The sequence below is a fragment of the Salvia splendens genome, chromosome 18 (genome assembly GCF_004379255.2).
Source record: "Salvia splendens isolate huo1 chromosome 18, SspV2, whole genome shotgun sequence".
Classification (NCBI taxonomy): Eukaryota; Viridiplantae; Streptophyta; class Magnoliopsida; order Lamiales; family Lamiaceae; genus Salvia; species Salvia splendens.
The window spans coordinates 21,088,599-21,200,272 of record NC_056049.1 but is presented as its reverse complement, the minus strand read 5'-3'; the positions used below and the strand labels follow the sequence as shown (position 1 = coordinate 21,200,272).

The following is a 111,674-nucleotide window of genomic DNA, read 5'->3' as shown; positions in this document are numbered from 1 at the left end:
AATACAGATATCAATTGACTGTTTGTAATGATTTATTTAATACATTGGAATTCTTAATTTTGAAGATTTTTATAAAAAATTGTTGAAGTTTTGATGAAATACAAGGATACAACCACGCCCATTTCTTGTTTAAACGTTCCATTGGTTTAGAGAGGCACATATAAAAACAGAACAAAAAAACTACACCTACTTCACTTTGTATTAGAAGCACATACTATAAAAGACCCATTCATTGGTGACTAAAACGGTAAGACCAAACTGCATCAAAAAAATAAAAACACAAAAGTTGAAATAAATCACATCATTCTTAATTTGTAATTCAAAAGACAAATTAGAGAAGATGCAATATGTTATTTGAGAATTGCTGGAAGAGTGAATCAACTCTAATTATTGGAGCTAGTTTCCATCCCCCGCTGACAGGGATAATGACTGTGTAAAGAGTAAAATGAATGTTCCTAAGTCTGGTGAAACTCGGTGTACCTCCAGCAAAAACAATCTCGATTTTCTTGTCGGTCAACTTACGATGATACCTCTCCAATCTCTTCTTGGCTAGTTATAGTCTGTTACGGAGGAATCACATTCAATCAATAAAGTTATCACAAGCATAATGGTGAGTGAACGAGCTGAATTTCACATCTCTTACCCTATTTTCCAGAACAGCGCCGTCAGGGATAACTATCCTCGCACCGGGTCCAGCATGGATATTGACTTCCCCCTAACGAACACAGGAATGGCATGGAAAAAATAGTAAGAAACAGTAACCAACACAAATGAAAAAAAGAGCTTATAAAGGGCTACTAGAAAAAGTGCCATTGTAAATCCGGTCAAGTAGAATCTGCATTACCTTAAGAGTTATGCCAGTTCCAAACCAAACATCACCGGTCACCTTCAAGCTGTCAAGTCCTACAATGCTTGGTATAGACTTGAACCGCTCTTTGAAATCATTGACCTAAGAAAGAAGAAAGAATTATGCGAAATCCAACTTCGAGTTAATAGAAAAGCATTTCATAAAGGCTCCAGTTAGAAAATAATTACATTTCTGAATACTGGTCCCAATTGAATGGATGGGTCAGTGGGATTTTCTCTGGTTGTATTTCGAGTCAGCTTGTCCTCAATAAAGATATACAGATCCGACTGCATGGCAACAATTAGTTATTAATACATATAACATCAAAACTATCAAACTGCAAATGATTGTTTGGTTGGACGTATTTTTAACCTGTAGCAAAAATAGGTCTGATGTTGCTTCAACTGGAAGATATCTTGCATTGGGAACACTTATTGCAAAATGCTGATCGAAAATCTGTAGGATAAAGGAGGAACTAGTGACAAAGACACATAGGAATTCGATCAAAACTTATAAAACATGAAATAGGCCTTTTCTAAAGAACAAACTGCTTGAGAAGTACAGCCAGAGAAAAATGCTTAATCCACCAAAGGATATGAACAAGGCTGGGAAAATATACCGTAATACCGCACTTACCGTACCGAAAAAATACTGAAAATACCGAATTTTCGGTATACCGTACTTTTCGGTACAGTATCATACCGACAGTTTTAGGTACGGTAAAGGTATGCATTTTGTATATATTGCGGTATACCACGTTATACCGCATCATACCGCAATTGCGGTATATACCGGAAATCACGGTATACCGCGGTATACCGCATATTGCGGTATACCGAAATTACGGTACGGTATACCAACAAAAGCAGTACGGTAACAATATCTAAATTTTGGTATACCGACTTTTCGGTATACCGCTACCGACAAAAGCGGTACGGTAAAAGTATGGTTTTTGGTCATACCGCACGGTACGGTATGCGGTATGGCCATTTCGGCGCGGTATACCATACCATTCCAACCCTAGGTATGAATCGGGTCCATCTGTGATCCTGATGGCACGTTTAAAATCAAACATTTGGTACCTTGGAAATGGTTAGACTATCTTTAGCCACAAGTTTTTCCATAGACTGAATGCTCATCCACCTAAAAATTTAGAAATAATGTGGATAAAAGATATAGCTTCTTTTTATGAAGATGGAACAAACAAGTTTTCAAGCGCAATAACTTACATTGTATCAGTAAATCTCCAATCCTTCTTTGGCATCAGAATCTTCAAGATGCCCACAAGAAAAATCATAAAAATACAACTATCAAATTATGAGCAGAACCAACGACACACAGTAACCTAGTCCCTACTATAGTATTGTCATACCAAATACTACGACTAAAGTATAAATGTGGACTTCCGAAATGCATAATAAATGCAAAAGAAAACCAACCGGAGTTTTGGCTTCATCATGTGAATGTTGGGTCTCTTCCCTTACAGAGGATTTAGGGGTCACCTGCACCCATATTAGAAACAGTTACCAACTAAAGTTTGGCAGCAACTTATGTGAGCTGTCGAGAATACCTCTAGGCAAAGCTCAATATCATTCTGACCAAGATAATTCAAGATTTCTGCAACCATGTATTAAGGAGCTCAATTGTAATAAATTCCTATATTATTAGAATATGATGGAGTCCTTAGATTCAGATGTTGAGAAAAATTGATGAGAGCATCAAATTTCAGAGTGACATGTATCATGATCCATAACAAAAGGATACTGGGGTCAATAGCACAACCAAGATTATCTGAGCCCAACAGCAGTATATACTCTTTACCCTGTTCGCAAAATCAATGTCATCAGAGCCTGTATTAAAATAAGAGAATATTTTTCTGTTTAAGAGAATATTTTTCTGTATACGAAACAAACCTGTGATGATAGTATATCCAATCTTCCACTATTTACCAACGGGAGGATGGCCTGAGCAATATTGAATGATTTCCTTCACATGTAAAAAAGAAAAGCAAACTTCATATGTGACATGTACATTAAATGTCATACGCGAGACAACGTATTTAGTATGAAGAAAGCTAATACATGCTGTGCAAGAATGGACTAGCCTTAAATTGGTATTCCTGATGGAAAAACTAGAAAGATATCATTGAGGTATGAAGAATCCATGGCCATGACAGATTCTTTACACTTCATAGTTGAAAAATAATGAGCTTAATGTTAACAAAAGAAGAAGAGAAAGGAGGGTACAAATGTAAGCCATCATTTGATCCAGAAGAAAAATGAAATTGTAACCTTGAAAAGCTATTTATATAACTTTTAAAATATGAACATCCCTTTTAACCAAGACTATGAGGTGCTGAAAGTCCCCTACGGCCCTACCACGTGCTAGGCTACTTAATAACTGAAGAGTAAGAACTGAACAAAGCCACAGTCCACCTAACATTCACATCCCGAGTTATTAATTTTACGCATAACGTTGATATCGATAAAGGATCCAAGCTTGTTGTTTAGTTTGGGAAAAACAACCACATTTTGAATGAATATGGATGCATATTATTTCTCCCCATCATACAAATCATCACATCTGATCCACAAGGTGGGAAAAACACACTGACAGTCTAACACACAACAAAAATCAGAAATTGACAATCTTCAAAAGTTTCCCCATCCCCAAGGGGAGAGAATAACTGAAACATACATTTCATCCTTGCTATCTTGGCCTTTAGCTGAGCGAGGTGCAAACTTGCTTGCCTCTTGTAGGTCAGTGATCCTCTGTAAAACATACATATATCAGAAACTAAATGGATAAAGTTTTCCAACTAAATGAATAAGACATAAACAACAAAAGGATCAAAATGTCAAACCTCTTGTATAGAATGGATATTCTTATTTGGGTGCTTTTTCAGGAACTGGCATCAGTTAAACACCAACATCAGTTCCCACCACAGTTCAGTTCCAGATGAATATCAGAATATATAGAAGTTACCTCTAATACTTTCCTATGTGCATCAACTGCATTCACCACATATAGTGGAATATTGGTTCCATATTTTGCGTTTAGAGCCTACAGATATTATCAGATAACCAAAATCAAACAACTGCAGCTCCTGCGTGGAGCCGCCATAAGCTTCAAAAAAGAGAAACAAGGAACTGACAGGAAAATTACCTCAATTTGATTGATTGTCAAATCAAGGCAAGTCAAACCATCAACAATTTCCATAGTAGACCTGCATCAACAAAAATTGATGTAAAACTAGCATAGAGATCTGGAAGAAGTGTCATTTGAGTCTTTAGGTAAAATATAATTAAATTCCCACTAGACTTGATCAATCATACAAACAAAAACCACACTCTCACAGTTGGACATAAATCAAAGAAACAACAAAACTTAATGTCCAAATGTTATGTTATATCCTCCATCCATTATCAGTGTTCCACATTTATTAAAACATATGCCGAAAAGTTATAGGAACACTTATAAGGGAAGGAGGGAGAATATCTAGTATTTCTTCTTTCATCTTATTGATACAGGATGAGTTAAGACAAGTTAGACTTCAGAAAAAATTACTACTTCACTAGATTTTGTGCTTTATATGAACTGGAACAGTATCATTTGGAAATATATTACGTTCTAATTTTCTTTGGGATATAATAACCATCAACTTCTAGTACTTATCAAATGGTCTGACACAGTTGCCTCAACAATTTAGAACATAGCTCATGAACAGTGATGTGAACTCTCAAAACTATGGTCAAATATTATTTTCCTTTCAAATTTTTTCTACACATATAAATGATGGAATTGATTTTCCATGCTTCAGCCGCTAGAATCCTCTGTCCAAGTTCAGATACCACTTTCTGATGAAGTAGTAAACTTTTAACAAACCATAATTTCATTCAGAAAGTTGAACTCAAAAAAACAATTTATCATTTTATCTTCATTTGAATACACGTGATGCTAAACAAAGTGAAAAATTGTCTGAAAAGCATTTACTGACAAAGTTATCAATTAAGAGGATATCTTTTTGATGAAACACTCACCAATGAGGAAGCATACTAAATTTATTAACAAAATTCATGATGTTACCACCTTATCTTCCATCTCATTACTGTGCTTTTAATTCACTGAGGAAAAGCCACAGCTTCCACAGATTCAGAGAGTGAACTTTCAATAATCTAAATTGAAGAGTACTAGTTACGGAGTAAAATTTTCCAATGTTAGAGTGGGACTCACTTGGGGCCAGAAAATCCTATTGCGGTCCCTAGATCGCCATTGAACCTCACTATGACAAGTTTTTCCAATAGCGCCTTAGTCTCTGAGGCATCTGTAGAAGTTGAAAGTATTATACCATTAACCATATAACAAGAATTATCTGTAAAACAGACCAAATAACTAGGGAGCAAAAAAACAGGCAATTGAATTACTGCTCCTAGTTATTGAGATAACTGCTCATCACATCAAGCTTGAAAAGGTCAATCAATGATGCTCCACATAGAGTTCAGATAAATTTGAAGGCACAAAAGATTAATTATTGTTGAACTTGAATGGTAAAAAACACTGTGCAAAATTAGATTTCCCTGTGCTAGTAAAAGCCAAAAAGGAATAGATGATGCTAAGAACTGTCCCAATCGATTCTTAATACTCCTTCTGTCACATTGTAGTTGTGTCAAATTCCTCTTTTGGTTGTCCCACTATATTTGACTCATTTCTTTGTGTGACAAAATGCAAAAAGCAACACATTTAATCCCTCCTACTTTATTTTATCTTCTACTTTATTCTCTCTTCTCCCTCCTACTTTATTCTCTCACCATTTAACTCCCTAAACACTATTTTCTTAAATCCCGTATCCAAAAGAAATGCCTCAACTATAGTGTGACGGTGGGAGTACAACAATTCACAGAAGCATTTCTTTTGAATTTTATTAACACTTCACAAAACACACTAACTATCAGATTATTCTAGTAGCACTTATAGCCTATGAGGTGGCCTTGATGTTCTGACTTTTGATAAGATAAAACAAAGCTCAGCCCCTCACAACCCTAAATGTGACATAACCTACCAGGAGAAATATATGTTTTGGTGCAATGGTACAACGAGGAGGGGGGGGGGGGGAATGATCAAAAATTATATTTACCTTCTGGAATTGCAGATAGCTCTTCATAAGGAAGCACAAACTTGTCTGTTGATTGTTTAGTCAGGTCATCTAGTTCGACATCTCCCCTGGCAGACACATAGTTAACATTACCAAATTAGTACATAAGTATTAAGTTTAACCAAAAACAAATGGAACTAAACACAACATAATATTCTAAAGAATTGTTCAAAGCTTACTATGTCTAAATCAAAAGGGATCACTTTGAATTGGTTCTTTTAGGGGAAAATGAAAATCATAACTTATAACAAATCAGCAGGAAAAAAACAATAATCATTGATTAACAAATTCGATCTTTTCAATAGTCACATGAATTAACCTAGTACAGACTCTCCATAAAAGTGTCAATACATCATTGAGGCCCACTGCATCATATCAAAGCCATACATTCAAAAGGAGAGAGGTAAACACCAATAAATTCCCAGATATTATCAAAATACACTTCTGAGACACTAAGAGCAGAGAAAATAAAACGCCGTGAATCTAAAAATAGAACATTGGAAATGGCATCATGAAACTTAGAAGCTAAACAAGCAGAAATGAAGCAAAGTTGCCGTACCCAATTACAGCCTCCTCACCCCTCTCAGCCATTGCCTCCTTCCGCTCTTTCAAAATTGTCTTCGTGATCAAATTACAGAACATATACACAAACTCCACCGAATCATTAGCAGGCACAGGGTACGTTATCTTGCTATATGTCTCCCAAGGCATGCTCGAGTCGACCAATCCGACCACCGGAATCTGCAGCCGGTTTGCCTCCTTGATGACCGAGCTCTTACTCTCGGTGTCGAAAATCACGATACAATCAGGCGCCTCCGGCGCGCAGATGTTGAATTTCTTGTTCCGGCCGCGGAAGCGCCTAGGGCTCGAACTGTTCGTTAAAAAGCCTCCGAGGCGCCAGGTGGTGTCGTGCTTGATTCCAATGGTCTTGGTCATCTGCGCGATGATCTCGTCGAAGAGAGAGTTGGTGTTGACGAAGAGCAGGCGCGCATTGTTGCGGGAGAGGTGGCCGATGAAATCGCAGGCGTTGCGGAGGCAGATTAGGGTCTTGTCGGAGTCGACGATGCTGACGCCGTTGCGGGTGCCCTCGGAGAAGATTTTGAAGTGGTTGGAGGTCACGCGGCGGCCGATGTGGGCGTTGGCGTTGAGGAGCTTCTGTATCACGACGGAGTGGAACGACATTTTGGGGCTTTGTTCGAGAAGGGAATTGTTTTGCTAATTGATTTCAAATAGCTATATATGTAAGTGTTGTTACTGTTTGGTGGCGGATCGAGTAATGGAAAGTAGAGCGGAGAGCAGGGTTTAAGCGGCGGAGAGCAGGGTTTAACAAATCGGAAATGCAGGTAAGGGTACAGCCGGTCTATTACCAATGAAAATCACTTGCTCTCTCCGTTCCCTGATCACTTTCTCTCTCCAGAAAATGGTATTAGGTGAGTTAAGAGCATCAACGGTGGGACGGATGTCCCGGTGGACTTCCAAAAACACCTCATGTCACGTTATAAGGATCTCCCACTGCATTGTCACGTCATAAGGACATCCCACTGCACAATGGCGGAAATCCACAATAATAAAATACACAAATTCATCAAATTAAACAATTTACGGAATTAAACAATTTAAGAAATTAAAATTTCGACACGAATACAGACGAAGAAAGTGCAATGATAATTTCATTAAATAAAAAAAATAAAAAAAGTACATTTCAATAAAAAAATAAATTACATTATAAATATCAACGACGACCCCTCCGCGTCCATAGCTCTTCAATTATATCGTTCTGGAGTTGAATATGGGCTTGTCGTTGGCGCATGTCGGCAAATGCACGGACTCGATCGGCCTCTTCATGGGTATCGTCATACGTACATTGGCAGTGGCCACGCCGTGGCTTGAACCGACAACATCAACATCATCATTGGACTAATTAGTCAGTGTTGGACCTTCATCTTCGACAATCATGTTGTGCATGATAATACATGCGTACATGATATCAGTGATGCTGTCAATATACCACAGCCGTGGACCCTTCACTGCCGCCCATCGAGCCTGGAGCGCAGCAAATGCCCGCTCCACATCCTTGCGCACTGCCTCCTGACGACCCGCAAAATAGATCTTATTTTTGTCAGTTGCGCATCTGATCGTCTTCACAAAGACGGGCCACATAAGGTATATCTCACCCGCCAAATAATAGCTCAAGAAAATAAAAATATAGTCTATTAAAGTGATGGTATTAATTTACAAATTAATATGTACACTATTTTAGTTTAGAATCTAAAAAGCATCGACCAAATTTCACCCATGGGCTCGAAGGCTCCAAACGCGTCTCGGTCAAGGATGACCAGCCCATGGGCTACTTGTTACCAAGCCCGCATCTCTGTAGAAGGTGGCCCGGGGACTTTCCTAGGTTCAACCCGTTTGCACAGGCCTCAACCCTCTTTCACTTCATTCAATGGCAAGTTATCATTTAATTTCCGCGTCTATTAAATAAAGACATCATAACACTGCTCTTTTTCCGATGTGGGACACACTTTTATTACAATTTTTCTTTTCTCAATTCTTCGTTTGCTATTTTATAGCATCGACTGTTGTAATAATCTCAAACCTAAATAAATCTTCATGCTGAACAGAATTTCTGTATTGCGGTGGATGGGAAAAAAGTAATATTTGTCAAACTCAAACATGACAATTTGAACGTATTCTAGGTGCAGCTATCATTATCAATTTTGATATTTGAATCTATTCAAAGTGAGATTTTTTTCATTTATACTTTAATTCATGAAATATTAGTTCATTCCATTATCATCACACTGGTTTAGCACTGATTCACATATATTGGCAGAGTTAAAAGTTTATTCAAACTGTAAAATGTAACTTCAATATAAGAGTGGTCTACTTAGGAATTACTAACCTCAACTATTAGTTCATTCCATTATCATCACACTAGTTTAGCATTATAGACCTATATTCTTTTTTCGTTTTCCACTGTTACCTTTTCTAATTATCATTTTAACAAGTGACAGGCGAATTGATCTTTATAACAGTTATAATGCTAAATTCTTTAATAGATATACAAAAAACGGAGTAACTTTTACCAAGATGGCTAAAAAGTTAAATTTGCAACCAAGTCAATGCCTCATTGTCAGGAATTAAACATAATCTCAACTCAAATGGGAAATACTACTTAAGAGGTGTACGTAACATTCATTCCTGACTAAAATTGATTTAAAATAAATCAGATCCTAAGGTTCAATTTATACTTGGAGATGAAATAAAGTATAAAAAATATGTTTTGACAACAAAATCAGGAGTTTGCATTTTCAATTTATACCTACTTATATTTTACATCAACTATCGGCAAACAATTGTTGGGACATTAGGTAGCTTTATACGATATAACTGCATTATGCTTAATATGAATTCATAAGCAAAGCTTCAAAAATAACTAACTAAATAAAAAGCCATTTTTAATACTGTACTATGTTTTGAACTAAATAATTAATAAAATAGAAGCCATTGGAATGTAAGCCCCGTTCAGTTAGCCCAATTAGATTTGGGCCAAGTGAATAACTGTGTAATATTCGGCCAAATTTTCACTCATGGCAGCAGCCACAAGGGCTCCACACGCGTCTCAGCCCAAGGGCGGCCCGCCAATGAGATTTACTTGTTTCCAAGCCCGTATATCTCTACGGATTGTGGCCCGGGGACTTTCCTGGATTTAGCTCATTTAAATGATGGGCCTCAATCCTTTCACTCCATCCAATGGCATGGTAATTATTACACGGAGCTTGTAGCTTAAAAACCTCAATAAACATTACTCCTTTATTCGATGTGGTATGTCTTAATCGTTATTTTGCTTTTCTCACTTCTTCCTTTACCCTTTAAAGCATTGACGGTTGTAGTAAATTCAGCACTAATTAGATAGTGGTGGATGGGAAAAACATATTGTCAACTCAATCATCACAATTTTGAGGTTTCCTAGGTACAGCTTTCACTTTGAAATTTTATTTTATTAAAGTCAGATTTTCTTTTTTCATTTATATAGTTGGGAGATTCCTTTAAATAATAGTGACCTTAACTGTACATAGTTATTGCTTATCGTTGAGTTTATGAGCATAAGTTCATTCTCTGATCATCATATTCATCATTATCACATTAGTTTAGCTCAACTGATAGCACGTTTTATTCCACTAGTGATTACTAATAATCAATTGAGAAACTAACTGCTCTCATCACCAAGCCAACTATCCTTCCCCTTAGGCCCAGTAGCATCGGCGGATCTAGGTGGGGTCGGGGGGGTCCACCGCTGTTCCCGGAGAATAGTCGAATAATACCCTTCCCCAGCCGCCGACCCCACGCCGCGCGAAGTTCTGCCCCAGCAGCAAACCAGTCGCCGCCCCCTGCGGAGAAGAAGATGTTGTTCCAAATTTCCAATCTTTTAGTAATTGGGCTTTACAAATTGGCTGGACTTGGTATAATCATTACTCTAAGGGCCTGTTCAGTTTATTAGATATGCCAAGAAATAGGCTCATTTATGAGGTTAATCCAGTGTTCACTTTCATTCACTCAATTGTGTGTGGCCCTAGAGATGGCTTGGGCCCGCACTATTCAGTACAGAAACAGCGAAAAAAAAATCTTGGTGAAGAGCTGGTTTTTGAAATCTGTCTGGCCCACCAATCCAGAAATGTAATGAAGATTACAGTTTTACCCCCGAATTTTTCAAATTCCCCCTCTTTTTCATTTGCTTCTGCATTTTTTAGGCGAGGTTAATTTGGTCAGTTAGTAATCTGTATTTGTTAAATAAATTATTTAATTCACCAAATCTGGAGTTATTTCCTGATAAGTGAACCCCATATAATATTCTTCATATGGTGGGCCATGATGCCTCATTTCTAGTGTTGGTACAAATCTGAATATTGGCTAAAAGGGAAACTGAACAGACCTTAATTAAATAAACCCAATTTCCAATAAACCTATTTAAATAAAGAGAATGCGAAGGACTGCTGATTTTCGGTACAGAGGGGCGAATTTTATAACAGAGAAAAGAATACATTTTCATTCTCTGCGCAAAATTTATATAGAAGAGAGACTTTAGGGCTTGTGCTACGAAAAGAATTTCGAAGGAAATCCTTAGCAATTGGTACTATTATTGAGGTATTTAAAATTATCATTCAAGTTTAAGTTGGTACTATTATTTGTTTTTTTGTTCTGTTTTTACAATTCACATTATAGTGCTATAAAATTGATCAATAATTATTCATTGATTTTGTATACCTTGTCCGAGATTAGATTAGAAAGTTTCATAGTATATGATAATTGATTAAATATAAATTTTAAATTTGTTAATGGATAAATTTCTAAAGAAAAGACCTCGAGTTTCTATCGGGTTCTTCAAGTGCTAATGTTGAGCAAGAACCACAACAATTGGAAAATCATGTGGTAGTTGAAAATAATCCGGACGAGATTGAAATTGATAAAGAGAAAATCATAGCCGACCCCGGATTATGAGACCCTATAGATAGTTTTGATGTGAATATTCGTGATCGAATTCGTAGAGAATATGTTGCCAAAGGTCCTTGCCAACCAAAAGGCCATGACTTTCCAAAAAAAAACATATGGGAAATATAAGAGAGGTTTTAGGGATGTTTGGTATAAAGATTATATTTGGCTTGAATATAGTACGACAACATATGCTGCGTATTGTTTTTGGTGTTTTCTTTTCAAGCGTGGTTATTTAGCTCCAAGAGATGAAACATTTGTTAGTGGTGGTTTCTCTAATTGGAAGAAGGCTAATGAAAGATTTAGAGCTCATGTTGGATCAACGGGTAGTGCACACCACAAAGCTAGAATTGAATATGAAAATTTTGTAAATCAAAAGCAGAGTGTGCCTTATATCATTAGTAGAGTTGGTTCAAAACAAGAAAAGGAATATAGGATTCGTTTGACTGCAACTCTTGATGTTATTCGATTCCTTTTGAATCAAGGTTTGGCTTTTAGAGGACATGATAAGACATCAACTTCTTCAAATAGGGGCAACTTTCTGGAGTTATTATATTGGTATAGTTTAAAGAATGATGAAGTTGGTCAAGTTGTATTGAATAATGCTCCCGGAAATAATCAAATGATTGTTCCATCAGTTCAAAAAGATATCGTTAATGCGTGTGCAGTTGAAACTACACTTGAAATAATGAAGGAACTTGGTGATGGATTATTTTCCATAATGGTTGATGAGTCTCGAGATTGCTCGGTGAAGGAGCAAATGGCTATTGTTATTAGATACGTGAATAAAAATGGAGAGATAATAGAAAGATTTTTAGCCTTAGTTCATGTTAAAGAGACTTCATCAAGATGATTGAAAATGGCAATTGATTTTGTATTTTCTAAGATGGAATTATCTTTGTCAAGATTGAGGGGTCAGGGATATGATGGGGCTTCAAATATGAGGGGTGAATTTAATGGACTTAAAGCACTTATTTTAAAAGAAAATCCATCGGCATGGTATGTCCATTGTTTTGCCCATCAGCTTCAATTGGTATGTGTGGCGGTATGTAAGGCAAATCGACATGTTTATGATTTTTTCGGATATGTTAGCCCGATTGTTACAGTATGTGGATCTTCTTGCAAAAGGGCAGATAAACTCCGACAAATTGAATATGAAAGAATGGTTGAAAAGATTGAGAAAGGGGAAATCACTTCAGGTAAAGGTCTAAATCAAGAAACTTCTTTGCTTAGACCGGGTGACACTCGATGGGGATCTCATTATCTTACTTTAATACGTCTTGCATCTATGTGGCCCTCGATAGTCATAGTACTTGAAACTGTATTCGAAGATGGGGTTGATCAAGAAACAAGTGGCAAATCTAAAGGGTTGCTTCAAAAAATGGAAAGCTTTGATTTTGTGTTTCTCATGATATTGATGAAACATTTGTTGGGTATGATTGATCCACTATCTTGTGCGCTGCAATACAGAGATCAAAATATTTTGAATGCAATAAATTTGATAGTGATTGTGAAAGAGGACTTGCAAGCATTTCGAGAATCTGGATGGGATGATTTCTTGCAAGAAGTGGAAGCATTTTGCCGGACTAATGAAATTGATGTTCCTAACATGGATAAAATTGTTCCAAGAAGAATTCGTATGAAGAATGATGGACAAAGTATTACAAACTATCATTATTATCGTGTTGAAATTTTTTATCAGGTATTTTTGATAACTAATATTCTTGTTTATTTAAACTTTGATATTAACTCCTAACATAAATTTTTTCACAATCAGGTTGTTGATTTAATTAGTCAAGAAATGAGGAATCGTTTTTCTGAGTCCAGCACAGACCTACTCGAGTGTATGGCATGTCTTGATCCAAGAAATCATTTCTCCAATTTCAATGTCGATAAACTTGTTCATCTTGCCACCCTTTATCCGGAAGACGTTTCATCCATGGAGCTTAACTTGTTAACTAAACAACTTCAAAGTTTCATGAGTGATGTAAGAAGAGATACACGTTTTTCAGAGGTTGAAGATTTGGGAACTCTTTCAAAGAAGATGGTTGAAACGATGAAAGATAAGATTTTTCAATTGGTTTATCGATTGATAAAATTGGGAGCTAAAATATTATAGGCATGGGTTACTTTGAGTACTATAAATAGTTGTAACTGCGAAAGGAGAAATTGGAGATGAAATCTATCATAATCTAAAGTGCCAGTTTAATAAAAAGACTTTTTTGCCCTTTTGGCGAGAAATTGTGAAGCTATTTTGTTTGCCCTTTTGGTCATTTTGAGAACTGACAACCATTGGATAGAAAAAAGGTAGCTCCTATGGAGCAATAGTGGCTTCTCAAATAGTCCAACCAAATGCAAACCTCTTGAAGAAGATTTGAAACACTTTTAAATAGATGGACTAGAATCTTCATTTTGGGGACTAATTTTGAGATTGCAGTATAGGTTTGGTTCTGCTTGGAATCCTGCAACAGCCGGCGGGTGAGGCGACGAGAGAGATGCCGGAGATGAAGGGAAGCGGCGACACTGCTGCTGTGCAGGATGGGTTACTGCGGCGGCGGTGTTCAGGAGGGTCGACGGCGGCGGAAGTGGAATAAGGAGAATGAGAGCCGACGGCGGTGGCGGCTGGACTCGCACGCCGCCAAGCCCGATACCTGAGAGTTACGAGAGAGAGGGGTTGGTGACCGGCGACGGTGGTTGAGTGGCGTGGAGGAGTCCACAAGCCGGTGGCCAAGAGGTGGAACCGCGAGAAGGAGAGAAAGGCGGCGACCATGGCAAGTAAGGCAGAGCAGCGCCGCGAGGGAGGATTGCGCGACGACGCGGAGGGTAAGGCGGCGCGACAGGCGGGACGAGCGGCGAGGCTGTGTGAAAGGAGAGCGGCGAGGAAGAAGGAGCGGTGCTCTGGCCGGGGAGATGATTTCCGCCGCCGGTTAAGGAGGAGGAGGAAGGAATGAGGGAGGGAGAGAGAAACTTGAGAGAGATGGAGGAGTCGCATGTTGCATTAGGGTTTTAGAATATTATTAATTTATTGTATATTGTTTGAAATTTTTGTTTAATATTTTGTAGGCTTTTAGTACTTCTTATAAAACTATGTAATCAATTTATAGTACATCTTTCTTGATTAAATACAGTTTTTAATTTGCATTTTTTATTTATTGAACTTTCTATAATATATATTTTTAAATAATTTTTTTAATAAATAATTAAGTTTATATATAGTTAGAATTAAGTTAACTTTGATTTATTTATATTTCTATCTTTTAGACTTTCCAAAATTTTGAAATATGTATATATTAAATATAAATTTGGCTAAACCAAAAATAGTTATAAAAAGTGAAGTTAAATTAATGTTATTATTAAACAAAGAACAATATTGCATCACAAGAACATTTTTATTAATACGAACACATGCTATGTGTTAGTTTCGATTACAATTTATAGTACATCTTTCTTGATTAAATATAATTTTTAATTTGCATTTTTTATTTATTGGACTTTGTATAATATATATTTTTTAAATAATTTTCTTAATAAATAATTAAGTCTATATATAAATTTAGAATTGAGTTGACTTTGATTTACTTATATTTCTATCTTTTAGAATTTTTAAAATTTTGAAATATGTATATATTAAATTTAAATTTGGCTAAACCAACATAATTATAAAAAGTGAAGTTAAATTAATGTTATTATTAAACAAAGAACAATATTGCATCACGAGAACATTTTTATTAATAAGAACACATGTTATGTGTTAGTTTCGTGATGTTAGATCGTATACTTGATGTTACTTCTACTCAAGAGGGAAAACAAAATTTTGAAGTCTTTTTTACTAAGTAATTAAATTCATAGTATATAGTTAGAATTGAGTTAACTTTGATTACTCATATTTCTCCTTTTAGATTTTTCAAAATATTGGAATATGTAACTATATTATCACATATTGAAATAAATTTTGGCTAAACCAAATAATAATTAATAAAATACCAAATAATAATGATAAAAAAGCAAAACTAAATTAATATCAATATCAAACCAAGAACAATATTGCATCACACTTAACATTTTTATTAATACAAACGCATACTATACATTATTTTCTTTATATTAGATCGTAAATTTGGTGTTACTTCAACTCAAGAGGGACGATAAAATTTTCAAGTATTTTTTAATTTTTCTTAGTTTATTTTTTCATGTTTAGGTATATTTTCCTGTATTGAATTTAAATTTGGCACAAACGAATATATTAATTGTGAAAAAACATTTATTTTTGTATTGGTTTGCTCATGTTGGCCTATTTCTTAAAAGACATTTTTTAGTCATTGACAATTGTGTGTTGCAATTTCAAGAGTAACGAGGCCACGAATGATTAAAGGTTTTAGTCTATACTGAGGGGTGATTACACCATTCATACAAAATGTTTCACTAATATTTTAAATTTGTAAAAAAGTTTTAAATTAGCATATATCAGACAGAAAGTTTGATTATTGTTTTTAAATTTCAATATTTTGAGTTATTCAGTTGGATTAGTATGAAATATAAATTTCAATGTTGCTCACGATTCTCATCGTTGCAATATTCGAAACTTTTTTCAAAAAGTTTGAAAAAAAAACTACTACTATCTCATACTATCAACCAAGCCATTCAATATTTTCAGTTTAAATTAAAAAAAACTATTACTATGTGCATTTGGTCAATTTAGATACTTTATGCTATGATTCTAAATTCTTTTAAAGATCAAACTCTACAACCATTCAATAAGAAGCAATACCTTCTCTAATTTGTTTTCATTTTTTTTTATTTCTATTAAGCTCTACAAGTTTATTGGTAGTAAGGCTATTCCATGTAAAAAAATTGCATTGGCCCACCGGATATTTAATTAAAGAAAGAAATAGGGAAAAAACAATGAGAGAAATAGAATTAGAGTACTACGTGTTTAAAATTCTACCATCCTACTGCTTTTCATATGATAGTGGTTACGTTTAACTATAGCAACCCCCGCTATGTTATAGTATAACACATCAGAGGATCTCCCCATCTTACACGTGTTTTTATTGAATGTGTCTTTGTTATATATTTCTCATAAATCAAAACGTCTATTAAATTTTGATGTTTGTGTAGTGTTTTTTGTCATTTGTCACTTTGTGTGTATTTGTGCCTTTTGTATATGCATTTTATTTTTGTGCGTACTAATCTAATAGTTGGGTGAAGATATACATGGTTTATGGTTTTATATATTCATATATTTTGTATTTATAATTTGAAACTTTTATGTCTCGTGCATAGCACGGGTGTTAAAACTAGTAGAATAATTCAGTCTCAAGAAAAAAAAAATATAGTGTATTAAAGTGATAGTATTAATTTACAAATTAATATGTACACTATTTTAGTTTATAGAATACTTGTAAAAATATAGGAGTGATTTATTTTTTAGTAGAAGTGATGGTATTAATTTACAAATTAATATGTACACTATTTTAGTTTATAGAATACTTATAAAAATATAGGAGTAATTTATTTTCTACTAGACATGGATGAAGGCAATAGAGGTCTGGGCAAATATGGAATGACAATGTTCAACAATTAGGGAAAGGGATACCAGCAGCCAAGCCATCTTTCAAGTGGGGCGCCCCCGCGTATCGGCACCGAATCCAAAATATTTACAGCTGAGTTGTTGCGCTACCCCAAAAAGTTAGGGAAGAAGATGATTACTTTTTCCACTTCTCATTTTGTTCTCAATTTTTTAAGCAAGGGTGGGACTTTGTTATCATATTGTCCCATAAAAATCTGAGTATTTTCATTTATGTAAAATTATTTCAATTTATTACTTATATACATCAAGTTATTTACAACTTATACCACAATTAGAACACTTATAATAATGGGATCTCACTATCCACTAACACTATTTTAACTATATTTCTTCTCATCTCTCTTACATTACCAGTTTATCTTAATTCTCGTACCATATCATATGCCCATATTTTTATAAAACAGAGGGAGTATAATTTTAAAACTACATAATGGGCAACCACAAATTAACAAACTTTTAGCAAAATAATAAATACTAGCAAATGAGCCGATATTGTACACATATACTCCCTCCGTCCATGAATAAATGTCCCAGATTTGACCGGCTCAAGTTTTAAAAAATTGTTTGACTTTGTAAAAAAAATTGGATAGAAAAAATTAGTGGAATGTGGGTCCTACTTTTATATAAAATATGAGTGGAATGAGTTAGTTGAATGAGGAGTACACTTACTAAATATTGTAAAAGTGAAATGAGACATTTATTGGCAGACGGAAGGAGTATAATTTATACCATAAATTATAAACCTACTAAAACATACACAGATTAAATCAATACTACATTAACATGGTACTACAATACAAATAAATCAAATCATCAACCATCCATTTCAACCCATATAAATAGAGAAATTCATACAAAGCCCGCACGGGCTTAACTCAGTTGGTTCCTGGGTGGTAGATTGTCCCTAAGCAGACAGGATCGAATGCTGGCAGCCGCAGTGTGGGAGTTTCACCACTGTGGTGGCTCCTTGTGTGCTGGTTACCAGTGTAAGTTCCTCCCACCTAATGGGCCGCTGAGGTACCGTGTTTGAACCCCTCCATAGCGATGTCGGGCCGGGTTATGGGGGCGCCTGGGGTGAGCGAATCACCTTTTGTCCCTAAGAGAAATTCATACAAAACTTGGCACCGCCAAAACCACTCATCTTCCCTTCCAATTTGTACATATCATCATTATACATAAGCAATTTCAACGGGAAACATCAAAAGGATCCTCTGCAGCAGACTTATCCGACACCATGCATCAGAACTTTATCAAAATCTACAACATACTTTATACACACATGGGCGGAGGCCGGAGCCACATGGAGGAATGGTGGGGCAAATGCCACTCCTTAAATATTTTTCTTCTAATTTATAAATTTATTTGAATTTCTTATTACTATATTTACCCCTTCCTCGTATCAATTCTTAGATCCGGCCCGGTTTACACACACATCCTTGTCGTACACAGAAGAAATCCTAACATAATGGACCCCTTAATGTGCTACATCATTTTTTTTTGTGCATGAACAGCGAATGAAAAAGTTACAGACTCAGACAAAATAATGTGCTACTACATTAGTTGGTTCATTGTTAATATGTTATGCAAGATGCTGTAATTGACATGCAAAAATGATAATGGCTGCGTTGTTCAATTGGTTGATTTAGAGGATTTCATGCGCTAATGTTTACACAAATAATAATTGTATGAATGTTGTGAATCAAAACACAGAAATTAATGACAGAATGAAAAGAAGGGGATTTACATTTTGAACGCTCACGCTCACACTCACACTCACTCCCTCACCACTCAAAAGGGGAAAAAACAGTGTATATTCATCATATCTATATGCTGAATCAAATCAAAATTGGCGATTGTGCAGAATTATGATTCTGTTATCTGCAACAGAAAATGGAAGTCTGATCTTTGACGAAGAAGAGGCGGCGGATTGACATCTGATACATTGATATCCTGGAACGACTGTGATATCTCATCAATGGAGAAAGGTATGCTGCAATTCGAATAAATACGTGTGTTAGTGCCTGCTGTTTCTTGAGTTTTATGCTTTAAACTTTGAATACCTTGAATCTACATCCAGCAAGAATGTATTGTTTGGTGTGCTAATTGAATCTTCTACTGTCAGAGTTTTCATCTTTGCAATCACCTAAATTCAAATAATTGCAAGCTTTGCATGAAGCCAAATTCTGATAAAATTGACATAAATAAGGCATATATGAAGAGCCATTACCTCGGTAGATAATCCTTGGGTTCCATATTTATCATCCCAGAACATGGTTCCGATTCTATATATTTGTGCAATGCTCAATACCTGATCAAACCAATGTAGAGTAGATCGATGTTATGACTAAGTTGTGTTCATGATTTTGAGTAAGGAAACAAGTACAACATAAGGTCAAGTTTACCGGGCAGAGTTCACTCGTGATCTCATCCAAGGACTTGTGAGTTTTCTGGTGCAGGACCTGTGAAAGGTAAAGAGATTTATCACATGATCAGTGGTGATTCTTTAAAATATAATGTAAGCTGAACTGGATTTGCTATACCAGAAAAGCTATAGCTTGTCTTATGTGCTGCAGTTCGTCCCACGAGGATCCAGCATACTGCATAAAGATGTAAGATATGTAAGGAAAATTGACCTTCCTGAATCATCTATAAGTTTTTATGTGAGTAAGCATTTACCTCAGGCGTTGCTTTCACACACCAGTTCTCCAGTTCTTGTAAACCTGCCTTAACATATTCACCGTTGCTAAATGAACAGCATTCACGGCGTAGCAGTAAGCTGACAATATAAGCAGTATTACCCTATTAGGACATTAACATTGTTGCTGGGGTGCAAATTTGGAAGTAGTAATGATTTCTCACCTATTGAAAAGTTGAACATTTATGAATGAGAATACTTGGCTGAAAATCTTCCTTGTGATGGTTGGTGGAACCTAACAAAGATTCTCTTGCCATCATTAACATGTTTTACAAAATCATTTGAGGATTAAGATGTTTCTACTTACATAATTTTCAGACAGTATTTTCATGGTATGATCAAAGCAATGGACGATGGTTTGCCAGTGTAAGCTAGAGCTCTGTTGTTTCATGTTATGTGAATGGATGGTTTTAGAGGACCCTTTTACCGGTCTGATCCTCGCAACTCTTGGTGCCTGTTTATACCATAAATTTTGAGATTCATAAAAAACATTTGTTAATAATCTTCCACAATTGACAAGTACTTACTTGTATACACAAATTAAGAAATGGACTGATCTCTTTCTTTAAGCCATCGCGAATCATCCCATATATTTTCTCGACACATGCTGTGAGATGTTGCTTAAACAGCAAAGCCGGGTATTTTGCTTCAATCCTTGATTTGTTGATGGGGTTGCCCTCCATTCCACTGTAGCCACTAGATAGTCCCATGATCATAGAAGATGACCGCACCTGACAATGGAACACTAAAACATGTAATAGCTTCACACCGACATTTTATGCAGATGACTCATTTGCATCAATGCTTACCTGTGCCATTCTACCAAAAAACGAGATGGGTGAACTTCTGTTTCTTCTCGAAGCTGCTGCTGATGAGTTGCTTGCCTTGATCGTTCTTTGCAGAAGAAACAAAAGAGTTGAAGTTGTTGATAGCCAATAAGCCAGATTCTTTGTGCTGTCCTGGTTCTGCAGATAAAACTGCTTGTAATAATCGTTGGCAATTATATGTTGAACATTTATGCTCTTGTTCGGTTACCTCAATTGATGATTGGATTGAATGAATAATCCTATCAAATATATTAGTTTTATCTGCTTCGAAGGATCTCCATTGTATGAGTGTTCTGTAGACGATGCAGGCAGCAACTGGCCTATTCTTATCAAAGCGGTTGTCTTCTAGAAGACATTTAATCAGTGCGTCATGATTTTCCTGATATATCACATGCAAATTCCCATTATTCACAGAAACATATTTTTCCGGTGATTTTAGCGACTGGTGGTTTTACTACCTGCTGTCTATCCGTCAAGGATCTCTGTTTAGAGAGAGGAGGGGGAATAACCTCAGAATCCTACACAAGAATATGCACTTATTTACTGACACTGTTAACAGAAAACTTATTTGTATATGTACTTGTTGAATGGAACCTTAATCATTTCATTTATCTGCTGCTCTACTTTTGTTGTTGGTTGATGTTCCACCTTGTCCAGGCCATTATGGTCCTCGTATCCATTGTCCAAATTCTGCGTTTTAAAGCCACCACGCTTCAAAATTGCAAACTCTGTAATTAGTACAAACCTACTACTGTACCTTTACTGTTGAGATAACTTGATCATCATCAGTACTCTGTATTTGTTGCACAACATCAGAACTCTGTATTTGTCGCACAACATCAGAACTCTGTATTTGTTGCACAACATCAGAACTCTGTATTTGTTGCACAACAACCTTTTGACTGTGAAGCAACATGCTCTCTGACTCCAAATCTTTAATCTTCTCCCTCAGTCTGATATAAAACACTTTTAGATTTCTTCAATGATTTCTATCAATAAACATCGTCTATGTGGCCAGCTACATTAAGTGCTTCAGGTATGTTTTATTGTCAACTAGCTATTTGGGATTGACTGAAATTTGCATATTGAATCTCTGTGGGAAAAAAAGTGTCAATTTTTAAGGTAAGTTCAGAGTCTCTTTTTTATATTCTTACAGTTCCATTTCCTCAGTCAAGCCCTCCTGAGCTGATATAACCAGAGCCTGCTGACGTAGCACCTGATTCTCAGACTCTAGATTAGATAGGTTCGATTCTAATCTGTTGAGATATAAAACGGATATAGTTATAACAGAGTCAGCAATTCCGATAGGGCTACATGTTATTAATAGAAATATCAAATACCTTTCGATGCTCTCTTGCAGTTGTGCTGCTTTCATTTGTGCCTCTTCTGCTTCTTTCAATCTGGCATTGCTTTCTAGTTCCACCTTCGAATATGCCTGCTCAAACTCCTCTACCTTCTTCTTCAATTCAGTGACCACTTCCTGCAAATATACAGTCGGCATTAGGTCAGCTCCTTACGCTATACATATAAGGTTTGCTACTTTCTAATATTGGCAATAATTTTTTCCAGAATTTTCCTCGGGGGATGTTCTGGAATAGTGCATGGTAGAGTTTTTGTTATCTATTTATCCTTTCAGCACTTTTTTGCTAAATGAAGTCTTCATGCATTATTGAATGAAAATGCTATCTTTGTAGTATAATATAGTTGCTTGACGGTACCTCTAGTTCGTGGTTTTTATTTGTCAATTGCTCCACTTTCGTGTTGTCAACAACCGGTACCTCTTTGATGACTGGCGGGGCTTGTTCAATTGCTATCTTGGCAGCTTCTCTTTCATGAATAATTGCAGCTTGAGCTTCCTGAAGCTGCGTTTGCGTATCCTGTAAAACATTCTGCAGTTTCGCTATTTCCTGGCCCTTAGCTTCTTCAATATCCATCTGCAACATGATTAATTTTATTATGATGTATAATTGAAGGATGCATATCATCACAAGCTAATACTAAGATTGACAGAGTGAATTTGTAGCTTACCCGCAGGTGTTTTTCAATGTCTAATCTCCATGTTAGCTCGTCAACACGTTTTTCCAGCTTGTCCTTTGCTTCCTTGAGGGCTCCTGTGTCTCTTGCTTCCTGTTTTAGCTCTACATTAGCCTATGGCATATGCAATTATTAGCAGTAAGACTGTAGCAGTAATACTAACCATTCTTAACTTCCGAAGCTCTTTTCTCGCTATTCTAGCTCGCCATAGGCATTGAAGTGAAAGGTTGGCTTTCTTGAGACGTTTATAGGCAGAAAGGGCATAGAAACTTCTCCATTGTGTCTGCGAAAAGACAGATAAATTTCATATCTAGATTGCTGGTTATGTATTATTGAAGCACAAAGGCGGTGAATTTAATCAATTTTTATTCCAATCAAGAATACAGACCGATATCATTAGTCTCCTATCTGCCTTACTTTCAAATGGTATTACCTGAATAATTGTGGCTCCTTTGTTTCGTCTTCTGCGTCTGAACTCATTCCGTGCTGCCATTGCTCGTAAGCCAGTTTGAATTACTACCGCTGCCTCCTGCAATTTGATGTATGAATTTCTTGCTGCATGAGTACGTGCATGTTTTTGTATTCGGATTGAAGCGGCTTCTCTCCTCATGTATTCATAAAGCTTACACGCGATCCGTGCTGTGTAAAGCATAAAGAAAAGTATTGTTATGGCAATCATTTACAGTCAGAGAAAGCGTATGACATATCTAATACCTCTCCAAAGTTTCTGGATATTAATGGATGCCTTTCGTAGAATTATAAACTCTTTCCTTGTAAGGTGAGTTCTGATTTGCCTCTGAATGCGCCTGACAGCATGAGCCAGAACTTCTGCTCTTCTAGCATCTAATTCAGCCATCTGCCCCGCTCTGAGAAACACCTTGCTTTTCCCTATCTAAGGTGCAAGAAATGCAAATAATGCTAAATTTTTATCCTAGAATTAGATTTAAATTACTAGTAAGATTTCTTACCTGATAGCCTTTTAAGCCCATTCTGTCACATATTGCAATACATGCTAATTTCTCATCTGACCTGCGATGCAGATATCAACATAATTATTATCCTTGGATCTCATTTTTGTGATGGATAAGATTGGTTACTCACCCATCCACAATATCCGGAGCTAGCATTCCAAACCGGTCTATAAACTCATCAAATGTTCTTTTTGTTGGATACCCTGCACAGCTTATTCTTATGGCCTCTAGTACACCCTGCCAGAGTGTCACATATGTTTAACGCGTCTCAGATTTTGAAAACATGTACCATGAATGAGTAAGCGACTTACTCCACATCTTAACTGGTTCAAGACATTGAAGTTCTCAAATATCCCAGGTTTCAGAACTGTATTTGGCTTCACACATCTGATGTAATGTGGCTCTGTTGTGCTCAGGGTTTCCATTAATGATTGTAATTGTTGCTGTAAATTTTTCAATGTAACTAAAATATGAGTGTTTGACTGATGATAAATTTCTGTACGGTTTACTGATTTTCACCTACTTTGAAGCGGGTGCCAATGGAGGAAAACTTGGATTGCTTTGATGTTTCATCAGGCAATGAAGGGAAAATATTTGCAACAAATGAGCAGGTGGAATCATTCAAAAGAGCTTGATGTTCTGCAATAACATAATCCTTATTTTTGTCGAGAAATTGATCTGCTTGATAGGTTACCTGTTATTACAGAAGAGAACATTAAGAAATTCTATATTCACCAGACCTGACAAATGTCTATGTCCTTTTTCTTACATACATCACCAGCATAGTGATTTATGGTGAAGTCGGTTCTAGCAAGCTTTGGTTTGCTGAATCGTTTGTGCGCTTTATAAGTCTGGTACATCTTCTGCGCGAAAGTTTCATGAGTTGACTTTGGAAACATGCTGCAAGAGTGGGAAATTCTGTTATACCTTACTTTTTCTTCTTTTGTTTCAAAGCAAGAGATGTTTCATTTATTTTTTCCTTTGATGATCAGTAGATGGCAGGGGCTAGAGTAGCTTACCAGGCTTCATCAAGAAGAGCAATTATTCCTCCTGGTTTCTGCAGGTAAATAAATATCCAAACACTGTTGTTAAAATTATGAATTTAATTAGATTAGCATGTGTCGTCACACAGACACACATGCACACACAAACCTTTTCGAGAAGATCTAAAACGTCTTGATTGTCTACGAACTCAACATAGCTCCAGTCTATTTCCTCCTTCGTATACTCCTCTTGTTCCATCTTGAAAACATGCTGTAATATATGTTTGTCTAATGAATCAGCATATGTCCATGAGATTATAAGTATACACGGTGCAGGGTCCAGATATTAAGGGAACTACTACATTTTACCTGATTGAAGTGCTGTTGCAACTTCTCATTCGTTAGGTTGATACACAACTGCTCAAAACTTCAATATGCAGAGTGCAGACAAGTTAGTCTCGAGGTGCAGACACCTCTGTCCAGACAGAATGGAAGTAAATACCTGTTGATCTTAAAGCTCTCAAACCCATAAATATCTAGGACTCCAATTATGCTTTTAGCATTCGGATCTTGACCAATCGAATTGTTTATCTTGTCCACGATCCTGTCATAATAGTAGAAGAAGTGGCAGTTATGCATACTTTTCTTTTATTCACTACAACTACAGCATAGATAGTCTTTTATTTCTTAAAATTCAATTAATTTTTTGTCTTCTGTACTTTGGGGTCAGATCAATGTGCAATACTATTTCAACCCTTGAGTTGCTTGCTATCTTCTGCAGTCACTCTTACTTTGTTGCTACAAAACCTTGAATTGATATAAACTATCTAAAATACATCACTTCATCTTCTTATTCCAAGTAACTCCTCTATGAGACTATTGTTATCTTCTTTGTTCAAATGCTATGATTCTTGTAAAAAGTGAGATTCAAGGGGATGACTTGATGAACTCACTCACCAATCAAATAATCTGGAATATATTGTCTTTGCAAAAGCATCCCTGCTTGTGACAGCTGCAGCTGGATCGAGTGGTTTTGTGATGCTCCCATCAGGGGTAACAATGACGCGCTTGCAAAGAGAGTCCTCAAGTGCCTTCTCACTGCACCTGTATCGATGCAATTTGAAGCAACATTCAAGAACATTATAAAGGTCAAATGTTGTATCAAGTGCCAAAACTGAAGTGATCTCTTACTGTAGTAGCTCAGCCGCTGTCTGAAGGTGATATAGTGACTTTTCATTTTTAAGCTTAGATGAATCTACTTCACTCCCCTTGAGAAACTCTATATTCCCCAAATGGAGTATAGCAGCCACCACACGGAATATAGCTTCCTGCTCAACGATAGAGGAAGAGACAAGAGTGTCGATTATGAATGTGAATCGAGGCTGCTTGAAAAATCTGCTGCTTAATACTGCGTTTTCCCAGTCAAGGGATGTACCTGCTCATCCTGGCTGATTCCAACTATGTCCATGGCATTTCTGGTTTCCAGGTATTCTCTGGCATCATCTACATTCGCCACCTCATAGCAATTACTTTGATTCAAATAGTGAAATGATCTTGGATCTCCAAGCTTGTACCTCTTCACTTCCTGCAGTTAAATGGTAGGTTTAGCAGTCTAGGAACGGTGGTCATACTCATACAGAATCAATTCATGAAATCCACGTCACCTCTGGAGGCGCTGCGCAAAGCATGTAAAAGCAATGGTAGTTCCTCTCCGGATCAGAGACTTGGCAAACACGCGATCTTTCTAGGAGATAAGTCCGAACTGCAGCCCCTGAGATCTTTCCCTGCTTATCGAATTGGATTTCGACAAATTTTCCAAAACGACTGGTACCACCAGTCAGTCAAGTGAACTTCTTCTAACTTAACAACTTGAAATTGAACTTAAAACATTTTTTGCATCCATTTACCTGGAATTGTTATTTTTAACAGTTTTTGCATTGCCAAATGCTTCCAAAACTGGATTTGACTGAAAATATAAAAATTTAGAAATATAAATTTTCTGTGAATCTTCAAATGCTAAGGGCTAACGAGGACAGGAATTAAGGGTGGAGACATCTCTTCTCACCTCCAAAACCTGTTGCTCTACTGTTCTTCCTTCTGTGCCAGACCTCCCTCCCATGAATGCTAGATATCTCATTAACATCTTTGTTGTCTCCGTCTTTCCAGCTCCACTCTCTCCGCTCACCAATATAGACTGGCTTCCGTGTTCATTAATTATCGACCTGTAGCAGGTATCTGCAACGGCAAAGAGATGCGGACTCAGCTCTCCGAAAGCAGCTCCTTTGTACTGCTGCATCATGTGGATATCATACAGATGTGGCAACCTCCGGAAAGGATTCACCGCTATCAAAATGTTCCCCGTGTAAGTCTGCACCATTTTCAAGATTGTTATCACAGTCTTCTCTGTTTTCTCTAGCATTCTGTTAAAATTTGTTAATCAAATTGGGTGGACAGAAGTTACATATATCTCATTGAGAGAAAAGCGACAGGCGAGATTGTATAAGACTCCCGGCTCGTGGAGGTACGCTAACTTGGTCATATCATCAACCCCTGAAGGGGGCGCTTCAGTATCCTTTGGATATATGCTTGAAATAGCTGCAACTATCTGTAATCATGAATTCATTCTTTCAAATATATATACTGGAAATATTCCTACACCTTCTAAATTTCAAACTACACAACATTTCTTCAAGGTGATTGCTGCTGATATATATGCTTTATTTTCCTTCAAAAACATAAAACCATGGAATTTGGCTCCATCCAAAATCTGAGTAAATAAGAATTTCATGACTCTATTGATTAAGATACATGTGTTGCATTTGCATGGTTGCAAAACTGTCAATAATCAACTGGATTGAATATGATACAGTTTGCAGGTAGAAATGTGTTGGTGCTTGAAATTGAAAATTGATTGACTCACAGTGTTGCCATTTGTGGTAAGTAAGGTTGCATCCGATCCTTTAATCTCCAACACTTGCCCATCGATCCAGGCAGCTTCAGGATCTTCAGCCCAAACATGCGATCCAACAATAATGTTTACTGGAGTTCCCTGAATCATCAAATGAGAAGGTTAGTTTACTAATCACAAAACTGCAGAAATCAAATCAAAATCACGGAAAATCAGCTTACCATTTCTAGTAAAGAGTAGACTATCTGAGCATTGAACACAATGAATAAGTTTCAGCTACAGAGAAGAGAGAGTATTTGAAGGAATGTGGAAATGAAAAGGAATGCCGACTGGAAAAGCAGGGTAATGAAGGAAGGTGGTGAAAAACGCAAACACAAAAGCAAAAGGCAAAAATGCAGTGACATTCTGTCAACTCCGATTTTCTTGGTCCACGTCGGATGCTGACATGGCACCCCAAAAGATGTACTGATCCTGTGAAACGCGCGTGAATTCTGTTGTATAAACCGGCCAATGAGATCCAACCAGAGTTACAACAGCAGGAATGATATGATTGTAGCATGGAGGTGAGTGGACAATGTAGTGTAGTAAAATAAAATGTCACATTCTTGCTAATTATGATGTTACTAGGTGCTACTAAACTTTCAATTTTTATGTATTGCTTTTTCTTTTAAATGGTTGGCTTGGCCCCTTAGCTTTCTCTTTAATCAATGGCTTTTAACAAGGTAGGAAGGAGATTAATTACTTGGAAAATATCATCAATAGTGACATTCATGCCCCTCTAGAAAGGAGTTTTATCGAAAATAGATGTTTATCTAATTGATTGATAGTATTGATCATTCATGTTCCATATTGATACCATTCCCCCAAGATTTTTAGATCTTCATGTAATTTTTGAGCAGTTAAGTATAGTGTTGCCCACGGTTCGGAACCGGACGGTTCCGGTTCGGAACCGCCGGTTCCGGTTTGGTCGAAGGCGGAACCGGAACCGGACCGTGAGGCTATTTCACGGTTCCAGTTTCGGTTCAAAAACCGGCGGTTCCGGTTCGGAACCGGCGGTTTCGCGGTTTCGATTATTATTATTTTTTTAAATTGAAATTTGGATTTTTACAACAAATTGGAACAAGACAATGTATAATTCAAATAGAAATACGATGAATAAGGAGAAAATGATATCAATTTTATTGAGTTTGAGTTGTAAGTTGTAAGTTGTAATGGACAACGATACATTACAATTTACAATACATATACATCTACAACTACAAGTATACAACATACAACAATGTAATATAATTTACAAGTGTCGTCGGACTCGGAACTTAAATAAAAAAAACATGAAATGAGGGGGAAAAATTGAAAAGGGCTTGAGCTCAACTTAAACTTTCAAAGTTAAACTTTTCAAATTTAATTTGAGTTGCCTACGTATCCACAATTTTATTGAGGAATCAAAGCCCACGTAGTTCTCTTACCTTGCTTACCTATTTGGTCGGCCGTGCTCGCCGTTCATCGCCCCCCGTCATTGCTATTGTTGAGTGCTCTCGCTTCTGACCTCGTCATCGCCATCAGAGGAAAATTCTTCACCATCACTCTCTACACGAAAGTCGAAATCCGGCTCTTGTGCTCTCATGTCCGCCTTTGCCCAATCATCAAGTAGCATACTGGCTTCCATGTTCTTGGCGGAGAGATTGCTCCTTTTGTCGTCTAGGACACAACCGCCGACACTAAAAGCTTGCTCAACGGCGACGGTGGAAGCGGGAACGGCGAAAATCTCCTTAGCCATGATGGATAGTATCGGAAACTCTTTGTCATGTGTTCCCCACCAATTAAGGACGTCAATTTGTTGAGTAGGAGAACCTGCATCTTGAAAAATAGAGCGCGATTCCAAATATATATCTAACTCACTAGTCGCTCTAGTCTTATTGGTTGTAGTACCGTATAGATCTTGCAATTGTGATACTACGTCTGGATCAATCATGACATTGCTAAACTCCCCGCCACCAAAATCAAATGTGGAAGGACTAGGAGGAGCACGTACCTGGTGAGCGGTGTTATAGCGCATTTCATATTCCGCATAGAGAGCACGAAGTGCACTATCCAACCTTAGTTTGATTTCATCAACATCCGGAATACTTAGTTCGAAGCATTCTCCTCTTGTCAAGCCCATTTCGCGGAGTTGAGAAAAATCCAAATCGTGCAAACAACCATAGTACATGTCTAAAATTTTATAAACACCATGCAACTTCCACTTTGGATCCAAGCATTTTGCAATCAAAAACACATTTGGAATACGGGCAAAATATTTTAACCACTTTTCAACCATATAAAATAAAATTGCCCGCAACTCAATGAATTGAGTATTTTTCACACATGCTTTAAAACCAATTGCCACATACATGCAATGCTCCAAAACGCGCACAGAAGTAGGATAATAAACACCGGATAACTCAACAGTGGCATTTTTAAAAGCGCGGAATAATCGAAACAAATCCATGTTGTGGTCCCAACAAGCGGGTATCAAAATCAAATCAGAAGGAACATGAGGACAACTTCTAAAAAAATCACATAAATACTCAATGTGGTTCAAAGTCGACTCCAACATATCATACGTTGAGTTCCAACGAGTTGAAACATTCAAACGAAAGTTGGTGTACCTGCATTGCTTAGTATGACAATATCTCTTCCAAGTTCTACCAATAGGAGCTTTGTTATGAATCAACTTCACAGCAGTTCTAATAGGATCAACATACTTTTGCCACAAATTGATCGCATCTTGAACACACAAATTCAAAATATGGGCAATACATCGCACATGAAAATATTTGCCATCAATAACAGGAGAACATGCACTGATTAGTTCATCTATGCTAGCAGTGTTAGCGCTAGCATTGTCAAAACCAATGGAAAAAATTTTATTGATCAATTCAAATTCATTCAAAACTTGAATGATCAATTGAGCAATTGTTTGTGCAGTGTGTGGTGCGGGAAATTCCCAAAATGCAATCAAATGTTTGTTTAAAGTCCAACTGTGATCAACGAAATGCACAGTGATGCCCATATACGAATTTTTGCAAAAATAATCATTCCACACATCAGAGCAAATAGAAACTTTATGCCCTAAATTAATAATAAACGTACCTAATTGCGCCTTCTTTTCCATGCATTGTCGAACAACGGCTCGAGTCATTGAAGTTCGACTCAATTTTCTTGCAGCGACATTATAAACTTGTCGCATACTCGACTCAAAAGCATCATTATCAAAAGCATTGAATGGAAAATGTTTCATAACGGCAAATCTAGACATCACATTAAGAGCATTTTTGTGATCATATTTCAAAAGAGTATTGCTACACATACCTGATGTTTGGGATGAACCCGTCCCACTCCCGACTCCATGTTGAAAGTTGAGTTGAGTTTGGGTTGGAGCGATACCAAACTCGACCGGATGCGCTTTCTCCATGTGACGGGTAAATGTACCGTATCCTCCACCCCTTCGGAATGTGTATACGTTTTCGCAATAGTTGCAATACACATTATAAGTGTCAGGATCGTTACCATCTTGTACCTTTTTGAAAAGTTTCGCCATGATGTTTGAGGTTAAAGCCCTTTCAGCTGGTCTAGGAGGTTGAGGAGGGTGTCCACGACCACGACTACGGCCACGGCGACTCCTTGGTGGTGGTGGGGATGGCATTTCTTGAACCTCTTCTACCTCTTCCCCCCTCCTCCTCGTCGTCATCATCATCATCGTCGTCTTCATCAACATTCACAGGGGTTGGAATTTGTTGAGAATAGGCACCGCGACCGGGAGCACCACTACCGGTACCAACATAAGCATCGCCTTGGGATTGAGAGCGAGAGAGAGCAATAGCATGTGCCACATCTTGCTCTTCTCGAGTCTACAAAATAATATTTGTATTTTAAATTTCAAATAAAATTATGAACAATAATGTAATGTAATTCAAAATTAATTAAATTAGTAGATAATAAATATTAACCTGCCACACATCCATGTTCATTTGAGAAATTTCATCAATAACGGATCGCCGAGATGGCCTCTTGGACTTTCCCTTTCCCTTATCAACACGACCTTCTCGGGATGAAGACATATTGCTATGTAGAAATGTAGAAATATGAAATAATATATATATTTTTTTGTTTTAGCAATTGAGAAAGAAAGACAACTTATAGAATTACGGGAACAAGTATAAGTGTATAACAATGCGTAATAATAAGAGTAGCACTTGAGTAATTAAATGGAAGCACAATAGTACAAATGAGAAATTGGAGACAAAGAGAGAGAATTGAGAGATTGAAGAGAGAAACTCTTATTAACACAAGAGTGGGGTGAATGTAAATGAGGATAGAGGGGGTATTTATAGATAAAAATAGGGAGGAAAATGGAAGAATTCGAAATTGAAATCTGAAATTAAAAAAAAAAAATTGAATTTTCAGAAAACCGGCGGTTTTGGCGGAAAACAGCCGGAACCGCCGGTTTCCGGTGGAAAACTGCCGGTTCGGTCGACAAACCGTCTGCAAAAGTTGTACCATGTCTCCTCGTTTCTCGTGCCGCCACCGGAAGCCACTGAACCGGCGGTTAACCGCTGGTTTTCCAGGTTAACCGCCGGTTAACCGCCCAAAAACCGCCGGAACCGGCCAGTTTTGCAGCTGAAAAGCTGCCGCCGTCGGCCCCATCCCTAATGCCTTGATAAACGCGTCCGAACCGGCGGTTCCGCCGGTTAACCGGCGGTTCCGAACCGTCCCGAACCGCCGGTTCGGCGACGGTTCCGGTTCGAAATATCTTGAACCTGAATCGGACCGCGACCCGAATTGCGACGGTTCCGGTTCGGGAAAATTGCCACGGTTCCGGTTCGGAACCGGAACCGGAACCGCCGGAACCGGAACCGGAACCGGTGGGCATCTCTAGTTTAGTAATGAAACTCCCCCTAGAAATAGCAAAACTTCGGTTATTTTTCATTTTTAGTGTATTCCAATGTAAGAGCCTTTATTTGTTATTTTAATTATTTGGGGTTTACTTGTTTGTCTTTTGATTTAGTTCCGATCTTGGTATGCGTACTTAGTCTATGTATTAGATATTTCATTATTATATTCTGCAGTCGAATTTTGATATATAAGTTAGCATTTATTTTCATTTCTGTTGTTTTCCTATGATATTCAGTACATAATCAGCAAATTTTCAATCTTCTTTGCACTATTTTCTAATATTATATGTATAAACAATATAAACTCACTCTAATAATCTTGATCAATATTTCAAAAATTAAACTGTTAAGCAAATCGGTGAAACTACTTCAACTGGTTGGACCGGCTAACTACTGGTCGAGTCATATTATCGTAGCAAACACACACAATCGACCAGAAACATGATCTATTGATGGCTAAACTATATTATCAAACAACCCTTATATTCGTAGTCTTGTCTTGGATCAATACATGTACATCAAATAAGATCATCTATTGCAACATTTCTCCCATTCAAACAGCTTGTTGTCTCCAATTCCAAACTTAAAAAAGTATTATAAGACAAAGTTCTCACCCAAATCTCATAATGTTTGATAAGTTGCTAACTTATTGAGTCCAATATTTTGGTGATTAAAAGAAGTGGAGAATCTATAGGCATCACATGGGGATTCTCGTTGTAAAGTTAGTTGATTTTTTAATTAGAAACCTAGTTGTAAAGATTTGATCAAACATAGAACTTCAAGATGTGCTCTTTTTAGAATGAAGAATGAATTAAGAAGGCTTTGTTTCTGTTAATACCTGGAAAGCCATTTCGGCCGGTGGGCGGTGGGCCCTCCCTGTCCCAAAATTCTCTGACTAAATCCACCAACCTACCATTTTAATTCTTTAGTGATACACATTTTTTTTGTAATCAATTTTGTGATGTCATTGACAATTGAATTTCATTTCCTTTTTATTTAGGGTCGGTGGAGTATTTAGGCTTTTACTATTGAAATATTGATCATTGATTCTTGTGGGTTGGCCATTCACATGGAAATGAAAGCTACTTTTGGTGGGACCTTCTTCATTGTTCAAGTATCGTCTTCAGAGCACCCGCAACGTTGTGCCGTTGCGGTGCCTATGCCGTTCCGCGGCGGCACGAGTTGCAGCCGCCGTGTCGTCGTCATTCCGTGCCTATGCCGTGGCAGGTGTCGTTGCCGCGGCACGCGGCACAACACGTTCCGCCACGCGCCGAGGCGACGTGGCGGGCTCTCAGCGCACGCGTGACGCAATAATTAATTTTTTTTAAATTTGAATTTAATAAAAAAAATTGCAACAGTATTGTGACCGTTTTTTTTATCCGTTTTGTATTTTTTGTATTTTTTTTAATTTATTTACTCTATAAATACTCCTATTTCATATTCATTTCACTCACAAACACACATCTATTCCTCTCAAATCCTCTCTATTTCCACCAATTTTCATCTCAAATCAACTCTGTTTTTCTTCTCTCAAATTTAATCAAACTAATGGATCCTTTTGAACAAATGCGTCAAATATTGGAACAATCACTTGAAGAAGATCGACGACGGGGAGGCGGAAGAAGCCGCGCCGCCCCAACGACGCTCCCGTACGTACATCCATCGTAACCGGGAGGAAGCCGCCGCAAGGTTTGTACGCGACTACTTCTGCGATAACCCGGTTTTGGGAGATACGTACTTCCGTCGCCGTTTCCGAATGGGGAAACCGTTATTTCTCCACATCGCGAATACTTTGGCAGCCCGAAAAGAGTTCTTCCAAGAAGGGTTCGACGCGGTCGGCCGTCCCAGCCACACGACGCTGCAGAAATGTACTGCAACAATCCGCCAGCTTGCCACTGGACAAACGGCCGACATGTTCGACGAATACCTCCACATCGGAGACAGCACTGGGCGAATGTGCTTGCTCAAATTCTGCAAAGGCGTCCGGGCAGCCTTCACCGATGAATTTCTCCGGAGGCCAAGCACGACCGATTGTCAGTTCCTGCTCGACCTTTACGAAACAGTGCACGGATTCCCCGGGATGCTCGGCAGCGTCGATTGCATGCACTGGCAATGGAAGAATTGCCCGGTGGCGTGGAAGGGGTCCTACACGAGCGGCCACAAAGGCACCCACCCAACCGTTATACTTGAGGCCGTTGCCGACTACCGCCTTTGGATCTGGCACGCGTACTTCGGGCTCCCCGGGTCGAACAACGACGTAAACGTGCTCCACCAGTCCGACCTCTTGACCGAAGTTTTGGATGGTAAAGCGCTGGCCATCAACTTCGTCGCCAACAACCGGCTTTATAAAATGGGGTACTATCTCGCCGATGGCATCTACCCGAAGTGGCCTACCTTCGTGAAGACGTGCAGTGGGTCTGCGAACCCAAAGCAGGCTCTTTTTGCGCAGAAGCAGGAGGCTGCTCGCAAGGATGTGGAGAGGGCGTTCGGGGTTTTCCAAGCGCGCTTCAACATCATCAAAGCCCCGGCTCGTACGTGGTTCATGGAGAACATGGTCGACATCATGTATACGTGCATAATCTTGCACAACATGATTGTCCAAGACGAAGGACCCGAGGCGGGAAATTGGTTCGACGACGAATCCCCCGGAAGCTCAACCGCAAGTAGTCCGCCTCGAAGTGGAGCGCATCCGTCTATACAAGAACGATTATCTATTCGTGCAAGGACACGCGACTCTAGTGCCCACACCCAACTCCAACCTGATCTAATTGAGCACATTTGGGCAAATTTTGGCGGATGAAATTATTAAAATTGTGTACTTTTATTTTTTTAGGATTTTAATTGTGTGCTTTTTATTTTTTTAAGTTTAAGTTGTAATTTTTTTTAATGTTGTGTGTTTTTTAATAAAGTGTGTTTATTTTTTAAAGTGTGTTTATTTAAATTGAATTGGGTTGGAAATAAAAAAAATTGAAATTGAATGAATAGTAATTTAAGGAACGGTTAAGGAACGGAGGGTTGCAGGTTCCGTTCCTTAGTTAAGGAATGAAGTAAAAAGTACAGTGGAGCCCGTAAATAGTAGTTTAAGGAACGGTTTAGGAACGGTATAGTAACATCGTTGTGGATGGCCTCAGCCCCTCATTTGGTTTTATACAAGGTTGCAAGAGAGTCAAATTCGTACTAAACTGAAGTTTGATTCATTTATCCTCAAGTTAGATACTTTTTTCAAAATTTAAATTAATCTTTTTAAAAAGTCATTATCTTTTTAGAAATTCGTATTATTCTCATGTCTCACTCAAGATGTTAGCATTTTTGAGTAAGATTGTAGAAGGAGTTGTCAGATGGAGTAAGTAAACATAAAAAAATAGCTAAAAATTATAATGGAGAGAAAGGGAATTATTTTCAAATATAGAAAATGAATATGTCGAGTGGGACAAACTAGAAAAGAAACATAAACATGTTGATTAGGACATAGGGAATATTAAATTTTGGTTTGTCCAACTAACGGGCTTCACTAAAAAAGCTTGAGAGAAACTTATTATCAATCAAAAAAAAATTTATTATCAATCAAAGATCTTAATACTAGTATAATTTTATTTACAATGTCATTTTTATGATGTAAAACATGATTATTGTATGTACAAGTACCTTGGTTCACTTACAATGTCAATTTTACATGAAATGCATATAGTGTATAATGTATTTTATTCACTATTACACATTTATTTATGGTATACAAAGATTTGCTATAGGTGTCTTTTGACTCTATTTGGCATAATAAATTTTGGAGTTATAAATGGAATTAAGAAGAAGAATAAGATCTCGTAGATTTACAACTCGCAAAATGAGAACAAGAACTGGGAGTGGGACCCTCATATTTGGTATTCAATTTATATCATAGCTAAGACGAAATCTTGTTCCTATATTTTACAAGAAAAAAAGATTGATTTTATATTTTTATTGATGAAGAGTTCTTGTAGGTCCAATATTCAATTAATTGCGAGGGACATTAAATGAAGAGGTGGTGCCGCATACTTTTTTGAGGCATTTACTTGCAATTCAATATCTTGAGTTGATTCGTATTATATCCACATTTTTCTAACTACATGAGTGTATCATATTATAAAGGAGAAAAATGGATTCTTCAAGAAAAAAAGGGATAAACTGAATCGAAGTTGGATATATTGAAAATTATCATTCTATTACGTTGTGAAGAAAGAAAGGTGTTAGTATTAAAGTATATAGTAACATAGTACTCTCTCCGTCCCAATTTAAGAGTCATGTTTTGCCATTTTTGTCCATCTCAACTTAAGAGTCCTATTTCACTTTTACCATAAATAGTAAGTAGGCCTCAAATTCCACCAACTTATTTCACTCACATTTTATTATAAAAGTGATATATATAAGTGAGACTCATATTCTACTAACTTATTCAACTCACTTTTCTTTACATTTCTTAAAATCCGTGTTCTAATTAATTAGGACTCTTAAGTTGGGACGAAGAGAGTAATACATAAAGATCGTTAGTTTTAAAGAGGGAAGGCTTGAAGCAAGTAGAAAATTTGTAGTGCTATCTTTGTATTTGAAGGTATCAATGGAAATGAATTCTTGATTTAAAAAAATATATATTTATATAACTGAAATTTACAGGTCTTCCATAAGTAAATTCAATTCTTTTTCTAAATTTTACTCCCTCCGTCCTATTCAAGATGTTCACCTTTACTTTTTTGTTTGTCTCAATCAAGATGACAATTTTCCAATTTTGGAAATAATCTCTTATCTCCTCATTAAAATATTCAACTACCTTTTTCCGCTCTACTTTATTCCACCTAACCACACTTCCTAAAATCTCGTGTCGCTCAAGAATGTGGCCATCTTGAGTGGGACGGAGGAAGTAATAGACAGAGGAAACTGATTTCAAAACCGTACATAAGCTGAGAATCAGATTCATGGCCCAAGCCTTTATAAATAAAACTAATCAATTAAATTTGTACGGTACAGCTGACCATATAGGCCCAGTGAATATAAATGATATGGGCCCATATCTTTCAACTTCTCTTATCTAATTGGGCTTCATAAAGCTGAAGATATTTTGTCTTCTCCATAAGACACAAACCTGACAGCCCATCTATCGATCTACTCCCTTGAAATCATGCTCGAAATCATTAATTCTCCACGTTTCGGCATGAGTTTTAAGAAATATAGATACAAATTAATAGGAAAAGTTAGTAAAATTTGAATTTCACTTTTATATAATAATTTTTTAATAGAATGATTTAGTTGGATGCAAGACTCATTACCAAAAATTGAAAAGTGAAATGTAACTTTTCATTGTAGAGTTCATTTATAGTAAAATGAGAATATTTTTTTATAGAGAAATGAAGTTAATATTTATGAGATAAATACCTTTTTTTTCTTTTATCACTTAACTCTCGTAATAACATGCTCTTACATATCTATTTACATACGATTGTATATTTGAATTGGGGCAGTTGAAGGCTCAACGCTCCGCAATACAGCATTCCCTCAGGCAAGGACAAAATGGCCATCGTTGTGGATGGTTTTAGAGCTTTTATTTAAATTTTAAAAAACCTCGATGATAGGTATCTAATATGGGTATAAAATAAGTTGGAAAATTCATAATATAAATAAAGACATTGACAAATGCTCATAAATGTATTCTTCATATAATGCATATGCTTATATGATACACGGGAGAATATTTTTAGTTGAAAAGGACTCAACGTGTGTCGTATATTAACAATTATTTACCAAATCGAAAGTGACTAATTAGAAATTACTATCAAATTGGTTATGCGCACTTTTATTTCTTCTTCTATCTGTTCTTTTGAATTCACTTATAAAGAATTATAAATGGACAAGACTCAATAAGAAAGAAAGACATAAGATATAGGATACAAAAGTATAAAAAAATAATAAGAAAAGGAAAGAAAAAATTACAAATAAATAAATGAATAATATTCTCGAACTCGTTGTTTTCAAGGATAATTCGAGTACAAAAATTCTTTGTTTTAGCGGCAAAATGGCTAAAATTACATAGTTTTTTAGTGGATAGAATGTATGTGAAGACTGCTATATCATCATCAATCAAATTATTTTTATCACAATCATGAATCAAATTATTAACAAGGCCCGTGATTTGTAATATTAATGCCACATACTTTTCACATAAGTGGAAGAACCATTGATTAAATAACTTTACGATAAAAAAAAGGAAGAATTTAATTATGACAAAATCGCCCACATCATTATTCCATCAACATTAATAAAAGCGTATCTCGAATCCTTTTCTTGTATTATTAAATTATTTCTTCCTAAAAGAGATTTATATATGTAGTGCCGCATAACCAAACAATTTAAATTTGTATTCCAAAAGTCGACCACGAATTGAATTGAATTCAAATAAAATTTTTTATCATGGGATACAGCTTATTGCCTAACTATGAGTAGCTAATAGAAATCGCAGTCTAAACAGTGTAAGAATGTTTTGACCTTGTCACAAGCACTAATAGTGGTCAACTATCTAAATATGATAATAACCACCAAGAATTATAAATCGCAAATGACATACAACAAAGAAATTCACATGAATCAAACCAAAAAATATTCAAACCCTAAAAAAATAGCTACTCGTGATTGAATTCAACATTTCAGAATTAAATAAGTCATGATTGAAAGGAAGAATAAAAAATAAATAAACTCGTGAATGCACAGTATAAACACTCAATTCTTCAATCTTTGTAGAAATAAGGGCATCCGCAATGGGGCGGACGATGGCACGCCCGATGGCGCGCATCGTCCGCGCCCGCCATCGTCCGTCCCATTGCGGGTGCGTGACATAGGCCGCGGACGATCGTCGCGCCCTATACTAAGGGCGCGGAGTATAGGGCGGACGATGCCCATCGTCCGCGCCATCGTCCGCCCCATTGCGGCCTACGCGGACGATGGCCGCGGACGATAGGCCACGTCCGCACCATCGTCCGGCCCACTGTGAGCTACGCGGACGATCGACGCGGACGATGGCACGCGGTTTCGTTTTTTATAAATAGAGTTCATTTGTAATTTCATTTCACGATTTCAGTTTTGAAACTTATTATTACATTTACATAATTACTGCGAAATGGATTCAAGTCCCAATAGTCCTATGTTTAGCGGAGAGGCGCGTTGGCCCGGTACAGAACCCGACGAATATCGTTCGTTCGACGTCGACACCCAGTACGATCCCGATTTCAGTACGAAATCGTACGGGTTGTCTGACATGGAGCAGTCTTCCGATCCCGAACCCGCCGCGACCGCTTCCGCCCCAGCCAAAAAGAAGCGGAGACGGCAGCGGGCGCAGAAGTTGCCGCCTCCCAGAAATTACGATGAGTACGCCCTCGGTCGTACGAACTACACCGACGACGAAACCCTCATTTTGGCCCGGTGTTGGATAGATATATCGGAAGACCCGATTTTCGCGAACAACCAGAGGCAGGGCGCGTACTGGGAGCACATCGTCGGCCTCTACAATGAGGCCAAGCCGCCGACCGCGTACAAGCGCAAACGTGAGCAACTCCGCAAGCACTGGGATCAAGTGAAGAAGCAAGTGAACTTGTACGCGGCGGAGTTCGAGAAGTCCACGCGGGCACAGGGGAGCGACGTGCGCGCTAAAGCGCTGTTGTCGTACCGGTCGATGTACGACGACTTCAAGCACGAGGCCATCTGGGCGCTCTTGAGGGACAAGCAGAAGTTCCAAGGTGGAATTCTGCACACTAGTGCGCCGAAGAGGACGAAGACCACCGAAGCTGGTGATTACACGAGCAGCGGCAGCGGCAATCACCCGGTTGACCTCAACCGGACGTACGTGGATGAAGGGAGTTCCGGCACACCGGTATCCTCCCGGCGTCAAGGCTGCGAAGGCCAAGGGGAAGGCGACCGCGACCTCATCCTTGACCGCTGCAAACCCATCTCCGTTCCCGGAAAACGCTCCCGACCCAGACGGCCACCGCGTTTGAGTTGTTGGCAACAACGTCGATGGCGAGGACGTTATTGCAGACGCACAAGGCCCTCAAGAAGTGTACCGACCCCGACGAAGCCGAATATCTCCTGGCGTTAATTGATGAGCTGCGTCGGAAGTTGGGAATTGCACCGACTGAGTTATTTTTTTTTGTAAGTTGAATGGTGTAACTTTTTTTATTAATGCGTCGCCATTTGTTATTTAGACGTTTTTTATTTACTCGTTATTTGTTATTTGAAAATATTTAAATTAATTAAACAAAACAATAAAATGATGATGTGGCGCCATAGGGCACGCCTTAGGGCGCCCCACTGCAGGTGGGGGGAAGAAGGATAAAACTGATGACGTGGCGCGCCATAGGGCGCGCCACTGCCGATGCCCTAAAAGCTCTATAAAAACTGGGAAAACAAGTCTAGAAACTCAAAAAGGTGGAACACTGAAATTTAAATTAACCTTAGAGCATCTCTAATGGCGGACGTCCGGTCGGACATCCGGTCGGATGTCGCGACGGGCACCCGGACGTCCGCCATTGTGGCGTTTAGGGTCGGATACGGACGTCCCGTGAGGACGTCGGGTGTCCTCGGACGTCCCTGCGACGGGCGGGCGGACGTCCGCCACTGTGGCAAGGGTCGGACGTCCCGCTCGGACGTCTGAAATTTTTTTATTTTTTTAAACCCTATATATACGGCTCGTTGAACTTCATTTCATTTGCACCACTTGTTGTTAACAAGTTTCTCTCTTCTTTTACTACAAATTTCATTTCTACTTTTAATGGTGAACGATAGGAACTCCCCGGCCACGAGCGAGTCGCAGACTCCTGCGTTTCCCATCGACCTGGAGGGAAACGTCAGCGGAAATGCGACAACGGTACCGGGAATGGGACAGATGGGGGGCATGATGCCGGGGATGATGCATGTGGGAGGAGGTGGCAGGGGCCCTGAACCACTAGCGGACGATGTCTATCGGCCGGTTGTGGATATGCAGTCTACTGATACCCCTTCCACTTATGTTCCGGATACTCAGTTCACCGGCATAGACACTTTCTCTTTTGAGGAGTTGGGGATATCTCCAGTCAGGCAGACGCCCGATGATATGAGCGGGGGCAGGGGGAAGGGACGTGGCAAGGGCAAGGGGAAAGCCCCAGGGTCTTCCTCACGAACGGTGGCAGAGGAGGAGGATGAGGAGACGGGAAAGAGGACGATCTGGAGCCAGTCGGAAAACGTCGCGCTTGCGAAGGCTTGGATTGCAATTGTCGAGGATCCCTATGTCGGTGCCAACCAGCATATTGACAGACTGTGGCATCGGATCGCTGAAGCCTACCACACACACAAACCGGCTGGGGCGAAGCGTCGCATTCCCGAACAGTGCCGGAAACAGTGGGAGCGGTTGAGGCCTAAGCTTAGTCGATTTGCTGGCCTCTACCAAAACAACCTCCGCCAAGCAAGCAGCGGTATGTCCGAGGAGGATGTCCGGAACCGTGCCTTTGCTCAGTACCCTGACAAAGCCTTGAAATTCAAACAATTCGACCAGTGGGAGGCCTTTCTCGTGGTGAAGGATTCCCCAAAGTTTTGTGGGGGAGTCGAATCGGGCTGGGCGAAGCGGACGAAGATCAACGCTTCCGGTGAATACAGCAGCAGTGCTGGTTCGCACGAGCTCCCGGAAGCCGACGAAGTGTCCCCGCTACCGCAATCAGACTCTCGCCGTCGTCGTCGCCCGGTTGGGCAAAAGGCTGCGCAGCGGAGGGCTAGGGGAACCAGCGGCGGTAGCGGGTCGTTCGAGGTCGAATCGGAGGCCCCTGCTCCCCAAGAAGATATTGACCGCCTCACCCGCGCGCAGTTAACGACAAGCTTGGTCCGGACCATGCATAGGTGGCATAGCACGACCGATCCGCTGTACAAGAGGATGCTGAAGGATGTCATCGATGGATGTCGGCGCGATTTGGGGATGCCCCCCATTGGAGATGATGGCGCCGAGATTAGCTGAGGGGACGACGGGGGCGGCACGGGCGACGGTGACGGCACGGGCGACGGGGGCGGCACGGGCGACGAGGACAGCGCGGAGTGAGCCGGGGATGTTGGATTATGTATTTTTCTTTTTTGGAATGACTATGTATTTTGCTTTTTTCTAACTATATTTTTTTTATGTTATATGAATATGTATTTTTGCCCGTATTTTGCTTTCCCGTATTCCGTGTCAAAATTATATTTCCGTTTTTACGTAATTAAATTATTGTGATTTTTTTTATTGCGGGATGTCCTAGTGGGAAGGGCGGACATAGGAGGGGATGTCCTAGTGACATGGCAGTGGGATGGGAAGTCCTAGTGACGTGGCAGGAGGTGTTTTTGGGATATCCTAGTGGGATGTCCGCCCACTGGAGATGCTCTTAAAACATTATGATATCATAATTACAGTCTTGTGGTTAAAACCTACTTGTTCATTAAAATATGCTTTAGTTAGTAAGAATTAAGAAAAAAAGTATACCTTTAACAGAAACAAGAAACTATAATTGGTTTAGGATGTAAAAAAAATGAAAATATGTTTTCCTACTAGTTATAGGATGTAAAAAAATGAAAATATGTTTTCCGGGAGATGATCAAAGTATAACTAATATTAAGTGTATAATTAGAGAATAAATCTCAGCCATTAGATCAAAATTGTCTAGTTCACTATATGAGCGATTTAGTTTACTATAAGAGTGATGAACTATAAGAGTGATTTAGTTCACTACAGGAAGAAGTGAACCGAAACACTATTATAGTGAAGTATTTACTTCGTGAAGGATTTAGTTCACTGTAAATGCGTTTTGCTTCACTCCTTCCTATAGTGAACTAAATCGCTCTTATAGTGAACTAAATTCGTGTTATCTATTTATGCATATAAGTAGTGGTTTCCCTAAATCACTACTCTATGTTTTCCTATAGAAAAACATATCTATACGTTTTCCCACAAAACAAAATTAAAGAAAAATCTCTCCCCGTCTCTATCGGCAAAAGAACTCTCTCGCTCTCTCAAGAAAGGATTCCTTTCTTTTTCTTAAAACGAAAAAAATAATTATGGAGTATATGCGATAGTACAAATAAAATATCATTAAAATAAAATAAGGTTAGAGTTTGAATAATCATCACAGTTACATTCCAATTTATATTACTTATGGAATCTACACGTGCATTATATTGCTCTTATGATCATAGTGAAATTTGAAAAAAAACTGGATAAAAAATTAAAAGTAGAGTGTAAGTGGTCACACGTATGAGTAGTTTTGCACGAGCCTAGTGAGCTACTATTGAAGAGTGGGGATAAAATAACCGACCCATATAAATCATGTGAAATTTATAATATTCAGAAATAATACTTCCACTTAATTATAAAAATATAAAATTTTAGATAAAATCATTATGGATTTATGCAGGTTCAAAGAAGCACCTCCACACAACTTATTTTTGTCAATTTCTTACACGACCCAACAACATTAATTTTGGTTGTCTTCCAATATCTAATACTACAAACACATTGTGGGACTATAGTCATTATCTTCCCACATTCTTCTCTTTTAATTGGTGAGTTCCACAAATTCCCAATTTTGTTAATCAGATCAAGGATTCAAATCTGTCACACTAGTATAAGTTAATTCACCATTATATGTAGAAATATTAAATTGAACTTTCACATCAAAAAATTGCATTGAAGTTTTCAAACATGTAATCTGATCACTCATCATGATATTATTTTTTATCACTTAGGTAATTATTTGCAATAATGATTCGACCGAGTGGGTAAAAGAAAACATCAAGGAGGTCATTTAATTTGTGCGTTGAAATTTGATATAGTATTAGGTAGTTATGAATTATGATGGAGTATAAAAGGTGAGAAATTATTTGATCTTTATTATTTTTGCTTGGTAAAATTAGATGGAAATCAAAAGTGAGGATTTCAGACAGCATGGTCCTATGATAAGTAAGATATTGACTATCTAATGTCAACTTTTTAAAATGTCTGTACCTTTCCATAACTGAAGGGAAAATTCACAATTATATCCACTTTTATTAGTTGCTTTCGAATTTAAAAGTTGAATTAATTGATCTACGAATAATAATTTTATTATCGATTAAAATTAAAAAATATTATATATGTCTCAATACGAGTATTAGATTTCTTTGTAAAGATGTTGTTGCGGTTGAGCTCAAGAAATGGTACTAGAAAATTCGATGGTGTAAATTCCGAGCTCCTAAGGGCACCTGCAATGGGGCGCGCCCGATGGCGTCCACCGTCCTCGGGCGCGCATTTTACTAAAAAAAATGCATTTGCCGGGGATCGAATCCGGGTCTATTGCTTGGAAGGCAATAATCCAAACCGTTGGACTACAAACAATAGTTGAGATATCTTGAAAACTAAATTATTTTATACATTTATTAAGATGATAATGTGATAAAAAATGATAATTTATGATTAAAAATTAGAATTCGGTGAAACGAGAATTTGCTTCTTCAAGTTATTAAGATGTTTATGTTGTGTGATTGAAATGAAGGTTTTTTATAAATGTATTAATTTTTATAAATGTATTAATTTTTATAAATGTATTAATTTTTAATCAATGCAATCTTCGCCGGTTTTTAGTTACTCGTTGTGTTTTTTAATTAGTTTGCATTAAACATATTTGAAAACATTTAAATTAATTAACAAAACAATAGTAAACATATAGGGCGCGCCTTAGGGCGCCACATTGCAGGTGGGGGTAGGAGGATAAAACTGATGACGTGGCGCACCATAGGGCGCGCCTTAGGGCGCCCCATTGCTATAATGGCCTAAAACCTATGCGAGATCTTTTTAGTATATAACGATTCATGTTCATTTTATTAACATGTACATTTAACTATTCAATACTCCATATTTACTTTCATCAAATGTCTAATATCAACTTGAATTATATGGAGAAGTTATTTAGTCAATTTAAATGCGATTTTGACCATTAAAGATCATAAAAGTATTGCATTTACACAGTAAATATGTAACGCACGCAATAAATAAATTGTATAAAAATTTAGAGTTATACTATGATTAAATAAAGAACTACTTAAAATTAAAGTAGTAGTACTATATGAATACTGTATGTAGAATTAATCAATAGCTGTAATAAGACACACTTAAAATAATATGGAGTATAAATTAAGAGATAAATATAATTATGGAGTACTTGTTATACTTCTAAAATTAAATATATACTAGGCGTTCGACAAGATGAGACTCTTCAGACTCAAGGTTGGTGCTCATGATTCTCAGTTTTCGTAAACAAATGACAAATAACTTGATGATTAAGTGGAAATTAGGTTGAGATGACTAATTTTTATGACTGTGTTTTTGGTTGATGATATATGATCTTTTATCTGTGCTTGGTCTTTTTTATGTTGAATATACATATAGAGAAACAAATGCACTAAAATTTCTTACATAAGTCTCCTTTATAGGTCTCATGCAACAGCAAACACTAAGTTATGACATAATTCAAACAGAATATAGTTTAATTTGATTGGAAAATGGATATTACTTTACTAGATAGTGTGTATAATTGTGAGTGCAGAAATGAGAAAGCACATGTGAAAACCTCGATAAAAATAATAAAATATGCCTAAAATTAATAAAGAAATAAGTATACACTGGTATTACTTAAAATGGCAAAATGTACTAGTACAATTTTGTGATTCACATGGAGCTGTATTATAACTCTTCTAATGACTAAGAGCATCCACAATGGCGGATGTCCTGTCGGACGTCGGACCGGCGTGCCGGACGTCCGTCATTAGGCAGCATGCATACGGATACGGACGTCCGCTGCGGACACCGGAGTTCCGCGGCTTTCCGGGACGTCCGTCGGGACGTCCGCCATTGCGTTGACATGACAGACATCCCGGCGGACGTCCCGATTTTTTATTGTTTTTTTTGGATGTTTGTCGGGATGTCCTTGGGGATGTCCGTCATTGTGTAGTGGGATGTCCTTATGATGTTGCAGGAGGTGTTTTTGGAAAGTCCGTCGGGATGTCCACCGGGACATCCGTCCCATTGTGGATGCTCTAAGGGCATCCACAATGGGGCGCCCGAAGGCGCGCCCGATGCGTGCCATCGTCCTCGGGCGCGCCATCGGGCACCATTGTGGGTGCCCGGATGATGCGACGCCCTAAGCCCACGCCCTATGCTTCGTCCGTGGTAGAAGCGCTCCCGATAGGCCATCGGGCGCGCCATCGTCCGCACCATCGGGCGCCATTGTGGGCGACGCGGACGATGGCGCGCATTTTTTTTATTTTTTTAATGCTAAATTCGAAAATTTTGTTTAAATACCCCCTACCCCACCTTCATTTGTAACATTTCATTTCACGATTCCACTCTCGAAACTCACATTTACTACGAAATGGATTCAAGTCCCAATAGTCCGATGTTTGTGGGTGATGCGCGTTGGCCGGGTATAGAACCCGACGAATATCGGTCGTTCGACGCCAACGCGCAGTACGATCCCGAATTCAGTACGGATTCGTACGGTTTGTCTGACATGGAGCCGTCTCCAACCTGACCCTTCGCCTCCTCCTGCTGCGCCGCCGCCACCCCATCCGCCGCTGCCGCCCCTGCCAGAAAGAAGCGGATCCGGCACCGGGCGTACAAGGTGCCACCTCCGGAAACCAACCGGATGAAACTCTCGTCTTGGCGAGGTGTTGGGTGGATATTTCAGAGGACCCGATATTCGCAAACAACCAGAAGCAGCTTGCGTACTGGGAGCGCATCGCCGAGCGCTACAATGAGGCGAAGCCGTCGATCGCGTACAAGCGTCATAGGGAGCAGCTCCGCAAGCACTGGGACCAGGTGAAGAAACAAGTCAACCTGTTCACGGCGGAGTACGAGAAGTGCTCGAGGGAGCAGGGAAGCGGCGAGAGCTTGAGCGATGTGCGCGATAGATCGCTGTTGTCGTACTAGTCCATGTACGGCGACTTCAAGCATTTCAACATCTGGGCGCTCTTGAGGGACAAACAGAAATTGCAAGGCGAGATTCTGCACACCGGTGCGACAAAGAGGACGAAGACCACCGAAGCTGGTGGTTACACGAGCAGTGAAAGCGGAACTCGTCCGGTGGACCTCAACCGGACGTACGCGGAGGATGAGAGTTCCGGCACACCGCTGTCCTCCCGACGTCCTATAGGCTTCAAGGCTGCGAAGAACAAGGGGAAGGAGACGACGACATCATCCTCGACCGCCGCCGCCCCATCGGCGATCCCGATCCCGACCCTGAACCCGACGACCGCCGCGTATGTGGAGTTAGCAACAGCCTCAATGGCGCGGACGTTGTTGCAGACGCACAAGGCCCTCGAGAAGTGTACCGACCCCGCCAAAGCCGAATACCTCCGGGAGTTGATCGATGAGCTGCGCCGGAAGTTGAGAATTTCGTAGATTAGCCAACTTGAATCGTGTAACTTTTGTTTAATCAATGCAGTATTCGCTGGTTTTTATTTAATCATTGCATTTTTTAATTAGTTTGCATTATATATTTTGAAAATATTTAAATTAATTAAATAAACAATAGTAAAATCTATAGGGCGCCCCTTAGGGCCCCACTGTAAGTGGGAAGGGTAGGGAGATAAAAAAGATGATGTGGCGGTGCATAGAGTGCGCATAAGATGCCCCATTGCTAGTATTATGATAAAAGTTGAAATAGGCACTCTAGTCAATGAGGCATGCAATCAGAGCAGAACATAGAAATAGTTGGGTTAGGCTAAAGCACCCTTCTATCATATTTTTAATTAAAAATTGTCAAATAGTATTAATTAAAAATCACGATCAATTCCCACTGCTTGAAAATGTAAAATCGTACGGTTAAGGATTAAATAAATAATGAATAATTCTGTCTCTCAAAATCACAAACGAGAGATCTGAAACGACAAGTGATTGAAACTGTGAGGATATAAAATTAAATTTAACAAGCTCCTCTCTTTCCGTAGCCTACTGCCCCATTTCCCATTCTACCCCTAAGCAGCTCCAACAATTGCGTCGGTAGACGGCGGCAACCCCATATTGGATTTTTCCCAAATTTCCATTTTTATTTTTCAATTCATTTTTTTCAATCTAGAACGAGTATTAACCACTTACTACACCATGATAAGCACCAAAACGGGTTCCACAGGATAAAAAGCAAAAACCTCTCAACCCCTCCAGCCTTCAATTATTTCAAAAGGAGAGATAATTGAAGCACACCGTGAATGATCACTGCCTTTTTAAAGCTCAATTCTTGAAAAAGTGTCGATCTTGACAAGCTTTCCCCAGTGGATATGAAGGTAAAATTGGTTTTGTGGCTTCTCTTCGTGCTGGCAGCGCCGGGCTCGGGCTCCGCCGCGCGCCGCCGGAATCTCGAAGTTAAGCGCCACCTCAGCCGCCTGAACAAGCCTCCTGTCAAGTCCATCAAGGTATTCTTGCATGTCTCTTGTGTGTTTTTTTTGTGTGTGTGTGTGAAAAGCTGACAGGAAAATGCCCTTCTTTTTTAAGTAGAGCCCAGATGGTGATATCATAGACTGCATCCCTATATCTCACCAACCAGCTTTCGATCATCCCCATTTCAAGAATCACACAATTCAGGTATTCTTCACTTTGTTTCCTTTTTTTTCAAATCTTGAATGTTGTTTTGATGGTGGGAGTGGTTGAATTGTGGCAGATGATGCCTAGCTATCACCCGGAAGGGCTGTACAGAGACGGCAAGAAAGTGGGCAAGGGAGAAAGTGGGATAGCTCAGCTGTGGCACAAGAGTGGGGGGTGTGGCCAAGGGACGATTCCGGTGAGGAGAACAAGAGAAGAGGATTTGCTGAGAGCAAGCTCAATCCAATCATTTGGGAAGAAGAAGCACAAAACTATTCCTACACCACCAACTTATGCCAAACCTCAGCCTGATCTTATTAACCAAAATGGGCATCAGGTAAAAGGAATTCATCTACCTTTTCAAATTTTCGAATTGGGTTCTTGAAAAGGTGGGACTTTTGGAAGAAAAGGGGAGTCTTTTTATAATTGCTGCACTTTGTGTCCACTGTTTCAAGGTTTTTGAACTTTTTGTTGATTGTTTTGAATTTTGTAATGTTTGGAGCTCTTTAGCATGCCATAGCATATGTTGAAGGAGATCAATACTATGGAGCAAAGGCTACCATAAATGTATGGGATCCTAAAATTCAACAAACAAATGAATTCAGCTTGTCTCAGCTCTGGCTTCTTGGAGGCTCTTTTGCATCAGATCTCAACAGCATCGAGGCTGGCTGGCAGGTGAATCTTGTCTACATTCATTCAGCTTATGACTGTACGAATGATCTTTTCGACTAACTTGTGGTGATTTTGGTGGAAATTTTTATTAGGTTAGTCCAGATTTGTATGGAGATAACAACACAAGACTCTTCACCTACTGGACTGTAAGTCATCCAATTTCTAATGAAGTTAGTTACATTGGTTTAGCCTTAATCTTAATTCTTGAATATTGTTGAAATGTCAAATTGTAGAGTGATGCTTATCAAGCCACGGGGTGCTACAACTTGCTGTGCTCGGGTTTTATTCAAATCAACAATCAAATAGCGATGGGGGCCAGCATCTATCCCCTCTCGAGCTACCGTGGTTCCCAATATGATATCAGCATACTTGTTTGGAAGGTATAAAAAATGGGCCCTGCTTCCAACTCTATGATTAACAATAGAAAGATAATGCTACTCCGATGGCAGTTAGTGGATAATATATTATGCAACTGATAGACAAGTTTCATTCAGATCTTGGATTATTATACTACTTGGAATCTCTGACATTATTACATGCTTTTCTCTGTTCTGTGCTCTAACATATATTTCATCATGTTCAGGGTGGCACACACTTTTTGAGCATATATTTGAGTGTGTACAGCTTTCTACTCATTTGTCATTTCTTATTTGTTTAGACCTGTGGAAAGTCATGCTGTAAATTCTTTCTTGCTATAAAATAAGGGGTAAAAGACAAATGATCTGTTTATGTTGTTGATTAACGCTCGTTGTAATTCCTTTTAGGACCCGAAGGAGGGGAATTGGTGGATGCAATTTGGGAACGACTACGTGCTGGGATACTGGCCAGCGTTTCTGTTTTCCTACTTATCAGACAGTGCTTCTATGGTCGAATGGGGAGGCGAGGTTGTGAACTCAGAGTCAGACGGGCAACACACGACCACACAGATGGGCAGTGGCCATTTCCCCGATGAGGGATTTGGTAAGTCGAGTTATGTGAGAAATATTCAGGTGGTAGACGAGTCGAACAACTTGAGGGCTCCTAAAGACATTGGAACTTTCACGGAGCAGTCGAGCTGCTACAATATTCAGCTTGGCAGGAGTGGTGAATGGGGTGAGTACTTCTACTTTGGGGGACCTGGCAGAAACTCCAACTGCCAGTGAAAATGAAGAGAAAAATACATATATATTGAATTGGTTTTCCTTCTTGCAAAACCTTTATTCTAGGATTTGTATTCCCCAAAATAGAAAATAAGTTTATTTTGGGGAAAGTTGTTTGTAGCTCAAACATTATTCTGCATGTCAATTATTATTCATTGATGTACCTATGTTAGTTAAGATAGAGAGTGGTGGTGTAAGTTTCTTAATTGAAGGAAGCATGCATCATATCTATTTTATTTTGAATTTAGAGAATTTTATGCAACTTTATTCATTACAATAATGAATACACCAACCAACTAAAGAGTTCATTCTCAACATCTCACCCAAAAATAACACAAATAATTTAGGATAAACTAGTAGGTTTTAAAACCACATCTTTCATAGTCATGAAATCGTCACTCCGCTACTACTGCACGGTGTTGCACATGCCCGGATTCTTGATACACCAGAGCGGCTGAATAGGCTCAGCCCTAACCCCCCTTGTGACCATCCTGTACCGCCACTCGTTGAGGCGATCCACGGCCTCGGCAGACCTCTTCTTCCCGGAACTGTCCCGGTTCCCCGACCACAGCGTCTCTGCCATGGCCGAAGCCCTAGGCCAGATCCTCTGATCCAAGACGGTAGAATCCGCCTGCTCCGACCACAGCGCCACCTCCCCGCCTATAACCAGCTCTGCCTCCGTGGGGCTCAGCCCGTACGTTATATCGTAGTTATAGATAAGCTGCCACGATTTGAACGGGCCACACCACGACCCGCCATCGGTCTGGTTTGCACCGGGCGGCTGATCATACTCGCTGTTGTTTCCGATGAAATCACCGTGGCCGCAGTCCAAGTAGTAGAAATCCGAGGATGAGACAATAGCGCGGTAGCCGGCAGCAACGATCCTCTTGGTGTTATCTGGGCCGTTGTTCCACGTCTGAAGAATCACGTGTTCCGTTGGAAGCAATGAGGGGTCCACGCTGATCATGGCGTCAAGCAACACGTCCTCCCAATAAACCACGGTGCGGTTCAGAGAGAGGATGTAAGGTAGGGTTGAGTTGATGAAGGTAGAGAGGATCTGACTGAGGGTTCCATTTTTGGAGAGGAATGACTGAATGGTAGGGTCGAGTTTCCAGCAGTTTGGAGTGACCTCGTCGGCTCCCGCATGGAGGAATTGGTCCGGAAACATGGAGGCGACATCGTGGACTATGTTTTGGACCACTTGGTAGGTCTTCGGGTGCAAGGGGTTGAGTTGGCCGGTTCCTGGCTCGGCTGCGTACCGGTCGTCCCAACTAGCTCCTGCGGGCCACCAGAATACATCGGCGCATGTGATGATTTCTGGGTAGGCTTTGGCCCATGATCCCGTGTGTGCTGCAACAAAGCCAACGCATTAATTTTGGTGGACATAATAAAGTACTAAAAATAAGACTAAATAACTTAGTACTGAACAATGTTTTAATACTATAAATAAAAGACACCTCTAATTTTGGTTAAAGACGCAAAATGAAAAAGCAAGACTAGTTTACAAAAAAAGCTACTAAAAATCTAAATAGTGACCAAGTTTGGTAGACGTACCAAAATTTTGTAGTAAACGAGACGAGTTTTAATACAAAATCGATAAACTAACCAGGCATATCAATTTCCGGCACAACTCTAACGCCGCGCTCCAGCCCAAACTCCACCACTTTCTTCACATCCGCCACCGTGTACATCATACCCTCGCCGTACGCTCCTTTCGCCGCCATCTCCGGCTCCGACGGCACCACCAGCGGGAACGAGTGCGAGTCGGTAACATGCCAATGGAAAACGTTCAACTTATTCATGCTCATCGCCGCAATCAGCCGCAGCAGATCCTCCACTCCATAGTAGTTCCGCGCGGTGTCGAGCATGATCCCCCTGTGCATAAACAGTGGTACGTCGGCAATGTACAACCCACACGCAACCCTCGACGACGGATCACCGTACACCAGCTGCGACAGCGTCTCCAGCCCCCGCATCGCGCCCCACGCGGTCTCCGACGACAGCGCCGCCGCGCTGCCGTCGTCGGGGATGGTGAGGGAGTAGGATTCGTTGACGCCGTGTGCGAGCGGGGCGGAGGCGTCGGAGATGGTTATGGTGAGCGCGGATAGCGGAGGCGATGAGGTCAGGTTGAGATTCGGGGTGACGAGGGGGCGATGGTGCTCGGTGAGGATCTGGCGGAGGTAGCGGCGGACGGCGGGGGTGAGGTGGGGGTGGGGCGGGGCGGAGATGGTGAAGTTGGGGGAGAGCGCGATTGCCTGTGGGCGGGGCCACAGGAAGGTGGTGGGCTTGGGCCACACGTTGATTGGGAAACCGACGGCTGAGATTTGTGGAGTGGGAATCAATATTGTGCAGATGAGAATCAATGAGAAGTGGTGAGAAAGTAAGGGATAACTGATGTGATCCATATTTGGATGTTAAAATAGAATTGTGCTATGCTTTTCTTGTGAATGGTGATGAATGATTTGGACCATGTAATGGGGCTACTTATATGTAGTGTTAATGTTTATTTTCTCGTTGTTGAAGAGTCATGTGGATTATAATTAAATGAAATTGAAGAGTTTTATGTCCAATTGTAGTTACAAGGTTAAGAGCTCAATTTTAAATATTGGTCAATCACGAATTGTGTAGTTCAAATGGTATTCTTTATTTTTGTGAGTGATAAATATAGGTGTTCAATATCCGTTCTCCCAACTAGAGTATAGTAGAAATATATTAAGTTGCAATTGAATTTCGACTTTTTATAACTATACAAAATTAATTTGATAACTCATTGAAGTTATGAGATTGTAATAGTTAAAGAGTCACTAGCTAGATTGTACATATAACTAATGTCAATTTTCGACATAACTATCGATAACTCCATATGTTCCAAGTTAGTCGAGACATCTTTTGGGCATGAATTTAAATGATGTTTAAAGATTAAAGTGGAAAAAATCAAGTACGAGGGAGAAAGAGAGAGTAAAACACTCGATAGAATAAAATGTTTGCCAAAAAATAAAACGACCCAATCACTTTGAGAAGGTCCAAATAATAATACGGCTAACTATATTGGGATAGAGGGAATGAGATATTATTTTTCAAAAGATCATGTGTAAAATTATGCTCCTGTTTAGAAACTAAAAGTCATAGTTAAATATACAAAATAGTATACTTGATAGGTAAATATTTTTTTTTTCACAATTGAAGAGGTATATCTAGATCGAATGATATGTAACAACATAATTTTACTATATAGAGCATTTCGTTGTATAGTTGTACTAGCTTCAATATCCCACATCAGCTATGTAAGCCAATAAATGTAAAGTTTATAGACTAAATGAAATTTCTCTCTATAATTAGTTTAGGGTGAGTTCTATTATTTGGACTCTAAGAATTGTTGTTTTAATTGAGAAGAATGGCGCCTTTGAGTATATGTTTAATAAATGTATAATAATAAAACTATTGGTGTGCATAATCTTTTTTATTTGTAAATGAATAGGGAGTATAAGTTTAGGTCGCATCACTATGAACTCGAATTCCCATCGGACATTAATCATACTTCCATTAGATCAACACACACTAATATACATTTCTTCACATGAGTAGTAAAATACTAGTACTAACTTATACTAAGTGGAAAGAAAAAAATATCATGCTGTACTTTTACTTTGTCCGCTTGTGATTTGGAGCTATGGGATTGTCTACAGAATTTCAGAGCTAAAATTTTTAACTGCATTCTTTATCATACATTAGAGCCTTTGAACTTTGATAATAAGGTCATAATCATTATTTATTTATTTTCAAAAGTAAGGTCATACGTAGTCATTAGTTTAACTTAAAGCATGTAAGTTACGGACAAACCAGCGTTATTAATAGAGTAAAGTAAACTAAAAACTAACTTTTCTGTTTTAATTTAATATACTAATATGGCCGGCACGGCAGGCATAGTAGTCTTCGAAGTTTTAGCCGTCAAATATGATACTATATTAATAACTAACAAATGAATCTTCCTATGTCATAAGACTCATAGGGTAACTTAAAATCAAGAGTATTTCAGTGAGATGTTGACAATTGTATTACTCAAAAAATGGCTTCATATATTTTAAGTTCTTGTATCGGCTCTTTGTAGGGTGAACTAAATTTACTAATTAAAGTAAATAGATGAAATTACAATATAAACTCTTAGCTTTGCTTCATTTGGATAGTGAGATGTGACAATAAAAGTAATCAAGCCATTTCTAATTTTATCCGTGATTTGTTCTCATTGGAAATATAAACAATATCGAACTGATTTGCATAAATTAAACAAAAGAAGAACTCGACCCATTAAGTCGAAATATAGGCCCAAAAGTAAGATATTTGGGATGCAAGTAAATTTAGGAATTCGAGATATGGGGCATCACATAAAATCAGACCCATTTATAAATATAAATAGTGTCTCTACTACATGCGAGCATGCGCAACGGTGGACGCCGGCCCCGCGTCCGTCCGTGCCAGTGAGCAGGCGACGTGGCGGCACGCGATTGGGCAACGGCTATGAATTTTTTTTATTTAAAATTCGTTATTTAATTTTTAAAAATGATAAAAAAAAAATATTTTCCAAATCATAAAAATATGGCCGTTTTTTGCCCGTTTTTCTGATTTTTTTTTGATTTTTTTGATTTTTTCCACCCAAAATCATCTATAAATACACACATTCATCATCCATTTATCACTTCAAAGAAAACCTCACGCCTCGCGCATACGACGGTTGGCCAGAAGATCGAGACAAGGCGCACAATGCGCGATACCCGAACTCACATTCAGCTACAAGAAGACCTAATCAAACACATATGGGCGAAATTCGGCAACAAGTAGTGGTTTTTTTAATTTTAGGATTTTAATTATGTAATTTTTAATTTTTAGGATTTTAATTATGTCTTTTTAAATTTATTTGTAATTTGTAATATTATTTTGGTTTTTTTTAATGAATTTTAAATGTTTTTGTTTAATTGAATTTTAAATTGAATTGTGCTCGTCCTTACGTAAGAGCACAGCTGTGGGTGTTGTGCTCTTGCCAGAGAGCAGGCAGGAATAGTGGCGCCGGGCCCACAACCGTGCTCGCTGGCAAGAGCACGGTTGTGGATGCTCTAAGAGTAGTATCATAAAATTTAAGATTGTTTTACGACATATAGGCCATCAAACAAAAACAGATCTATTTGCTGTTTAGAGATATTCGGCAAGTCAACATGCAAGATGCATCTCTTTCTTTCGACAAAAAATGATTTTCATTTATTTTGTGAAATCAGTACATTTGAAATTCGGTTCAGTCTGTTTGAATCATCAAAGAAAGATAAAAGCTAACGTAAAGTAATTTTCATTCATTCTACCTAAATATCAATTGATTGAGCTGAAGTAAACAGTGAGCTTTGAAAATTTTGCATAAGCTCTTGATAAATTAAGCTTAAATAGTTGGTGCATTGTTAGACCTCAACATTTTGAATCAAAATAACAATAACTTGATTTGGAGATTATTTCTTTTTCCATTTTTCAGAAAAAGGAGGATAAATATCGTTCTCGCATAAAAGAAAAGAAGACTTGAATCAACTGGCAAAGGAAAAGTGAAAATAAAGCGAACACGATTCATTACTTGGTAACTCCAAAATTTAATGAGTGCACATCAATTATGCTTGTGTGGCATAATGATGTATATCGTTGAAAAAAATGAAACCTAAGAAGTGCACCACTAATTGAATGCCCTTAATAACATTTAAATTCAAATGCGCACTATTAATTGTGATTTAAGACATGCAGAAAAAACTTATCATATTGTTGAATTTTGGAACCCCATTTAGATAAGAAACTGTATTAATCATTATCATATCATTATATTAATTGCAATTAAATAAACACCCTTATCAAATGTTAACATATAGCTTCATAAACCTCATGATTTTGTCCAACTCGCGATTCGACCATCAAGTTTTTTCAACTTTTTAATGAAAATGGGAATTTGACATTTTAATAGTAGTAGTATAAGATTTCATATGATTATTTCCTCACGGAAATATTATGGAAACCTATTTCTTACTCCCCCAAAATAATTAAAATTCTTATTTCATGTAATTTTTTCTATTTAAATTACTTATTTTGTACAAAAAATATATTACTGTTAAATTAAAAGTAATTTTATGAGGACTAATTAACGAAATCCAAATTGCATGGAGTATATTTTATCAAATGCTAAAAAAATAATATTGTAAGATAAGAAAATATCTTTCGGCGATGATGATCACTAAAAAAACCGCAAGATAGTGACGGGAAGTAGTGACGGTGGCTGCTAGCTTAACAACTAGTGACGGAAAAACGTCAGTCACGAAATAATGACAGATTATTCTGTCACTAACGCGAAGCAGCCATCTATATTTTCCGTCATTTGGTGGGATTAATAGCTTTAGTGTCGGACAAATCTGTTACTAATATTTTTTATTGACAAGTTTTTTAGTGACATAGTAAGTTTGGCTGATCCGTCATTAAAAAACTCGTCAATAAAAAATATTAGTGATAGATTTGTCCTTCACTATATCTATTAATCCCACCAAATGACCGAAAATATAGACGATTGCTTCGCTTTAGTGATGGAATATTCTGTCACTATTTAGCGACTGACGCTTTTCAATCATTTTCCGTCACTAATTGTTGATCTAGCAGCCGCCGTCACTAATTTCCGTCACTATTCAACGCTTTTTTTGTAGTGGATGTTGTGATGCTAAGAAAATAATATTTACTAATAAAGTAAAAATAATACTTTGTTGAATTGAAAATGAAATGATATTGTGTTGAATAGGAAGTGAGTATATCTTAACAAAATGAAACTTTGGTAAAGTAAAATGATGATAGTATTTAGCAATAAGGAATTGTGTTGAATCGGAAATGATATTGTGTTTTGCTTATGATAAAATGAGCCTTTTTAATAAAATGATATTGTAAAGAAGATAAAATTACGCCAATCTTCAGCAATAATAGCATTGAGTCAAAAGAAAAATGATATTGTGTTTTGCTTTTAATAAAATGATACTTCTTAATAAAATAGTACCACTACAATATTTTTTAGATGGGATAAGAATATTGATCTTCACTAATAATGACACTGAGTCAAGGAAAAATGACATTGTAATTTTCTTTTGGTGGAATGATGCTTATTAATAAAATGATATTCTAAAGAAGGAAAAATGTTGTTGATCTTCAGTAATTGCACAAATTGAATACTACAATAATATTGTGTTCTAAATATCGGATGCATCTAATTTTTTTAGGAGTATATGGAATGGATAAATATCCAAGAAATGGTATAGCATATTCACAAAATGATATAAAATCTGGAATAAATCTGAATCCACTATTTTCAAATCTTATGGCATAGATAGTAGTAATTGGCTAATCATTTAGGAGGGTTTTTTACTACTGTGACTACTTGTCTCTGTGTATATATCATTGTCTGTTAGTAATGCTATTTAATTTCATAAGTTCAAGGCGTATTGAAAATCGTTAGTGCACACACGACCACAAGCCACAATGCAGTCTGTGACACAAAAGTCTGAATTCTATTGAAGTATGAACGTTTAGATTTTGCCTGAATTAACTGTCTACATGTACCAACTTGAAGGAGTGGACTTGCATAATGTGAAGGCATGGCATATACAAGACTATTGTAGTAGTAGTAGTAGTATTTATTTATGCAATAATTCTACAATGGGTCATTGATTTTTACCTAATATGCTCATCCAGTAATTAAAATTAATCACAAATTAATGTTTCTTCCTGATTGACCAACCACCCCAGAAATCTGTACCTATTTAACAACCTTCGCCGTAATAAACAATGTTCTTTATTAGAGCTTAATAAATCATTACTCCTACTTCCCAAACCGCAGCGATAATCATAAATTAATCACTCATTAGACGAGTACAACAAATATACCATTTCTGATGCGATTCTCCACAATTTAACAAAATCACATGTCAATAGTAACGTTCAAAACAATGCCTAAACACAAAGAGTTAAATCTTGCACGAAATCCAAACAAACCCCAAAAGTAACCTTGCTTGGCACTTGGTTTTTGTACCTCTTTGTTTACAAATATTCCTATTCCATTTCATGATGTCCAATTTGTCTCTACCGTGGTCCTCCAACATTATCCCATTTTCTCCACACAATTTATTTCTTTTAAAAAAAATTGATTAATTTTTTTTTTTACAGTTTAGAACAAAATCATGGGAAGTGGAATAATATATATGTGTAGCAAGATCAGTCGCATTTTCAAGAAAAAAAAGAAGCAGCCTCTTCCAATCGAAACCCCGTTCGTGCTCCCATCTGCATTGCCGTCGTGGCCTGCAGGTTTTCACCATTTTCGGTGTTATATGTGCGTGTGATCACCAATCACCATGCTTCAACACATTTTACTCTGTTTCTTCCTCTGTTTTGGCTCAGGTGAAGGCTTCGCAACCGGAGTCATCGACCTCGGAGGCTTGCAGATTCGCCAAGTCTCCACCTTCACCAAAATCTGGGCCGCAAAAGAAGGCGGCCCAGACAACCTCGGGGCCGCCTTCTTCGAGCCCAATGCCATCCCCGATGGCTTCTTCATGCTCGGCAGCTACAGCCAGCCCAACAACAAGCCCCTCTCCGCCTCTGTTCTCGTCGGCGGCGGCGCAGCCGCCACCGACGCGTTGAAGCCGCCGACTGATTACACACTTGTTTGGAGCAGTGAGGGTTTGAAGATAAACCAAGATGGGGCTGCCTACATTTGGCTCCCGACTCCTCCGGACGGGTACAGAGCCGTCGGGAGCGTCGTCACGAGCTCCCCCGCCAAGCCCGCCCTCGACAAAATCCGCTGCGTCCGCGCGGATCTCACGGATCTCACGGATAGCATCGAGCACGAGGATTGGATTTGGGGGAGCTCGAGCGGGTTCAGTGTGTACACGTCAAGGCCGAAAAACAGGGGACGTGGGGGTTTAGGGGTTCCAACCAACACATTTTTAGCTTCGAGAAATGGATCTGATTTTGGAGTAGTTTGCTTGAAGAATTCTGCTGCTGCCACCAGTGCTGCAATGGAAGATGATTCTGATCAGATTAAGGTCACAGCAATGCCTAATTCTGATCAGATCAAGGCTCTGATTGAGACATACTCCCCACGCATATATTTCCACCCTAATGAGCAATACCTCCCTTCCTCGGTCACATGGTTCTTCCAAAACGGCGCACTTCTATACACGAAAGGGGAGGAGTCGAAGCCCGTTGCCATCGATGCAGCGGGCTCGAATCTTCCCCAAGGCGGAGGCAACGACGGGTTGTACTGGATCGATCTCCCGGCCGACAATGCAGCGAGGGAGAGAGTGAAGAAAGGTGATTTATCAACCGCGAATGCCTACATTCATGTGAAGCCGATGTTTGGTGGCACATTCACCGACCTCGTCTTCTGGCTGTTCTACCCTTTCAACGGCGCAGCGAAGGCTAAAGTGGAGTTTTTGAACATAGGCCTTGGCAGAATCGGGGAGCATGTTGGTGATTGGGAGCACGTGACTTTAAGGATCAGCAACATGGATGGGGAGCTGAAAAGGATGTATTTTGCACAGCACAGCAAGGGGGAGTGGGTGGACGCCTCGGGTTTGGAGTTCGCGGACGGGAATAGGCCGGTGGCGTACGCGTCGTTCCACGGGCACGCGGCCTACCACAAGGCCGGGCTGGTGCTGTCGGGGAACGGGAGCGTTGGGATAAGGAATGATAGTGGGAAGGGGAAGATGTTCATGGATTGTGGGGTGAGGTATGAGGTGATAAGCGAGGGCGAGGCGGGGTGGGTGGAGTATAGGAGGGAGTGGGGGCCGAAGATTAGCTATAGCTTCGACGAGGAGGTGAGGAAGGTGGAGAAGGTGTTGCCGGGGAAGCTAAAGAGTGCGTTTGATAAGGCTGTGAGGAGTTTGCCTAATGAGGTGTTGGGGGAGGAAGGGCCTACTGGGCCTAAGGGGAAGGATAGTTGGCTTGGTGATGAGAGCAGTTAGTTTCTCAATTCATTATTAGTAATTTATGTTTGCTTCTTGTGTTTTTGAGTTGCATTCAAAGAAGGTGCATGTGAGTGTAGAGTTTTCTCTATTGAAAATATGGTTATATTGTTGTGAGTTTTTCTATTGAAAATATGGTTATAGTGTACAAATAAAACGTGCTATCAGTTGAGCTAAACTAATGTGATAATGATGAATATGATGAGCAGAGAATGAACTTTTATGCTCATAAACTCAACGATAAGCAATAACTATGTACAGTTAAGGTCACTATATTTAAAGGAATCTCCCAACTATATACATGAAAAAAGAAAATCTGACTTTAATAAAATAAAATTTCAAAGTGAAAGCTGTACCTAGGAAACCTCAAAATTGTGATGATTGAGTTGACAATATGTTTTTCCCATCCACCACTATCTAATTAGTGCTGAATTTACTACAACCGTCAATGCTTTAAAGGGTAAAGGAAGAAGTGAGAAAAGCAAAATAACGATAAGACATACCACATCGAATAAAGGAGTAATGTTTATTGAGGTTTTTAAGCTACAAGCTCCGTGTAATAATTACCATGCCATTGGATGGAGTGAAAGGATTGAGGCCCATCATTTAAATGGGCTAAATCCAGGAAAGTCCCCGGGCCACAATCCGTAGAGATACGGGCTTGGAAACAAGTAAATCTCATTGGCGGGCCGCCCTTTGGGCTGAGACGCGTGTGGAGCCCTTGTGGCTGCTGCCATGAGTGAAAATTTGGCCGAATATTACACAGTTATTCACTTGGCCCAAATCTAATTGGGCTAACTGAACGGGGCTTACATTCCAATGGCTTCTATTTTATTAATTATTTAGTTAAAAACATAGTACAGTATTAAAAATGGCTTTTTATTTAGTTAGTTATTTTTGAAGCTTTGCTTATGAATTCATATTAAACCCTAAACCAAACTAGTATCACGCCCGTGCGATGCACGGGTCATTTTAATTTCTTCATATTTATTTCATTATGCAAAATAAAATTTGTGAAATGATAAACAAAAGAATATTCGACATCCTCTTACTTTGGATTATACTTTTTCAATCACATTAACCCCACATATCCACAAGAGTGCGTTTACATGCTAGCTTTTCTTAAAAATGTCAATACGATCACATTAAAATTTCAACACATATTTGTGTTGACATTTTAATAAACCGTCTTGACATTTAAATATCAGACTTAAAATTAAAAAGTATTTTAATTCTGTGAAAATATGAATTAACCGTTGAGTTATAACTGCAGGAGCAAATTTACGTTGCAATAATTTAATATTACACTGGTGAGACACTTCCTAATCGAGATTCATTTCATTGCACTATAGTGACCCTATACACTAAAAACTCAAACCTTGAAACCCAAATCCTAAACCCTTAACTTTAAAATATACTCATCATGACCAACAAATGAGCCAAATATCAATAAAATTCTCCCTCCGCCCAGTTCAGTTTTACTTTGTTGACCACTTATTCTATTTTGGGGTTTTATATCTGGATTTGATATATACTTTATTGTTTAATGAAAGAAAACAAAAAATTATTGACATATATATGCAATGGTGCATGATTGATAGGTGCAAAACCAAGTTAAAATATCATATGTTTAAACTCATTTAATAAATTTATTAATAAAGAAAATTCTATACTTAGATAAATAAATTTATGTTTAATATAAATATTGTATAGTATATTTTTGATTTTTTATATTTCACAAGAAATTGGATTAAATTTGTGAATTCAATTATAACAATGGTGGGACATTTAAACTCAAAATATGATTTTGATATATGTTGAATTTAAGTATTTTCACATTAAAAAAAATATTTTTTTTAGTATTTTAAAAATTTATTCCAATCAAAGGAAGATCCTGCCTTGTTAATATTTTTGAGAATTTTGTATGCATGTTTATAATGATAGATTGAAATTAAAGTCTAGGGGAAAAAATTGAATCTTTATTTCATTACACTTGTAAATCTACTTGGAGATTTTGTTTATAAGACCAATTATTACTACTATTGGTCTAAATAGCCAAAAATAATCAATAAGTACCTTCATTTTATCATTAACCACGATTATGGGATAAAATTCTGAATATATGTAATCAAAATAATCCATAAATATATATTAAAAGATACCTAAAGATCAACATCGTCGTCAACAACAAATATAATATGATACTCCCTCCGTCCCTGAAAATTTGTCACATATTTCCTTTTTCGTATGTCCCTAAAAATTTGTCACATTTCACTTTTACCATTTTTTGTAGTGGACCCTACATTCCACTAACTCATTCACACTCACATTTTATTATAAAACTAATATGTAAAAGTATGACCCACATGCCACCAACTTTTTCAACCCACTTTCTATTACATTTATTAAAACCCGTGTTGGGTCAAATGGTGACGAATTTTGGGGGACGGAGGGAGTACTTGATAACATGCAAACCAAAATATAAAATTGAATAGAGTGATGGACGAATTACCGATAGTAAAAAATAATGAACAATCGAGAAACCAATTAGTAACTGAACAAATCAAGAAACCAATTATTATTACTATTGGTCTAAACACTAAAAAAAATTAATAGAAAATACCTTTATTTGACCTTTCCGTAACCATTAGCAACAATTTTGTGATGAGACCTCGAATATATATCATCAAAATAATCTATAAAATATTAAAAAATACCAAACATTCAAAAATCATCATCGGCAATAAATATAATAACATAATAATCAAAATATAAAAATGCATAAAATGATACACGAATTATGAAAAGCAAAAAATTACTACATATTGGATGGATAAATAGATAATTCCTTCAAAATGAAGGTCTTCGCTAAAAATGCCACAATACAATACTTTTTTCTTTGTTTGGTGCCTTTTCTCAAACCTCCCGAGGCATACACACATATATATAATGTTTACAACTTTGAATCTTGAAAAAAACATAAATGACAATATAATGATAATAATGGAAAATAGAATGCACCTTCCTCCACTTCTTGTAACAGCCAAAAACTGTAAATTTTTATATTCATAATGATGAATTTGCCACCCCACTTTCTCATGCAGTAAAGATTGAAAATTTAATACTATAAAATTATTAATATTCATATCAACTTATTACTACTATGAATTATTATTAGTTTTGATATAGTAAATAAAATTGTGACGGTAGTAACTTATTACGTTTGAACTATATAATACTCCCTCCGTCCCCGAATAAGAGTCGCTAATTTCCTTTTTGGGCCGTCCCCCATTAAGAGTCACTCTTTATTTTTACCATAAATGGTAGTAGGTCCCACATTCCACTAACTCACTTCACTCACATTTTATTATAAAACCAATATAAAAAAAGTGGATCCCACATTCCACTAACTTTTTTCAACCAACTTTTCTTTATATTTCTTAAAACTCGTGCCCGGTCAAACAACGACTCCTATTAGGGGACGGAGGGAGTAGTTTTTATTCTTAAATGTCTAGATTATAGTATTTAAATTATATATTTAAGCTTAAATGATAATTCCATAAATACCCTCAAAACTCCCCCTTTATATATGTATAGATATTACATAGTTATTCACTTGACCCAAATCTAATTGGGCTAACTGAACGGGGCTTACATTCCAATGGCTTCTATTTTATTAATTATTTAGTTAAAAACATAGTACAGTATTAAAAATGGCTTTTTATTTAGTTAGTTATTTTTGAAGCTTTGCTTATGAATTCATATTAAGCATAATGCAGTTATATCGTTAGTTATTTTTGAAGCTTTGCTTATGAATTCATACTAAGCATAATGCAGTTATATCGTATAAAGCTTAGTTTAAGGCTACCTAATGTCCCAACAATTGTTTGCTGATAGTTGATGTAAAATATAAGTATGTATAATATTAATTAGTTTAGTATAATATAACGTCGTTTCACAATCTAAACTATGTCATTACTAGAGTTTACATAATTGCAAAACTAGAATAAATCAATAGTTTAGTAATTTATAATGCCATATAAGTAAGTTATTAAGCTACGTCATTACTACAGTTTACATAATTGCAAAACTAGAATAAATTAAATAGTTTAGTAATTTATAAGTAGATTTTAAATCTAACGTGCAAACCAATTTGACAAATTTACAGCCAAATACCATTTTCATAAATGGTATTTGGAACGATAACACATCCGTTGATATGTTCCTTTAGAAAGCGACTAAACAAGAGAGAGAATTTGATAAAATTAATTTGCAAATTGTTTTAGTGGAAAATGCAAACTCCTGATTTTGTTGTCAAAACATATTTTTTATACTTTATTTCATCTCCAAGTATAAATTGAACCTTAGGATCTGATTTATTTTAAATCTCAATGAATGTTACGTACACCTCCTAAATAGTATTCCCCATTTGAGTTGAGATTATGTTTAATTCCTTGACAATGAGGCACTGACTTGGTTGCAAATTTAACTTTTTAGTCATCTTGATAAAAGTTACACCGTTTTTGGTATATCTATTAAAGAATTTAGCATTATAACTGTTATAAAGATCAATTCGCCTGCCACTTGCTAAAATGATAATTAGAAAAGGTAACAGTGGAAAACGAAAAAAGAATATAGGTCTATGAAAAAACCCCACTGATCCACTATAGACTATAGTTGATGTTAGTAATTCCTAAGTAGACCACTCTTATATGAAGTTACATTTTACAGTTTGAATAAACTTTTAACTCTGCCAATATACATGTGAATCAATGCTAAACTAGTGTGATGATAATGGAATGAACAAATATTTCATGAATTAAAGTATAAATGAAAAAAAATCTCACTTTTAATAGATTAAAATATCAAAATTGATAATGATAGCTTCACCTAGAATACGTCCAAATTGTCATGTTTGAGTTTGACAAATATTACTTTTTTCCCATCCACCGCAATACAGAAATTCTGTTCAGCATGAAGATTTATTTAGGTTTGGGATTATTACAACCATCGATGCTTTAAAATAGCAAACGAAGAATTGAGAAAAGAAAAATTGTAATGAAAATTTGTCCCACATCGGAAAAAGAGCAGTGTTATGATGTCTTTATTTAATAGACGCGAAAATTAAAGGATTAATTGCCACTGGATGAAGTGAAAGGGTTGAGGCCCGTGCAACCGGGCTGAACCCAGGAAAGTCCCCGGGCCACCTTCTGCAGAGATGCGGGCTTGGTAACAAGTAAAGCCCATGGGCCGGTGATCCTCGGCTGAGACGCGTGGGGAGCCTTCGTGGTCACTGCCCATGGGTGAAATTTGGCCGATGCTACAGTTATTCACTTGGCCCAATCCAATTGGGCTAACTGAACGGGGCTTATACTCCAATGGCTTCCATTTTTAAGTGCCTAAGAAAAACAAGGGACGTACGTCATTTTATTTATCTAGTTATTTTTTAAGTTTTTGGTTGCATACCACGTCATTAATCGAGGTGGATCGGTACGGTATAATACTGAGAGTGTCATACCGTACCGAAAGTAGCGGTATGACAAAATTTCATACCGATACCTTACCGAATTTTCGGTATACCGAAGTCTGGAATACCAAAAAATCAGTATGATAATTTTGAATACCATTACCATACCGTTATTGCGGTATACCGTACTGTATTACGGTATACCATACTTTTACGGTATACCGTATTTAAAACTATTATCATACCGTTATTGCGGTATACCGTACCGTATTACGGTATACCATACTTTTACAGTATACCGTATACGATACTTTTACGGTATAAAAAAATCTATTATAATTTTATATCCAAAATATAAAAAATAACATTTCCAATTGTTTAACTATTTGAAAAAAGTAAAAATAAAATAAAACTTTAATAATCCAAAACAACCAAACCTATACCAAAAATATTTAAAATAACATTTCAAGTGATCAACACTATCTTCATTTCTCGCAACCTTGTTGTCTTCATACTCACAATCCCGCAAGAAATCTTTGAAGATGTCATCTTGCATTTGACAATCTTTATTAATGGTCGAGTATAATCACAATGGCAAATACTATGAAACAACCAAACCAAAATAAATATATGAAGTGTAAAATCCATATATCGACACCACTTAAATAACTATGAGGATGAAATGATTAAACTTAAACTTGATGAAACCATCATAAGCTAGCTACTAATATTATGTACCAAATGAAAGTAAATTAAAATAATGGCAACACAGAAATATATTAAATATTTTAAAATATGTATATTATACCGAAGATTCGGTATACCGCGGTATATCGCATGTTTGGTATATACCGAAGATTCAGTATACCATGGTATACCGCTGTATAGGATATTTGATACTGTTGTCGTACCGAAAACTTTCGGTACGGTATCATACCGTATCGAAAGCTACGGTATAGCGAAAAATCGGTATTTTCGGTAATTTTTTGGTACGATAAGTCCGGTATTTCAGTATGTTGGTATTTTTGCCCACCCCTAAATTCATTAACGATGATAAAATTTGTTACCACTAATAAACAACTTTGATGGAATAGTTAAATATGATACTATGATGGAATAGTTAAATATGATATTTTTTAAAAAAATTTTGAGTAATATGATAAATTAGTGAAATAATCAAAATTAATGTCACTATTTAATGTGAGAAATTTTGATGGAATAGTTAAATATGAATTTGTTTAACTTTGTAGTTACTCAAATAGGGCCCCTTATATGCACAACACCTCCTTAGTGTAGAATTAGAGACTAAATATTAGCCATTGGATCTAATTTTTTATGGATGGGATGAGATATTGTACAAATAATTTCCGTCATTCATCCTAAGAGCAATTTACTTCATACCAGGGGCTATTTAGTCATAATACATTATTATAAGTTATTTTAATTTCTCGGTTGAAGTTATTTGATTATAAGATGAAGCAATGTAATTATTATATGGAGAAATTAAATCATAAGATGAAGTTATTTATTTTGGACTGTTCAAATTTTGGCTCATTTTAACCGAAATGTTTCCATTTCTCATGTGAAGTTATTTCATTATAAGATGAAATACAATTATTATAAGATGAAGTGATTGAACGTCGATAGTGTAGCAGCGGTGGTGGTAGCACACTACATGGGGGCCGAGTTGCAGGTGAAATTCAACCTGAGACTGACCTCGAGTCGGTTCCTGAACAACGTAGTACCGTGAGTAGGGAGAGCCGAGGCGCAGCGTTAGGAGCCGAGTTAAGGCTGTTACCAACACCGGATGTCACGAATCAAGGGTGGCTATAAGTTGCTGAGAGGGGAGATTGATGAAGAGGATGTTTCGGATGGCTAGGGTTTGAAATTGGAGATGAGGATGAGAGTGAACGAGTTTGAGCAAGAGCAGATAGTGAGAGAGAGAGAGAGAGAGAGAGAGAGGCCAGACGTGAGTGAGAGGGGGAATGACGGGTGGCGTGCCGCCACTCGTCGGCGAAGGCAGAGGCACTGGAGAGAGATGCAGTGAGCGAGATGTAGAAGATGGAGGAGGGAGGTTTTAACCGAAATATTTCCATTTCTCGGGTGAAGTTATTTCATTATAAGATGAAGTACAGTTATTATAAGATGAAGTGATTGAATGACGACAGTGTAGCAGCGGCAGCGGTGGCACACTACATTGGTTCATTTTGTGTGTGTGTGTGTGAGAGAGAGAGAGAGAGAGACCGGTGCCTGCCGCCACTCGCCGACGAAGGCAGGGGCACTAGAGAGAGAGGCAGTGAGCGAGAGGTAGGAGATGGAGGAGGGAGGTAGAACAATTTTTTGGGTGAATCACGTATAGAAATAATCAATCTTGTATGTTGATTTCCATTAATACCCTTAAGCAATTATTTTGTGAATAAAATAATGAAATTATGGTAAATTATATTTGACCACAAGATTATATCAGTCAAGATCAGATTATAAAAATGGGTGTACAGGATTTGTTCTCTCGTTCGGCATTTAAAATTGGTTCGACATTGAATACAATCCTACTCAAATATTGATTAATATATTGCCATACAAGAAATATCGCATATCCTAATTATAAGCGGCATTCTATCAACGAATTTCATGAGTAAAGTTGATTCATCTTTTTTTTTCTTGGCTGAAGCTGTTGCCCCATCACTATCATATCAATTGTAATAACTATTTGAAAATGAACGACTAACACTAACTTTACAAGAAACAAAAATTTATGGTTAAGGTTAACCGATTGCCAATTAATCATATTTGCATGCAAGCAAAACCCATCTCCCTCACTCCCTAATTTTAATATCTGCAAACCAATTTGTTTTCTAATTTTCATATAAGCTGAAAATGTCACACTTTTATGAAAACATCCACTTCAGACAGATTTTTCAAGTTACCTACTTATATCTAACTATGTAGTCTTGTAGATGCGCGTGAACGTACGTGTCTCTTGTTATTTATATAAGGGGAAGGAGATTACTTGAGTTGTATATAAAAATTGTATAGTTCCTTTGTTCTATTATTGTCAATGTATAAAAAATTATACTACCAATTATAAATATTTAACCTTAATTATTGTTGTGGAAATGAGATATACAAATCTTGCCGGGCGAAATTCCAATGGAAAATAAAACAAGGAAATTATACGGAAAATAACTGAACAAAATTACACGGAAAACTTGTGGAAAGTGGTAAGCCAAGTCGAGGAGTCATCTTTCCGCAAGACGAGATACGCCGCGGTAGTGCTCACGGTTTGGCGTGTCGTCCCTAAAGATAAAACGGTTTCGTCTCTGAAGTAGCAGCAACGCTAGCAGCAGAGCTCCGACGAAGGGGAGTAAGGCGGGGGCAGAGCTTCGACGAGGAAGATTATGCAGAGAGGGAGAGAGCGTGTATGCAAGATGCTTGTGTATGTTCTATTGTAGAATGCAATGGATGCATGTCTATTTATAGGCCAAGTCCACCTGCAGGGCATTGATGGAGTCAACAGCCATTATGCGTGTCATGATGGCTTGACTGTAATCGCCGGGGGTTATTGACTGGTGCACTAGCCAGTGGGACCTTTTGACTCCCGTTGTGAGTCGGGGTCCTTTTGTCTCCCGTTGTGCGTCGGGGTCCAGCGGGAACCTTTTGTCTCCCGTCATGCGCCGGGGTCCAGCGGGACCATGACGTGGACCAGGACCCGTCGGGGATGGCGTGGAGTTTGGGGTGGTCTAAAAAGAATAAGTGAGGCTCGAACCACGCTCAACGACCAGCTCCAAAGACCAATTGACCCGTCGGGGATGGGGTGGAGTTTGGGGTGGTCTAAAAAGAACAAGCGAGGCTCGAACCACGCTCAACGACCAGCTCCAAAGACCAATTGCCAAGATCCAAGGCCCCTGGGGCACGGTGCGCAGGTCGCGGGCGGGATAATTAACACCTAGTTAATTAATCACTTAATCTTTTCACATAGCTCATTTCTAGCTTTATTGTGACCAACTTTAATATATTATTTCTCACTCACCGGGAATCGGATTTGAGAAAATGAATATACTACGGTCATCTACTCGGAACGTAGATCGAAGTTATTGCATTTAATTTTACAAAATTAAATGTCTTGTAATATTTATTATTAGTCAAAAATCATTTGACCAAGCACGATTCCAATAATTATTTAATAATTTCTTTTGAACAATTACATGAATGGACATATATTCATGTCCGTGAATTAGTGTATTTGTGCGTTGAATGTAATTTTTTTCCATATTATAATTGTGACTACTTTTATCATTATTATAATAAAATGTGATATCCAATTTTGACTTTGCAGATGACAAATAATATATTTGATGATTAAGAAATTAGAGGCGGTCGCTTTAAAATCGTCTCTACTGCAGTTCGGCACCGTTGACTATTAATCAATCAGTATATATATTTAGGAAATTAATCACCATATTCCAATCAATAAATACACAAAATCACTAAATCAAGAGAGGGGAAACTAAAATTAAAAAATCCATGTTGCACTAACTTTTTAATTATTCGTCCATTAAAGTTGGACGCATTAGTATAATTTCCATGGTTTTATGCAATTTCAATATGTATAATACCAAAAAAAAAAAATCAATGTACCTCTGAATTCTCATTAATTACTCAATGTAAGCGCAGATCTTCTCAAACAAAATCATTTTGTAGTAATTAAATGCATTTTTCCATAGTATGACGCAATTTTAAATAAAAAAAACTCAGATCTATTTCCATCTTAACAATATACCCTACGCTAACACAATAGGAAAGTCATTAAGCATAAAATAATGCATGCATATATTAATATCAAGGTGAGTTTATAATTTAAAAAAAAAAGTTGGTCAAAAGCTGCCGAATACAAATAACAATACACTCCGAAATGAGATGAGTAGACCAAGTTCACCAAATTTATAGTTTCTTATAGTTATAGATCTAATCCAAGCCACATATTAGTATATAACAAAAACCATAATCCACCACATCTATCCAATCCAATCCAATCCAATCCAATCCAATCTCCCTCATTGTCTGTGTGTTTTTCCTTGCAGAAAGTGAAGCAAGAGATCTCAATTATATTGTATGATCTCTTTATCCCATGATCGTTTCCATTCTTGCAAGAATTTCCATTGTTTTGCATTATTTATAATATATAAGTATGTATGTCGTTGTAGGCCTGCAATATTTGATGCATGCATGTTTTTTACTGATTATTTTAATCCGACTCTTGTGTTTATTTTGTTTTGTTTATGTTTTAGAATTCTTTCTTGTTTTTGTTCCATTTCCCAAAAAAGTGAAATAGTAAGAGTGTATATTTTATTCAGAAGCCTAAAAAGGAGACAGTTTTGTTGTTTTTGTTGGCAGAACCTTTGAGAGAAGGATTAATGGAAATACAACAACAACAACAAGGTGGCTCTGAAGTGAGGAGACTTCACATCGTCTATTTTCTGAGTCGAAAGGGTCGTATCGAACACCCTCACCTCATTCGAGTCCATCACCTCTCTAGGAATGGCGTTCGATTGCGAGGTTTGTTTGTCTCCTAATTTTGAACTCACAAAACCATATGTGTGTATGTATGTATTTGACATTGTGAGATGCAGATGTGAAGAGATGGTTGGCCGAGTTGCGTGGGAAGGAGATACCGGAGTCGTTTTCATGGTCATACAAGAGGTTTGATTTTTGATGAAAATAGGAAATTTGGAGATTTATGTATTTTTTTTTTTGGGGAGATTTTGATTGATTTTGTTGTGCAGGAGATATAAGTCAGGATATGTGTGGCAGGATTTGCTAGATGATGATCTCATTACTCCCATTTCAGACAATGAGTACGTGCTCAAAGGATCTGAGATTTCCTCCATCAATGTTAAAGGTTATTATTATGATTGATTGATTGATTTGTTTATAGTTAATGGAATTAGATTTGTATGTGTTTCTCAAAATTGAATCTTTTGTTGTGGGATGATGATGCAGAGTATCCATACACAGAGGAAAAGTGTGGTAGTAATAAAAAAGATGAGTTATCATTAGAGCATGAGGATAATAAGGCCTTATGCAAAGTAGAAAATCAGACTCAACCAACAGATGCCTTAGTTGATGTCTCACCGAAACCGCCATCTGAAATCGAAGAAGAATCGCCTTCTTTTGGCTCGGAGACGTCCACATTCACAGATGACTCAGGAAAAGCTGAGATGGACAAAAGTTCAGACACGGTTACACAAGAAAAGCCGATCGTGAAAGAAAAAGTAAGCCGCCTTGCGCCTTTTTACTCGACAATTTTGATGAGGAGGAGCAAGAAGAGGAGCAAGAATATCGCGGTTGATGAAAAGAGTGTTGCATCCAGTGCTCCTGAGGCTGAGGTCGGGGCTGTGGCTGTCGAGTCATGCAAGAACGTGGCATCATCGGAGCCTCAATGCACGAAGAGCAAGAGCAGCAAATCAAATTTGCTCAAGAGCCTGATCACTTGTGGGGATATAGGGACGAAGGATTCCGCGGTCTTATCAGTGAAGAAGCAGAACAAGCCTTTCCTGAGCACGTGTTCGAGTGAAGCGGAGAATGTTCGTTCAGACACTTTGTGCAGAAGAGACACCGGCTTCGGAGGCTCTCAGAGGGTGTTTGGGAATTTTAATTGGACTCAGAGAGACTTTAGTAGAAGGTATTTCTTGCTATATATAATAATGTTATTAACTTGCTCCCTATTAAAAATGGTGAATGATTAGTGTGTGTTGTTCTTGAATTCTGTCAGAAGGAGTGTTGATGGGATTGAGGATTTGAAGTGGAGCTATAGGAGTAAATCAGCAGAGCAAAAGGCACCTTGCGCTGCTTATAAGCCAGTGAGCGGGCCGAATTGCTCGTGAGTAGATGTGGTTATCTCGAATTTTATGAGTAGACGGGACACCCGAATGTAATGATGTGTTCGTTTGTGTTGCAGGCAATGCGGGAAGGTGTTCAAGCCGGAGAAGATGCATGCGCATATGAAGTCTTGCAAGGGGATGAAAGCTATGTCGAAATGTGTTGCTGCTGATAAGCCTTCAAAAGGAAGTGGGGACTCATTTTTTGGCCATTTTGTGACTCATTCATAGTGCTTACTCTACATAGTGCTTTACTAACTAAAGGCAAATTTCATAGGCAGAGAGATATGTAAAGCGATCCAATGCTCTTAGTCTAAAGATATGCAATTTCGATTTGGGGTTTTAACAATGAAGGCATAGAGTTATATATTAAGGGTTTTCTAGTGATGCATTTTTTCTAGCTCACTGGGCTTAGAAATCCCACATAGAAATTACAAGAAGTTCATAGATTTAAACAGATACTAAGATTTGAATAGCTTGAAGATTTCCAACCAACAAAATGAAAAGGATTAAATTGACAGAAATTGTGCATTAGTTCCACAAACACACCTGTCCTCCAAATGGTAGTGACTCGAAAGGATAAATAGGAAAGGAAAAGATAATTAAGAGTAGAAATGGGGAACATCACATCAAAAATTTATAGAACATAATACACAGAAGCATCCCCTATATTCCAAGTTCCCAATCTCTAGAACCTAAGATAGGTTAGAATATAACTTTTTAAGACTCTCATCTTGCAAGCATCTCAACTTGCACCACTTTCAAATAGGCTGAATTACTTGAACCTCAAATCTCAGGCAACGAGACAATGATCATGCAAGCACACCCCAAACTGACACATCATATAGACGAAAGAGTTCACAAGCATCAGAGCTACAAGAAATAGTCGGGTGTCCTCCGAGTTACATCAGGTTCTCCTCTCCTTGGAGCTGGGTCAAACTACATAGATAAAGTCACAATGAACATCATCAATCAACTGCTACAGCTTACATGCACCAATCTGGAGACCTATAATTGTTTTTTTGCAGAAAATGAACATACTGCATGAGAATAGAGGCAAAACCTGGATAAATGTATGCTCCCTGCAATCATCAACTTCCAAAATGGATGCCATATTACCACAGCGATAACAATAGTTTGGTGCACTAAATATAGTGACAACCTTTTGCTCCTGTGGGCAAATCAAAATCAAGGATGAAAATCCATTCCAATTCATGGCAGAATAGAAAGAAAAAGGTCTAATATGGATTTGAATATTTACATGAGCCCAGTTATATCCTTCCATAACCAGTTGATGAGCTCTGGCAATTAGTTTTAGGTTGTTGCTGTGGTTGAATTGCTCTGATATGTCCTGGGGAATAAGTAGGCACAATTAAAGGAGGAACTAAAAAGTTAAGGTCCTTAAGGAAGAATGAAAACCAGAAACTTCATCAGGTGGATAAATACCTGCCCAAAAGTATATCCAGCACCACGAGGAGATATACCCCAACCACAACGATCATCAGGATCAGACCACAAAAGATCACACATCGGACCTTCATGTGGAACTTCTTGAACACGGTCAAAGTTTCTTATGTTGTCAAGGGTCTCAACAGACGGGGACAATCCACCATGCAGACAAAATATTTCAGATTCAACCTACACAAAGATGACTATCAGATTCGACTCAATTGCAAGCACAACAATAACAATCCGGGTGCATATAAACAATGATTGAAATCCTTCGCGGGGTTAATAACAAAAGCAATCTTGCAATCACTGATGTCAAACAATACAACAAAAAAATGCTCCAAAGAGCTGTTGAAATACCCCTGATATCAAACATGCCAGTGAAAAACTTTGAAATAATATTAGTAAGGATGAGAGGGTTCTACGAACCAATGCAGTCAGGGGGAAATAATCAAACAGGTCGGTGAATATCTTCCAAACATTAGCATTTCCATACCTATAAAAAAGAGAGATTCTCAAGGCATTAGTATTTATGAAGGATCTAAATACTTGTGCATATTAGGCAATTCAATTGAAGAGGTTGTAAAGTATCCTTGTGATGTTATAGATACTCGAATACATCACTGTGGTAATACATGGACAGAGATAAGTTATACTCCCTCCGTCCCAAGTTACTTGAATCGTATTCCTTTTTGGGTTTTTTTTTCGGACATACATATTTAGGAGTTCGAGATACATTCGGCAAGCTAACCAACCCTTCCCCAGCCCCTCGTGGTTCGTAGACAGGCCGCCAACCAGCCCCTTGTGGTTCGTAGACAGGCCGCCAACCAGCCGGGCACCTCCGGCGGGTCTACGCCCGTGAACAGCCGCCATCTGAGACGGCGCCACCCGAGACGGGTCTACGCCCGTGAACAGCCGCCACCCGAGACAGGTTCCAGGCCCATCAGCTTGCCAAGCCCCAAGGCAACCAGCCTTGTAAAGGCCCACAGGGGAAATTAATCCCAAGTTGCACCATCCAAGATTCGAACTCAAGACCTCCTGGATGGTGCGGTATCCTTGCCACCCTCCTCAACCACTTGAGCTAGGGGGCTTGGATCGTATTCCTTTTTGGGTTGTCCCAAGTTACTTGAGTCATTTCTCTTTTTGGCTAAAAACAAAACATCTAATCACACCTACTTTATTCTTTCTTTTACTTTATTTTCTCCCATCTCTCTTACTTTATTCCCCCTTCTCCTTTATTTTACTTTTTTTAATTCATTAAAAACAACTTTCTTAAATCACGTGCCGAAAGAAACACCTCAAGTAACGTGGGACGGAGGGAGTAGAAAACTGGAGCCACTAGCATATCTACCAGGCCACATATTTCACATAAAAGTCTTAAGCCTTCAGTTCTCAGATGCAATACTCCCTCCATCTCATTAAAATTGTCCTTGAGACCCGGTAATGGATGTTAAGAAACAAGTACTTTATAATTCAATAGGAGAGAGAATGTAACTTTGCCAGACTATTCAAGCTTAAGATTTCAACATATTGAAACAATCGTAGAACGTACGAAAAAGGGTAAAAAAAACTCACTTGCGCAAACATTCATCATAAAAACCATATACTTGAGTAATCTGCAAGGATGAGAAAAAAAGTAGTCAGGCAATAGTATATGGATATTAGTTTAAGGACTGAACAATTACATTAAAAAAGGGCAAGTAACTAAAACAACAATAGTTCTTCTGAATATTATAATAAGTAATTAAAGTTTCTTGGATGACGAAGAAGATATTACAGAAAGGTATGAATAATATAAAGAGCCAGTTAGATGAACACATATCCTGGGACAAATAAAATCCTGATACAAACAGCTAACCAAAAGTAAAATGATGATTGGACAAAACTCAGGAAACAACGAAACCTGGATCTATAGCATTAGCTCCAACAGAGAGGTCAGGCTGTCAGCAATCTCAAACTTTAAGACTAGATCCAAATTTGGTTATAACAAATGTTAGTAGTCCAATGCCACGCAAAACATCTTCTAATGTCATTATCTCAGTTGCAATGACGCTTTACCACAAAAAAGAATCTGGTATTAACTGTTAAAAGTTAGCTGCAGCACAAACAAAACTCATATTAACCATTCAAAATCAGCTGCACATACAATCAGGAGATATTATAATGTTAAAAGATTAAAATGCACAAGACAGCTACAGAAACACGTATTTTCTAGCTTAATGAGGTTGATATGTCAATTTCCAACAATTTCAAAAAATTTGTAAAAATAAAAACAGGTTCCAAGCACTTTAAATATATAAAGAGGAACACGAATAAACAAAAAATAATCAGTACCTGTCTACTTTCATGATTTCCTCTCAGAATAGTGATACGTTGAGGATAGCGCACTTTTAGAGCCACCAATAGCTGCAAAACAAGAGCATCTCTATAAAGATGTTTTCATAAAGCATTTGAAGGTGCACAACACAAGAACATTCAGGGTGGCACTGGAGGAAAGGACAGCAAATAGAAAGGGGAAGAAGAGTGTAGAATACAAGTAGAAGTAGAAGATGCAAATCTCTAAGAAAACTATTCAACACCTACCGACTATCTCCTAAAATTTAAAGATGGTATAGGGATAATTCTAAAACCAGTGCCATTAGGCCCATTCTTAGAGTTAAAACTTTCACTTATTAATGCCCAAATAAACTTATCTACACCATTCCCCATCAATACAGAAGCAATACATAGATAATTCAAAATAGCAGTCACTGGACTTGTTCTTACAGTGACAGTCTCCACCGAATAATACCCCCGATCAACATAATCTCCCATGAAGAGATAGTTTGTGTCTGGACACTGTCCAAATGAAAGATGAACTAATATTAGAAACTACTAAAGCATTAGCAAATACTTTTAACTGAAAGTTGAACAAAAATAAAAGATAGCAAACTATAATGCACAAAGCAATACCTTCCCTCCGATGAGGAATAGTTCGGCAAGATCATGAAATTGACCATGAATATCACCACAAATTGTCACAGGGCTTCTCACTGGCTGCAGAAACAAATAAAGCAAGATAGCATTTCATATTATACAGTTTTCATATATATCCTCACATCACCCAGAGAAAAAAGACATTGAGCCACCTCAGTGTACTAAAAATCCCACTTATAGTGATATATAAAATGTAGGAAAGTAGTGAGAAAAAAAAAAGAAACTATTTTTCCAAAAGTAAAACAGTTTAGATAGTCACAGATGAAGACGAACTCATAGTATATCTAAAACTGTTAGTATACACTAAACTATAAGATGCATGTAAAAAAACTAGAGAAAAAAAAACTCTATACCTGAACATTACTCTCCTCCATTAGTATCTCCTTGGCCTTCTCGCATAAGGTCCGAACCTACATTCAGCATATAACCAACACTCAAACTACAATACCAATTTCATGTCCAAGACGATTCACTGAAAAAGATTACACAAATAGAACAGAACATGCAACACACTACACACTTGAAAGGAGAGATCATACAATAGGGTCAATCCATCAGAAAATATGGACAACTATGCAACAAATTCTAAACCAAACTGCAAATGAGTTGACAAAGCTACCTAGGTTGACCACTCAAAGGAATGACCATAAAGATCATGAATTCGAACTCTCTTATCAACTAAGAATAATCTACCGAGTCCCCAATTCTCACTTAAAAGAAGGACCAAAATCTCAATCTGCTCTCTATAAGTTACAGTAAAAAGTCTACTACTTCTCTCCTCATTTCTGAGGCTGAAAATTACAAATCAGTTTGTGGACAAGACAGCGAGTTCATGATACGCTTTGCAGCAGTCATTTCAAAGAAATTCCATAAATATCCAATAAGCCCTACAATAAAGTTATCTACTTTGAGAAATATAACGAATTAAGTATCCGCATATACCTCTAAAACTTGTCAAATTCACCAATCGGTATAAATTTACCAGATCCGTAAAATTCAAACTTACGAGAATCCAAACAGAAAATCAACAAAAGACTTGAAAATCAACAAATAAATGAAGAAATTACATCTGGCTCTGACAAAGGCTTGCACTGGTTGAGCTGAGCAATCTGTTCGTCCAGATTCCCATGTGTGCTCTCCGCCACCAGATCCGCGCTCATCTTGCTTCTTCCTCCTTGTAGTTTCAGATCCACCGTAATTCAGTCGCCGCCGCCTGACTTCACCACTAGGGCAAATTTGGGGAACTGAAAAAGTGTTCGGATAAGGATATACAGGATTCAGTGAATCTAGAGAGAGAAAGAGTGTGAGAGGAAAACGAGAACTCGCGAAGAGTATTACGAGCTGATGGAGAGAGGGAGAAATCGAGGAAGAGAAAATTGAACTTAAAGAAATGGTCGATCTACTGTAATTCTAATCGTTTTGAATTTTGAGTTGTTTTTAGTGTTTGATCTTCAAGATTTTCTTATTTTTACTTTTAAATTTTTTAAAAGTTATTATGTGGCTATCTAAAAACCAAAGCTGTTATATCATTTAATTTTGAATGTATGGGTACCACACATGTATTACTCTACTTTAAGCTTTAGGTGTGGTGACTGGTGATACATTTAAAATCTATTTTTACAATTTTCTGAAAAATACGACACACAAATACTTCCTTGTCGATGTAGACACATGAATTTGATATTCATCAAATATCATATAATAACAACAATTCGTAATCGAGTAAGAAAAAAAAATTGCCTTTGCACAACACATTTTCCATTTGAAAATGCAATGGCAAAGCATTCTTGTTATCTTCAAGAACTTCCACGGTTAAGGACGTACTTAGGTGTGCACAAACCGAACCGGCCCGGCGGTTAACCGCCGGTTCGGGCCTGCCGGTTTATGAACCGGAACCGGAACCGGCGGTTTGAACCGTCCGGCGGGTTGCCGGTTCCAAAGGGGCGGTTCAGGGTCAGGGCCTTCTTGAACCGTGAACCGGCGGTTCGCCGGTTTGAACCGCCGGTTCAACCGAATTTAAAAAAAATATTATTTATAAAAATTGTTTTTATATTTAAAAACAATTTTAACAAATAAATGAATACTAGAAATTCATAATTGCCCATATATATTTGATGGGCTTACGAATTTATGAAACCATTCTTGGTTGTTTCTCTTTTATAGAGACATCCTAGAATGTTTTATGTTTCACTTTCGATGTGGGACAAAATCATTCTTGGTTGTTTCTCTTTTATAGAGACATCCTTGAATGTTTTATGTTTCACTTTCGATGTGGGACAAAATCATTCTTGGTTGTTTCTCTTTTATAGAGACATCCTTGAATGTTTTATGTTTCACTTTCGATGTGGGACAAAATATATTGAAGTATTTTCTTTATAACTACATGTTTAGAGCATTCATTCATCTTTTTCCAATGTGGGATACACAACTTTCTTTTGTCTTCTACTTTCTTCATGTTTTGTGTGATGTATATAAACAAAATTATTATTCAAATATATTCTTGATTGATAAAAATAAAGAATTATTGAGAAATATGATTTGTACATAGAAAATATTTATTTGTATAATAATTATTGTTAGGTTTATACAATTTGTATAAGAATTATTCTTTTAATGTGTATAATATTATTTATTAGTTAACATATACATAAATTTATAAACATAAGCAAATCATTAATGATAAATAACTAATGAATAATAGTTTATGTAATAATATTTGTTATTAATTTATAATAATAGATGATAGAGTATTAATATAGACGAAAAATGATGGACGATCTATTATATACTTATAAATAATGACTTTTATTCCACATTGAAAGAAAGAGTAACACATCCAAGAATGTGTAACTATAAAAAAGAATAATCCAATACACTCTCCTCCAATTTAAATGCTCAAGTCCAATATTAAGTATTGATATTTTAAAAATCAAAAGGTTTAACTTTAAGTAGTGTGTATTAATTTTTATAAATAAAATATATTCATTATAAGTTGTAATTTTTAGTCTTATTCAAATTTATTATCAATAAAATTGTAATTTTTCACCTTATTGTTTGAAATTTGTTTAAGCACATTTTATACATAATAAAGACTAAAAAGACAAAAAAAATACTCCATACTTAAAGTTGGATTTGATTTTTAAATGTCAATACTTGGATGAGAGTATATTGGATTTGATTTAATTTGGAAGATAGTATATTGTATTATTCTCTTTTATAGTTACACATTCTTGGATGTGTTACTCTTTCTTTCAATGTGAAATAAAAGTCATTATTTGTAAGTTTATAATAGATCGTCCATCATTTTTCGTCTATATTAATACTCTATCTTCTATTATTATAACTTAACAACAAATATTATTTCATAAACTATTATTCATTAGTTCTTTATCATTAATGATTTGCTTATGTTTATAAATTTATGTATATGTTAACTAATAAATAATATTATACATTGAAAGAATAATTCTTATACAAATTGTATAAACCTAACAATAATTATTATACAAATAAATATTTTCTATGTACAAATCATATTTCTCAATAATTCTTTATTTTATCAATCAAGAATATATTTGAATTATAATTTTGTTTATATACATCACACAAAACATGAAGAAAGTAGAAGACAAAAGAAAGTTGTGTATCCCACATTGGAAAAAGATGAATGAATGCTCTAAACATGTACTTATAAAAGAAAATACTTCAACATATTTTGTCCCACATCGAAAGTGAAACATAAAACATTCAAGGTTGTCTCTATAAAAGAGAAACAACCAAGAATGATTTTGTCCCACATCGAAAGTGAAACATAAAACATTCAAGGATGTCTCTATAAAAGAGAAACAACCAAGAATGATTTTGTCCCACATCGAAAGTGAAACATAAAACATTCTAGGATGTCTCTATAAAAGAGAAACAACCAAGAATGGTTTCATAAATTCGTAAGCCCATCAAAAATATATGGGCAATTATGAATTTCTAGTATTCATTTATTTGTAAAAATTGTTTTTAAATATAAAAATCAATTTTTATTAATAATTTTTTTTTAAATTTCGGTTGAACCGCCGGTTCATGAACCGGAACCGGCGGTTCAGGCAAAAAACCGGCGGTTTTGAACCGCCTCATGAACCGGCGGTTTTTTGAACCTGAACCGGAACCGCCGGGAGCTAGGCGGGCCGGTTCAGGTTCAAGCATTTCTTGAACCTTGAGCGGTTCATGACCCTTGTGCATGCCTAGACGTACTCCTTAACCTCGCACAAATTCCTCTGTGAGGTCGCGGGAACGTTTGTCCGTCGATCGCACACGACAAGAACTATGATCAATTCCTCCGTGAAGTGGCGGGAATCTTTGCCCGACGATCAACAACGATAAGAACTAGGGTTTGTATGTTGAAGAAGAAGAGAAAGTATCGTAAATTAGCTTATTTCATGAATAATGGAAAATAATAACAAAGTCCCTATTTATAATGCTAAATACACTAACTTAGGGAATAAGAAACTAATTATATGGTAAAGATATGCTAATATAATACTAATGGGCAAAATAATATATATATGATAAATAATAATAATTGTCTCGTATCAACTCCCCCACGGTTGAAATACACTTTGTCCTCAAGGTGGAAACCACGAAGCATAGAAGAGAGTTGAAAGCCAAAAATTGTTGAGAGACGTCTCCTCCTGGATCAAACGCCCAACGAACAGCCGGACGTCTCCCTTCGTCACCTCCATCATCAATCAACAAAGGATACCCAATGTGGTCGGCAAAATTCCATCCCAAAACGAAAAGCTTGTCCACGCTTCCAAGAATGCTCAAACATGACGTGTCATTGCGTGGAGGGATCAACCTCACATCGGTGTCACCACAATTTTCACTCAAACAATTCTCCACAACATCGTGAGATGTTATTCGAGAAGCCTCGAGAGATGCGACGACCTTCTTCACTTCCCCAATGGAATCAACCTCCTCGTCGTCATCTAACAATGTGTCTTCCTCTCCACTGATATAGGGGCTGCACGGCGGAGAGATCACTGCGGGCGGGGGAAGTTCATCTAACAATCCGCTCTCCTCTCCGCTATCGTCATCGGAGTAGGCAGGTCCGTCATGCCGGCCCCATGCGTTGTCCCACGCCGGCATGTGTCTCCCGGACCGAGTATCGAGTCTGTGAACGGGATTATCCCATGCTGATGGCTGCTTCCCGCGATCCCCGTCGCCCTTGACCGTATATCTGGCCCCTGAAGATGCACCGGGTTGGGTTGCCTGCTGCGGCCCACGAATTGAAGAATCACCGCCAAAACCTAATCGTGGTATTGACGTTACCGCCGGCGCCGTCGTCAAAACTGCTCTCTGCCGCCCCGATTCCTCTCTCCCCCTCTGCCAATCCGTGTCTGGTGGATCAGGGTCGGGTCGCGGCAGTGGTTGTGCGATGGCCGTACGTTGTTCCGACGCGTCGATCCTCCGCGGCGGGTCCGAATAGCGACCGCCCTCATGTCTGCCCCATGCCGTCTCCCACGTAGGCGCCAGTCTCCCGGCATGGTCGTCGACCCTATGCGCCGGGTTGTCCCATGCTGTCGGGCGTCTCCCCCGAACTCCCTCGCAGCCGGATCCGTAACGATTCCACCACAACGTCTAGAACCCAGCGGCTGATGCGTAGCCCTAGACGACTGCCCGTCGAACCCTAACAGGGGCTGCGAAGCCACAGTAGTTGCTGTCGACAACAGCGGACGTTGTCTCCCTGAATCGCCTCGCCCACGCTGCCATTCGTCGTAAGGTGGGTTAGGCTCTGGTCTAGGCGGCGCCTGGGCGATGGCTTGCCGCCTCTCCGACGCGTCCAATCGCGCTTCAATGCGCGCCAACGACGCCAACACATGCTCAAACGCAAGCGCTGTTGAATCCAGCGCACCTTCATTAATGGCCAACTTTCCTAGAGAAAAGTGAGTGGGCTTGACAACATTTATGTTCTATTCATCTTTTCCCTATCAATGCAAGATTTTCCCTTATGTTGGGTTGTTGCTCCTAAGATTATCATTTCTTCCTTCAAGTCCTTCATCGATAGTGCGCGAATGTTGTACGAGCCATTGATAGTAGATGCTAGTTGATCTACGATGATGCATAGAGATTTGCCAGAGAGTTCATAGAGGTTATCAATCATAGCAATTTTGGGGTGCCAATAATGCCATGTGATTGCTTTGATACCATTAGAACAAAGTTGCCAGAAAGTTCATGATTATTGTTGATTAGAGAATGACCATCCTGATTCAATCGGAAAGAACTTAGGACTACCCTCCTTGAGGGGTTGGATAGGGCGATGCACATTGTGTATAAAGAAGAATGAATAATAGTACTATTACTTAGTTGCTAATGATATAAAGCTCTTATCATCTTTGATTCAGCATACTTGATGCCTTGATTTGATAGTTTGGAGAAAATGTGCATAATGAGTGAATTGCCTATAGCCCTCCTCCATCCCACTAAATGAAGCGTTTTCCGGTTAGGATTGTTCCACTTAAAATGATAGTAGTAATTTTTTTAAAATGGAAACGACGTAATCTATTTTATTACTCCCTCCGTCCATGAAAAATACGACACATTGTGAATGACACGAGTTTTAATGAGGAATTGGTAAGTAAGAGAGAATAGAAAAAAGTAAGAGAGAAGTAGTGTTAGTGGAATGTGGGTTCCATATTATTAGTAAGAGAGAAGGGAAAAAAGTAAGGCCATCCACAATAGGAATAGCCCAGCAATAGCCTAGCCACAAACTCCTCCTGTCATATCATCAACACTAACAATCCTCCTGTCACATCATAAATAGCTCAGCCATAGCCTAGCCACATCATAAATAGCCCAGCCACATCAATAGCCACATCACTCAAAATTATATAAAACAAATAATTAACAATCACACAAAATACGCAATTTAATTTACGAGACATATACGAGAAATTCAATAATATTATTAAAATTTAAAAAGTACATTAATTAAAAAAAATTACATAATTAACAAAAAAAACTACTACGCTCGTTCACTGGCGGAGGTTCTCTTTCCAGAGGGCTCCCGCCATGCATATTAGTTTTCTTATTCCTTGTTTGATTGCTTGGTTTCTTTGGACGGAGAGGAACGACTGCAAGCATGGCGGTCGTCCTTTTCGTCATTCACATATTATTTGACAGGTCACTTATCATCTGCATGTGCTAGTTTTGGCCGGCAGGATCACCTCGACTCATTGGAGGGGGTGCTCGCCGTCGGTTGATTTCATGTCTTTCTCCCCAGACAGCGTGTTCTGCGGTCGCTCATGGTCCTATGGCATCCCCCTGATGCACCTTGGGTGAAGCTGAACACAGACAGCGCCTTCTCTACATCGACACGGGCGGCGGGGAAGGGAGGACTGGTTCGTGGTTCTGACAGAGGCCTTCTGCGGGCTTTTTGTGCTCCGATAGCTGCATCATCGAGCTTTGAAGCAGATCTTTTGGCTCTGATTCGGGGTTTGGAGATGGCTATGGAGATTTCTACTCACATTTGGATAGAGCTGGACTCAGCGGCTCTGGTTAGTTTGTTGTCGTCTAGACACTTTGGCTCCGCGGATTTTAGACACCATATGGCTTTGATCCGGAGCATGACAGCTCAGCGGCATGTTCGATTCTCACACATCTACAGAGAGGGAAATCGGGTTGCTGATTTTCTGGCAGGTAGGGGGTCCAGACCCCTGCCCTTACATATTTTGATCCAATCTCTGCGCCTCGGTACCTGAAGGCGCTAGTTAGGATGGACCAGCTGGGATATCCTAACTTCCGTTTCCGACGTAGAGATGTGGGTTGATCTAGTTCTTCTGGTGGTTGATTTTGGTCCTTTTTCGACTATCCCTTTAGTGTATTTAGTCATCCGTTTTCCACTTGATAGAATTGAGGATCCCGGCTTGTGGAACCTCTATTTTGCATCTCCATGTACTTGTTTAGATCTTAGTCACTTTTGGGCTAAGATCATGCTTTTGGAACATTACATTTTGATCTTATTTACGGGTTGGGGGTCTGCCTAAACCCACCGCCCACAAAGGGCGTTTTTAAAAAAAAGAAAAAAAAAACTACTACGCTCGTTCATTATACGCTCGTACTCCTCAGCATCCATTGATCAATCTCACGGTTCGTATAGGCCTCTAGCGCTTCGTTCATTATACGCTCGTACTCGTCAGCATCCCCACCACTACTACCATCGGCGTTACTCATTTCTAGGTGTTGATCTTGTACAGAAATTAAGATAGAGAGTACACGTTAAAACAAGTGGTGCGAATGAAAATGACGTATCTGGCGCGTATATATAGTGTTTCGAAAAGAAAAAAAATCGCGCTAGGCGGTGCGCTAGGCGATCCGGACGCTACAATAGCGCCGAGCGGATCGCCCAGCGCACCGCCTAGCGCCACGGAACCGCCGAGCGCTAGGCGGTTTTTAATTCCGGAAATGGCTGGGCGGTTGCAATAGATCGCCTAGCGCACCGCCTAGCGCCGGCGCTCGGCTAAGCGGTGCGCTAGGCGCTATTGTGGATGGCCTAAGAGAGAAGTTGTTGAAAACTTTCTTTTTTAAGATGTGCTCTATTTTTCGTGGACAACCAAAAATGATAAGTATACTCTATTTTTCGTGTACGGAGGAAGTATTTCTTTTACTTTTTGTCTCTCAATTTAACTAACAAACCAACGCGAAAAGCAAATGCATCACATTTAGTGGGACAAAGGAGTATTATGATTTCATTTCTTGAATGTAGAGGATGATTACATTTGCAATTAAAGGAAATGCAAGAGGTTATTCATCTAGTGCATAAATTCAAAATTTTGAACAAACTATGCCGCCGACTTTAGAAAACGTCGACCAGTTGCTATTGCTACTCTATGTCATCGATCATCTTTCCTTCCTTTGCATGCATCAAAATGATAGCTTGAACAAAATTAATATACTAGTACACTAATTTACTATATAAATCCATAAATCAAATTAATTTATAATTTAAAATAAAGTCTAAATATTTGAATTAGTAGTAGTATTTTTTTTCCAACTCTATAATGGAGTACTAGTCAATCTGAAGTAGAATATAGATGCCACTCAAATAAAAATAGAACATAAAACTTGAACATCAGCAATTTTACAATAAAAAAGCAAGTGAAAACATTCGGACAACTGACCTCCCAACTCTTAATTAAATAAAAAAATACCACTTGTCTACTAGTGAATTTTAATAGATTAATTATTCTTTCTAAATTATAATGTGCCAATTTTTATGACTAGCAGTTGATTTAGACATGGAGCACCCAAGTTACCAACTTTCTTTATGAAAAAAATTACAAAACTGGATTGTAGACAAGTATCAATGTATCATGCAATTGTGGAGATATGTAGACAAGAAATATGGCCCCTCAAAAAGGACAGATATTTAAGAAAAAATGTGGTTCAAGATAACCCTGTCCATTTCTGATCACAAATGCCCTAAATCAGGCACTAAAATCTTGAGGTTGTCCCTATCTAGGCATCTGCTACACATAAAAAAAACAACACTAATCTAACATATAACAAATTATTTCCTTTGAAATTCAACCAGACACTCGAAGCAAACCACAAAAAATTTTCATTGGCTGTGCAAACAGAAACCAGTAGCAATAAGCATGTTCGTTCGTTAACATTATCTGACACGTGAAACGAGTCGCTATTAAATCAAGAACTGGCGGCACGAAACCAACTATCCTAAGGGCATTAGCAATGGGCGCCCTAAAGCGTGCCCTATGGCGCGCCACGTCAGCAGTTTTATTCTCCTACCTCCCCACCTGCAGTGGGGCGCTCTAAGGCGCGCCCTAAGGCACGCCACGTCATCATTTTTTTAATATTTACAAAATCCATACAAATTTAAAAAAAATAATACATTAAAATACGAATTTCAAACACTGAATTTCATTTAATAAAAATTAATACATTACAATGCGAATTAAAAAAACGCAAACTCAGCGACGGCGGTTACGAGCCCACACTTCTTCAATCACGTCGCTCATGAGCTGCGCATGCTCCTGTTGGTTGCGCATTGAGGCCTGTCTAGATAGAACCTTTTTCGAAGCCTAACGGTAACCCTCTATCGGGTGTGTCGGTCGATGTGCCGGAAGAGCTAGATGCACGGTCGTCTTCATTCCAGTCGGTGATGCTTCCGCCTTCACTCTCGACTATCATGTTGTGCATGATTATGCACGCATATATGACATCGGCGATGCTTCCTTGTACCAGAAACGAGCCGACCCTTTCACAATTGCCCACAGTGATTGGAGCACCCCAAATGCCCGCTCGACATCCTTCCGCGCCGCCTCCTGCTTTTGCGCAAATAAAACCCTCTTCTCACCAATTGGGCAGCTGACCGTCTTTAGGAAAACTGGCCACCGTGGGTAGATGCCATCGGCCAAGTAGTGCCCCCATATGGTATTGGCGTCTGTTGGCAGTGAACTCGATGGCCGGGCCGTTGCTGTTACATTGGTCGGTGAAGAGGGTGGACGAGTTGAGGACGTTGATGTCGTTGTTCGACCCGGCTACGCCGAAGTAAGCATGCCAGATCCAGAGCCGATGGTCAGCGACGGCTTCGAGGATCATCGTCGGGTGGCTGCCCTTGTATCCACTTGTGAATTGGCCTCTCCACGCTGTCGGACAATTCTTCCACTCCCAGTGCATACAGTCGATGCTCCCGAGCATCCCGGGAAACCCGTGCGCCCTCTCGTGCATCTGCATCAGACCCTGGCAATCAGTGGCTGTCGGCTTGCGCAAATATGTGTCGCCATAGGCCTCTACTATCCCCCGACAAAAGCTCTTCACACACTCGCGGCCTGTAGTCTCCCCACAGTGGAGATACTCGTCAAAAAGGTCCGCCGTGGTGCCGTATGCCAACTGACGAATAGCAGTCGTGCACTTTTGCAATGGTGTAAGGCCGGGTTTCCCGATGCCGTCCTCCCGAAACGTGAAGTATTCATCACGTGAAGACAATGTACGAACAATGCTGAGAAAAAGGTACCTCGACATTCTAAACCGGCGGCGGAAAACAGTCGGGCCCCATCGCGGTTGATCGGCAAAATAGTCTTCAACCAGGCGTCTGTGAGCTTCCTGGTGGTCGCGTCGGACACACGACCTATGTCGAATAGGCCAATGGACTTGCTCAGCCGCCGCGGCCGCCGCCTCCTTCTCGCGCTGCATTTGCACATAGCATGCCGCCATGGCCTCTTCAACGGCTGCATCTAATGCTTCGTCAAGCGAACCACCGGATTCAGACGAACTAGAACTATTGATGTCGTCGCCGAGATTCATGTTGGTTGGATGTAGAGAGAGAATATGTAAATAGATAGTCGATATGTTCGTATGCACAACTGAATGAGAAACGAGATTTAAATAGAAAATTAAAACCGCGTGCCATCGTCCGCGTCGATCGTCCGCGACCTCCACAATGGGGCGGACGATGGCGCGGCTATGGCCATCATCCGCGCTATCCTCCGCGACCGAAGTATAGGGCGCGACTATCGTCCGCGCCCTATGGCACGCACCCGCAATGGGTGCGGACGATGCGCGCCATCGGGCGTGTCATCGTCCGCCCATTGCGGATGCTCTAACTGCCAAGACTTTGAACAATGATATGCCTTAGGCACAAGCATCAGTGGTTCAGTGATCAAATTTGAGTGTAAAAGCTATTGGTTCAGTTATATGACTTTGACTTCATCATGTGATATGAGTTCAAGAATATATAACGATCTTTGAGCTATTCCAGCAGAGGAGCTAGTAGAGGTGTTATGGTCGTCTCGGGAAGATTCATGCTAAGTGTCACTAGTATACCAGCCAGTGCAGAGACAGATGGAACAAGCCCCAACCCGTATCTGGTGGCAGACAGAGCGAATATGGGATTGTCTTTATGCACTTCGTCCGGGGTTGAGCCTGCACAATAAGTGAATCTAAGCAACCGAACATATGGAAACAATCAGCTATTACAAAACTAGTTTGTAGAGACTTACTTTGATATGACTCAAGGACGGTTAACGCTATTCCACATATTATTTTGTCCAAAAAGCTCAATGATCCGTATACAAAGGCACATCCGTTGAGATCTCCACCGACTAGGAAGCTCTGCATGCTCATCCCGGACACCTGGTCATTCAACGAAGGCCATTGTCAAGAAATGTGACCGAGATTCTCATAAAAAAAACACGGATACAATCACATGTTGCGTACCATCATCAAGGCATTTGCCACTCCAATCACTACTGATATAAGGTACATGAAATATTTCATGCTGCTCGGCAAAAAGAGGACGACAACACCAGAAATCATCCACAGAAGGCCCCCAGCGGAATAGGCAACCTTCAACCTATGACTACTCCACGCCATCTCCTGTGTAAACAACGAGCAATGGTGGAAAGATGTTAAGCTGATCGAATGAGTAAGAGATTCAGAGGTAATTTGGTTACAATCGAACCTGTAGGATGATTGATGTGACGAAGCTGCATACATAGATGACAGCGGGCACCTAGCCACACAAATTTTCGACATATTACATGACACTCAACATATTTTTTTTATACAAGAAAGCACTTGAATATTGTACCACAGCTTTGGAAGATTGGTCCATATTCAGCTCATTGACAACATAAAAAGCAAGAAATGCCTGAGTCACCATGAAAAGAAACTAATAAACAAGGATGTAAGTAAATTATTGGCGAGACATTCGCTCTAGTATTATGCTAACCTGTGATACATTTGTGACAAGTCTAGTTAGCACGTATACGAGTGCTACTTGGTGGTATAACAACTTACGAAACCAGTATGTCCAAGAAATTCTGGCATAACCTTTTTCACCGGCTCCTCTTTTTAATCTGCACAAATGGAATCCAAACTTAACATATATAAACTTGAGGTAGTAACTTCAGCTGATAAACATAACATATATCACTAACCTTGGCTCTGCAGTTCCGAGATAAAAGATGCCGACAAAGCAGCAACCAATGAAGATTGATGAATAAGCTATCCAGCGGTACTGAAATGATAAAACGAAATGAAAAAGCAGCCGGAAAAAAAATACCTAGAAAATGTACTGGAATTTTATATACCTGATACTCAACTTCAATAATCGAACGCCTAGTATTGAACTTGAATACCACAAAAGCAACAGCATAAAGACTAAGGTTCGCAACCTATAGCAAAAACGAAGTTCAGGAAATCAGAGAAGATGAACACGTAAAAGTATACTAATATAATGGACGAAAGCATAGTAGAACTTGTAACCATTGTGATGGCATTACGGCAACTGGTCATAACTACTCGGCTAGTTGAATTCAGGGTGATGCAGTTCACCATAGACCTACCGCAAGAGCAGGCTTGCTTAAATGCGTGCAACTTGAACGAGAGCAAGACATTATTATGAATACGATAAAAGACTAAGATTACATGTGTGAAATTTGAGTAGCAGCCCAGCCAATGTTGAAAATTGCAGCGAAGACGCTATAACTGATGGTTTGTGCACTAGATGAATAGGACCCTATAACTTTGCAAGGCATGCAGCCACCAAAGACGGAAGAAAATGAAGCTGCAACCAAAAGAGATCCCGCAGCATGCCATAGCTTGAAGCTCCCATACCTGTCAATCTACGAGAAAAAGAAGACCGGGATTATCGCCTTTACATGCTCTAGCACTTCAGAGCAAAAATCTGATAATTTTGTAATTAAGTTTATGGAGATGTGCCTTATCATAGCTTTTAATGTGGTTTCAAAGCAAAAATGAACTTATAAATTAGTTCATACACGTACCAGTTCACCCGAAAATACAGTCATGAAGCCATCAGCAATTTGACCAGAGAGCATGACAATGGCAGCATCTCTATAAAGAGAAGGCCAATGCATAAATCTCAAACATGAGAAATCACCAAAACAACTACTACAAAAGAGAAGCAAAGTCCAAACCTTGGGGATAGGCCGATATCGGTCATGAAAACTAAGAGATATGTAAACCAACAAGCAGATGTTATATCATTCAGCATATGTCCCACGCCATAGTAGAGGACAGCGCATCTTCCAACGGCCCTGGTGCACGAATCATCATCAGTTGAGGCCCCAGTCATGCTGTTTTACTAGGCAAGAGTTTTTCTTATGTGGTGAGTTCCTGCAAGTTACAGTCATTTGTTCACCGCGGAGAGGGAAACTAATGGTAAATGCGTGGGATATTAAACCAAAACCTTCATCAACCATCCATGTATCATAGTAAAACTGAATGCTGCAGAAAATTTCAATATCTTAGAAGAGTTTGATTTCATACCGCTGTCACTGTGATGATTTAGATTCCATTTCAACTCTGCAAGTGATGCCTGAGTTCTTTCCTTCCTTGTTTGAATGGAGGCATATATATATATATATATGCAGAAACTGAATGTATGTTTGAACACAATAAACAAGGACGGCACTATATATGGAAAAATACAGTATGGTCACTTAATGTTAGTGTGGAAAAATACAAGGAACACAATAAAATGGAAATATGCTAACTGATTATATCTCAAGAATCATGCTCTTTCACTCTCTTTGTTTGTTGAGTGGTTTTTCATTTTGTTATTAAGAGTTTGTTCATATTTCTAGATCATCATTGCTGTATATAGCTATTGTGGATGTATATTGATTGGTGAATGAAATACAGAATATTTCCAAGTCTCTTTTTCATAGTATTACTTTACAAAAATTCCTAATACTACTTAATAACCAGAATATTCAATATGGATTGGAAATTACTTTATTATAAGTTATTCAGTATTTATTTATGGCATCTGCATAGGAAAAAAGGAACAAATAAATGACAATCCTTATCCCGGAATAATATTTTCCATTTTCACTTTCTCTGAATCAATAGGCTCTTCTTAAAATAAAATCGATCAAATCTTCAAGTAAATTAACGTGTCTTCAAATGGAGTAAAAATTCCATGATCCTTCCACACCATGGTGGCATAATGATTTGGTATGCCTCACCAATAACTCTTTGACAATTGGAATAAAAATGGTCCTCATGCCACATCACTTTAACATAAATTAGGAAACTTATAGGTAAATTTGGATACATCCATTTAATCATTTTATGGAAAGTTGAATAATATTTAATATAGAAATTATACTTATATGAAAAATGAGTTGACATTAATATACTAGTACAATTTATATATGTATATTAATCTCATAATATAATAGTACTAATATACAAGGCATCTCTTTCATAAAATAATAATATTTTCATATTATATTAATATTTCATTTTTTAATTTTTATTTTCTTGTGTTAAAAGTTATTGATTTTTTTACATGCTAATAAATCTAATGAAAATTATAATAGTACTAATATACTACAAGACATCACTTTTATAAAATAATAATATTTTCAAATTATATTTATATTTCATTTATATTTTTTTGTGTTAAAATTCCTGATTTTTACATGCTAATAAATATAATGAAAATTATGGTAACAAAATATAACTTACAGTCATAATTTTTATTTATGTGAATTTTTTCTTATATATATAAATACTAAAACAATTAAAAAAGATCTTATCCATAATAATATGATTTTTTTCTTATATATAAATACTAAAACAATTACTTTTATGTGTATAATGTTATTATATTATGATATCAATATGCATGTATAAATTGTACTAGTTTATTAACGTCAATTTATAGTTTATATGATATAATTTCTATATTTAATTTATTACACTTTCCATAAAATGATTAAATGGATGTCTCTAATTTAGATATAAGGTTGCCAAATTTATGTCCAAGTGATGTGGCATATGGACCCTTTTCATTTCCAATTGTCAAAGAGTTATTGGTGAGGCACACCAAATCATCATGTCATCGTGATGTGGAAGGACCATGGAATTTTTACTCCTTCAAATGGGGTGTTTCAAAAAAGCTACTATAACATAGTAAATATATAGTAGTATTCTTAAATTTTATGTTGTATCGAACTATATTTATGCAAATTGATACTACTATATTTTTTTAAATATATCATTGTAAAATAAACTTTTACCCTAAAAATAGTAAAATCAGTGGGAATTGAACTGTTTATTGTAGGATTTTCATATGCTTCTATTTGTAGCGATAATGGAAGTCTAATAATGTAAACAAATTTAACTGTCCTGATTTTCATACTCACTCAAAACAGTGAGATGATATGAAATATTTATACATAATATACATTCATGTTTTATTTAATTTGAAGATATCCTCTTACGATATGGCCAACTGTCTAAATATCTAACTTGGAAAGGTTAATCTTGTCCTTAATTATGCAACTATGACATATTAATTCGTTTCAAAATAATCAATAATTATTAACCTGATTTAAATATAAAATACCTAAAAAGTCTAATTATACATATTTATCACTACTATATATTATTTGTCAATGACACAAAACATGCAATTAAAATACGCACTTTGAGTATAGCCAGATAATCATGCAATTTCAAATTATGAATATGCCTCAGGCATATTATAGCCAGATAATTTTCTGTTGGGTATCTTCAAGCTCAGTTGAAGGAAGAAGCAACAAGATATGCAGTCTGAACATTGATTACTTGCTACTTTGTGTCAATCACATGCCATGCATAACCTCAACTGCAACATTCACTCACATGTTAAATAAAAGAATCCACTATACAAACTTAATTGTATAAATATTTTGCGTGTTGGCACAGTGGTGGTGTGGTTAATGTCTAATCCCAAAGGACCTAGGTCCCCTGTGACACCTTTAAATTTCTATTCATTTATCAATAAAAAAAGAATTCGAGGTAGCATAAAAAACGATCAAGATTCAAGAACTAAGATACAGAAAAAGGATAGACCGAACCCTACTTCAGGTCCCAGACAGGACTCTTCTTTGGCTAACACCGAAGCGCCATCGGGTGCTCATTAGCTCGATAGACGACACCAAAATCCCCAAAGCACACATGGCTGGAATATTAAGGTGAACATTCGGAGAAAAACGTGCCAGAACAAGCATCCGCTGAGAATAAATCAACAATAATATATTCTAGCTTTCATGTGGTTGTTCCACAAGTTCTGCACCTGTTCCAAAATTGGTTATGTTTCTTCTCAAATAGGTAAGTCAGAGAGCAAATGTGCACTTTCTTCTCCATCCTCTCTCTTAGATTTAGCTTCGAGTTTATTCTGCTTCCCGATGGCCTCGGATATAGCTTTTGGCAGCCAAAAGCCAGGCCGCTCAAGAGATGATGCCCGATCAAGCACCAGAGGCTCCCGGAGAGTGATTTGGATGCCGTCATACGTCCACAGGCTTAAGTGTGCTTCACCTTTCAAGCCTATCGAAAACCAACCCAATCCTGCGACTGCAATATCGACGCTGTTCACATCCCAGGTTGTTCCAGATGCTTTAACATCTCTTTTCACCCATTCACCCAATTCGGGGACCCTGTCTTCCCCAATAGGCGGCTGAAATACGTATGAAACCAAAAAATTTGTCACAATACATTCTTTATATCAAAACTGTAACCACTTGAGTATATATGAGTTGCTCTGCAAATCATAAAATAGGGCTAATACAGTGTGAAAAAGAAAGGATAAAGTAAAATAAAACTAAATGAGCAAAATTTGAAACAAGGCAAAGAGGGCTAAAAGAGAGAAGATAACATCTAATGAAATATTTACGGGAGCAAACTGGCCAGTATAAATGACTAAAAGACTAGTTCCAATTAGATGAGACTTTCTCATGTAAAATTATACTCCTACTACTAATTATGAAGTTGTGAAATAAGTGAAACCATTCGAGAAGATTTTAAACTCAGAGGGTCATTGATATATCGAATGCAAGTAACAGTTAAGAACCACTTATTAGTTCAAAAAATAACTGAGGTAAAACTAAAAACCAACATGCTTAAGTTATTCCATTTAACCGGCTCGGGCTCTCACCTGCAATCTAATTCCAGTATGCTTGTTCTTTGTCTCATCAGCATTTTCCATCTTTCCCAGGTGAAGAGACACACTATTTGATGCCCAGATTGTTACGTAGATAGTTTGTACAGAAGCCTGGTCAAGATCAAGTCTGACTAAGCCACCAACATGTATAGTTTGACCAGCCTGCATGTGGTTAAAATAATCATTAAGCTAAGCTTGATAAAGCATATGATCAACAATGCGTTAGAGTTAAGGCGGCTGATTGCTGGAAACCAAGATAACAACACTGGAAAAAGAAGAAGGAAGAAAGAAAACCACCACTAATTGGACTGGAACTGGACTTTTGAAAATAAATTACAAAAGATTAATCTCCTCTGAAAAAGCCACACCTCCAAAAGGGCTAAACACCTCTGAAGAGGGCTACAGGAATCGCTGAACTAGAAAGTATTTTTCTGGACAATTGACAATTCACAAGTAGGAAACAAAGCCTTAGTTATAAGACTCTACAGATAGACTCATAATATAAATAAAACTCTATCTTGACTTTTTCAAATATATTCCCTATCTCTACCAAACCACTAACTAGAATCCTTAGACACAACAAACAACCAGAAATTAATTAACAACTAAAGGAACAGAGGGAACAGAACAGGAACGCCCTCTATAACTAGACCTCGATCACAATGCTATGACAACTGAGAGGTGCTATCAAAAGAGATAAAAGAAAGAGATCATATAAGGAGCGCAATTGAAAATACTAATCGTGTCAAGTAGAAAGAGACAAGATAAAGAAACGGGAGGTCACGACAAAAGATAGATTATCAGATAGACAAATGGACAACTATATATTATTTTCAGCTTATTACATGATGCATTGGTACAGTAATCGGGTTTTTGGCACATATATTCTTTTCACCTCATAGAGGAGAACTTTCAACATAAACAGCAATATTGTTCATTACAAGATGTGGCACAAAAAACTAACACACTTAGAAGGGGACCAAACAAGGGTTGAAGGAAAGTATACAGTTTCTTCTAGTTGAAGTTAAGTTGTTTAGGGGAAAACATAAACTGAATTTCTTTAGTGACATAATCATACACTTATCCAACTTAGTTCTCTGTTCATACTGCCTCGACCCTTCCAAGACTCTCATTTCAGCCTTTCGGGGATAAAAATATATGGATTATGGCATTTCCCAGCTTACACTATCTCACCTAAGAGATGACCCTTTTACTTCTCGCCTTGTTCAAACTGAAAAATCAGCTAGTAACACTAAAGAAGCTTCTTCCTCATTACTCATTAGACAGTTAATTTCTTATCTATGTTAGAGCAGTCAATAGCCATCCATAGTGCTAAGGGTATTACCAAAAGTCTAGGTATTGAATAACTTGCCTTTATTCTAAACGTTCTGGGCTGAAGCTCTTTCCGTATCTCGGCCATTTTTTGCTCATCCCTGTTCAATCTCATAGACATTAAATACGGGTGCAAAAGCCCCGGGGTGTCGTACATCTTTGCCTTAGCAGGCAGAATCCCTCCAATCCTCAGTATCCCAAGTGTTGTTCCAGGAATCGGAGCTTCTGTCAGCTTTGCAACCTTCACACCTTCTTTCTTGGAAAATGCATTGATCAATGTCGACTTCCCAGCATTCTGAGATCCAATAACCCAAACATTCCCTCTAGGCCCAGCCAAATTCTTGATGAAAGCAAGCAAGTTCCTCACGCCCAAATCTTTCCTAGAACTAACCATGTAGACTCCAGTAAGCTTAGGTGCACCATTTGCCTTGGCACGGTGCCGAACCCATCTATCCAACCTTGCAGGTGAAATCTGGGAAGGAAGAAGATCGACCTTTGTAGCTACCAGAACAAGCTTTGGCAACTTTTTACTATTCTTGCCATCTTGACCCTCTGCCAACGCTTTGAACAAGGACTTGGCTGCACGTTTAGGGAATGACCCCTCAAAATCAACACAGTCAACCACCATAACCACCACAGTGGCATCCGCATTTCCCGTGGGCTTCATCAATCTCGTGCTTATCAACCGATCAAAATCAAAATCAGGTATCAAATTCTCAGCCACCTGATTCTTAACACACCCATAATTCCTAAGCGAGTGGCACCTCGCACAAACTGTCACCTCCACTATCTCTCGTTCAGCCTCCCTGGAGATTCTCTTCCTCTCTGCCTTGGACACCTTTTTCCTTTTCCTCTTCTCTAGTGTCTCCTCCGTGGTGTTGCCATACCCAACACCAGCTGGAGCAAATCCATCTAACTCTTTTGAGTACTCATCTTCCTCATCTTCCAACTCTGATTCCCAATCATCCGAATCCCAGTCACTCCCATCCTTTTCAAGCTTCTCCAGTTTCGCCTTAATGTCATCATCGTCATCATCACTATCTAACTCCTCCAATTCACTAAAGTCCTCATCATCTTCAAACTCATCAAAATTCTCATCCAATAAATCCTCTATTGTTTCAATAGATCTTTTCACTTTCTTCTCTCTTTCCTGAAAATATCCTGGGAAGTTTGGGTCTCTATCTTGCATAAACACTCCACAACCAGGACATATAGGCCCATAATTCTGATCATCATCTTTCCCTTCACTCAAAATCACACCTTTATCACCTTTTCTGGAATTACTCGCATATCTTTTTTCAAGTTTCTGACTAATTGCTCCACTACACCTTACCAAACATAAATCCATCTTGTAATGCTTTTCTTTCTTCCTTCCTATATCCAATCCTGTAAAGAAGGGATTAAGACTACCGTGTTTTGTGCATATTTTCTGAAAAAAGCGAAATGGAAGAAGAAACATAGAAAAAATTACCGGTAAAAAGCTGAAATTTTGACGAAGGTTTTCTAACAATACTGTTCTTCAACGATAGGTTGACGGTGCTTGAAGATAGAGAAATGGTGGACAGCATAACTGCCATTCTTGTTTCTTTTCACCTTAGTAATTTTCCTTCTTGAAACTGTCAAGGCTTCAGGGTTTAGAACCTGGGAGAGCAAGATAAAAACCCAAAAACACCATAAAATTAAATGGAAATATTCAATGTAAAAAATCGAAACAAAGAATAATTAAATCTGAAAATGGATAATGAGATAATCAACAGACAGCAGTCAATTAAACGGAAATTTGGGAATGGAGGCAGTTGCCGTGGCAAAGTATTGTGGTTTTTAAATTCTTGTCCAAAACTAGCAATTTATTCGACAACTGTAGCCAAAATTTCATTTTTAAATCAAATATAGTTTGATTAATGCTATGTCATTATACATCTCTATCATCCTATTTATATCTGTATTGACTCATTCTCTCATGTTAAGAATTAAGTGATAGTCAAAATTATTTTAAAAAACAAATGACACATTTTTATTTTATTGTGAATTTTTTATTTTTCTTAATTGAATTAATTAACTAAAATCATCATAACTGTAACACCCCTTAATTCAATTAAAGAAATAATCAAATAATCGAACAAGTGATGTCACTTCAAAACATTTTCTTATTTTAAAAGATGTGATCTAATTTTTTTTTATTCAAATCCACCAACGTACAACAAAGACAATATTTTGAAAGTAATCGAGTATTCCCTTGATAAAAATCTTGACATGCCACTGACTAACCGTTAAAAAAAATTACTTAGAATACCAGTGACTTGATCCTTCAACAGCAGCACCTATGACCAGATAAGTATACAATTCAATCTGCAAAAACAAATCTTGAAGGGTGTGAGCTTCATAAGCCTAGTAGAAGTATTCATACATTCTAACAAGATTTTCAAAACAATTACACTTTTTGCTTGGCTAACATACCTTCATTAATTTTTTTCAAAACAATTAAACAATTAGAACTACACAGTAGAAGATTTTCTCCACATTAACTCTTACTTGGCTAACACACCTTCATTAATTCTTTCAACTTTTGGAGCTTTTAACATTCACTGCATTACACTATCTTTAAATAATAAACTGCTTTTGCTCGGAGTAACATAGGAGTCGAGCCCTATACCACAAGAAACCTCTTGATGTCTAGTTTAATTTGCAAAAAGGTAATCCCAAAAACTCCAAGGGATTAGGGATTTAGGAACGTTTTATTACAGCTTGCCACCTTGTCACACATTCTGGCGAACGTTTTGCAGGAATTTTTGAAAATAGCCAACGTTGATGAAATGAGTTGAAATTTTGAAGGGGCCTTCCTAAGACATGATAATATCGAAAGAAAATTTTATAATAGGATTTCCAACACTTTGGGGTGGGCAGGGCAAGAACAATACAAAGTACAAGTGACTTCATATTTGTGTGTCATTGAGTAATTCCCTCAAACAATTCATACTCAACAGCAAAACAAATCATGATTCTTCTCCAAAGTTCTTCTTTTATTTTCAACTCATCTACAATTTATAGGTTAGAGACTAAATTATTGCCCAAACCAAACAATTAGAACAAACCCACCAAGGCAAGTACTCGGTCCTATTCATTCCTTTCACAAGAGTCGGGATTCTCCATTTTAATTCTGAAATTCAAGCATAGAAGATAAAATAAGTGAGTTGGAATCAGCTATTACCTTTAATTTCACAAGCTTTGAGATTGGAGGTGTTGAACTTTAAGCTTTAAATCCCACTTCCATGGAGATTACAAGAGAAAGAATGGATGAATGCAGTAAGTGTGGGTGTGCGTGAGGCAAAATTTAGATGACTCTACCCTTTTCTTTTTCCTATCCTGCTCTCTATATATTTTTCTAATATTTAATTTTTCTTTTCTTTTCTTTCTTTCTTTTTTTTAAGATTTTGTTATTTAAATTAGGTTTTTCAACTAACCCTCTTTCTTTTTCTTTCTTAATTATTCATCATTTTTTTTAGTTTACAATATTTTGGCGCGTCACAATAACTCTTATACTACTGCAATAACTTAAATATGCTATAAAATGAGTATGAGATATTTAATTTTGCAAGTTAATTTATTAATCCAATAAATCAAATTTGTTATATTTATATATTAAGATTTAGTTATTTTCAATTACATTTCTCTCTTTATACAGTATATGTGTGAGTATGATAAAAAAAAAATCCTTAATTTATGTATAATAGTCTCATTTTTCATTTTAAAAAAAAATCCTCTCACCATATAAATATAATTAAAATAGTATTCATCAAATCTTTTCTCATTCTATTTCACAAATTTATTTGAATAAGTTTCATATAAAAGATATACTTGCCCAACGGAAGCTGGATATCAACAACAATAGGTCTCTGTAGCTAGTGTTGCCCACGGTTTGGAACCACCGGTTCCGGTTCGGTCGATGGCGGAACCGGAACCGAACCGTGAGGCTATTTCACGGTTCCGGTTCGGAACCGCCGGTTTTCCGGCGGTTTTGGCGGTTCCGGTTTTCGAACCGGCGGTTTTGGCGGTTCCGGTTTTCGAATCGGCGGTTTTGCCGGTTCAATTATTATTATTTTTTTTAATTTGAAATTTGGCTTTATACAATAAATCGGAACAAGACAATGCATAATTCAAGCACAAATAAGACGAATAAGGAGAAAATGAAATAAATTTTATTGATTTTGAGTTATAACGGACAACGATACATTACAATTTACAATACATAAGTATACAATACAACAACATACAACAATATAATATAATTTACAAGTGTCGTCGCCTCGTGGGACTCGGAAGGTAAATAAAAAAAACATGAAATGGGGGGAAAAAAGGAAAAATTGAAAAGGGCTTGGGATCAACTTAAACTTTCAAAGTTAAACTTTTCAAATTTAAGTTGAGTTGCCTACGTATCCACAATTTTATTGAGGAATCAAAGCCCACGTAGTTCTCTTACCTTAGGATCAACCCTTTTTTCTTGCAAAATGTTGCCCATTTTCTAAGCAAACACATATCAGCACGCCATATACACATTGCTGCATTTCTAATAGGGGCAATTTGATCTTCCAAAGCAATCAATGCATCTCGAACACACATAGTCATAATATTATTCAAGCATGGAAAAAATTAGCACTAATAGATAGTTTGTTCTGATTTTTTCATGCTAGATGCTTGAATAATGTTCTGACTATGTGTGTTCGAGATGCATTGATTGCTTTGGAAGATCAAATTGCCCCTATTAGAAATGCAACAATGTGTATATGGCGTGCTGATATGTGTTTGCTTAGAAAATGGGCAACATTTTGCAAGAAAAAATGGTTGATTCCGAGAAGAATTGTACTTGAAGATCATTAAAATATATTCCCCATTTGATAAATATCTTATTGGTGAAAAAGTGGGTATCTTTGAGGCAGATGGTACTGGAACACAAATTTATATATGGAATCTGGATGAATGAGGATCAGATTATAGTTTAAAATGGGAAGCTGGGTTCATTGGCGGCCAGTTAACCCAGCTTCCCATTTTAAACTATAATCTGATCCCCATTCATCCAGATTTCATATATAAATTTGTGTTCCAGTACCATCTGCCCCAAAGATATCCACTTTTTCACCAATAAGATACTTATCAAATGAGGAATATATTTTAATGATCTTCAAGTACAACTTAGCCGCAACAACGATACATTACAATTACAAATAAAAAAACATGAAATGGGGGGGAAAAAAATAATTGAAAAGGGCTTGAGCTCAACTTAAACTTTCGAAGTTAAACTTTTCAAATTTAAGTTGAGGTGCCTACGTATCCACAATTTTATTGAGGAATCAAAGCCCACGTAGTTCTCTTACCTTGCTTACCTTTTTGGTCGGCTGTGCTCGCCGTTCACCGCCCCCCGTCGACTCATTGCTAATGTTGAGTGCTCTCGCTCTCGCCTCTGACCTCGTCATCGCCATCGGAAGAAAATTCTTCACCATTACTCTCTACACGGAAGTCGAAATCCGGCTCTTGTGCTCTCATGTCCGCCTTTGCCCAATCGTCAAGTAACATAGTGGCTTCCATGTTCTTGGCGGAGAGATTGCTCATTTTGTCGTCTAGGACACAACCGCCGACACTAAAAGCTTGTTCAACGGCGACGGTGGAAGCGGGAACGGCGAATATCTCCTTAGCCATGATGGAGAGTATCGGAAACTCTTTGTCATGTGTTCCCCACCAATTAAGGACGTCAATTTGTTGAGTAGGAGGACCTGCATCTTGAAAAATAGAGCGCGATTCCAAATATATATCTAATTAACTAGTCGCTCTAGTCCTATTGGTTGTAGTACCGTATAGATCTTGCAATTGTGATACTACGTCGGGATCGATCATGATATTGGTAAAATCCCCTCCACCAAAATCAAATGTAGACGGACTAGGAGGAGCACGTACCTGGTGAGCGGTGTTATACCGCATTTCATATTCCGCGTAGAGAGAACGAAGTGCACTATCTAACCTTAGTTTGATTTCATCAACATCCGGAATACTTAGTTCGAAGCATTCTCCTCTTGTCAAGCCCATTTCGCGGAGTTGAGAAAAATCCAAAGCATGCAAACAACCATAGTACATGTCTAAAATTTTATAAACACCATGCAACTTCCACTTTGGATCCAAGCATTTTGCAATCAAAAACACATTTGGAATACGTGAAAAATATTTTAACCATTTTTCAACCATGTAAAACAAAATAGCCTTCAACTCAATGAATTGAGTATTTTTCACACAAGTTTTAAAACCAATTGCCACATACATGCAATGCTCCAAAACGCGCACAGAAGTAGGATAATAAACACCGGATAACTCAACAGTGGCATTTTTTAAAGCGCGGAATAATCGAAATAAATCCATGCTGTGGTCCCAACAAGCGGGTATCAAAATCAAATCAGAAGGAACATGAGGACAACTTCTACAAAAATCACATAAATACTCAATGTGGTTCAAAGTCGACTCCAACATATCATATGTCGAGTTCCAACGAGTTGAAACATCCAAACGAAAGTTGGTGTACCTGCATTGCTTACTATGACAATATCTCTTCCAAGCTCTACCAATAGGAGCTTTGTTATGAATCAACTTCACAGCAGTTCTAATAGGATCAACATACTTTTGCCACAAATCGATCGCATCTTGAACACACAAATTCAAAATATGGGCAATACATCGCACATGAAAATATTTGCCATCAATAACAGGAGAACATGCACTGATTAGTTCATCTATGCTAGCAGTGTTAGCGCTAGCATTGTCAAAACCAATTGAAAAAATTTTATTGATCAATTGAAATTCATTCAAAACTTGAATGATCAATTGAGCAATTGCTTGTGCAGTGTGTGGTGCGGGAAATTCCCGAAATGCAATCAAACGTTTGTTTAAAGTCCAACTGTGATCAACGAAATGCACAGTGATGCCCATATATGAATTTTTACAAAAACAATCAGTCCACACATCAGAACAAATAGAAACTTTATGCCCTAAGTTAATAATAAACGTACCTAATTGCGCCTTCTTTTCCAAGCATTGTCGAACAACGGCCCGAGTCATTGAAGTTCGACTCAATTTTCTTGCAGCGGCATTATAAACTTGCCGCATACTCGACTCAAAAGCATCGTTATCAAAAGCATTGAATGGAAAATGTTTCATAACGACAAATCTAGACATCACATTAAGAGCATTTTTATGATCATATTTCAAAAGAGTATTGCTACACGTACCTGATGTTTGGGATGAACCCGTCCCACTCCCGGTCCCGACTCCATGTTGAAAGTTGAGTTGAGTTTGGGTTGGAGCGATACCAAACTCGACCGGATACGCTTTCTCCATGTGACGGGTAAATGTACCGTATCCTCCACCCCTTCGGAATGTGTATACGTTTTCGCAATAGTTGCAATACACATTATAAGTGTTAGGATCGTTACCATCATGTACCTTCTTGAAATGTTTCACCATGATGTTTGAGGTTAAAGACCTTTCAGCTGGTCTAGGAGGTTGAGGAGGTTGTCCACGACCACGACTACCACGCCGACTCCTTGGTGGTGGTGGGGGTGGCATTTCTTGAACCTCTTCTACCTCCCCCCCTCATCCTCGTCGTCATCATCATCATCGTCTTCATCAACATTCACAGGGGGTGGACTTTGTTGGGAATAGGCACCGCGACCGGGAGCACCACTACCGGTACCAACATAAGCATCGACTTGGTATTGAGAGCGAGAGAGAGCAATAGCATGTGCCACATCTTGCTCTGCTCGAGCCTACAAAATAATATTTGTATTGTAAATACAAAATAAAATTATGAACAATAATGTAATGTAATTCAAAATTAATTAAATTAGTAGATAATAAATATTAACCTGCCACTCATCCATGTTCATTTGAGAAATTTCATCAATAACGGATCTCCGAGATGGCCTCTTGGCCTTTCCCTTTCCCTTATCAACACGACCTTCTCGGGATGAAGACATATTGCTATGTAGAAATGTAGAAATATGGAATATTTTTTTTTTGTTTTAGCAATTGAGAAAGAAAGACAACTTATAGAACTACGGGAACAAGTATAAGTGTATAACAATGCGTAATAAGAGTAGCATTTGCGTAATTAAATGGAAGCACAATAGCACAAATGAGAAATTGGAGACAAAGAGAGAGAATTGGGAGATTGAAGAGAGAAACTCTTATTAACACAAGAGCGGGGTGAATGTAAATGAGGATAGAGAGGGGTATTTATAGATAAAAATGTGGGGGGGAGGGAAATGGAAGAATTCGAATTTGAAATTTGAAAAAAAAAATTGAATTTTCGGCAAAACCGGCGGTTTTTGGCGGAAAACCGCCGGAACCGCCGGTTTCCGGGCAAAACCGCCGGTTTCTGGGAAAAAACCGCCGGTTTGGTCAACGAAACCGTCTGCAAAAGCTGCGTCATGTCACCTCATTTCTTGCGCCGCAACCGGAACCCCCTGAACCGGCGGTTAACCGCCGGTTAACCGCCGGTTCACGACCCAAAAACCGCCGGAACCGGCCGGTTTTTCAGCTGAAAAGCTGCCGCCAGTCTGCCCCATCCACACGCCTTGAAATACGCGCCCGAACCGGCAGTTCCGCCGGTTAACCGCCGGTTCCGAACCGTCCGGAACCGCCGGTACGGTGACGGTTCCGGTTCGAAATATCTTGAACCGGAACCGGACCGCGACCCGAATTCCGACGGTTTCGGTTCGGGAAAATGGCCACGGATCCGGTTCGGCGGTTAACCGCCGGAACCGGAACCGGAACCGGTGGGCATGTCTATCTGTAGCCCCTGTCACTAAATGCAATACTCATCCATAATAAAATGGTCAGTTTTTTTATGCCAATCAACTCGTGCAGATTGAATTGCAGACAGATTAGATGTGTATTGTAATTTGCAGTAGTAATTCACTAAGTTGGGGCCTTTGGATTCGATTTTGTATTTAAGGATTTATGTTACACTTTACTAGCCCAGCAGTCTGCGGTTTAATTCTCTTTTAGGGCATTAGCAATGGGGCGCCCTAAGGCGCGCCACGTCAGCAGTTTTATCCTCCTACCTCCCCACCTGCAGTGGGGCGCTCTAAGGCGCCCCCTATAGCGCGCCACGTCATCATTTTTTAAATATTTACAAAATCCATACGAATTTAAAAAAAAATAATACATTAAAATACGAATTTCATAAACTTCATTTCATTTAATAAAAATTAATACATTACAATGCGAATTAAAAAAAATGCAAACTCAGCGACGGCGGTTACGAGCCCACACTTCTTCAATCATGTCACTCATGAGCTGCGCATGCTCCTGTTGGTTGCGCATTGAGGCCTGTCTAGATAGAACCTCTTCGAAGCCTAACGGTAACCCTCTATCGGGTGTGTCGGTCGATGTGCCGGAAGAGCTAGATGCACGGTCGTCTTTATTCCAGTCGGTGATGCTTCCGCCATTACATTGGTCGGTGAAGAGGGTGGACGAGTTGAGGACGTTGATGTCGTTGTTCGACCCGGCTACGCCGAAGTAAGCATGCCAGATCCAGAGCCGATGGTCAGCGACGGCTTCGAGGATCATCGTCGGGTGGCTGCCCTTGTATCCACTTGTGAATTGGCCTCTCCACGCCGTCGGACAATTCCTCCACTCCCAGTGCATACAGTCGATGCTCCCGAGCATCCCGGGAAACCCGTGCGCCCTCTCGTGCATCTGCATCAGACCCTGGCAATCAGTGGTTGTCGGCTTGCGCAAATATGTGTCGCCATAGGCCTCTACTATCCCCCGACAAAAGCTCTTCAGACACTCGCGGCCTGTAGTCTCCCCACAGTGGAGGTACTCGTCAAAAAGGTCCGCCATGGTGTCGTATGCCAACTGACGAATAGCAGTCGTGCACTTTTGCAATGGTGTAAGGCCGGGTTTCCCGATGCCGTCCTCCCGAAACGTGAAGTATTCATCACGTGAAGACAATGTACGAACAATGCTGAGAAAAAGGTACCTCGACATTCTAAACCGGCGGTGGAAAACAGTCGGGCTCCATCGCGGTTGATCGGCAAAATAGTCTTCAACCAGACGTCTGTGAGCTTCCTGGTGGTCGCGTCGGACATACGACCTATGTCGAATAGGCCAATGGACTTGCTCAGCCGCCGCCTCCTTCTCGCGCTGCATTTGCGCATAGCATGCCACCATGGCCTCTTCAACGGCTGCATCTAATGCTTCGTCAAGCGAACCACCGGATTCAGACGAACTAGAACTATTGGTGTCGTCGCCGAGATTCATTTTGGTTGGATGTAGAGAGAGGATATGTAAAGAGATAGTCGATATGTTCGTATGCACAACTGAATGAGAAACGAGATTTAAATAGAAAATCAAAACCGCGTGCCATCGTCCGCGTCGATCGTCCGCGTCGATCGTCCGCGACCTCCACAATGGGGCGGACGATGACCATCGTCCGCGGCCATCGTTCGCCTCCGCGACCGAAGTATAGGGCGCGACTATCGTCCGCGCCCTATGGCACGCACCCGCAATGGGTGCGGACGATGGATGGCGCGGACGATGCGCGCCATCGGGCGTGCCATCGGCCGCCCATTGCGGATGCTCTTATGGCCCAATTTTTATAACCACAAAATAGTAAGTATAGTACTAGTTTATAAATGTTGTGCATATTTTTGTTTGATGCCCAAAACTTGATAACCAACATTAATGTTACTCGAAACAAATGAGGATGGGTCTCAGCCGGTTCACGAGACGCCATCCCAAACCAACTGCGCCACATATATGACTTACTATAAATTGTTGTTTGTGTTGGAGGTGATCAAGTTGATAGCTACTTGTGAAAAGTAGAATCCAAATTGATCACTAAAAGATCAACTTGGATAGCAACTTGGAGGAGAAGAACTCCAAGATGACTACTACATGTTGGAAGAAAAAATAAAAATTATCTCTACTTGTAGAGATATCGAGCTCTTTCTTCTTTTGTGCTAAGAAGTTAATGGAATTCCAAAATAATGAAGGAGAATAGATTCATTCTAATTGAGGGAGTGACGCATAATGTTTGTGCGTCGTTCAATAGCGACGCACAATCCTTATGCGTCGTTCAATATCGACGCATAATCCTTATGCGTCGTTAATTAATGACGCACAAGGATTATGCGTCGCTTAACGACGCATAAGGGTTGTGCGTCATTAGTTAACGACGCATAATCCTTATGCGTCGTTAAGTCGGCTTTTAACCCCCTCCAGGCAGACGCAGATCACAGAACGAACATACACACTTTCATTTCCTCTCTCGGCGATTTCCGGCGTTTTCAGGCGATTTCCGGCGATTTCTCCATAAGATCCGGTAATTTGTTAATCAATTTAGCTACATTCGACATTATTCATGTTTATTGTGCTTTCATTTGTTAGTTTGACCCAATTTATACAAATTAGGGCTTGTAGGAAAAATGTCCTTAATTGTCGTTGTGTTAAATGTCTTTGATGCAGAAATCATGCAAGTATTTGTGAGTTTGTATTGGGGTGGTAGAGTAGTTCAACTACCACACATGGGTATTGGTTATGAACCACCTCGTCCGAGGAGCTCCATCATATTAAATTCAGGTGTTTCCTATTCTGAATTGGTAGCAATGATCTGTGATGCGATGGGAATAGATATGAACCAACACACAATTGAATTATTATGGAGACAATGTATAGTCGTTGCTTCCGGTATGAGTTATACATGTTCTCTGATTTGCAGTGATGACAGTGTGATGTTTATGTTCAACAATGCTCAAAATTCAAGTGGGTGTATTGAATTATTTTCACATTTTTGCACAAGAATATATCTATTTTCTGCACTTTGTGTATATAATTTCAATTGAACCACTTACTTCTACAATTGACCCTAAATTCATGTGAAACACACAAATACGCAACAAAACAACACAAATAAGCAACACACTAACAGAAATCGTCCGTAAATTGAGCAATTTCATATAAACCCTAACTTTACTAAATTAGGGAAAACCTCCATAACTTCAGCAATTATTGATTTATGTAGCCAAATGAATGAATAATTACCGAAATATGTTTGGTATTTGGTTGAAATCTGTCGGAAAACGCCTCAAATCGCCGGAAATCGTCGCTGAAATCGCCCCTCCTTCGCTGCTCGCTGCGTCGTCTGTCAATTACGAGCATTCTGCCCTCTAAATCCCGATTTAACGACGCACAAATAATATACGTCTTTAACGAATGACGCATATATGTTATGCGTCAGTCAGTAACGACGCATAACTGTTATGCGTCGTTTATCGACGCATAATCTATATGCGTTGTTTGTTAAAGACGCATATTATTTGTGCGTTTTTCAGTAAAGACGCATAACATTTGTGCGTTTCATTAATAACGACGCACAAATGTCATGCGTCACTCACTATGCGGGAATTCATCTATTGCTCTTCATTAAATTGGAAGTAAGTTAACATACATTCACAAAAGAAGAATTTCTCCTAGAGATATCCCACTTGGTGGAAGCTTCCTATCACACATGATGGTAGAGAAATCCAAAATGATCTCTAGAAGATCAAGTTAGAAGCTTTTTATAGATCAAGTTGGAACAACTTGCAAAGAAGCCAAAATCAAGATGATCTTCTCTTGTTGGAAGATAAATTCAACATGATCACTACTTTATCCCCTAAGTCTATAAATATGTAAGGAGGTTGAAAGGAGAATTATTCATAAACACATCAACATCACAAGTTCTCCTTTCACTCTCTAAACTAATTCTCTCATTCACATATAGCCACTTTAGGAGCATAGTCTACTCATTTTCTCGAAACTCCGAAAGTTCGCTGGTGCCTAGTGAGTTTGAGGTGCTTCTACTCACTAGGACGAAGTCGTTTTATCTTTGGGGACACTACACCAATCCGTGAGCACTAGCCAGGGGCGTAATTTGTCTTGCGGAACGAGGGCTTTCCTCGACTCGACTTATAGTTAGTACGGTTATTTTCTATTTTTGTTGTAATTTCCATTTCACTTGTATTTGTATTGCTCTTCGGTTGTAATAGTTAGAGTACTGCCTGTAAACGGCTCGGGAATTTCCCCAATTTCATCTAAAAGTCGTAAGACAAATTAGTCGTACTGTAGGTGATGTCGACCGAAGTTATGATGAACGGAAACCATGGAGCTGGAGGAAACGAACACCAACAAAATGGATCTACTTTTTCTGCTGCCGAAACATCGGTGTTGACACCTGTTTCGACGAAACCTCGAGGGTGATGCCTCAGGCCGATAAGCCAGAGAAATTTAAGGGCTCTGAATTTAAACGTTGGCAACAAAAGATGTTGTTCTATCTAACTACGTTAGGTGTTGCCAACTTCCTCAGGGAAGATGCGCCAGTCGTATCTGAGGAAGAGACGGACTTCCATGTCCAGAATGCCTATGATGTTTGGCGTCAAGGCGATTTCTTGTATAAGAATTACGTCCTGAACTGCTTAGAGGATAGTCTTTATTCTATCTTCGCAGGGACTAAGACCTCAAAAGAATTGTGGGAGGCTCTTGACAAGAAGTACATCGTCGAGGACGCCGGTACAAAAAAGTGTGTAGTTGCAAAATTTTTGAACTACAATATGGTGGACTCTCGTCCAGAGGTGGCGCAAGCCGAAGAGCTGCAAATCATAATCCATGATGTCCGCCCTGAAGGAATGGTCTTACCAGATCAGTTCATTGTTGCGGCAATAATTGATAAACTTCCTCCGTGCTGGACAGATTTTAAAAATTATCTGAAGCACAAACGAAAGGAGATGAAGCCTGAAGACCTGATTGTTCGTCTTCGTGTCGAAGAGGACAACAGGCATTATCATCAGAAGCCGGGAAGCTCGGAAGACTCAAAGGCAAATCTGATAGAGCGAGGAAGATCCTCAAAACGTCCCCGCCCGAATGAGAAAGATAAAGGGAAAGGGAAGACATTTGCCTGAAAGTTTGAAGGCAACTGCTATAACTGTGACAAATCGGGTCATATGGCGAAGGACTGCCAAAAACCCAAGAAAAAGAAAGCCAAGAAAGACTTGAACCTGGTCGAAAAGAACTTCGATGAGGATGACTTGGCGGTCGTGGTCTCTGAAGTGAACCATGTAGATAACCCAAAGTCTGGGTTTATCGACACTGGAGCGACTGTACATGTCTGCTCAGATCGAAATCAGTTTTCAACATACAAACAAGTCGAAGGGAAGAAGCTTCACATGGGCAACCAAAACTCATCTGAAGCTATCGGCTTGGGAGAAGTGAAGCTCAAGATGACGTCAGGTCATGAGCTGAAACTGAAGGATGTGCTGCATGTCCCAGGCATCCGGAAGAACCTAGTTTCGGGTAGCCTACTTGTTAGTCATGGTTTCAAGTTAGTTTTTATGTCTGACAAGTTTGTATTGACTAAGTTTGGTACTTTCCTTGGAAAATGTTATCTTTCCAATGGTCTGTTCAAACTAAAAGTAACGGTTGTGCGCCGCACTACGAAATTATCAAGTAATGAAAATGATGCATCTTCTTCTTACTTGCTTGAGTGCTCCGATTTGTGGCATTATAGATTGGGACATGTAAATTTAAATGCTATAAAAAGATTAGTGAATCTCAATTTACTAAAAGTCAACAAAAACTCACCTGAAAGATGTGAGGTATGTGTTGAAGCTAAAATGACTAAGCTGTCGTTTCACTCGGTAGAACGGAG

At 38.4% G+C, this 111,674-nt stretch overlaps 12 protein-coding genes across 16 annotated transcripts; 6 read left to right on the top strand and 6 right to left on the bottom strand.

Moving 5' to 3' along the window:
- Positions 1-212: 212 nt before the first annotated feature.
- LOC121777725 (UTP--glucose-1-phosphate uridylyltransferase 1-like) lies at positions 213-7,389 on the bottom strand. Its single transcript, XM_042175070.1, has 18 exons — positions 6,559-7,389; positions 5,982-6,067; positions 5,081-5,171; positions 4,013-4,073; positions 3,833-3,910; positions 3,711-3,755; positions 3,545-3,618; positions 2,761-2,833; positions 2,612-2,669; positions 2,418-2,464; positions 2,287-2,349; positions 2,077-2,117; positions 1,930-1,990; positions 1,220-1,303; positions 1,036-1,134; positions 845-949; positions 644-715; positions 213-560 (listed from the first exon to the last, which is right to left on the bottom strand). The coding sequence occupies exons 1-18, from the start codon at positions 7,179-7,181 to the stop codon at positions 519-521; spliced, it is 1,803 nt and encodes a 600-aa protein (XP_042031004.1). The 5' UTR covers positions 7,182-7,389; the 3' UTR covers positions 213-518.
- Positions 7,390-11,553: 4,164 nt separating this feature from the next.
- On the top strand, positions 11,554-12,345 carry LOC121776905 (zinc finger MYM-type protein 1-like). Its single transcript, XM_042174055.1, has one exon. The coding sequence runs from the start codon at positions 11,554-11,556 to the stop codon at positions 12,343-12,345; it is 792 nt and encodes a 263-aa protein (XP_042029989.1).
- Positions 12,346-12,351: 6 nt separating this feature from the next.
- On the top strand, positions 12,352-14,086 carry LOC121776904. The gene is made up of 4 exons (XM_042174054.1): positions 12,352-12,491; positions 12,585-13,194; positions 13,270-13,572; positions 13,964-14,086. Exons 1-4 carry the CDS (start codon positions 12,352-12,354, stop codon positions 14,084-14,086), a joined length of 1,176 nt encoding a protein of 391 aa, XP_042029988.1.
- Positions 14,087-18,707: 4,621 nt separating this feature from the next.
- On the bottom strand, positions 18,708-27,873 carry LOC121777146 (myosin-12-like). Its single transcript, XM_042174292.1, has 39 exons — positions 27,722-27,873; positions 27,513-27,641; positions 27,054-27,197; positions 26,658-26,960; positions 26,500-26,558; positions 26,257-26,416; positions 26,028-26,177; positions 25,784-25,920; positions 25,550-25,696; positions 25,095-25,196; positions 24,962-25,019; positions 24,762-24,863; positions 24,629-24,666; positions 24,383-24,509; positions 24,133-24,303; positions 23,921-24,052; positions 23,740-23,846; positions 23,607-23,667; positions 23,353-23,530; positions 23,072-23,277; positions 22,802-22,921; positions 22,633-22,731; positions 22,323-22,538; positions 21,945-22,084; positions 21,759-21,860; positions 21,362-21,557; positions 21,199-21,294; positions 21,063-21,122; positions 20,813-20,983; positions 20,587-20,742; positions 20,305-20,508; positions 20,085-20,231; positions 19,942-20,012; positions 19,759-19,858; positions 19,623-19,679; positions 19,485-19,541; positions 19,310-19,390; positions 19,143-19,225; positions 18,708-19,072 (listed from the first exon to the last, which is right to left on the bottom strand). The coding sequence occupies exons 1-39, from the start codon at positions 27,722-27,724 to the stop codon at positions 18,946-18,948; spliced, it is 4,797 nt and encodes a 1,598-aa protein (XP_042030226.1). The 5' UTR covers positions 27,725-27,873; the 3' UTR covers positions 18,708-18,945.
- A 20,623-nt stretch (positions 27,874-48,496) lies between these two features.
- On the top strand, positions 48,497-51,106 carry LOC121777513. The gene is made up of 7 exons (XM_042174792.1): positions 48,497-48,886; positions 48,969-49,055; positions 49,132-49,389; positions 49,563-49,727; positions 49,817-49,870; positions 49,958-50,104; positions 50,489-51,106. The coding sequence occupies exons 1-7, from the start codon at positions 48,752-48,754 to the stop codon at positions 50,864-50,866; spliced, it is 1,224 nt and encodes a 407-aa protein (XP_042030726.1). The 5' UTR covers positions 48,497-48,751; the 3' UTR covers positions 50,867-51,106.
- Positions 51,107-51,193: 87 nt separating this feature from the next.
- On the bottom strand, positions 51,194-53,355 carry LOC121777512 (beta-hexosaminidase 2-like). Its single transcript, XM_042174791.1, has 2 exons — positions 52,470-53,355; positions 51,194-52,213 (listed from the first exon to the last, which is right to left on the bottom strand). The coding sequence occupies exons 1-2, from the start codon at positions 53,266-53,268 to the stop codon at positions 51,270-51,272; spliced, it is 1,743 nt and encodes a 580-aa protein (XP_042030725.1). The 5' UTR covers positions 53,269-53,355; the 3' UTR covers positions 51,194-51,269.
- Positions 53,356-58,925: 5,570 nt separating this feature from the next.
- LOC121775725 lies at positions 58,926-60,993 on the top strand. Its single transcript, XM_042172758.1, has 2 exons — positions 58,926-59,218; positions 59,312-60,993. The coding sequence occupies exons 1-2, from the start codon at positions 59,095-59,097 to the stop codon at positions 60,874-60,876; spliced, it is 1,689 nt and encodes a 562-aa protein (XP_042028692.1). The 5' UTR covers positions 58,926-59,094; the 3' UTR covers positions 60,877-60,993.
- Positions 60,994-71,380: 10,387 nt separating this feature from the next.
- LOC121776903 (protein SOSEKI 1-like) lies at positions 71,381-73,452 on the top strand. Its single transcript, XM_042174053.1, has 7 exons — positions 71,381-71,453; positions 71,717-71,899; positions 71,974-72,043; positions 72,127-72,242; positions 72,344-73,025; positions 73,116-73,223; positions 73,302-73,452. Exons 2-7 carry the CDS (start codon positions 71,758-71,760, stop codon positions 73,450-73,452), a joined length of 1,269 nt encoding a protein of 422 aa, XP_042029987.1. The 5' UTR covers positions 71,381-71,453; positions 71,717-71,757.
- A 253-nt stretch (positions 73,453-73,705) lies between these two features.
- On the bottom strand, positions 73,706-79,109 carry LOC121777313 (serine/threonine-protein phosphatase PP2A-2 catalytic subunit-like). Its single transcript, XM_042174524.1, has 11 exons — positions 78,714-79,109; positions 78,000-78,056; positions 77,623-77,706; positions 77,437-77,508; positions 77,005-77,076; positions 76,246-76,286; positions 75,100-75,166; positions 74,668-74,859; positions 74,483-74,572; positions 74,285-74,392; positions 73,706-74,160 (listed from the first exon to the last, which is right to left on the bottom strand). The coding sequence occupies exons 1-11, from the start codon at positions 78,804-78,806 to the stop codon at positions 74,095-74,097; spliced, it is 942 nt and encodes a 313-aa protein (XP_042030458.1). The 5' UTR covers positions 78,807-79,109; the 3' UTR covers positions 73,706-74,094.
- Positions 79,110-89,407: 10,298 nt separating this feature from the next.
- Positions 89,408-91,756, bottom strand: LOC121776902 (major facilitator superfamily domain-containing protein 12-like). Its single transcript, XM_042174052.1, has 12 exons — positions 91,599-91,756; positions 91,446-91,515; positions 91,087-91,283; positions 90,925-91,000; positions 90,750-90,833; positions 90,597-90,676; positions 90,389-90,515; positions 90,248-90,307; positions 90,119-90,169; positions 89,875-90,033; positions 89,658-89,790; positions 89,408-89,580 (listed from the first exon to the last, which is right to left on the bottom strand). The coding sequence occupies exons 1-12, from the start codon at positions 91,754-91,756 to the stop codon at positions 89,408-89,410; spliced, it is 1,368 nt and encodes a 455-aa protein (XP_042029986.1).
- Positions 91,757-94,391: 2,635 nt separating this feature from the next.
- Positions 94,392-100,283, bottom strand: LOC121777531 (GTP-binding protein BRASSINAZOLE INSENSITIVE PALE GREEN 2, chloroplastic-like). 5 transcript variants are annotated; one of them, XM_042174814.1, is made up of 6 exons: positions 100,155-100,283; positions 99,215-99,295; positions 98,418-98,587; positions 96,987-98,332; positions 95,609-95,776; positions 94,392-95,131 (listed from the first exon to the last, which is right to left on the bottom strand). In XM_042174814.1, exons 3-6 carry the CDS (start codon positions 98,521-98,523, stop codon positions 94,778-94,780), a joined length of 1,974 nt encoding a protein of 657 aa, XP_042030748.1. In that variant the 5' UTR covers positions 98,524-98,587; positions 99,215-99,295; positions 100,155-100,283; the 3' UTR covers positions 94,392-94,777. The 5 variants fall into 5 exon arrangements, with proteins under 5 accessions (XP_042030748.1, XP_042030750.1, XP_042030749.1 ...); XM_042174816.1 differs by having other exon boundaries at positions 99,240-99,295; XM_042174815.1 differs by having other exon boundaries at positions 99,215-99,309; positions 100,155-100,281.
- A 9,946-nt stretch (positions 100,284-110,229) lies between these two features.
- LOC121776901 lies at positions 110,230-110,928 on the top strand. The gene has a single exon (XM_042174051.1). The coding sequence runs from the start codon at positions 110,230-110,232 to the stop codon at positions 110,926-110,928; it is 699 nt and encodes a 232-aa protein (XP_042029985.1).
- Positions 110,929-111,674: the final 746 nt, after the last annotated feature.

What these genes read in the sequence shown, in the direction of transcription:
- LOC121777725 (XM_042175070.1), bottom strand. Translation starts at nt 7,181, where the DNA reads ATGTCGTTCCACTCCGTCGTGATACAGAAGCTCCTCAACGCCAACGCC. An exon ending in ATGATGAAGCCAAAACTCCG is followed by an intron (nt 2,118 to 2,286) that starts GTTGGTTTTCTT and finishes GGCATCTTGAAG; the next exon opens with ATTCTGATGCCAAAGAAGGA. An exon ending in GAACTGGCATAACTCTTAAG is followed by an intron (nt 716 to 844) that starts GTAATGCAGATT and finishes TGTGTTCGTTAG; the next exon opens with GGGGAAGTCAATATCCATGC.
- LOC121776905 (XM_042174055.1), top strand. Translation starts at nt 11,554, where the DNA reads ATGTTGCCAAAGGTCCTTGCCAACCAAAAGGCCATGACTTTCCAAAAA.
- LOC121776904 (XM_042174054.1), top strand. Translation starts at nt 12,352, where the DNA reads ATGGCAATTGATTTTGTATTTTCTAAGATGGAATTATCTTTGTCAAGA. An exon ending in AAAGAAAATCCATCGGCATG is followed by an intron (nt 12,492 to 12,584) that starts GTATGTCCATTG and finishes CGGATATGTTAG; the next exon opens with CCCGATTGTTACAGTATGTG. An exon ending in GTGTTGAAATTTTTTATCAG is followed by an intron (nt 13,195 to 13,269) that starts GTATTTTTGATA and finishes TTTCACAATCAG; the next exon opens with GTTGTTGATTTAATTAGTCA.
- LOC121777146 (XM_042174292.1), bottom strand. An exon ending in TTGACTGAGGAAATGGAACT is followed by an intron (nt 21,558 to 21,758) that starts GTAAGAATATAA and finishes GTTTTATATCAG; the next exon opens with ACTGAGGGAGAAGATTAAAG. An exon ending in TTTTTGGTAGAATGGCACAG is followed by an intron (nt 20,509 to 20,586) that starts GTAAGCATTGAT and finishes TTCCATTGTCAG; the next exon opens with GTGCGGTCATCTTCTATGAT.
- LOC121777513 (XM_042174792.1), top strand. Translation starts at nt 48,752, where the DNA reads ATGAAGGTAAAATTGGTTTTGTGGCTTCTCTTCGTGCTGGCAGCGCCG. An exon ending in GCATCGAGGCTGGCTGGCAG is followed by an intron (nt 49,728 to 49,816) that starts GTGAATCTTGTC and finishes AATTTTTATTAG; the next exon opens with GTTAGTCCAGATTTGTATGG. An exon ending in GACTCTTCACCTACTGGACT is followed by an intron (nt 49,871 to 49,957) that starts GTAAGTCATCCA and finishes GTCAAATTGTAG; the next exon opens with AGTGATGCTTATCAAGCCAC.
- LOC121777512 (XM_042174791.1), bottom strand. Translation starts at nt 53,268, where the DNA reads ATGGATCACATCAGTTATCCCTTACTTTCTCACCACTTCTCATTGATT. An exon ending in GCCGGAAATTGATATGCCTG is followed by an intron (nt 52,214 to 52,469) that starts GTTAGTTTATCG and finishes GCTTTGTTGCAG; the next exon opens with CACACACGGGATCATGGGCC.
- LOC121775725 (XM_042172758.1), top strand. Translation starts at nt 59,095, where the DNA reads ATGGGAAGTGGAATAATATATATGTGTAGCAAGATCAGTCGCATTTTC. An exon ending in ATTGCCGTCGTGGCCTGCAG is followed by an intron (nt 59,219 to 59,311) that starts GTTTTCACCATT and finishes GTTTTGGCTCAG; the next exon opens with GTGAAGGCTTCGCAACCGGA.
- LOC121776903 (XM_042174053.1), top strand. Translation starts at nt 71,758, where the DNA reads ATGGAAATACAACAACAACAACAAGGTGGCTCTGAAGTGAGGAGACTT. An exon ending in TTTTCATGGTCATACAAGAG is followed by an intron (nt 72,044 to 72,126) that starts GTTTGATTTTTG and finishes TTTGTTGTGCAG; the next exon opens with GAGATATAAGTCAGGATATG. An exon ending in CAGAGAGACTTTAGTAGAAG is followed by an intron (nt 73,026 to 73,115) that starts GTATTTCTTGCT and finishes GAATTCTGTCAG; the next exon opens with AAGGAGTGTTGATGGGATTG.
- LOC121777313 (XM_042174524.1), bottom strand. Translation starts at nt 78,806, where the DNA reads ATGAGCGCGGATCTGGTGGCGGAGAGCACACATGGGAATCTGGACGAA. An exon ending in TGGAGGAGAGTAATGTTCAG is followed by an intron (nt 77,707 to 77,999) that starts GTATAGAGTTTT and finishes TTGTTTCTGCAG; the next exon opens with CCAGTGAGAAGCCCTGTGAC. An exon ending in TATGATGAATGTTTGCGCAA is followed by an intron (nt 75,167 to 76,245) that starts GTGAGTTTTTTT and finishes TCTTTTTTATAG; the next exon opens with GTATGGAAATGCTAATGTTT.
- LOC121776902 (XM_042174052.1), bottom strand. Translation starts at nt 91,756, where the DNA reads ATGACTGGGGCCTCAACTGATGATGATTCGTGCACCAGGGCCGTTGGA. An exon ending in GCCGTAATGCCATCACAATG is followed by an intron (nt 90,834 to 90,924) that starts GTTACAAGTTCT and finishes TTTTTGCTATAG; the next exon opens with GTTGCGAACCTTAGTCTTTA. An exon ending in TCACATCAATCATCCTACAG is followed by an intron (nt 90,034 to 90,118) that starts GTTCGATTGTAA and finishes TTGTTTACACAG; the next exon opens with GAGATGGCGTGGAGTAGTCA.
- LOC121777531 (XM_042174814.1), bottom strand. Translation starts at nt 98,523, where the DNA reads ATGGCAGTTATGCTGTCCACCATTTCTCTATCTTCAAGCACCGTCAAC. An exon ending in CCAGAACGTTTAGAATAAAG is followed by an intron (nt 95,777 to 96,986) that starts GCAAGTTATTCA and finishes AACCACATGCAG; the next exon opens with GCTGGTCAAACTATACATGT. An exon ending in ATACTGGAATTAGATTGCAG is followed by an intron (nt 95,132 to 95,608) that starts GTGAGAGCCCGA and finishes TACGTATTTCAG; the next exon opens with CCGCCTATTGGGGAAGACAG.
- LOC121776901 (XM_042174051.1), top strand. Translation starts at nt 110,230, where the DNA reads ATGCCTCAGGCCGATAAGCCAGAGAAATTTAAGGGCTCTGAATTTAAA.